Source organism: Malus sylvestris, chromosome 7 (assembly GCF_916048215.2).
Source record: "Malus sylvestris chromosome 7, drMalSylv7.2, whole genome shotgun sequence".
Lineage (NCBI taxonomy): Eukaryota > Viridiplantae > Streptophyta > Magnoliopsida > Rosales > Rosaceae > Malus > Malus sylvestris.
Window position 1 is genome coordinate 5,758,515 of NC_062266.1, and position 130,500 is coordinate 5,889,014.

General features: G+C 38.4%; 13 protein-coding genes, 1 long non-coding RNA gene and 1 pseudogene across 20 annotated transcripts; 8 read left to right on the forward strand and 7 right to left on the reverse strand.

Annotated features, from left to right (window-relative positions):
* The first annotated feature begins 1,384 nt into the window (after positions 1–1,384).
* Positions 1,385–10,072, forward strand: LOC126629763 (pentatricopeptide repeat-containing protein At5g04810, chloroplastic). Its single transcript, XM_050299880.1, has 10 exons — positions 1,385–2,458; positions 2,750–2,877; positions 4,264–4,404; positions 4,849–4,935; positions 5,252–5,405; positions 6,295–6,354; positions 7,625–8,053; positions 8,266–8,561; positions 8,754–8,883; positions 9,248–10,072. Exons 1-10 carry the CDS (start codon positions 1,517–1,519, stop codon positions 9,755–9,757), a joined length of 2,877 nt encoding a protein of 958 aa, XP_050155837.1. The 5' UTR covers positions 1,385–1,516; the 3' UTR covers positions 9,758–10,072.
* A 2,441-nt stretch (positions 10,073–12,513) lies between these two features.
* Positions 12,514–13,887, forward strand: LOC126628027 (transcription repressor OFP13-like). The gene has a single exon (XM_050297602.1). It carries the CDS (start codon positions 12,680–12,682, stop codon positions 13,562–13,564), a length of 885 nt encoding a protein of 294 aa, XP_050153559.1. The 5' UTR covers positions 12,514–12,679; the 3' UTR covers positions 13,565–13,887.
* Positions 13,888–17,326: 3,439 nt separating this feature from the next.
* On the forward strand, positions 17,327–18,545 carry LOC126628028 (transcription repressor OFP13-like). The gene has a single exon (XM_050297603.1). The coding sequence runs from the start codon at positions 17,468–17,470 to the stop codon at positions 18,221–18,223; it is 756 nt and encodes a 251-aa protein (XP_050153560.1). The 5' UTR covers positions 17,327–17,467; the 3' UTR covers positions 18,224–18,545.
* A 1,260-nt stretch (positions 18,546–19,805) lies between these two features.
* On the forward strand, positions 19,806–23,967 carry LOC126629918 (uncharacterized). 2 transcript variants are annotated; one of them, XM_050300072.1, is made up of 3 exons: positions 19,806–20,880; positions 21,012–21,911; positions 22,348–23,967. In XM_050300072.1, the coding sequence occupies exon 3, from the start codon at positions 23,095–23,097 to the stop codon at positions 23,767–23,769; it is 675 nt and encodes a 224-aa protein (XP_050156029.1). In that variant the 5' UTR covers positions 19,806–20,880; positions 21,012–21,911; positions 22,348–23,094; the 3' UTR covers positions 23,770–23,967. The 2 variants fall into 2 exon arrangements, with proteins under 2 accessions (XP_050156029.1, XP_050156030.1); XM_050300073.1 differs by lacking the exon at positions 19,806–20,880 and having other exon boundaries at positions 20,928–21,075; positions 21,172–21,911.
* A 4,994-nt stretch (positions 23,968–28,961) lies between these two features.
* On the reverse strand, positions 28,962–32,826 carry LOC126629919 (uncharacterized). The gene is made up of 7 exons (XM_050300074.1): positions 32,666–32,826; positions 32,378–32,513; positions 31,233–31,316; positions 30,807–30,846; positions 30,216–30,284; positions 29,984–30,093; positions 28,962–29,289 (listed from the first exon to the last, which is right to left on the reverse strand). Exons 1-7 carry the CDS (start codon positions 32,682–32,684, stop codon positions 29,139–29,141), a joined length of 609 nt encoding a protein of 202 aa, XP_050156031.1. The 5' UTR covers positions 32,685–32,826; the 3' UTR covers positions 28,962–29,138.
* Positions 32,827–34,495: 1,669 nt separating this feature from the next.
* On the reverse strand, positions 34,496–43,892 carry LOC126629910 (exocyst complex component EXO70A1-like). Of its 2 annotated transcripts, XM_050300063.1 has the most exons (12): positions 43,509–43,891; positions 43,115–43,210; positions 42,234–42,439; positions 40,292–40,552; positions 39,314–39,452; positions 39,025–39,237; positions 38,071–38,276; positions 37,595–37,795; positions 37,408–37,507; positions 36,607–36,716; positions 36,344–36,490; positions 34,496–35,068 (listed from the first exon to the last, which is right to left on the reverse strand). In XM_050300063.1, the coding sequence occupies exons 1-12, from the start codon at positions 43,674–43,676 to the stop codon at positions 34,951–34,953; spliced, it is 1,965 nt and encodes a 654-aa protein (XP_050156020.1). In that variant the 5' UTR covers positions 43,677–43,891; the 3' UTR covers positions 34,496–34,950. The 2 variants fall into 2 exon arrangements, with proteins under 2 accessions (XP_050156020.1, XP_050156021.1); XM_050300064.1 differs by lacking the exon at positions 39,025–39,237 and having other exon boundaries at positions 43,509–43,892.
* Positions 43,893–53,644: 9,752 nt separating this feature from the next.
* LOC126629915 ((+)-neomenthol dehydrogenase-like) lies at positions 53,645–57,302 on the reverse strand. 2 transcript variants are annotated; one of them, XM_050300067.1, is made up of 4 exons: positions 57,105–57,302; positions 56,276–56,540; positions 54,282–54,467; positions 53,645–54,173 (listed from the first exon to the last, which is right to left on the reverse strand). In XM_050300067.1, the coding sequence occupies exons 1-4, from the start codon at positions 57,173–57,175 to the stop codon at positions 53,769–53,771; spliced, it is 927 nt and encodes a 308-aa protein (XP_050156024.1). In that variant the 5' UTR covers positions 57,176–57,302; the 3' UTR covers positions 53,645–53,768. The 2 variants fall into 2 exon arrangements, with proteins under 2 accessions (XP_050156024.1, XP_050156025.1); XM_050300068.1 differs by having other exon boundaries at positions 56,276–56,537; positions 57,105–57,301.
* Positions 57,303–58,567: 1,265 nt separating this feature from the next.
* LOC126629921 (uncharacterized) lies at positions 58,568–67,776 on the forward strand. Its single transcript, XR_007625890.1, has 2 exons — positions 58,568–58,652; positions 67,708–67,776. It is a non-coding gene; the product is annotated as an uncharacterized LOC126629921 (long non-coding RNA).
* On the reverse strand, positions 67,509–73,670 carry LOC126629916 (uricase-2-like). Its single transcript, XM_050300069.1, has 8 exons — positions 73,353–73,670; positions 72,405–72,497; positions 71,463–71,538; positions 70,416–70,525; positions 69,259–69,350; positions 68,905–69,078; positions 68,737–68,827; positions 67,509–67,869 (listed from the first exon to the last, which is right to left on the reverse strand). The coding sequence occupies exons 1-8, from the start codon at positions 73,554–73,556 to the stop codon at positions 67,786–67,788; spliced, it is 924 nt and encodes a 307-aa protein (XP_050156026.1). The 5' UTR covers positions 73,557–73,670; the 3' UTR covers positions 67,509–67,785.
* A 743-nt stretch (positions 73,671–74,413) lies between these two features.
* LOC126629911 (dnaJ protein homolog) lies at positions 74,414–77,952 on the forward strand. The gene is made up of 7 exons (XM_050300065.1): positions 74,414–74,573; positions 74,697–74,866; positions 75,315–75,480; positions 75,577–75,718; positions 75,810–76,086; positions 76,207–76,405; positions 77,384–77,952. The coding sequence occupies exons 2-7, from the start codon at positions 74,717–74,719 to the stop codon at positions 77,701–77,703; spliced, it is 1,254 nt and encodes a 417-aa protein (XP_050156022.1). The 5' UTR covers positions 74,414–74,573; positions 74,697–74,716; the 3' UTR covers positions 77,704–77,952.
* Positions 77,953–79,025: 1,073 nt separating this feature from the next.
* On the reverse strand, positions 79,026–80,595 carry LOC126629917 (cucumber peeling cupredoxin-like). The gene is made up of 2 exons (XM_050300071.1): positions 80,356–80,595; positions 79,026–79,787 (listed from the first exon to the last, which is right to left on the reverse strand). The coding sequence occupies exons 1-2, from the start codon at positions 80,567–80,569 to the stop codon at positions 79,315–79,317; spliced, it is 687 nt and encodes a 228-aa protein (XP_050156028.1). The 5' UTR covers positions 80,570–80,595; the 3' UTR covers positions 79,026–79,314.
* Positions 80,596–84,197: 3,602 nt separating this feature from the next.
* On the forward strand, positions 84,198–85,713 carry LOC126629912 (uncharacterized protein At3g28850-like; annotated as a pseudogene).
* Positions 85,714–90,371: 4,658 nt separating this feature from the next.
* Positions 90,372–93,961, forward strand: LOC126629913 (uncharacterized). Of its 2 annotated transcripts, XR_007625889.1 has the most exons (11): positions 90,372–90,524; positions 90,649–90,793; positions 90,952–91,012; positions 91,094–91,226; positions 91,463–91,586; positions 91,825–91,881; positions 91,987–92,083; positions 92,315–92,522; positions 93,025–93,085; positions 93,474–93,614; positions 93,736–93,961. XR_007625889.1 is itself a non-coding variant. In XM_050300066.1 (10 exons), the coding sequence occupies exons 1-10, from the start codon at positions 90,436–90,438 to the stop codon at positions 93,537–93,539; spliced, it is 1,041 nt and encodes a 346-aa protein (XP_050156023.1). In that variant the 5' UTR covers positions 90,372–90,435; the 3' UTR covers positions 93,540–93,961. The 2 variants fall into 2 exon arrangements, 1 of the variants encoding a protein (XP_050156023.1); XM_050300066.1 differs by having other exon boundaries at positions 93,474–93,961.
* Positions 93,962–112,194: 18,233 nt separating this feature from the next.
* Positions 112,195–116,544, reverse strand: LOC126629080 (uncharacterized). Its single transcript, XM_050298968.1, has 2 exons — positions 116,119–116,544; positions 112,195–112,475 (listed from the first exon to the last, which is right to left on the reverse strand). The coding sequence occupies exons 1-2, from the start codon at positions 116,412–116,414 to the stop codon at positions 112,295–112,297; spliced, it is 477 nt and encodes a 158-aa protein (XP_050154925.1). The 5' UTR covers positions 116,415–116,544; the 3' UTR covers positions 112,195–112,294.
* Positions 116,545–119,701: 3,157 nt separating this feature from the next.
* Positions 119,702–128,258, reverse strand: LOC126628855 (nuclear pore complex protein NUP1-like). Of its 3 annotated transcripts, none has more exons than XM_050298724.1 (10): positions 127,885–128,258; positions 126,812–126,858; positions 126,004–126,128; positions 125,402–125,603; positions 124,936–125,238; positions 124,161–124,250; positions 123,542–124,068; positions 123,274–123,475; positions 122,750–123,168; positions 119,702–121,919 (listed from the first exon to the last, which is right to left on the reverse strand). In XM_050298724.1, the coding sequence occupies exons 1-10, from the start codon at positions 128,153–128,155 to the stop codon at positions 120,200–120,202; spliced, it is 3,906 nt and encodes a 1,301-aa protein (XP_050154681.1). In that variant the 5' UTR covers positions 128,156–128,258; the 3' UTR covers positions 119,702–120,199. The 3 variants fall into 3 exon arrangements, with proteins under 3 accessions (XP_050154681.1, XP_050154680.1, XP_050154679.1); XM_050298723.1 differs by having other exon boundaries at positions 119,702–120,789; positions 120,841–121,919; positions 123,274–124,068; XM_050298722.1 differs by having other exon boundaries at positions 123,274–124,068.
* Between the last annotated feature and the right edge of the window lie 2,242 nt (positions 128,259–130,500).

Genomic DNA, 130,500 nt, shown 5'->3' on the forward strand with positions numbered 1-130,500 from the left:
CATACCCGGATTCCTACGTGCGAGCAGCAGGCAATCATTACTTAACCAAGTCAAAAGTGCCCAAAATAGGTAACGATTCAAAACTTATTTCATACATTCTCATCCAATCTTCTCCACAAGGTAAACTCCTAAATCTTTTTTTTATTATATTGATTAGTTAATCAATTAGGTAATTATTTTATTAATTAGCTAATTGATTAGGTAATTATTCCATAACTCTCAATTTAACACAAATCAAGAACCTAGCCCACAAACGAAACTAGATGATCGATCCTCTCTCATCCAAGGAGGCTGGCCACTCTCCTATTTAAACCTCATCATTCTCCTCAAAGTTCAATCCCAATTCTCTTCTGGCCACTCTCCTATTTAAACCTCATCATTCTCCTCAAAGTTCAATCCCAATTCTCTTGCTAAACTCTCTAAATTCTCCAAACATTTTTCCCTTAAAATTCTAACTTTGGCATCAAAGGTTCTTCAGCCAAAGCCCCACATTCATCATGAGTGCGTGAGGCTCTTGGCCTTGACCTAAGGTGTTATTTGTTTTGTAGGTGCAATTTTGTCCAATGGCAAGGAGGAAGAAATTTGCATCCACACAAGTTAATTTTTCTAGATTGTAAGGATTCTAAAAATATAGGATACCTGACTGAAACCTTACTGGATCAGGTTTACGTGTCTTTCAGAAAAAGTACGATCAATCTCAATAAGGTCGTCGGACTTCATCCATTACTATGGAATAGGATGATGGTGGCATCGCAAATCCGTTTGTATAGCTCTGTTGCAAAAGTTATAGAATTTCCTTCTTCAGTTCTTCATTTTTAATAACATAGTCAGAATAATATTTAAAAGCAACATATATGCTGTTTTTTAAAGCTGTTGTTTAGAGGCCATTACTTTTAAAATTAGTATAATATTTTAATTTTACCAAACACTTATTTACCGCTTAACTTTAAAGTAAAGTGGTTTTTGGTGAAAAAAGCTAATATCAAACTAGACCTTAATGAATAAAGTTGAGGTTCGACTGTAAAATCAATTCGCAATACGATAATAGCCCAACCTCTATATAAACCCATGCAAGGTCTTTCCTCCCATCAATGTAGGACTCATTCTTAACACACCCCTCACGTGTGGCGAATTTTCAAGCCTAACACGTGGACAATGTGGAGCGCATGTGGCCATTTAGCTTCACAGGCTCGACAACCTGCTCTGATACCATAAAAAATTTTAAGTTCTATCATAAAACCAATAGGCAATTTAAAAAGTAATATCTTATAAACCTATGCAAAGTCATTCTTTCTATCAATATATAATTCTTTCTCAATACTAAATGCATTCAACTTTTCATCCGAAGTTTCGTATTTGAATCTATTTTTCAGAGTTTGGAAGTTTAATGTGGATTATCTACAGTCTGTAAAATGAAAATGAGCGCTACAGTTACCCTCTCGAAAGAAACATATTGCCTCTAGGAAGTAGAAACATCTACTCCCAGCTCACAAAGTCCTTACTCCCTGGCCGGATAATGGAATTCTCACTCAGCACCCCACACTATCCCAACACCACCTCTCCCTTCTCCGCCGTCGGCGTCGTCCTCAACCTGAACCAAAAACACCACTCCACCACCACAACTTGTCTCTCTTTCTCTCTCAAACCAACACCTCCGCCGCCGCCAAATTCTGACAGCCCCATCAGCTCCTCCCCTCCATCTAACCAACTTCGCCGGCCCAAAACCCTCAAAACCGCTTCTCCACCCACCAAACCCACCTCCAAATTCCGCTCTAACCCCTTCAAGAACCTCATTAATCCCGCCCAAGTCCCTACCCCACCAATTAACACCACCACCAACGCCAATTCACACCCGCTCACTGACAAGCTTTGGCTCACTAGCAAGCTCTCTCCCCCACCTCCACCTCCACCTCCATCTCCTTCTCCACCTCCGCCGCCTGAAACAGATACTTCTGAAGAAACCCAAAAACCCATCAAGGACAATGAGCCCGGAAAGAATTCGGAGCTACCCAAAGTTGAGTTGCGGCAGGAGGGTAAAATCTTTGTGGGAAATTTGCCCAACTGGGTCAAGAAAAATGAGGTTTCCGACCTTTTCCGGCAATTTGGGCCCATAAAGAGTGTGATTCTGATTAAGGGTCATTCAAGCACTGAGAGAAATGCAGGTTTCGGGTTTGTTATTTATGGTGGTAAGACTGCAGCTAAGTCGGCCACAAAGGCTGTGGAGTTCGATGGCATGGAGTTCCATGGGAGGGTTCTGACCGTCAAATTGGATGATGGGAGCAGATTGAAGGACAAAACTGAGGAGAGGACACGGTGGCTTGAAGGGCACGACAGTGTTGAGTATCAGTCTCAGTGGCATAAAGAGCGGGAGAACTCGCGTAAGGCATTGCGCAAGGTTATGGATACTGAACCTGAGAATTGGCAAGCAGTTGTTCGGTTTTTTGAGAGAATTAAGAAGGTAAACGCTCGTAGTTTATATGCATTTCACATTCACTATATGTCAACATCTTCAGGCATATTTTGTTTCGATGTGTATAGCTGTTTGAATTTATGCTGTATGCTATTGCTAATAATGAAAATCACCTTCAAATTCACTTGGTGAAACATTAATTCGAATACTCATCACACAACACGTTATTTACATTCATATATCCGTGCATTATGTGGTACTTAGTCAATGAATGGTTGCTTAGGTAATATGTGCATGACACAGGTGTTTATCCTATGTCTTTTTTCTTCTTGACACCAGCCTTCCAGAGGAGAATATGGCCTGATGGTGAAGTATTATGCAAGGCGAGGGGACATGCATCGTGCTCGTGAAACTTTTGAGAGCATGCGAGCAAGAGGAATAGAACCAACATCACATGTGTACACAAGGTAATACTTCGCGTAAATCATTCATAACTTAAGCTCTCTGTAATAGTTTTTGGGCCAACTTTTATTTTGGGTAAGTTAATGATCCTGTAATTTGTGGGAAGTATTAGCAAGTCTTCTTTTATAATTTCAGAAATCAAGCACCTGCTTCTACTTCTCTTTCTTTTTTCTTTTGTTTCTTACAAATGTTATGAGGAAGTTTAACGAAAAACTTTAATGGATTATGTATTGAATTCGAAAATATGAAACTAAAGTTTCAAAAATGGTTTTGGTGATGTTTGATATTCTTGAGTAGACTTCGGGTAATTTTATTAAGGATTCACGTGATTGACATCCCACTTTTATTAGAGGCTTTGAGTTAAGTTTGTAATGAGAATGCGAGATCACCGTTAATTTGTTAAATTTTCATGCTATTTCTCATGCAAATTTTTAATAAAGCCCATTCAATATTTATGAGGATTCATATAGTTCAGACTCTCCTTTATGAATAAAGGCTTTGTTGACTGTTGAGTTGTACAACTTGTACTGAATTTTATTCTGACTTGTTGGATGATTAATGAGACTTCATTTGTTAAATTAGAAGTTTAGGGATGTTTTGAATCTTCTACAAATTTACAATAGAGTAAGATTGATAAAACTCATGGCCTTGTAATCGAAAGAAAAAAAAAAAACTTATGGCCTTTATTTCAGCGTATCTGTTGGTGATATTTTTGAGCTTATGCCCTTAATTTAAGTTGCAGTGCACATTTATTTTTGGTTTAATGTGTTAAAGAAATTACTCTCAAATCACACTACCGCTGGCCCTTGTAGTCATAGTAGTTCCTCTCAATGTTTACAAGAGGGATGCCCATAGGGGTTTGTTGAGAGAGTGTATCCCACACCGGGAACGTAAAGCCTTGCCTTACACTAGATACCAATTGGTTTAGGGCTGGGTGATCTAATTCTATCATGGCATCAAAAAAGGTAACCCACATGTTACACCCACCCGGCCACACATGCTCTCATGTCACTTGAATATGAGTTGTCCACGTGTTTGACTTTAGTAACACAGCATGTGAAGGAACTTGGTCAGAGTATATGACACATCAAGAATGTAAAGCCTCACGTTGCAATATATAATGTCATGAGTCTCTGCTCCTAATACCAATTGGTTTTGGATTTGGTTGCTCTATTTAATCAAAGCTTTAAGTTCAACCCACAACAAGAGGGTGAGAATTGGGAAGACTAAGTTCTCCCAAATGATCAAAGAATCACATTATGAAATTTGTTCTAGTTTGCATTACAACTATAGGGTCCAATCATATCAAAAAGTGTAAATCTCTCTAGGAGTATGTACTTTAGAGTTTTCGGTTTCCTCTTCCTGACGTTAGAAGTTTATACTATGTGCAGCCTTATTCACGCTTATGCAGTTGGCAGAGACATGGATGAAGCATTATCATGTGTTAGAAAAATGAAGGAAGAGGGCATTGAAATGAGTTTGGTGACTTACAGTATCATTGTCGGGGGATTCGCAAAAGTTGGCAATGCTGAGTAAGCAAGCAATATACATATGTAGTTTAGCGCATTTTCCTAGTAATTATAGTGGTTTTATAAGGTGCTAATTAAAGTTGTTTCACTGATACCTTTGGTACATTCACAATTTTTGCGTTTGAGAATTTGGGCAAATTTCATTAATGTGCACTGTAGTTTGGACCATCTGTTTAGTCATTGGTATGGTTTGATTATTAGTAATCTAGGTGTAAAACTGTCTACAAAAAATAAAAACGGGTGGTATTTGTGCACCCCCTCAGAACCTAGGCGGTATATGTGCAAGTTTCCCTAGTAGAAATTTGCCACCTTCATTTTAAATTTCAAGTCATGACACACAATCTAGGTGATCGATTGATTGTTTTATTAATGCTAACTTCTCATCTATACTGAAACAGAGCTACTTTTGTCTGTCCTTAATTTAATTCTATTTGATCTGTTTGGAAGAGCTGCAGATTTCTGGTTTAAGGAGGCCAAAGAGAGACATACAACTTTGAATGCAATCATTTATGGGAATATTATATATGCTTATTGGTGAGTGTTGCAAATTCTGTCTTATGTCCCATTCATTTTGGTATCAGTATATATGTATCGGTCATTATGCATACACAAATTATGAGTACTACGCCCATTTTCTAAAATCTGAAAGACAAGAGAGTTAATATAACTCTTGATTTAACTTCTCTTGCATTAATGATTTTTCTCTTAGCTTATCATGTGTTATGTATCATTGTTGCCCCAAATTCTGTTTGGGGTCATCTTAATATGATGTAACTATGCAAGTAAGATGCATTTTCAATGCATTCTTGTTTTTAAACTTTATGTTATTTCTGCCTTGCTTGAATTACAGTCAAACATGCAATATGGATCGCGCCGAGGCATTAGTGAGGGACATGGAAGAAGCAGGCATAGATGCTCCTATTGACATTTATCATACCATGATGGATGGCTACACAATTATGGGGAATGAAGATAAATGTTTGATTGTGTTTGAACGACTCAAGGTACAAGCTTCAATAAAAGTGTTTTTCTTGCCGAAGTTGTGCATGTATACATTCATCTATGCTGGTGTTCCTTTATGAACAGTTCAATTTAAGAAGTCTCATTACTCTTTTTAATCAAATGATACTGGTAAGTTTTAACAAGATTTCTTTTCTATGTCGTAGAATTTAAAAAATATCTTATGGTTAAACAGAGGAATGAACTGTAATTCTGACTAAACAAGTTCTTTTTGATTGAAAACATAGAAGACTTCTTTATAAACAAAGACTAATGATTAGTTAATCGGGTATGAAAGATGTCTATGCACGTTAAACTTTTGATAAAAGAACAAGTATGAAATCAAGATATAGTTGCCAGCTAAGTATTGAATCAGTGATTTAATAAAGGGAGCTTTATGGGGAATGTTAGAACAAATGTTTTTTTTTTGTTTAAGTATATGAAATAGTTTGTTCCAAGTATATGAATACACAAGTGATAGAGAATTTAAATATAGGAGTTTGTTAAACGAGCTTTTTATGGAAACTTAAACAGAAAACTTTGTTGCAAGTATATGTAATATAGGATTAATATATACTAGTAGAGAAATGAAAATTTAAGAATTGTTTGCTTATGATGCATGGAAATTTAAAACAGAAAACTTGAAGAATTGTTTGCTTATGATGCAGCCTATTCTTCTTTTTTGCCTGTAAGGGTTCTTAGATTGTCTGTCAAGCTTTTAACTCTTGCCTATAACTTAAAGACGTGGTTTTCCAAGGCCCTAAATACCCTAACTTTTTACTATTTCTTATAGGGGATGTATAATGTCTTCATCCAATAACGTGACTGTTCATTGTCCATAAAGATTTGCCATATTTCTTCTCCGTATACTAATACTTGCTGATTGGCATATAGGAATGTGGCTTTACACCTTCAGTTATCAGTTATGGATGTCTGATCAATCTTTACATTAAGGTATGGCTTTTTTTTTTCCTGTCCTTTTTTCCCTTTTCACATAAAAGTAACAACCAATTGTTTCAAAGTTTATCCTTTGTGCTATCATTAAGGGCTCACAATTTAGTTAATACACACATTGTCGATTATGAGCAATTATATTTTTGGAACCTTAGGAATGCTTCCTCATAAGGCCAACTTGGAGTTTTAAAACTTAAATATCATTATGAGAATAAGCTTACTTGATAACTCAGTTCCTAGGCCAACCTAAGAAATAAAGAGTAGGCCTTCCAGATTCCGTTTATAAACCCAAGATGGTGTTATTCTTCCAGTCTTCTTTGTTTCATTCTGTCATGTTAGATTTTCAATCTTATACATAAAAGTATATATCCACTGAGTGGTTAGAATGTTCTTTAGTACTCTTCCTTTCTGCTGAGGACCACCAATCAAAATGAATGAATAATGTAGTTCTTGCTTCACGATAACCTGACGATCCCAATGAAGAAGTTGGGGTTTCACCATGAAACCAATTGGTAATATGGGGAGTAGCCCAATAACTCATAAGCACATGCGAGGTCCCTTCTTTCCCTGATGTGGGATTCATACTCTTAACACGCCCCTTGACGTGTGGCGAATTTTCAAGCCTAACACGTGGACAACACAAATCGGGTAACATGGGGCATGTGTGGCTGTTGGGCTTCACACATAGGTCAGCCTGCACTGATACTATAAGGGAAGTTGGGGTTCCATCATATGGACAACACAAATCAGGTAACGTGTGGCTGTTGGGCTTCACACATAGGTCAGCCTGCTGTGATACTATATAAAGGAAGTTGGGTTTCATCATAAAATCAATTGGTAATATGGGGAGTAGCCCATTTACTTATAAGCACATGCAAGGTCCCAATTTGGGATTCATACCCAAAACACCTAATATAAGTTTAAGAGGGTGGTAACATTGATTCCCTGAAGAAAAGCTAAGGAACAAAATTCATAATGATTGAACTGGGCCAAATTTTTATGTCTTCAAGTTTCTTTGCTACATATTACTTGCTGGTGAGAGTCTGAGTTGAGAAGAGTAACCTGTCTGGTGCAATGCTGCTTGACTACTGCTGTCCTCGTCATTTTCTTGCTGGGTCCATTGCTTTAGTGGTTGTACATTTGTTCCTTCTTTGAATTCCTTGAGTTCTGATTTACAATTATTTTTGGGGGTGCAAGTCTATAAGTTTGTACTTGTTATCATTTTGTATATAAGTTACAACTAATTTGAAGATTGGTATCGGAATTTCAGATTGGAAAAGTTTCTAAAGCCCTGGAAGTTAGCAAAGTGATGGAATCAGCTGGCATTAAGCATAACATGAAGACCTACTCCATGTTAATCAATGGATTTTTGAAGTTAAAAGATTGGACTAATGCATTTTCAGTTGTAGAAGATTTGGTAAAGGATGGGTTGAAGCCGGACGTAGTCCTTTACAATAACATTATAACAGCTTTCTGTGGAATGGGAAACATGGACCGTGCCATTCGCACCATTAAAGAAATGCAGCGGGAGAGACATAGACCTACATCACGGACGTTTATGCCAATAATACATGGTTTTGCAAGGTCTGGAGAAATGAGAAGAGCCCTCGAGATTTTCGATATGATGAGGATGAGTGGGTGCATTCCCACTGTGCATACATTTAATGCTCTGGTTCTTGGTCTTGTGGAGAAGCGGCAGGTAAATATCCTTGAGATGCAATACATATATTATATACATATACAATCATATATTATATATAATACACACATACATACTTACACACACACACACATATATCAAATTTCTGTACTCGGGGACTTTCAAATTTTAACGATAAAAGATTATGCATTATTTGATTTCCCGTCCACTGCAATTATGATTCAAATTTGAAATGAAAGCAAGTGTTGCAGATGCAGAAGGCTGTTGAAATATTGGATGAGATGACACTAGCAGGCATAAATCCAGACGAGCACACATACACAACTATCATGCATGGTTATGCAGCTTTAGGTGATACTGGCAAAGCCTTTGAGTATTTTACCAAACTGAGGAGTGAGGGCCTGGAGATTGATGTGTTCACATATGAGGCTTTGCTGAAGGCATGTTGCAAGGCAGGCAGAATGCAAAGTGCACTAGCGGTCACCAAAGAAATGAGTGCTAAACGCATTCCAAGGAACACCTTTGTTTACAACATATTAATTGATGGGTATGGTTTGTTAAATTTTTTAATGTGCACTGATATACTTCACACTAGTACTTTCATCGGTCTTTATTCTACTGCCTTTTTCTTTGTTTTGTAGGATGTTTTATGTCAAGTTACTGGAATCTACTTTTTCAATATAATCTTCTCTTTAATTGATTATTTTCTCTGCCTCTGAACCTGCCTTCTTTTATGCAGATGGGCTCGAAGAGGTGATGTTTGGGAGGCTGCTGACTTGATGCAGCAAATGAAAAAGGAAGCGGTTCGACCTGATATTCACACCTACACATCTTTCATAAATGCTTGTTGCAAGGCTGGAGATATGCAGGTATTTTACAATTTTCTCAGGTCATTGGAGATAATTTTATTTCAAGAAGTATAACTTATATGACCATTCTTTCATCACCATTTTGAGCTTCTACAAATAAAATGTCTATTTCATATATTTCATATTTGTCGCACTTTTATTTAAGTACTATATTCTACAGATGGATTTCGTGACTTGTTATGCATTAGAAAGCAATGGAAAATGATGTTTTTCATAACTGCAAAAATTTGTCATCTTTCTGATTTCAGTTGGCCATAACCCTGGCCTTATAATACAAGAATTAGAAAACTAAACTAACCTCGTTTTCATTTTAAAGTTATCAATTTGGTTCAGCAGTTCATTTTATTTACATTCTGTCTTTCAGAGAGCTGAAAAAATAATTAAAGAAATGGAAGCGTTTGGAGTGAAGCCAAATGTGAAAACCTACACTACGTTGATAAAGGGTTGGGCGCGTGCTTCTCTCCCAGAGAAGGCCTTGAGATGCTTCAAAGAGATGAAGTCAGCTGGGTTGAAGCCGGACAGAGCTGTATACCATTGCTTGATGACATCTCTGCTGTCAAGGGCTACTGTTGCTGAAGTTTACATCTACTCGGGTCTTCTGTCCATTTGTAAAGAGATGATTGAATCTGGGTTGACTGTTGATATGGGAACTGCAGTTCACTGGTCGAGGTGCTTACGCAAGATTGAAACAACAGGTGGGGAGCTTACAGAAGCCCTGCAGAATACCTTCCCACCTGATTGGAGCTCATTTCATACCTTAGATGGAAGTTCAGATGTGGACAGTGATGAAGAAATAGATGTTATCAGTGACGATGATGATACGGAGTTTGCTAGTAGAATAAACGGTGATGAATTTATGGAGAGGATGGTCTAAACGACAGAACCCGTTTCTAAATCATGTTACTAACAAAGGATATAGCACGCTACTGCACATCCAGACGTTATGCACGCTGGTCCGGACTCTATAGCTTCATTTAAAGCAGTGAGGTTGAAGAAATTTTAGATTGCTGGAATGGTTTTAGCAGGATGAGAACCAGTGCCATTATTGATATCATGATTCTTTGTTAGCGTAAATGTTCTTTTGTACAGAACTTATTTTTTATTTGAATTTTTCAAGTTTTTGAACAGAAATGGCAATTAGGTTTTGTTTGGGTTTTTCCAAGTGACACAATTCGTTGTTTTTCTTAAATGTTATGTGTCCAACTCCAAGCCCTCAAATGAATTTTAAATAGTAAGGTGGCACGTCGAGAAGAAAAAGTCAAGCAGGAGGAAATCCAAGCATGTGTGCCAAATCGTATTCTTCCGGAGCTAATTTTTCGAACTCTTTTTATCTCACACTTCTCTTTATTTTTAGTCGTTGGATTGAATAACTCAAATAAAAATAATGGACAAATTAAGCATGAGTATGTATCATTAAAATTAGCCTTAGTAGCTACGCCTCCTGAAATTCGATTTTAATCTCACTTTGTTCCCTGTAACTCAAAAGTTACCACTTTACTTTCTGAAACTCAAAGTTTACTTCACTTTGCCTCCTGAAACTCAGTTTTGATCCCATTTTGCTCTTGAAAGTTGAAAGTCATCTTTATAAATTCAAATTTGCTCCACATTGACTTAGATTTCTTATGTGAGTATAATTTGAGTGAGCCATGCTAATCAATTTTTTTCATCTCTTTAATTTCTTTTAAATTTAATATTCTCTAATATTTTAATATTAACTCATAATGGAGATTTATAATCAAATTTATTGCACATATGGCATAGTCTTATGAGTGTTGAGTCCTACATATATTTTATGAGGCCACCTATAAGTTTTAGAGAGAAGAGATAGCTTACAAGTCAAAGTAGAAAAAATTTTAAGTTTCAGGAAATAAAATAATAACTTATAAGTTATAAAAAGCAAAATAAAATCAAAATAGAGTTTCGGAGGATGTAGCTAAAAATAAGCCTTAAAATTATAAGACACATCACTAATATGGTTGAGTTATGTAATTTTAATTCCTTGAAGATATGCATGAATCTAAATTCTCATGTTCTACTCAATCCAAATAAAAGATGCGATTGTCCGAATATGGATCGCAATGTCTTCCGAATGATGGACTTTTTTTATTGTTTTGAAGGGAAAATAGTTGTACATGAACAGTGAACTATTTGTTTCCTACCCACCTTAATCATCTTAAAATGCACATGCTTCGTTGACCTCCTGCGATTGACCACTTCATTAACCAAATTTAATTCGGGAAGCAAACATGCCATTGGACAACATTAAAATTGTGTAGGTCAAAATTTAGAGAGACAAAGAATGAGGTGCGGCAAGAGAGAGAGAGAGAAACGAATTAGCGATATATTAAGTAGTATTTTATCCAAATCAATACAAAGAGTTATATTTCTACGCACGAAATGTAATGAGTTGAAGAGGAAGACCCTAACTATTAGGAACGTCCACCACTTACAAGATGATAGTGTGCTTAAATTTGAGCATCGCTCGAACCAAGTCACCACAAGAAATTTTATGTCTTTTTACGACTGAAAGTGATACAGAACTGAAGCTCGGTGAGTAATCTTCACAGCGGCTAGAGTTTCTTTTTTTCATGTCTAGTGTTTTGCAACGCGTACAAATTCATTTGCCTAGTGGGATTTCTTTGTTTGAAGAAGTTATATGTTCGGAATCTCATTTTCGGCGTCAGTGAAAATAATTAATAAATAGGATAATGGGGGAAAAAAGGAAAAGACAAGATAAAAGTTTCACAAAATGAGTAGTCTATTTAGGAGGTTGTAATCTCTATCTCCTCATAAAGACGTTGGGCAAGGAGAATTGTATATGATGGGTTCAGCCGTTCCCTCTTAAATAGGTCGTATGAATTTTGCTTGGTTATGTTTGATTTCTTCTTTTACACGTCAGTTTTGTAATCATAATCATAACCAAAAGAGTTTATGAAGTTGATTATGATTGTGGCCTCCGAAAAAGAAGAAGAGCTCTTTTTATTTGACAGTTAGATCGTAATCATAATCAATTTCAATATGATCAAATAAAAGAGTTTAGGGGAAGAAAGAAGCAGAATTATTGGACGACTGGTGTGGAAAAAAAACTGGGGGAGGTGGGAAGCAGAATTGAAAGGGGAAATCCTGTACACCACAATCATAATTTAATTTACCAACTTTTTAATAATTATTGGTTTATTAAAAAGTTTTTAATTGATGGTACGGTAAGAATAGCATTATTAAAGTTGGAAATATCAAATCAAATTCTCCGACTTTTTAACCATTAGGTCTTTGATCAAAAACAGAAAAATCAAGATTTAACGGTTAAAAATCCTAGAGTATTCACCATAGAATATTTGTTACGATGTGATTGTCACACACTGTTTTTAGCTTCTCGCACCCCCTTTTATTTATAGTCATCGGATTGAATAAATCAAACAAAATCAATGATCATGATTAAATAGGAGTGTGTAGAAGGCTAAAAATGGTGTTTAAAAAATCAATTCTTTTGTTGAGCTGTTTTGATGTAAAGATTTTTCAGTATGCTGGAAACACGCATCGGTACTATTTATCTTATAACACTTAATATAGCGAACCGCGTTCTAGCCCTACTGAAAATTTTATGTTTTGATGGGGGGAGGCATTCAACACCATTCAATTTTGTACAAACGAGGAATTGAATACACACATGAAAAGGCCCTACCACCACCACCACCGTCAGCAAAACCCCATTTTCTCTCCATCTTCCATTTACTCTCCTTTTTAAAAATATCACTCATCTCCTCTTATCGTAAGTTGTAACTGGCCAGCTCTATATATGATCTATCACAATATTATTAATGCCATCACAAACTTCACAACAAACATCCTAGATTCCCGATCGAAACCAACCAACTTTGTAAGCTCTCCAACCGACGTCTTGGATTGGATCCTTCCAATGAAGTTGCCTCGTCTCTTCAAAAAGAAGGAAACAACAACGTTAGCAGCCACATCGGCAGTGCCATGGCAGTACTGGCCCTCTTGCAACCACCCCAAGACGCTTTCCTTCCGAGCCGGAAGTGGCAGTGACAACATGTTCAAGACTGTCAACTCCGTCTTCTTCGATCCAATTACGGAAGGAGGAGCTGATCAGTCTTGGTTCATAAACTCATCCTCCTCCTCAGATAATCAGTCAACAACCGAGTGTGATCATGAGGACGGAGAGGAGTCCTTGGATACGGTGGTGGTTCGAGGGGCAAGATCCGAGAGGCTGTTTTTCAAGCCGGAAGACACGAGCTCTATGGTACAAAAGGCGAAGGGCGCCGGCGGAGGAGAGATGATGAATCCGTTGTTGAAGGAAAAGTACGTGGTGGTGTTAGCCAGCATGGAATCGGAGGATCCGTTGAAAGATTTTAGGAGGTCAATGGAGGAGATGGTGGAATGTCATGGGCTTAGTAAAGATTGGGAGGGTTTGGAGGAACTGTTGGGATGGTATTTGAAGGTCAACCAGAAGAACAATCATGGCTTTATAGTGGCAGCATTTGTGGATCTCCTTCTTGCTCTTTCTGCTGCTGCAGCTGCTCCTTCTCATCATAATTATTATTATTCCACTTCTTTTTCTTCTGCCATTTCTTCTTTTTCTAGATCTTCTCCACTGTCATCTTCTTTTCAAGGTCAGGAGGAGGATGACATTGCAGAACAAGTAGAGATCACAATGTCTTAGCTATATTTATAATCCCCGTCACGTCATGTGAGGTCAAAATGTGTCAAAAGATAGGTGTCCCACGATCCTAATCCTCTATATCATTTAATCCAACATTCGTATAGTTTTAGATTGGGCTAAGAGAGAGTCCATCCGTTTTAGGAGGGCAAGAGCAAGGCATGGGAGTAAGGGCAGTGAATTTGCTTTTACTATTCATTCTGAACAGTAATTGTCTTTGTATAAGTCCACTCTTTTGTGAAGGGCAATGACACTATTCACAAATATATTTTGTATGCTTTATAAGTTTGTTCTATGAAAATAAAATGATTTTCTAATTTCAATAATTTATTTTACAAACAAGACAAAAGCATAGCATTACAACCCGCCAAAGATGTTAAAATAATATTATTCTCATTAACTTGGACTTTGGAGTATGCTTCACAACGTATGGCAATAGTTTTGTATTTCAAAGTATGCTTCACAACGTTTCGACCTTCTTGCTTTATGAATGATCTTTTGTTGTTATCAAAGATTGAACCACATTTATGCTTGTAGTTGTTGAAAAAAGAATTGTGAAATAAAATAATAAATTACATAATACATCTAAAATTTTTTAATAATAAAATGTTATTACCCCGTTTGATAGATTATTGCCACTTCGATAGATTGCTTCCGATCCTATGAGGGCCTACATAATAGAAATTGCTCGATCTGAGATGTGCCCTTAATTTGCTTGACAAATTGTGCATGAATCTTCGTCCATATTTGTTACACCATCATCTAATTTTCATGATGGGGTCATGAGTAACACGCACTCAACACTTAAGCAAAGCAACGTCTTCCTTGATCAACTAATTAATTGACCTCTTACTCTTTTTTTTTTGGTAACAAAAGGAATTGGGAAGTAGAAAACAAATATAGGAGATTGTAGTAGAAAAAAAATTGAGTTATGCTGTGGGAAATGAAGAAGATTGTTAGGTATTTATGGAAAAAAAAATTTGGGTATTTTTAGTTTTTTTTTTTTTTTTTGTATTTTTTACCATTAAATTTATCTTGGTTGATTTTTAAACCGTTGGATGCCCCAGATTGCGCCACATGGTAGATGCAGATTCTTTTGCAAATTTTTTTTACCTTTGAAAATCTAACGGTCTAAATCAAGGGTCCATTGGAATTCAGCGGCTGAAGCGCACGGATACAAGAGTCATTTGGCTCTGTGGCTTGCAAGTGGGGGGCCCTTCGTCTGCTGTTGACATCGTTGATGACGTTGGCCATTGCCTATGAGCTCAAGTCCAGGCGAGAATTGGCAAGGCAGTCTAACAGGCTTCTGCCATTCCTCCAATTGCCTCATCTTTAGAGCACTTCCAGTGTAGAAAGGTCCCCCAAGGCAATTGACAATTGAATCCCCTCCACTAAATATTAATTGCCTTTAATGAACAATAATTGTCTTTTGCATCTTCATCCCTAAACTGAATAGTCATAACAATATGCAATTAAATATTAGTATTTTTTTATTTTCTAAAATAATAAAAAATAATTTTATTTGTAATTTCTAATAGGATTTTTAACTGGTCTCGTTACGCCATATGTCATTATCCGAAAGTACAATTTTTGGTTATAGATTTCGATAAGATTTTTATCCAATTCCGTCGCACCATGTTTGTTACCTTTTAGAATTGTTGATGATAGATTTTTGATAAGATTTTTAACCAATCACGTTGTACCACATGTCACAATCTATTTAGAATCTTTGAGGATAAATTTCGATAAGATATTTATAGAAAAATCAAATCAAATTTTAAAAAAAAATTAAATTTTTTTTTGGATTTTTTATTAACTTAATTAATTTCTATCGTTGGATTAAAGAAAATTTGAAATTTAACCCTTATGATTGTGCCATGTGGCATAATGGTAACATATCAATTTTTTTTCTTTTTTTTTTAAAATTTTTTAAAGTCGAAAAACGTGGACCGTTGATTTGGAATCGAACGGCTGAGATTGTGCCATGTCATCTAGCCGTTGAGGGAGGTTTGAATTTTTTTTTAATGTTGGAAATCCAACGGTCTAAAAAAAATAGCCGTTGAAATCCAACGGCCTTAAGGGTGCCACATGGCACCCAGTAACGATAACATATTAGAATTCAAATCGCGGGCCCCACTGCATGAAATCTTGTCGGTGATGCGCCCTACGCATGCGTGTTATACACGCGCCTGACGCAAATTTTTTTTATAGCATGGCTGACGTTAGCCTTACATCACATAGCCCTCAGGCACTCGGGCCTTGGACTGCCGCCTACCCTTTCCCACGGGCTCCCCCTTAGCCCAATTGCCCGAATGGGCTGGAGTATGAAAGGGAGATGATTGGGTTGCAAATGGGGATAGTCCATGGGGCTCAACCCAATGGTGGAAGTGCTCTTAGTGGATGGCAAGCGGGCCCTTTCCGGGCCAAGGGCAATTTAACCCAGTTGCCTTTGTTAATAGGGCTACATGTGGACTTGCTCTAATAATCAACACTAACAATACTACCAAGTCCCATTTATTATTTGAGCATTAAATTCTACAAAAATCACCAAATTCAAAATCATTTAACTGTTGGATTAACTAGAAGTTGTTATAGTGTTTCTTTGAAAAACAGTATTCGTCTATTTTCTTCCCTATAATTGAATATCTTAATAGTTTTAGGTTTATCAATATTTTTGCAAAATAATTTATGAATGATGTACTAAATTATAGACTGTTTGGATTGTTGAAAAAAAGTTATAGAATGAGCATCACAAGGTGTCCCTTAACAAAATTATTTGAAGTATCCCTCAACGGAATCATGTAGCAACTTTGGCGTATATGTGGAATCCTTGATGCCGTAGAAGGTACGTACGTCCGTACGTACGCAGTTGTCCCTCTTAAATAGGTCATATGAATTTTGCTCGGTTATGTTTGATTTCTTCTTTTACACGTCAGTTTTGTAATAGCCTCCGAAAAAGAAGAAGAGCTTTTTTTTATTTTTTATTTTTTTCTAAAGAAATAGAAATATTAGACAACTGACCGTATGATCATAATCAGTTTCAATACAATCAAATAAAAGGGTTTATGGGAAGAAAGAAGCATAATTATTGGACGACTGGCGTGGAAAAAAAAAAACTGGGGAAAGTGAGAACTAGAATTGAAAGGGGAAATCCTTGTACACCACAATCATCTTTTAATTTACCAACTTTTTCATAATTATTAGTTTATTAAAAAGTTTTTAATTGATGGTACGGTAAGTATAGTATTAGTAAAGTTGGAAATATCAATTCAAATCCTCTTACTTTTTAACCATTAGATCTTTGGTTAAAAATAGAAAAATCAAGATCTAACGGATAAAAATCCTCCATAGAATATTTATTAGGAAGTGACTTTCACACATTGTTTTTAGCTTCTCACACTCCTTTTTATTTATAGTTATCGGATTGAATAAATCAAATAAAAACGAAGACCAGAATTAAATAAGAGCTTGTAGAAGGTTAAAAATGGTGTGTAAAAAATCACTTCTTTTGTTGAGTTGTTTTGATGTAAAGATTTTTCAGTATGCCGAAAATACGACTTGATAACTATTTATATTATAACACTTGATATATTGAAACGTGTTCCCGCCACACTAAAAAATTTATGATTTTGATGGGGAAGGCATTCAACACCATTCAATATCGTACTAACGAGGAATTGAATACACACATGAAAAGGCCCTACCACCACCACCACCATCGTCAGCAAAACCCCATATATTACTCGTCTCCCTCTTATCGTAAGTTGTAACTGGCCACCTCTATATATTATCTATCACATTATTATTAATGCCATCACAAACTTCACAACAAACATCCCAGATTCCCGATCGAAACCAACCAACTTTGTAAGCTCTCCGACGGACGTCTTGGATTGGATCCTTCCCATGAAGTTGCCTCGTCTCTTCAAAAAGAAGGAAACAACATCGGCAGTGCCATGGCAGTACTGGCCCTCTTGCAACCACCCCAAGACGCTTTCCTTCCGAGCCGGCAGTGGGAGTGGCAGTGACAACATGTTCAAGACTGACAACTCCGTCTTGTTCGATCCAGTTACGGAAGGAGGAGCTGATCAGTCTTGGTTCATAAACTCCTCCTCCTCCTCAGATAATCAGTCAACAACCGAGTGTGATCATGAGGACGGAGAGGAGTCCTTGGATACGGTGGTTGTCCGAGGGGCAAGATCCGAAAGGCTGTTTTTCAAGGCGGAAGACACGAGCTCCATGGTACAAAAGGCGAAAGGCGCCGGCGGAGGAGAGATGATGAATCCGTTGTTGAAGGAAAAGTACGTGGTGGTGTTAGCCAGCATGGAATCGGAGGATCCGTTGAAAGATTTTAGGAGGTCAATGGAGGAGATGGTGGAATGTCATGGGCTTAGTAAAGATTGGGAGGGTTTGGAGGAGTTGTTGGGATGGTATTTGAAGGTCAACCAGAAGAGCAACCATGGCTTTATAGTGGCAGCATTTGTGGATCTCCTTCTTGCTCTTTCTGCTGCTGCAGCTGCTCCTTCTCATCCTAATGATTATTATTCCACCTCTTTTTCTTCTGCCATTTCTTCTTTTTCTAGATCTTCTCCACTGTCATCTTCTTTTCAAGGTCAGGAGGAGGATGACATTGCAGAACAAGTAGAGATCACAATGTCTTAGCTATATTAATAATCCCCGTCATGTCATGTGAGGTCAAAATGTCTGAAAAGATTGGTGTCCCACGATCCTAATCATCTATATCATTTAATCCAACATTCGTATAGTTTTAGATTGGGCTAAGAGCGAGTCCATCCATTTTAGGAGGGCAAGAGCAAGGCAAGGGGTAAGGGCAATGAATTTGCTCTTACTATTCACTCTTAACAATAATTGTCTTTGTGCAAGTCCACTCTTTTGTGAAGGGCAATGATACTATTCACATATATATTTTTTATGCTTTATAAGTTTGTTCTATGAAAATAAAACGATTTCCTAATTTCAGTAATTTATTTCAAATACAAGACAAAAGCATAGCATTACAACCCACCAAAGAAGTTAAAATAATATTATTCTTAGTAGCTTGGACTTTGGAGTATGCTTCACAACGTATGGCAACAATTTTGTATTTCAGAGTATGCTTCACAACGTTTCGACCTTCTTGCTTTATGAATGATCTTTTTGTTGTTATCAAGATTGAACCACATTTATGCTTGTAGTTGTTGAAAAAAGAATTGTGAAACAAAATAATAAATTACATAATACATTTGAATTTTTTTAATAATAAAATGTTATTACCCCGTTTGAAAGATTATTGCCACTTCGATAAATTGCTTCCGATCTTATGAGGGCCTACATAATAGAAATTGCTCGATCCGAGATGTGCCCTTAATTTGCTTGACAAATTGTGCATGAATTTCGTCCATATTTGTTGCACCATCATCTCATTTTCATGGATCATGAGTAACACGCACTCAACACTTAAGCGAAGCAACGTCTTCCTTGATCAACTAATTGCCCTCTTACTCTTTTTTTTTTTGGGTAACAAAAGGAATTGGGAAGTAGAAAACAAATATAGGAGTTGTAGTAAAAAAAATATATTGAGTTATGCTGTGGGAAATGAAGAAGATTGTTGGGTAATTATATATAGAATTTTTTTATTGGGTTTTTTTTTTTGTATTTTTTACCATTAAATTTATCCTGGTTGATTTTTAAACCGTTGGATGCCTCAGATTGCGCCACATGGTAGCAGCAAATTCTTTTGCAAAATTTGTTTACCTTTGAAAATCCAACGGTCTAAATCAAGGGGCCATTGGAATTCAGCGGTTAAAGAGCACAAATAAAAGAGTTGTTTGGCTCTGTGGCTTGCAAGTTGGGGGCCCTTCGTTTGTTGCTGACATCGTTGATGACATTGGCCATTGCCCATGAGCTCAAGTCCAAGATAAATTTTTAGTTGTGATGAGAACACAAATGGTACACTATGTGTTTTTATACAAGTACAACAACAACAACAAAGCCTTTTCCCACTAAGTGGGGTCGGCTATATGAATCCTAGAACGCCATTGCGCTCGGTTTTGTGTCATGTCCTCCGTTAGATCCAAGTACTCAAGTCTTTTCTTAGGGTCTCTTCCAAAGTTTTCCTAGGTCTTCCTCTACCCCTTCGACCCTGAACCTCTGTCCCGTAGTCACATTTTCGAACCGGGGCGTCAGTAGGCCTTCTTTACACATGTCCAAACCACCGTAACCGATTTTCTCTCATCTTTCCTTCAATTTTGGCTACTCCTACTTTGCCTCGGATATCCTCATTCCCAATCTTATCCTTTCTCGTGTGCCCATACATCCCACGAAGCATCCTCATCTCCGCTACACCCATTTTGTGTACGTGTTGATGCTTCACCGCCCAACATTCTGTGCCATACAACATCGCTGGCCTTATTGCCGTCCTATAAAATTTTCCCTTGAGCTTCAGTGGCCTACAACGGTCATACAACACGCCGGATGCACTCTTACACTTCATCCATCCAGCTTGTATTCTATGGTTGAGATCTCCATCTAATTCTCCGTTCTCTTGCAAGATAGATCTTAGGTAGCGAAAACGGTCACTTTTTGTGATCTTCGCTAGATTGCTCCGATCATTAGTGTGGATAAGTATATAAATGGATAGAGATAGGAAAGCAAACACAAGATGTACGTGGTTCACCCAGATTGGCTACGTCCACGGAATAGAGGAGTTCTCATTAGTTGTGAAGGGTTTACACAAGTACATAGGTTCAAGCTCTCCTTTAGTGAGTACAAGTGAATGATTTAGTACAAATGACATTAGGAAATATTGTGGGAGAATGATCTCGTAACCACGAAACTTCTAAGTACCGGAATGTGGTATCGTCTTGACTTGCCTTATCTGTCTTATAGGTAGATGTGACATCTTCTCTAGAAGTACTCTTCCTCCATCCAGGGGTGGTATCTGTAACTGGTGGAGATGCACAAGGTAATGTATCAATTTCACTTGAAGCTTACTTGTAGTTTCAGGCTTGGTCAAGCGCGATACAAACCATGTAGTAGGAGTCCCCCAAGTCGCCGGGCTAGGGGATCTGCTGAAAGAGGTGACAGACAAGGTAAGCAATCAGAGCTCCGGCTGATTGTTCACATTCTCCCTATCTTGCAGGCAGCATGAAGGATAAAGAGAAGAAAATGAGAAGAGATGATATGGGATACTTTTGCTTTTGAAGAAGTAACTTTCCACAGGCTTATTCTTGAACAGGGCTGGAGGGTTTTCTGGTTTCCTCCAGAGTATAAGGCCGACTGAAGAATTTGAGGGTCAAAACAAGTCCATCAAATCTAGAGTACGTTCGACCCTGCTGATATGGGATACTTTTGCTTTTGACAGAGTAGTGGATGTATCGGCACGTGTGCTGTTACGCTTGTCTCCACATGCTTCCTTGTATCCTTCTCACTTGCCCTATCTGTTCCTCAGGCATATGCGGTATCTTCCCTGGAAGCATAAGATGTTGAAGATGAGTACTCGAGAGCAATGCCAGGTAAGTAATCAGGTAAGGGGTTCCAGGCAGTCAGTTCCTGGCTGGAAGCTTGATTCCAAGTGCTGACTGATTGCTCTCTTTCTCCTTGTCTTGCAGGTAAGAACAAGGCCAAAGGAAAAGACAGGGAAAAAGCATGATATGGGATACTCTTGCTTTTAACCCTGATGATATGAGATATTCTTGCTCTAGTATAGCTTGTTTACAGAGGTATTATCCGGGGGAAAGAAAGCTGAATATTTCGAAAGGCTTCGTTGGGAGTGCCCTCTCAGATAAGAGAAAGGGTTGAGCATTTTTGCAGGTATGCCTGTCCGTTAGGGATGGAGGTCGACATATATAGGAGTCTCCCTAACATCAAGTAATAATGCTATTCCTTTACCCTTCTTGGTCATAGCACGGTAGTGGGAGCTGTCAGCTTCACATGTTTTAACTCTGTCAGAGCACTTTGAAAAAGTGGTCTGTGGTATCTGGAAAGCTGATGTTGCGTGTGAAGATTTCAGACAAGCTTTATCCAAGGAGATCCAGCTCTTGAAGTTGGGAAAGTGGTGCCTCTTCGGTTTTCGAACAAGCAATCCTGTCGGGGGTCTGACTCTCGAGATTCGGAGAACGATGCCTCTTCGATTTTTGAGAAAGTAATCCTGCTGGGGGTCTGGCTCTCGAGATTCGGAGAGCGGTCTCTTCGATTTTTGAAAAAGTAATCATGTTGGAAGTCTGGCTCTCGAGATTCGAAGGGTGGTGCCTCTTCGATTTTGGAGCAAGCAATCTTGTTGGGAGTGTTTTCTCGAATGTGAGTAAAGGTTGGGCATGTTTGCTAGTCTACCTTGCCACGAAGCACAGAGGTTGACACACAGGGACTTTCCAATTATCCAGCAGTGGTACTGTTCCTTTACCCTCTCTTCGATTTTTGAGAAAGTAATCATGTTGGGAGTATGGCTCTCGAGATTCGGAGGGCGGTGCCTCTTCGATTTTGGAGCAAGCAATCTTGTTGGGAGTGTTTTCTCGAATGTGAGTAAAGGTTGGGCATGTTTGCTAGTCTACCTTGCCACGGAGCACAAAGGTTGACACACAGGGACTTTCCAATTATCCAGCAGTGGTACTGTTCCTTTACCCTCTCTTCGATTTTTGAGAAAGTAATCATGTTGGGAGTCTGGCTCTCGAGATTCGGAGGGCGGTGCCTCTTCCATTTTGGAGCAAGCAATCCTGTTGGGAGTGTTTTCTCGAATGTGAGTAAAGGTTGGGCATGTTTGCTAGTCTACCTTGCCAAGAAGCACAGAGGTTGACACATCGGGACTTTCCAATTATCCAGCAGTGGTACTGTTCCTTTACCCTTGTGGGTAATAATATGGTAGCTAGACCTTCAAAATTTATGTGTCTAAACTTTGTTAGTGTTGTTTCTTTGCAATTCTTTTACTCTTCTTGGTCAGAGCGATGTAGCGGGAGCTGCAAGCTTCACGTGTCTCAACTTTGTCAGAGAACTTTGGCAAAGTTATCTGTGGTACCCATGAGTTACTGTTGCGTATGGGAAGTGGGTGATTGAACAGTACGATTCATGTGCTTTCTACTTCGCCAGAAATCTTCGACAGAATGCCCATAATTTCCGCAAAGCTGAGTGTGCGTGTGACAGGTGCTGACAAGGCTGGAAAAGTAGGTGCCTCTTCGATTTCTGAGATCGGCCCTCGTGGTCTCTGAGCAGCCCAACTTTTGAGAAAGCAAGCCTCTTCGATTTCTGAGATCGGCCTTCGTGGTCTTTGAGTAGCCCAGCTTTTGAGAAAGCAAACGCCTCTTCGATTTCTGAGATAGACCCTCGTGGTCTCTGAGCAGCCCAGCTTTTGAGAAAGCAAACGCCTCTTCGATTTCTGAGCAGGCGCCTCTTCGATTTCTGAAGCTTCGTCGAGTGCAGATTTTTATAGGGGCTGACATTAAGTTCCAAAGCACACTTGAGTATCCACCAGTAGAAGCTCCATTCTTGCACTTCTAAGATCTTGATTTGTCCGACCTCTTCTCTCTTCAACACCTTTGAAAATGTCTGGCCCCTCCGACCGTCGTTTTGACTTGAACCTTGTTGAAGAGGCAGCCCCGCCTTCTCCAGACAACATATGGCGCCCATCCTTCGTCTCCCCTACTGGTCCTCTTACCGTTGGGGATTCCGTGATGAAGAATGATATGACCGCTGCGGTAGTGGCCAGGAACCTTCTCACTCCCAAAGATAACAGGCTACTTTCCAAACGGTCTGATGAGTTGGCTGTTAAGGATTCTCTGGCTCTCAGTGTTCAGTGTGCAGGTTCTGTGTCTAATATGGCCCAACGCCTATTTGCTCGAACCCGCCAAGTTGAATCATTGGCGGCTGAAGTGATGAGTCTCAAACAGGAGATTAGAGGGCTCAAGCATGAGAATAAACAGTTGCACCGGCTCGCACATGACTATGCTACAAACATGAAGAGGAAGCTTGACCAGATGAAGGAATCTGATGGTCAGGTTTTACTTGATCATCAGAGATTTGTGGGTTTGTTCCAAAGGCATTTATTGCCTTCGTCTTCTGGGGCTGTACCGCTTAATGAAGCTCCAAATGATCAACCTCTGATGCCTCCTCCTTCGAGGGTTTTGTCTAGTACTGCGGCTCCGAATGATCCCCTTCCGGTGTCTTCTCTTTCTGGGGCTCTACCGACTGCTGAGACTTCTCCTAAGCAACCTTTGTGAAGGCTCCCTCTTGTTTGTTTATTTTGACTCAAGTATATGTACATATTTGTAACTTGTCGGGGATATCAATAAATAAGTTTTCCTTCATTTCAACGTATTGTGTTAAATACACCAAAGCCTTCTTCGCTAAGTTCTTTGAATTTTCTTTTGTTGAAGCTTGTATGTTGAAGCTTTGTGAGTGGAGCATGTAGGTTGAGGTAGTGTTCCCTTAATTTCTCGAGTGAGGAAAACTTCTTGGTTGGAGACTTGGAAAATTGGAGTCACTGAGTGGGATCGGCTATATGAATCTTAGAACGCCATTGTGTTCTGTCCTGTGTCATATCCGCCGTTAGATCCAAGTACTCTAAGTCTTTTCTTAGGGTCTCTTCCAAAGTTTTCCTAGGTCTTCCTCTACCCCTTCGGCCCTGAACCTCTGTCCCATAGTCGCATCTTCTAATCGGAGCGTCAGTAGGCCTTCTTTGCACATGTCCAAACCACCGTAACCGATTTTCTCTCATCTTTCCTTCAATTTCGGCTACTCCTACTTTACCCCGGATATCCTCATTCCTAATCTTATCCTTTCTCGTGTGCCCACACATCCAACGAAGCATCCTCATCTCCGCTACACCCATTTTGTGTACGTGTTGATGCTTCACCGCCCAACATTCTGTGCCATACAACATCGCCGGCCTTATTGCCGTCCTATAAAATTTTCCCTTGAGCTTCAGTGGCATACGGCGGTCACACAACACGCCGGATGCACTCTTCCACTTCATCCATCCAGCTTGTATTCTATGGTTGAGATCTCCATCTAATTCTCCGTTCTTTTGCAAGATAGATCCTAGGTAACGAAAACGGTCGCTCTTTGGTATTTCTTGGTCTCCGATCCTCACCCCTAACTCGTTTTGGCCTCCATTTGCACTGAACTTGCACTCCATATATTCTGTCTTTGATCGGCTTAGGCGAAGACCTTTAGATTCCAACACTTCTCTCCAAAGGTTAAGCTTTGCATTTACCCCTTCCTGAGTTTCATCTATCAACACTATATCGTCTGCGAAAAGCATACACCAAGGAATATCATCTTGAATATGTCCTGTTAACTCATCCATTACCAACGCAAAAAGGTAAGGACTTAAGGATGAGCCTTGATGTAATCCTACAGTTATGGGAAAGCTTTCGGTTTGTCCTTCATGAGTTCTTACGGCAGTCTTTGCTCCTTCATACATATCCTGTATAGCTTGGATATATGCTACTCGTACTCCTTTCTTCTCTAAAATCCTCCAAAGAATGTCTCTTGGGACCCTATCATACGCTTTTTCCAAATCTATAAAGATCATGTGTAAATCCTTTTTCCCATCTCTATATCTTTCCATCAATCTTCGTAAGAGATAGATTGCCTCCATGGTTGAGCGCCCTGGCATGAACCCGAATTGGTTGTCCGAAACCCGTGTCTCTTGCCTCAATCTATGCTCAATGACTCTCTCCCAGAGCTTCATTGTATGACTCATTAGCTTAATACCCCTATAGTTCATGCAATTTTGTACATCGCCCTTATTCTTGTAGATAGGCACCAAAGTGCTCATTCGCCACTCATTTGGCATCTTCTTCGTTTTCAAAATCCTATTGAAAAGGTCAGTGAGCCATGTTATACCTGTCTCTCCCAAAACTTTCCACACTTCAATTGGTATATCGTCTGGGCCTACTGATTTTCTATGCTTCATCTTCTTCAAAGCTACAACCACTTCTTCCTTCCGGATTCTACGATAAAAAGAGTAGTTTCTACACTCTTCTGAGTTACTCAACTCCCCTAAAGAAGCACTCCTTTCATGTCCTTCATTGAAAAGATTATGAAAATAACCTTTCCATCTGTCTTTAACCGCGTTCTCTGTAGCAAGAACCTTTCCATCCTCATCCTTGATGCACCTCACTTGGTTTAGGTCCCTTGTCTTCTTTTCCCTTGCTCTAGCTAGTTTATAGATATCCAACTCTCCTTCTTTGGTATCTAGTCGCTTATACATATCGTCATAAGCCACTAACTTAGCTTCTCTCACAGCTTTCTTCGCCTCTTGCTTCGCTTTTCTATACCTTTCACCATTTTCATCGGTCCTATCCTTGTATAAGGCTTTACAACATTCCTTCTTAGCCTTCACCTTTGTTTGTACCTCCTCATTCCACCACCAAGATTCCTTTTGGTGTGGGGCAAAGCCCTTGGACTCTCTTAATACCTCTTTTGCTACTTTTCAGATACAACTAGCCATGGAATCCCACATTTGGTTAGCTTCCCCCTCTCTATCCCACACACACTGGGTGATTACTTTCTCTTTGAAAATGGCTTGTTTTTCTTCTTTTAGATTCCACCATCTAGTCCTTGGGCACTTCCAAGTCTTGTTCTTTTTTCTCACTCTTTTGATATGTACATCCATCACCAACAAGCGATGTTGATTAGCCACGCTCTCTCCTGGTATAACTTTGCAATCCTTACAAGTTATACGATCCCCTTTCCTCATTAGAAGAAAATCTATTTGTGTTTTTTACGACCCACTCTTGTAGGTGATCACATGTTCTTCTCTCTTCTTAAAGAAGGTGTTGGCTAAGAAGAGATCATATGCCATTGCAAAATCCAAGATAGCTTCCCCATCCTCATTTCTCTCCCCAAAACCATGGCCACCATGAAAACCTCCATAGTTGCCTGTCTCCCTGCCCACGTGTCCATTTAAATCTCCTCCTATAAATAACTTCTCCGTCTGAGCAATTCCTTGCACCAAGTCTCCAAGGTCTTCCCAAAATTTCTCCTTCGAACTCGTATCCAACCCTACTTGAGGTGCGTACGCACTAATCACATTTATAAGTTCTTGTCCTATTACAATCTTGATTGCCATGATTCTATCTCCTACCATCTTGACATCTACAACATCTTGTGTCAAGGTCTTGTCCACGATGATGCCAACACCGTTTCTCGTTCTATTTGTGCCCGAATACCATAGTTTAAACCCTGAGTTTTCTAGATCCTTTGCCTTACGACCAACCCACTTAGTTTCTTGTAGGCACATAATATTTATCCTTCTCCTCACCATAACTTCTACTACTTCCATAGATTTTCCCGTCAAGGTTCCTATATTCCACGTTCCTAAACGCATTTTGCTCTCTTGAACTCTACCCTTCTGTCCTAGCTTCTTCACCCTTCCCCGTCTAATAGGATCAAAGTACTTCTTTTGTGTGTCCCGTGTAAAGTTGATAGGAGTATATGCTGCCAAACAACTTTGAGTGGAGTCGTTCGAAAAGAAGTTTCTATAGCCCCCTTGCTCATTTAACACTGCATCCGGGTGCCGATGGAGATGCAGCGACCCTTGCTCACTTATCACTGTGCTCGGGCCACACAGCGCGCCACTTACGGGTGACGCCCTAGCTTTAGCACAATCGTTCTGGATTCATTTTCATAAGGATTCGACGTGATCATGGAGTGCCGGCTGTCGACTACCTGACGCCCTCCCCCTCCTCCTTTATCCGGGCTTGGGACCGGTAATGTAAGATAAACTTACACGGCGGAGTTACACTACGTGTTTTTATACAAGTGGTGGAAAATTTTAATTTTTAAGTTATTAACCTTTTAACACACATAACCCATCATTTATATAATGACACGTGGTGTACCACCTTGTGTGACGGTTACACTGAAAAATCTCTCCAAGTCTAGGTGAGAATTGGCACGACAACCCAACATGCACCTGCCATTCCTCCAATTGCCTCCTCTTTAGAGCACTTCCATTGTGGAAAGGTCCCCTAGGGAAATTGGCAATTGAATCCCCTCCAACTAAATAGTAACTGCCTTTAATGAACAGTAATTGTCTTTTACATCTTCACCTCTAAACTGAATAGTCATGACAATAGACAATTAAATATTAGTATTTTTATTTTATAAAATAATTAAAAATAATTTTATTTGTAATTTTGGATAGGATTTTTAACCGGTCTAGTTATGCCACGTGTCATTATTTGAAAGTACAATTTTTTGGTGATAAATTTCGATAAGATTTTTATCCAATTCCGTCTCACCACGTGTCGTTATAGATTTCCAATAAGATTTTTAACCAATCACGTCGTGCCACATGTCACAATCTATTTAAATTTTTTGAGGATAGATTTTGATAAGATATTTATAGAAAAATAAAATCAATTTAAAAAAAATTGAATTTTTTAATTAATTTTTAACATTTTTTATTAACTTAATTAATTTATGCCGTTGGATTAAAGAAAATTTAAAATCTAACCCTCCAAATTGGGTCATGTGGCATAACAATAACATATCATTTTTTTTTTAATTTTTAAAGTCGGAAAACGTGGACAGTTGATCTGGAATCGAACGGCTGAGATCGTGCCAAGTCATCTAGCCGTTGAGGGAGGTTTGAAATTTTTTTTGAACGTTGGAAATCCAACGGTCTAGAAAAAATAGCCGTTAAAATCCAATGGCCTTGAGGGTGCCCCTTGTGGCACCCAGTAACGATAACATATCAGAATTCAAACCGCGGGCCCCACCGCCTAAAATCTTGTTGGTGACGCACCCCTACGTATGAGTGTTTTACACGCGCCTAACGCAAATGTTTTTCAGAGCGTGGTTGACGTTAGCCTTGCATCACATAACCCTCAGGCACTCGAGACTTGGACTGCAGCCTGCCCTTTCCCACTGGCCCCCCTTAGACCAATTGTCCGAATGGCCCGAAGTAAGAAAGGGAGACGATTGGGTTGCAAATGGGGATAGTCCACCGAGCTCAATCCAATAGTGGAAGTGCTCTTAGTGGACGGCGGGGGGGCCCTTTCCGGGCCAAGGGCAATTTAACCCAATTGCCTTGTTAATTGGGCTATAGGTGGACTTACTCTAATAATCAACACTAACAATACTTCCAAGTCCCGTTTATTATTTGAGCATTATATTCTACTAAAATCACCAAATTCAAAATCATTTGACTGTTGGATTAACTAGAAGTTGTTATAATGTTTCTTTGAAAAACCGTATTCATCTATTTTCTTATTTACAATTGAATGTCTTAATAATTTTGGATTTATTAATATTTTTGCAAAATAATTTATGAATGATGTACTAAATTATAAACGGTTTAGATTGTTGAAAAAAAGTTATAGAATGAGCATTACTAAGTGTCCCTTAACAAAATTATTGGAAGTATCCCTCAACGGAATCATGTAGCAACTTTGGCGTATACGTGGAATCCTTGATGCCGTAGAATATATTTACAAAAGCATGCAATGGTGCTGGTTTTGAGCTCTAACGTTTCTGTTGACATGCCTTCTTAACAGGAGATAAATTGCGGACACGCATTCACAAACCCAAAGGAAACAATATTATACAAACATGAGTCTTAATTTGATATGCGAAGTCATTTTGTAGGCGTGGAATTGGGTGGATCCTTCCCAAACCCCATCATAACATGAGTTGCCAGCATTGAGCCCCTACGAGCCATTTCCAAAATCCGGCCAAGCAGCGGTACCTTCACCGTTTCTCTGTTTGAAAGAGGCTTCTTGTCCCACCTACACATATTTCACGTACAATTTCAAACATCATCCGAAAATCTCTGTAAATAGCATTGCAGATTTAAGAATGAATTCTTGGGGCACGTTTCCAATATCCTAGTGGATAGGGTGTTGGGTTTCCATCCACGCGTTCCGGTTCGAAACTCCCCTCCACTAAATTATTGCAATAGTTTTGAACCCTTCCCTCCACTCACACTGAACTAGAGATCTGTGATCTACATAGATCCTTAGACAGACTATGTGACTGTAAAACCCCATGCTTCGATGAATACTCACCACTCTTAAGGAATAGACTGAGCAGCTCGGTAAAAAATTCTAGGACCTCTGTTCTAAAAGTAAATCCTTATGAACAACTTTCTACCTATATTCCATTGATGAAAGTTTGGTTTACATTGATACAGCATCTGCATGTTACTCATACAACTTACCACGCGGTCAGGTTTTTCTGTGCATTCAAGCTCTTAGCAAGTGTGGTATGCGCAGCCACAGAGAGAGGGAAGGGAGGGGGGGGGGAGGGATCGATCATAAAACAAAATCACATATACAACATATTACACCGTATTTAAATGCATCTTACTCGATATCTATGATGCATTTTGCACATAACATCAGAGAATCAGAAGAAAGCATAACCAAAATATACCAAAAAATAAATGTAAGACTGGAGTATATTAGAGCTTGCAGAGCATACCAATCTTCATGGCGAACGACTTTTCCTTCCAAAACAGACAATTTGATGAGGGATATCATATCTATGTCTTTCCCCATGAACTTGTAGTGTTGCTTGTTATCAACCCATATCTGGACTCAATTGACAGGAACTTTTAATTAGGTCTTGTCACAACACAGTGACCCAACAAAAGCATATGGTAAAAGATCAAACAGAAAGAAAATGGATGAGAGTTGCAAAAGTAATTCCGGACCTCGTGATTTCCAGGTGAAACTATATTTTCTTTGACGCTGTATTCCACAATTCTTGATTCACTAAAGACCTGAAATATAGGAAGGCAAATCATAGCTGTTAAAATGTGGAACAATACGTTCAACAGCAGTGATCACAAATTTACAGCAAGAAGAAAGACAGCAACGCCGTCATATTAACCGCTACACCAGAACGCTCAAACCAGTCATTCATGGAGAAAATACTATCTTAGCTTAAGCCAAATTATTCTTTGGCTTTCAAACCAAATCACTTTTCATTTCAAGCTAACCTACACTTTTATATATAAACGAACAATTCGGGTTTTCAGTGAGGCAATCTCTAATATAAATCCTGAAATTTAGTCCAAGCTAATTTTCAATGTCAATCTCTTTTTACAGTTGGCGATACACTACAAACCATTTGAACCAGAACAGGAAAAAAAAAAACAAAAGAAACGATTCCAACGAGCCTTCGCATGCTCAAAGGCTCTAGCAATATCATGACATCAACTGTCACTGAATTTAAAAGATACCCAAAAGAATTTCACACGAGAAAAAAAAAATGAACATTGTATTCCGCATGGAAACAGGACCTTGGGAAGTGAATAAAATGCCGATTTGATCTGTTTCAACCTGCCAAAAGAAATATAGAGATAACGTAATGCACAGATTGTAAATTATAAATTCAGTCTGACAGTTAATGAAGCAACAAGATCTAGCAATGAACCAGCTTATTGAAAAGGTGATGCATTACATCCCATATACTGAGCTTCGGTCGAGTACGACAAAAACAAGCTCATATTTTGGTGGAAGATTGGTCTACCAACAAGGAATATACCCTCTACCTCTTCAAATTGGATGTAATGTTTCAAAAGGCGAAGGCAAAGCCAAGGCGTTTCATGGATAGCCCCATAGGCAAATGCTTGATTTCGTCACGAGTATACTAAGTAATGAAATTCTAGCATAGTTAATGTAAAAATTCCATATAAATTGCCTGATGCCAAATTGCTAATACATACCCACGAGCGCACATCAGTGGGTCCTCAAAGGAAGCATTTGGAGAGTAGATTTCAAAGTCGGAAGGCGTTGCACAGGACCCGTATCTGAAATGATTCAAAACAAACTTGTCATCCAATTTGCCGGGAAAAAAGGAAAAAAGAAATATAAAACCATCAATTGAATTCAATTTGATATGGAGGTTGTACAGGGAAATGATCACCTTGTAACTTTTACACTTCAAATTAATCATGTTTTTCCCATTTAATTGATCATGCATGAAGTAAGCCACTTGTAGGATTGACAATGCAATACCTTCTACTGTGTAAGGCTATATACAAGCATCAGCATGAAAACCTGCTTTGTCTCAACATGCTAACAATAAAAGGGCGACCAAGGTCAACAAGGCTCCCTGCTTTGGGAGAGTCCGTGGAACCTCTACACAGCCTTACCCTTGCTTTGCAAGTTTGCAAAGAGGTTGTTTTCACAACCAAGGTTCTAAAAGACGCTAGGCACTAGTCGAGCGGCGGGCTGAGACCTAGTCGGGCGGAGGGCTGGGGTCTAGGTGGGCGCCTAGGCGGACTAGGAGGATTTAAGTAGATCCATATTTCGTGTAAATAAGTGTCTGTTTATACTTAAAATATATATAATTTCATCATAAACTACAAAATAGAATGACATGTATTATGAAGTATTGGATTATAACATGAGGAATAAGCATATAATGTTCATTTAAATATTCAATAAGTCTCTTCCAATTTATCGAAAAAAATAATATACAAAATAAAAGGTACCTATATTCTGCTTAAGTGAGTCGCAACCTAGGCGGGTCTAGACGGAGTAGACGGGTGCCTAGGATGTCTAGGAGAGCGCCTCAACAGGTCTAAGAGGGTGCCTCAACAGGTCTAGGAGGGCGCCTCAGCAGGTCTAGGTGGCCTTTCTTAATTATTAAACGCCTAGGCATTAATCGGTCGGTGGCCAACTGCCTAGCGCCTACGCGGTGCTAGCGGAAATTTTTAGAACAGTATTCACAACTCAAAGAACCGTGACCTTTCAGTCAAAACAGAGCAACCTTTCTGTTGCTAACAACCGAAATGCTTAAATTCTCTGTTTAGTGTAAGATGGTAGAGAGAGAGAGAGAGAGAGAGAGAGAGAGAGAGATACTCACAGTTTAAGAATGTGAAGAATGATATCATCATGAACAGAAGCTGAAACGCCGTCCTGCTTTCTTGAAATAAATTCACACTTGCCTTCCTTCTTCGTCTGACTCTGACTCCCTTCCTTTTCCTTTTCCTTTTCCTTTCCTTCATATATGAAAATTTGAGACAAATTAAGAAATATGGAACTTCAAAAATAAAAAAACCAGCAACGGAAGGAAAATTTTAGAAAAACCCAATTCAGTGAGAGTCAGACAAATTAAGAAATAAATAAATAATAATAAAAGGAGAAATGAAACCTTGTGGATGCTTCTCCATGGCGACCGATGAGAAGGCGAAACAGGTGAGGTGATAGTTTCAGAAGAACACAAGACTGAGAACTGAGAAGAAGAGACAGCAGCGACTTTAGCCAACCCAACAAACAACAATTCGTGGCTTCATGGCGCGCAACGTGGCCATTCCTTGTCCATTTCTCTTCTTTTTATTACAACTATATATATATATATATATATATATATATATATATATATATATATATATAGGACTCCAAAATTATTAGCCAACCCGTCGCTATTACCACCAACCAAATGATGAAATGTACAACCAGTACTCTAATATCATTTGGCAACTAGCTATTCATGCAACCAACCAGGTGATGAAAGGTACAACCCGTACTCTCCTTCATGCCACCTACCAAGATATATATATATATATATATATATATATATATTTGTATTATATATATCGGTGATACGTCATATAATTCTTTATATTTTGTTTTAAAGGACTCGCCTACTTGTCAATAAATCCAAAAAAATGTAATTTCACAAATGAAAGTTTAAGATAAAGTAAAATATTTTTATGAAGTTGTATGGGATGATTTATTCATTAGGATTAGTGTCATATATTTGAGATTGCAGACACATAATGACTTGTCAACAAGTTCATCTTCTTGTTTTTTAACCCAAACGATATTTAAAGCTAAAGCAATTCAAACATCTGAAGCATGTTTAATACGCTTTATCAACTTCTGGTGTTAAAGAAGCATTGCATCCATCATTTTTCATCAGTAATTTTAGAAATGGACGGTGAATATTGATTCTAAGAAATGAAAGGGTGAATACTATTTATAAAGTCAACTATTTGGTAGGCTGAATTATCAAGACAAACTCATACATACATTCACATTTAAGTAATAACCACTATGTAGTCATGCAATTGAATTATTTTTTATTTTTATTGGGAACCTCGACGGTACGAGAGAATTTTATTGATATAAAAAAAGCTACGCCTGGTCAGGAGAACATAAACTTTACCCCTCATAAAACAATAAAACCAAATACAAGAAAAAGAGGGGGACATAAACTCTACCCTTCTTGAAAAAGAAAACACAGGAAAAGAGGAGGATATAAATCTTACCCTCGTACAATTGATAATCCCAACACTATGACCATATATATATATATATAGACAAACATACCATATGGAGGTTTTACTATATGTATACCAAAGATTGAAAAATTTTAAGCCACACAATAAGCGTGCCATAATAATTTGATTTGAACTAGTCATTTATGAAATTCAACCCTAAATCCTATTACTTAAAAGTAGATAACAATCATCTTGAGTCTCCAAGGAAGAGAGCAACGTCCAGAAATAATGTCGATGACAAGTTTTGAATCGGCTTCAACAAGGATGTCTTTGTACTTCCCGTGGGGAACAAAGTTCAAAGAATCACGCATGCAACGCTGCAGCCTCAGCAGTCGGGACAATGGTGTAACCTAAGTTTTGTCTCCAATTGAGGATTTCCGACCTTTTTTTTTAATTTAATAAACGATATTATCCACACTAAACTAGTGAGAAAATTGGTTAAACCTCACAATGAGCTAACAGTAATATAATTTAAATTCGTCTTTGACGACAATTGAGCCTAAAACCTCTCACTTAACATTAAAATGAATTTCCGATTCAACCATCTAAATTATTTAAGGTGATTGACGTGGTAATACTACACTACCAATGATACAGAATTCGATGTCAATTTTTTCACGTAAAATCATTATGAGAATTAAATTTATGACATGGTAGATTTGGAATCCATTAAGCAGTACAGAAACATGCAAGCGTACTGGGTTTTACAAAATCATTGGTATTCCTCAAAGAACATTAAAATCTGCTCAAAAAATAACATTTGCCGACGGTGGTGGGTTTTGAAAATATTCAAAAAATGACCCTAATTTGGTCTGAAATACGACAGCCCATTTATGTAAAATTACAAATATGCACTTGGAATGCCGCCGGGCCATGGGGACTATACAAGCATATGTAGAACAGTAGAAAGACTCCTCTTATTCAGTGTGCTATAAAGCACCAAACCAACATCTACAGATCTATATTTTTCGTTTTCCAGATGGATGCCGAGCTCATTACCCGCCTAAACAGAAATCCTTTGAAACCATGGAGGGATTTAGATGCTAACTTTCACCGGGAAGGGCAACAAGCGTTCCACAGGGTACCAAAGCCGATAGTACACATCATTGGCAAAACCATCACAGAGCCAGAAAGAGCAAGAGACAAGTCAAATCTACCGCCTGGGTTCATTCACGTTCTTCCCCTCGAAGAATTCACCCAGCATATGTTCGAGATCCTCCGCTGTGTATCTGACGTACTTTTGGGGGGTCTTCCCACCCTCAACAAGAGGCCTGTGAGACAAAACAGAATATAAAGATTTTGGAACCCATAGATTCAACTCACACTTGGACATATTTTGAGAAGGTGAAAATAAAAACATGACACCTTTGAGATGATTTCCAGGCCAATTAAAAAACAATAGTTACATATCATTCGGCCAGAATGACCGAAATGAATTATTGTCCGATTAAGTTCCATAGATAAATAAATGAATAAACGATGAGAGTATCTACAACATGGTGAGATAAGAGATGTCCTGCTTTGAAGCTCAAGACTAAGTCCGTGTCCAAATCTAAAAATAAAGTCTTTTGGGTCTAGCGAGAAGTGTCTATGGTAGTTGTGGCCTCGTTTGGTCTCTAGTACTGCATTGGAATGACTGACCTCACTATATTTAACATAATAGGTAAAGGTGAATGATTTTTCATTCCACGGAATTACATAGATTACTCAAGAAGGAAACTTCTTCCTTCCAGTCCCCCAAAAATGGTAGGATTGGAAGGGTTAAGTTTCATTCATGTCTAATCTCCTTCTAATTCCCTTCAAATGAAAAATCATTCAACTTTACCTTCAACATCCCTTGAATATAGTGGGTTATTTTATTTCCAATCCAATCCTCGAGACCCAACGAGGACTTAATGTCCAGACTCCAGAGCCAGAGTATCAAGTTTGGTCTAATAAATTACAAGGCTTAAATGTCAAAATGGTCAATGTGATTTACCCATTTAGCCAAAGTAGTAGGAGTTTTCAATTTAGCTAATTTGGTCTATGTATTTACCTTTGTTAGGCAATCTAGTTTCTTTTCCGTTTCAGAATTTTTATTTTTCCTCCTAAAATTACTCTTTATAACACTAATTACTGAGATTTTGGCCCGTTTGACAATCATTTCATTTTTCAGTCTTAGTTTCCACTTAATGCTAGGAATAGAGGAGAAATATAAGAGAGAAATGAGGGATGACCAAAGGCGGAGGATGGGTGGTGGGAAGTAAGTGGAAGAAATGAAAAATAAACACTACAAACTAAAACCAAATTTTAGTAGGTTTTCATTTCTGGATTTTGTTTCCTACATTTTCCTTCACTTCTCCCTCCACCCTCCCTCCACCATTCATCCACCCTTCATCCCTCATTCCTACATATACATTCCCTATTATCTCTATGCAGAAAAAAAAAATGAAAACTAAAATGAAATGGTTATCAAACGGGCCTTAATGTTTATGATTCTTAAAGGGATATATACAGGACATATGCTGAAAGCGCATGAAAAACAATAGAAGATGATGAAAACGCACCCATAACGTTTTAAGAATGATCTGTAGGCAGGCAATAAGACTTCAGCAACAGCAAGTCTTAGTGACTCTCGCAACTCAGTATCAGGAACTGTCCACTGCGATTGTTTTTGATGAAGTTCCTCAAATTGGATATTAAACGTCTTGAACCTGAAATGGAATACATTTCAGCTAGGTCAAAATGTTGATGACAAAGTAAATCCATGAATCGATAGATAATAAAATTTTAATTTTAAGTGTATGATAGGATAGAAGTTGAGATCAACCTATCTTTAACAATTGCTCTTGAAGCTCCACTGCTACTTCCTCCATCACCAGCTACTGAACTACCACCTCCAGATGATGTCAAGCCTTGGATGGTGAGGCACTGCAGAATCTGCACGGAGGATAACACCAACATTTCAGAAGGTAGTGAAAAACTGTTTAAGAGAAAAATACTTTATTTTTTGGTAAACTAAGAGAAAAATACTTCCAAGTAAAATGAACATGCTGACAGTATTAATATATGTATAGCAGCTTCTGCATCACTGCATTATGGAAAAGAGAATCCATATTTTCCAAGAAAGGCCATAATTGTGCAAATGTAATGAAAAAACACCTTGGTCATGGATTTGAAAAAGGGAGTTATTTCTTATAATAGGAATCAACATGCCAAACTAATGGTTGATCATACCAGACCACACACGACAGAATCAAAACACAACACTACGAAAGCACGTGTCTACCAGTTTATACAATACTTACATTCCTAACTCCTCAATGGGGTACTAATACGTCTAATATCACAATGACAATATAATATCTCAAAACCCGATCATACTGGTCATCAATTTTTTCTTATTTGTGGATTTCGAAGGTCTGTAAACCAATTTTATCTCCATTATTAACATTTTTAAAAGATAAAAGAAATGCTAAAAGATTAACATCAATCATAATACAAATAGTGACAGCCCAAAAAGCAAGAACTAAGTTCCTAACTTCCTATAATGAAAAAAACTAAGGTAAATTACGGAAAGATCACACAGGATTCAATTGGGCAACAAATCAATTATGTTAACAAACAGCACCTTTCCCCAAGCATTTCTTTTGTATTGATTTGCATGCTGCTGCACAATTCTCCGGTGTCTCTGCACCCAATCATCCCCTAACAAATCCTTGGCTTCAGATCTGAACACAATTTGAAACAGGAGTGCCACATAAAATAGGCTTGCAACATTAAAACCAAAAGTCAAATAAAACATATCTGAGACAAACCTCCGCACAGATCTGACCATATAGTGAATATTATTCATGAGAAATAGGTGAGTTAAAGCTGGATCTCTGTACTGCTTAGATTTCCCATCCAAATTGGTTTGAAGAGCTTGCATTATTTGCATCGTGACAGCGGCTAATTGTGAACCATCTTCATCCCCATTTTCAAATTCTTTAAAAAGTTGCTTCAATGTCGATTGGTAACTGCAAAATATAGTTTTGGTCAACTTAAAAAGCTGTTTAATGAAAAATTAAGAAATAGGCATAAAAAACCTATCTAACAGTTAAAACCTCAAATCTAAGTGAGAAACATATGGTGGTCGATTGGCCAAAAAAGTATGTATCCTATGCATTAATGTATACGAGAGCTAAGCAGCGTAAAGAAAAATTTCAACAGAAACTATGAGGCATGTTAGAGGAATGATCATCCAACCACAGAGCATCACTGTCAGACCACAGGACTAGGAAAAGTAACTTACTCAAAAAGAAACTTCACATAGTTGATCACATAGCTTGTCAAAGGATGGACAGTGCCATCAGTTACAGCAGTTTTCGTTGCATCCCTTTCAACGGCTTCTTCAAAATCCCCAAAGGTCTTTTTTGCGGTCTGGGCAAGCCTTTTAGTCAAGCTTGAAGCTGATTCTCTAATTTCAGCACAAGCTTTACCTATGAAGATTGTTTCAATCTGCAGATGAATTCAGGGATCAACTCAAAGCATGAATCTGGCACCCGCCATCAAGCTACCTACTTTCTCAACAACAGGCAAGTTTGAAGTGATCTAGAAACCACGTTGATGCAAAATAGAAAGTATTATATTAAATTTGATTTTCTACATAAATTGCATTTTAAGCAGCCACCGAGTGTACAGAGTGAAATAAGTGATAACACTAATTCTTCCAATTATGAAAATAAAAATAAAGCATCATGGACATCCTAAAGTATTGAAGCCCTAACTGTATAGTAATATCCTGAGACAAAATCAAACAAAAGATTATAACCCATTTCTAAAAGAAAGATTACCAAACAAATATCAGGTCAAAATACAATGAAACCAAGTATTTTGATATAGATGAAACGGAAACAAAAAAAAAATATCTAATTTGATATGGATGTGATTGACAATTTGAACAAAAGCCATCTGTATCTTAAGCAGACACATCTGGGAAAGAAACAAGAGAATATAAATCTTAAAATAAAATCCCCTAATTCTCGATCTCAAAGTTGTCTAATATACTTAATGATCCTATGTTACCAGATGTGATGAATTCCTAACGTCCAAAGTGCTCTAGACAAATCAATATCCTTACAAAATTCAGGTTATCAAGAGATGAAACTGCACCTAAGGGGCACCCCTAATTGTGTTGTCTCCTTAGCTCCAATTTCTCATATTGTATACCCAGTGCATCTTTATAAATTTGTTAAATTATTCAAACCTCTGTGTGAAGCTCCCGCATTATCTCGTACATGTCTAAAAGTACAAATAACTTTTCCGGAGATCTTTTGCTGTTAGCAATTGCCTCCCCAAAACTAAGTAGAACTGAAACACTACTTCTGGTAACTTCAGCAAAACAATGGTCACTGAGAGAATCAAAGCTTTCAAAAATTTGATCGCAAACTTTCCGTTCTCCAGCAAAGAGTAATTTGACCTGTTCAAGGACAGTTAGATGTTGAAGAAAAACACAGATAATCTATGAAACTGAGCAGATTCCATAAAGTTCTTACAGCTATACGCATGTAATGAATCCAGTTCCCAATCTTGGCCTCCAAAATCTCCCATTGCATTTTCTGAACATCATCCTTGCTAAGTTTTTCGACCCCCAATTTATGAAGGCTTTCTTCCAAAACTGAAGAACGGGCATCCCTGAAAAACATAAACAAGATAAAGATTGATAGAATATATTCCAAATTTAAACCGAAAAAGATATGATTCAAAGAAGCGCATATAAGTAAAGCACTATTGGAAAATAATAGTCCATACAAATTCCGCTACTATATGCATGGAAAAGTAGACTTTAAGTAACCAATAAAAATTCAAATACAAGATCTGAAGCTAGCTTCAATATTAATGGTGTGGTTAGGCACCTAGGGAGGACAGCAGAAATTACAAATGAGATTGAAGCATAATAGCATACAGACACCTCTACAATCACAATAACCCTTCTTTAGGATTTGAAAACTTTAACTCCTATGTTTTTGGTGTGTTGACATGGGCATAGTGTTCCCTATGCGTTTTCTGAAAGTCCAGATGCAAAGATTATGATACAGTTGTGAAAATTCACATATTTGGAGAACTATCAGTGCTTTAGAAAACAATTGCTTGTAAAAGAACCATTTACCAAACTATTTAAGACAACAATAACTAAGTGCAGTTTTCTTGGCAAAAGTGATCAATGCCTTCTTAAGTTTTCTAGCATATGAAGCTGCATTATTTCCAAGAATACAAAGAAGGCTTCGACACATGGACACAACACAAGTGTCATGTCCTTGGGTGCCCAACATGGAAAATGTTCTATGGAAGCGTCCACACACATAGGTCAGTTCTCTTCTGGTCATTAAAAAAATAAAAATTGAGATTCACCAACATTAAATAACTTTATACCCAACATATGAAAACGTGAAATAACCTGTTGTCATGAGTAGGAAGTGAAAAACCAACATACCACATTGATAAATGAAGAGCAGAGAATGACCTTTTATTACCTGTAAATTATTAGCAACTGCTGTTGGTGACCAGCTTGAAACATCTGCTGGGCTAAATCATGTAACAATGGAAGAACCCGTGGTGGTATCAGAGCAGGAGGTGTGTAGACAGCATTTTCTAAGTTACTGTTGTGGTGTTCAGGATGGTGATTGGATGAAGGATTCTTGCCACTATAATCACCCTGATTCCCAGGAGATCCTGAGGATGGCCGCAGCGAGTTTGGGAGGCAATCAAAAAGGCGCTCAGGCTCCACAGGTTTGCTGAAATAAAAAAACAAATATATGGTGTAAATGAAGCACAATTCAATTCTAAAAAAAAAAAAAGCGCAGTTACAGTTCAATAGAAGACCTAATAACCTATCTGAAGGTCATTAACAAAATTAACATGCCTCATAAAAGCAAAGGCACAAAACATTAAATTTCCCAAAGAAAAGTCACCTTTTATCACAAAGTGGAGCAATAAAAACTAAAATACACAATGATGTTAATGGAAATGACCATTTTGGTTCCATAATTTGACATTGGATTCAATTGGGTCTCAGTCTATGTAACATGGATACTGCAAAGTTTTTAGGGTGAGTATCCCATATGGATACGGCCCCGATATAAATTTCGTATACAGAAATTGAAGTATCTGTTGACATTCGGGTACAGTATGGATAGGTAGAGATACGTTCCAGATATGGTAAGGTTACGGCACTAACAGGGATTATAATTTTAGGAACTTTGAGGTCAATTTATAATTTTAAAAGAAAATTTAGTCTGCCAATTGAGTCTTTCTTCTCCTTCCTGGTTCGACAAAACAGAAAAGGGGGCTACAGATTTCATTTTCCTTAGTCTTATTTATAACAAGAAGTGGAAAAGAAAAGGGACGGATCCCTCGAAAGGGAAGGGTCTCTTCGAGACTGGACTGGAACCAGTCTCAATACTGTCAAGTTGTGCCTACCATGTGTGGTCAACCCAAGAAAAAATAAAAAATAGAAGTGTGACATTACATGTGGTGACTAAACCAACAGAAATTAAGAAAATTCTTGACATGATGCAAAATATTACAGAATATCTACTAAGTGCTGGACTGAACAGCTACATAAAGGGAACCATGAGAGGTATTACGGAGGTGGAGTGGCCCATCATTCTCTCCTCTCACATTGTTTCTAGAAAGCCTGTTCGAACATTGAAATAAAATTACTAATGGTATCTATATAAAAATGATGGGTAGAAATTTGCTAATTAAAATCATTTTTAAAGTATGCATAGTATTCTATTTGACGTATTCGTATCCTAGTTTTTAGAGTTTTCATATCACCCTACCACAGCATCGCGTCTCTGTGTCACAGACTCACAATCCCTGTAATTCAAATAGTTTCAAACAAGCACCTGTGTTAACTAGTGGTTACAATAAAGAAACGGGTTTGGGATTGCGTTGATTAGATTTGGGATTCCAGTGGTTGGATGGGATTCGATTGTACAATAGTTGGAGAAGATGTAATTCTTCAATGCTAGATTTTAATTCACGAATTCAATGTTAGATTTTCCTTTAATAGTTTAACATTTTTTTTCTTGGACATTATTACCCCAGCACTAATGACTCTACCATCAAAAAGATTGAAAAAAATATAATTTAGGACTCGACCGTAACCAGTAAGTAGTTAACTGTGGATACTTGACTGAAACAACTGAAACAACTGAAACTACAATGACACATTTGAGGGAATAGGTCAAACTATAGAAACAAAATGATTGTTTCCCCATAAAATAAATTCAATTGTTCGAAGGTTGTACAATTAGACAAAAGAAAAACAAAATAACGGACACCACCCTCCAATGCCAACACAAAACACAGACAAACAGGACATGAAGCAAAGTTGAGCATAAACTGAAATGGAGGCAAAGGTAGTAATATGCACCGGAAGAACAGCATCGTTGGCATTCAAATACAAACCTGTAAGACACTAACAGCTGCTTGAACTCTGCTTCCAACTTTGAAATAGCTTTAGCAAGCAAACCATTTGCATGACTGAGAACTCCATCACTACTCTTAAAGCCTTTGGCGCTACTAAAGAACCGTATATTTCTTCTTAGCAGATCAATTGCTTCTAGATAACTTTCCAAGTCCTCATGTGGCCCTCTAAGTATCTTTGACTCGGCCTGTAAATTGAAATCAAAATGAAATCAACAACCATAAATGGGAAAACATTATTCATCAGACATAAGGGGTACAGAATACATGTGTGAAATGGTACAAACATAGGCAAGATAAGGTTAAAACAACACTGTCATACGGTAATATCCCAGCTATTAAAACTCTAATAAGCATTTTTACTGCTGGAAATAGTAAAGAATTATTAAATGATAGGTAGATTATTAAAAATCCAACAACTACTAAAGAATCAAATGTAAGGTAAGATCCTCTCTTGCAAGCTATAAAGCGTGGATAACTCTAATCAAATGTAAGGTAGATTATTGTAAATTCAACAAACTATGTGGAACTAGTAATTTCAAATCCCACTTAAAATACATTGTAGCCAGCAGCCAGGGTTTTATAGTTTTTCTGCCGAATCTAGTCACGTTCTCAAAAATCAAATTCGTTTCTTACAATGGAACCAAAAAGTGAACAATGCTCGTCGTATGTAAGCACCAAAATCCTGGATGAACAAACTGGCGCAATTCATTGTAAACGGCGAAATTGCAAACAATCAAAGGCCAACAGATCAATTCCACGAAACACGAAGGAAGCTAAGCGACATGCTTCTCTAGATATGCTAACTAACAATTACTGTGTGTAAGTTGTTACAAGTTAAAGCTTAGAAATGATAAATGTACCTGACGAGAAAGATCGAATTGCGCCAATATAACCTCGGCGGCCTTCAAGGTCTTATCAATGTTCTCATGGGCTTTCCGAATAGAATGCGTTCTAATCTGCACAATCCAAAATTCAGACAAGCCAACCCGAATAAGAAAACACAAAACTAAGATCAAGCTTATGAAACCAAGTCAAAATCCGAGAGATCCGCCGTTTGGTCACTAAGAAATAGAAGAAGAAAAATACATACATATATATACACACACACACATATTACATTTGCTACTCTTCTGTAGAAAAAGTAAAAGGCCAAGTCAATCTCAAAAGCAACGATCCGAACTTGCTTCTGTTTAGATGTTCTAGGAACAGAAAACGAAAGGTAGAAGAAGAAGATGATGAGAGGGTGGGACCGACCTGGGTAGGACGCATGGCGGTTTCGAGGGCGGAGAGGCGGTGGTCAAAGGAGCCAAGAATTGAGACGACGCTGTCAGTGATGGTCTGGCTCTTTTGCAGTGACTCTCTCATCGTGGCTGCTCTGGCGCTCAGTGAATCGCCGCCTCCTGCGGCGGCCACAACACCCATCCTTGTCCTTGTTGTTTGAATCTGCTTCGCCCTTGTCCTCCTCCGTTGTTGCAAAGTTTCCGAACGAAAGAGGAAAGCAAAGAAAGAACGAGCATTGAATTTTAATTTGATTTTTAATAGTTAAAAGGTTGGCGAGATGGTAATGGTGGACCCCACTGACAGTTAGACATTTTCTTTCCGGCAGTCTGACGCTGCGTTTTCCGGACACGGTGTTTTCTCGAGTCTCCTCTCATTCTCTTTCCCTCTCAACAAGAATTTTTATTTGGAAAAATTATATTTCAACCCACACCCAACTGAAAAAAATTATTTCTTTAAATTCCAACTTCGCAATTATGTTAAGAGTGTTGATACATTCACTCAACTGTCTTATTTTCTTGCTCACTTTTTAATAAAAAATTTATTACCAATTTTACTCTCTTGTAAAATGATATCTAAGGTAAAAGAAAAGAAAAACTTCTACTCTCTAGGTTGATAGGTTCGTCATTCCTCATCTTCTAAAACAACCCACCTCTTTAAATCTTCAAAAAATCAAGTCCCCATTACCCTTGGCCTTTTTAATTTGATTTGTTTGTTTTTGTTGTCAGTACTAGCAAACAGCCTTGAAAACTAAGATAAAGGCTTGTCTGTCCAATCCACATAACGATTGCGGTGGGAGGTGCAGATGAAGTGGAACACGGTGTTCTTGGGGCGGGTGGCGTGCTGAAGGATGGAGAAGACGCTGAGAATTGTGTAAAATGTAAGTAAAATTGTATAGCTGTGATTCTTGTTGTGCATCTTGATCAATTGAATCGTTTCTTTGTAGATTTCGCTTTACTCAATAAAAAAAAAGAAGCAATTTCAATATAAAGGCTATTTTAGGAATTATAGTTGGTGGGAAAATAACATTTCAATTTTTTAATTTTTTGTAGTGGGTGAGATTATAACATGGGTGGAGAAATAAGACACTAGGGTGAGTCTAGTAGCATTCTTATGTTAATAAAAAAAATTTGTGCTATCCACAGACAATTTTTTATCTCTCACACACCTTTATTAATTTTCAACTAGCAGATCGATTGAATTGTTTAAGCTGTCGAATTGAATGGATCGAGGAAGATCAATGGACAAAAAATTGGGAGGTAAAACCAGAAAAAATAATTCATTCATACTCCATCAACCACAACCTGAAAAAAAAGGGTATGTTCCGGCGAATACAACGACCACTTTGATGGTCTCTTTTTATCTTTCTCCTTTCTCTCCAACTTGTTTCTCTATGCAAAGTTGGATCCATTAATAATCTCGAAAGAGGCCACATGTTGTAGAGTGGAGCCACGTTCAACGCCGACACTGGCAAAGCATGGTGGTTCCCATTCTTAAGGGTATCCACAAGAGGGAGAGGAGAAAAACAAGGAAAATTCCACTAGCACTTGGGATGGATTCTGAAAATGGGAACCACAGTTTTATTACTGCTTGAGTACCTCATTTGATAAATATGATTTTTGAGATATTAATTGCTTAGAACTACTGGATAGTTGTTGTGCTTATTTATAATCACGAGTTATAGTTGAATTCAAATTCATAAGTTGCATATGTTCGTTAGAATTTTAGGTAACAGTCACAATGTTTCAAAAAATTAAGAGAAGAGTTTTCTCCTATGTCTTTTATTCTTTGTTAGTCAAACTCTGAGTCGTGTCTTGAAAGTACGGCAAATTGAAGTGCCTTGACTTTGGATTATAGATTGTTGAATCCTGGGATGTGTTGACAGTAGTAACAGCTGGCAATGCCACATCAGCTTAGCTAATAGACTATTGGTGGTTATGTTGGTTAGAGGTGTTATAACTAACTGATATAGTTACTGATATAAATCGTGCAAACTATATAAGATGATATGGAATTACTGTAATCTTCAATTCAGATCAATACAAAAGTTTCTTTCTCTAAACATTCATTCTCTCTCTAGAACTCTTCTTTCTTCTCATTTTCTTGTTTGAGTATTCACTGCAGATCAGGATTTCAGTATACATTAACATGGTATCAGAGCCGTGTACGTTCCTTCGTGGCTATCGTCTTCCGTTCATGGTGGTTGTTGCCGGAGATCCTTCTTGGTGATTTCGTGTAGTTTAATCAGTGTTGTGCGTTCAGTCGGAGGCTTGGTATTTCTTGCAAGTACAGTATGTTTTCTGCACTCTATCTGTTTGTGAAAATGTCTCAAGGTTTTTTCTTCTGGGTTTGTTGAGTTTTTTTTGTGCGAAAGTAAAAAAAGGCCGATGCCATCTTTCTGCAATCTTGATTTGAGATATAAGGCCGAAGCCATTATCTCGGTGTAAACTCCATAAGGCCGATTGCCTGAGTGTAGTTCTTGTGCAATTCTGTTCTCTTTCTTCATTAAAGGCCGATTGCCGAAGAGAGGTGTATTTCTTGATATATGTGGTTCTATATCTTGGTGTTTGAAATCTTGGGTTGTATTTTTGATAATCTTTAATGTGTGAAGATGGCTGAATCTAATGTTAGAATTGAGAATCTATTAGGGATGTTGACAGTAAAGTTGCAAGATGATAATTTTGTGAAATGGAGTTATCAATTTTCATCTGTGTTGAGGGGGTATGATTTGTTTGACTTCTTTACTGGAGAAGCACCATGTCCACCTAAGTATGTGATTGCTACAGAATCTGGGGTCACAAATGAAATTAATGCTGCTTACAAAGATTGGGTGAAAAAGGATCTAGCTTTGTTAAGTTTGCTAATTGCAACTCTTTCGGATGATGCTATGGAACATGTGATTGGGTGTAAAACATCTTATGAAGCTTGGAAATGTTTGCAAGAAAGATTTGCCTATGTCTCAATGGTTCTTGTGAATCAACTTAAAACTGAATTGCATACTGCTCAGAAAGGTGGTGATTCGGTTGATAAATTCTTAATGAGACTAAAGGGGATAAGGGATCAATTAGTATCTGCAGGAGAAAAGGTTACTGATAATGATTTCATCATTGCTGTTCTTTCTGGTTTGCCTGCTGACTTTGAGATGATTAAGACAGTCATATTGGCAAGAGATTCTCTTATGTCTATCAAAGATTTTCGAGCACAATTGCTTATAGCCGAAGGCAGTATTGAATCTAGAATGCATTCTTTATCTAGTTCTATGTCTGCTATGGTTGTTCAAGGTGAAGGATTACAAGGCTTTCAAGGGTATGAACATGGTGAGAGTTCCAATTCTCAGAGGTCTCAGGGTAGTCTCAGCAATGCTACATTCAGTAACAACTTTCAGAGAGGAAATGGTTTTAATGATCAGTTTGGTAGTAATTTTCAGGGAGGAAATGGTTTTTCAGGAATTGGAAATGGTAATGGTAGTAGAGGTTTTCAGTCTTCACAGAGAGGAAATTTTAATAATAGAAAGTTTGGAGGTGGGAATCACAATTCCAGGTTTGCATCAGGGTTTCATAACAGAAATGGGAATAATGGTTACTCTGGGAATAATGGTTACTCTGGAAGTGGTAAGAGTGTTGCAGGATATGAATCTGCAAATAATGGTTTCACCTCAACTAATTCATCTGCTGGCCATGGCAATTCTAAGTCCAATTGGAATGGGAATACCAACTCTAAGTACTCGGTATCACCTGAATGTCAGATATGTTCGAGAAGGGGACACACTGCACCAAACTGCTACTATAGAGCTGAGAGTGGAGGTTCACAGTCTTCTGGTTCTGTAATCTGTCAGATATGTGGAAAGAGGGGGCACATAGCTCTTGAATGCTTTCACAGGAACAACTTTGCATATCAGGGAAATCCTCCACCACCACTATCAATTGCAGCCATGACAGCTCAAGCCAATGTCACTCAAACTGAAGGATCTGGTGTTGGTTTTACTGCTGAAGAAAACTGGATATTGGATTCAGGTGCAACTCATCACATGACTGCAAATTTACATCATCTTAATCATGTTATTCCTTATACTGGTGATGGAACTATTACAATTGGGAATGGTACAGGATTGAAAGTAACACATATTGGTTCCACAAGCATTCCTCTTTCTAAACAATCTTTGATGTTAAGAAATGTGCTCTGTGTACCTAAAATCACTGTGAATTTACTTTCTGTTAAGAAGTTATGCAGAGATAATGGATGTTGGTTTATATGTGATGATGTTGTCTTCTTCGTACGGGACAAGGCAACAAGGAAGATACTGTACACAGGGACAAGTGATGATGGGGAGCTGTTTTCAATTCCAGTCAATGTCTTTGCACAGTCTTTTGCTGCAAAGTTGGAGCACTGTGCTGGCTTTATTGGAAAGAAGATTCAAGTGTCGAGGTGGCATAAGCGGTTAGGACATCCGTCAGAGGAGGTGCTTGTTGTAATGCTGAAGAAGTTTAATAATAGTGTCAAAGTAGATAGTTGTGAGTCCATATGTTCTTCTTGTATGAGTGGTAAAATGAGAAGACAGTCGTTTCCAGTAAGACAAAATACTGCTACATGTTTGTTTGAGAAAGTTCACACTGATGTATGGGGGCCATCTCCAAAGGTGTCTGTACAGGGTTATAGATACTATGTGAGCTTTGTAGATGAATATTCACGATTTTTGTGGATTTTTCCAATGAATAACAAGTCTAAAGTGTTTTCCATATTTGTTAAGTTCTGTGCTTTTATACAAACTGAATTCAGTGCTTCACTTAAGTGTTTACAATCTGATGGAGGGGGAGAGTATACAAGTAGAATGTTTGTTGATTTTTTGGATACAAAGGGTATAAAACATATGATTTCATGTCCTTATACCCCTCAGCAAAATGGACTTGCTGAGAGGAAACACAGACATGTGGTTGAGACTGCAGTAACACTCATGACAGAAGCAAAGTTACCAGCTCAATTTTGGTTTCATGCCTGTTCACATTCTGCATTTCTAATAAACAGAATGCCATGTAGAATATTGCATATGAAATCACCATATCAGGTGTTAATTGGACAAGAACCTGATGTTCAAACTCTGAAGATTTTTGGGTCTGCAGTGTATCCATTCATGAGGCCTTATAATGCAAATAAACTTGAACCAAGAACAACTCAATGTGTATTTCTGGGATATATGATGGGATATAAGGGAGTAGTATGTTATAACATTGGTTCAGGGAAATTAATTCTTTCTAGACATGTTGTACATGATGAAGAGATATTTCCTTATCGGAATATACAAGTGTCAAAGATACCACAGTCTAGTTCTTCATCTTTCCAGAATTCAAGGCCTATTGCGATTCAATTACCAAGGGATACGATTACTCCATCTCCAGTGCATCAAGATAGAGGATCTGCACAAGCTATAGAAGTCATTTCACATTTTCAAGGCTCAGATCCAGTAGCTTCAGGAAATTCTGATATGGTAGTGCCTCAATCTTCAGAGTCTGCAGTCAGTCAGCATTCTGATAATCCGGTTTCATCTTCTCACCATCATTTCTCAAGTCCACCAGATTCAAGGTTACCAATTTCTCAAGCAATTGTATCACATGATATTCAAGCACAGAATGGTAATGAACATTCAATGGTGACAAGGTTGAAGTCTGGTGCCATCCTAAAGAAAAATTATGCAGCCTTAACTGCAACGTTTCCAGAGTTAAACACTTTGCAGATAACAAATGATGATCCTTTTGTGGGAGGTTTCTCATTTATTTTAGAGATTGCAGATTCATTAGAACCTACATGCTTTAGACAAGCAGCATCTATTTCACATTGGCAACATGCAATGCAAGAGGAGTATGATTCACTTCGAATTCAAGGTACTTGGAATTTAGTACCTGCACCAGATCACAGATCAATAATAGGAAGCAAATGGATGTATAATGTGAAAAGAAATCCTGATGGTACTGTATCAAGGTATAAAGCAAGACTAGTTGCTCAAGAATTTTCTCAAGAGCATGGTGTAGATTATTCAGATACTTTTAGTCCAGTTGTGAGACATACAACTGTAAGACTCATTCTTGCTTTGGCTGCAATGAATAAATGGGAATTGAAACAACTTGATGTCAAGAATGCATTTCTGCATGGTGAGCTACAAGAAGAAGTTTATATGAAACAACCACAAGGGTTTGTTGATTCAAGTCATCCCGATTATGTATGCAAACTCCTCAAGTCACTATATGGACTCAAACAAGCCCCAAGGGCTTGGAATTCAAAATTTACAAGCTACTTGGTGACAATGGGGTTTACTGCATCAGTATCTGATACCAGTTTGTTCATCAAAACTGATAACAATGATATCATCATACTATTGCTCTATGTTGATGATATAATATTGACTGGATCATGTGTGACTAAAGTACAACTCGTAGTTCAAGAACTCTCCTCTGTGTTTGACTTGAAGGATTTGGGGAAGCTGACATATTTCCTTAGTTTACAGATTCAATATAAACCAAATGGAGATATTTTTGTAAATCAGTCGAAATACATAAAGGATTTACTTCATAAGACAGGTATGGATTCTTGCAAGCCTGCCAATACACCATGTAAACCACATAATCAAATGATGGTGACAGAAGGAGAGTTACTTTCAGATCCTAGTTCATACAGAAGCATTGTTGGTTCCTTGCAGTATCTTACGTTTACTAGACCGGATATTGCGTTTGCTGTGAATACAGTTTGTCAACACATGCATTCACCAACTGAAGTTCATTTTGGTGCTGTAAAACGGATTCTTCGATACCTTCATGGTACGATGCAACATGGCATAATCTATTCTTCACAATCACAGATGCATCTCACGGCTTTCTCTGATTCTGATTGGGCTGCGGATCTTAATACCAGAAGATCAGTAACTGGATATATTGTTTTTCTTGGAGACAATCCTATTTCGTGGCAATCAAAGAAACAAACTTCAGTATCCATAAGTTCTACAGAAGCTGAATACAAAGCCCTTGCTCATACCGCTGCTGATCTAGCTTGGGTTAGACACATTTTGAGGGATATGAAGTGTGTTTTACTTCAACCACCTGTTATTAATTGTGATAACATGTCAGATATTGCATTAAGTTCGAATCCAGTGTTTCACTCCAGAATCAAACACTTGGATACCGATTATCATTTTGTAAGGGAGAAGGTACAAAAAGGCGATCTTGCCGTGGCCTATGTTCCTACTGATGAGCAAACTGCCGATGTTCTAACAAAGGGTCTTCACAGTCCTGCATTTATCAGACATTGCTACAATCTGAAGCTTGGCACCCCAAGCTTAGATTGAGGGGGGATGTTGACAGTAGTAACAGCTGGCAATGCCACATCAGCTTAGCTAATAGACTATTGGTGGTTATGTTGGTTAGAGGTGTTATAACTAACTGATATAGTTACTGATGTAAATCGTGCAAACTATATAAGATGATATGGAATTACTGTAATCTTCAATTCAGATCAATACAAAAGTTTCTTTCTCTAAACATTCATTCTCTCTCTAGAACTCTTCTTTCTTCTCCTTTTCTTGTTTGAGTATTCACTGCAGATCAGGATTTCAGTATACATTAACAGGATGGACGCCTACCGAACTACAAGCACAAGAGTATGGGCGAAATTTTATCTTTAGGACATTGCATTTTTGCAAACCTCAATCTACAAATTTTTTTTTTTTTTTAACTTTCTCTCTAGTTGTTTATATTAATCTTGTATACTACTGATGTTATGATTTTCCTTATGATTACTATCATTGGATTTCTTGTGTTATTATCATATTTTCTAAAATTTTTCCGATAGAAAATACATAAGTTAGGTGTAGAGATAATTTAATTGGGTCCATATAAATTTTTCTTTTATATTTCCACCTACCAATTTGCTGATTCCTTCCACCCTATACAACAATATGTTTCCTCCAAACATTTCCCCTTTTTTTATACAACAAACAATAATTTGATATTTCATTAGTCGATCAAAACAAATACAAAGGCTTCAACTGGGTATAATGTTTCGGTGATCAAGAAAATGATCTAGAGTTAATTTGCTCAAACAGAGACAATAGTAAACCCTAAACGGTTACCACATATACAAAAATTACAAACACTAACCATATTCAGCTGTTACAAAACTAAAGACGTAATAGCAAGTCATCGCGTAAAAGTAAGACCACGTAAAGTCATCGTTGATAGACAAGACAACATAACTCTTCACTCAAGGCAAAAACCACATATAACCGTTGTTGTAGCACGACCACAAGACAACAAAATTGCCCAACGCCGATCAAGAAGGGACTCACTAGTCAGCTCAACAAGCCATGACCACTAACAACCTCAATGCTCAACCAAATTTGAAGCGGCGGAGCCACCATATCTGACACGCTTAAGGCGATCGAACCAACAGAGCAATTCGGTCACCAAGGCGATCAACCAACATATCAGTCCATACAAGGCGTCAGGGCCACCAAGTCAAAATGCTTAAGATTGCGGAGAAGAAAAATATGGTCAGCCAAGGCGGCGCAAACGCTAGATTTTGTTGCCTAGGGTGGCGCAACCTTCAAATCCGGTCATCCAAATGTGGGCACCCATCAGATCTAAAGGCATAAGGTGGTGCAACCACAAAACATGTCAGTGAGGTTGTTGCCACTGTGGTTTCAAGCGAACAAAGGTGGATCTCACCCACCAACAACCAAGAACCACCCCAAAATCCTAAATCTGGCTCCAAATCAAAGGACAAAAATCTAGCTCCAAATCAAAGGACAAGGCCTTGGGAGGAGAAAGATCCCGACTTTGGGGCGGAGGCTCCAATTAAGCCATTGAAAAATGGTTGCTTACAAAACAGTGGAGGAAGAAAAGGTGTGATGGGTGGCACCTTAGAGCAATTCCACCCCTGTGGACTTTGCGCCAGCACCCAGCGCATTTATCCACTCAAATGAACAGTAATAGACTGGAGTGAACAGTAATAGGCCAAGGCATCTCCACCCCTAAAAAAATGCGCTGGCACCCAGCGCATTTATTTGGTGTGTTTTTTTTTTAAGTTTATTTCGGATAAGATTTTTAACCCATTTAAAATAAAGAATAAAAAAATAAAATAGTTTTAATCTCGTCACGCCACGTGTCATTATCTGAACGTACTATTTTGTGAATAGATTTCCGATATTATTTTCAACCAATCCCGACACGCCACGTGTCACTTCCGTGGTACAATAATTTAGCCAAGATTTCGATAAGATTTCGATAATTGAAATGTGGTGTAAAGGTGAAAGATGAGGGTTAGGTATTTATAGGAAAAAAAATAACATTTTTCAATTATTTCTGTAATTTTTTTAAAATTTTCTGTATTTTTTAATAATTTTTCTGTATTTTTTAATATTTTTTAATGAATTTTAATATAGTTAATTAATCTGGACCGTTGGATTTGAAAAATATTCAAATCCAAGAGCCAGGGACTTGCCACGTGGCCAACGGTCATATTTCTGACCGTTGGGGCCTTTTTTTTTTTTTTTTTTTTTTTTTACTTTTTTGTAAAAAGAATGTGGACCGTTGATTTTTGATCTGACGGTCCATGTTAAAAGTAAAATTTAAATTTTTTTTACCGTTGGAAATCCAACGGTCTAGAAAACTAGCCGTTGGAAATCCAACGGCACTGAGGAAGGCCACGTAGCCCTATTCCGGGTTCTCCACAAGTGGGCTGACAAGCGGGCCCCCCCCGCCTGCAACCCGGTTCCCTACTCGCGCTTCTGCGCGCTTGTACTGCACGCGCCTTCTAAACAGGCCGGTCTCTGGGTCTGTCCGAAATAAGCTGGCCCGTTGCCCAGCTTGGGCTGTGTCCCAGGCTCTTTCGCGGGCTGGAGCAACTTGACAAGGGGCTGGGCTGTTTTTTGGACTTGGTGCTGGGCAATTTCCACTTGGGTGGAATTGCTCTTAGAAGGGAGAGGAAGTGAGTATTGCGAAAAAAAAAAGACGACACGGTCTTTCACTTTCTAGCTTTTGTAGTTAACATGACTAACGTTATTGTTGATGAAAAGTCTAAAAGCTAAACATGTTTAATCTACTAAAATTGATATGGCATCTAAATCCAAATGCCTCAATAAATAATGTCACACATAATATATAATTCTAACACAAATTTAAGCATGGAGCCTCACACATAACGGATTAATACAGTTGACTCAAAATTAATGTAATAATCACTCGACTCGAGCAGCTATAATTTAGAAAGTATGACATTACTACTACTAGTACTAACCCACCAAAAAAATTTCCCCGTTGGAATCTCCTTAGGAGGAAGCAGTGCCAGCCTTGCCCCAACACTAGCGGCATCATCGGCTGTGTGGTCGCCCTTACAGCGAGTCATAGATGTCTGCGTGAAGCCGGGACAGAAGCTATTCACGCTCAAACCCCTCCCCTCATATCGCTTGGCCAAAACTCTTGTGTATGCATTGAGTGCAAGCTTTGATACAGAATAGTCAGTCCATACTTCAGGCCACCCTTGGCTCTTCCATCTCCCGCTCTTGACATCTTCAAGAAACAAACTAACCACCCCCTCGATATCCCTTTCCGATAGGCCTTCACTTTCTAGAAGTTGTTTTGTGCTAGGGTTTCTCAGTTTCTGCAGAAAAAAAATATTGATAGCTTGATGATCGAGGTTTAATGCATGCATTTGTTGTTTCGTGAGCTTAATATATTAATTAGCAAGTTTAATTTTTTGATCGCTTACATTTAGTGAGCCGAGTCTGGAGCTAACGTTAAGTATCCGACCGACAGAGGAGGTGCTACGACAGAACATGGGCAAGAGGGCCTCCGTCAGTAACTTAGGTCCATAGAAGTTGGTTTTCATCACTGCCTCAGCATGTTCCACAGAATTTTCATTGATATCGTTAAACGACACAGCTGCATTGTTCACCTTCATATCCAAATTTATAATCAATATAAAGAATCAGTAGCGGCTTTGGAGGAGCGAAATATTCGATTGCACAGGCCCCAAGTTTGAAGCACACCAAATTTTTTTTTTTTGCACTCTCTAATATTGTAAATAATAATGCTGTACATGAAAAAAAAAATCTTTTGATAATTAACCTATACATAAAAACTGTCCCACTTTTATGATTTCTCTAAAAAATTATTAATAATTTAGTGGTCACATGTTACAATAGTATAATGATATTATTTTTCTCTTGTAATCGAAAAATCTTACATCTCGTGATGTGAGTTTAATATTAAATATTATGAGAGACTCATGTGTGGCTTAGCACATCTCCATTTATTAGGATAAATAATATCATTAATATTTAATAGGAAACTGCATTCTAAAAATCTCATTCTACACTTCTCACAAGCGTATTTTTTTTTCTTCTAATTATAGAAAATTTAGAATGTCAAATGAGATTTTTAGAATACTAATAACAATTCCCTATTTAATAATAGTAACAATAATATAGTGATGAGGCCTACAAATGTAATCACAAATCAAACTTATATATCAATAGAAATTTTAATAAATTGTCTATGCAACCTCTCGTTTTATCTCCCGCACTATTCCTTTTTTTCAGACTCACCACTTAACCCTAATTTATGATTTCGTGCCAATTAAGAGAAGTTCTCAAATCACTAAACAGGGAAGGGGATCCTCTCCGGATCCCTTCCACCAAATCCACCAAGTTTAGGGATCTGAACCCTTGAAATTTGATCGAATGGCTAAAGTTATTATAACTTTTAAAGTAAGCCCATATTTGTAGCCGTTGGATCAAATTTCAATGGTCTGAATTCTCGGACTTGGTGGATTTGGTGAAAAGGGATCCACAGTTCACCATTTAAGTTGAAATTTGTAAATTTAGGTATTTCTTGATCTCACTGTAAACTTATAATTAGTGACACTATTAATGATTTGATCCACTTGACCATGTTTGTTCTCTAGAAACGTGAATATCTATCTCCACCGACCTTTTATTTGTCCCTCATTAAATACACTTAACAGATTACATATATATACTTCACAGGTACATATTTAAGATATTCGATTTTATAGAACGGATCACACTGTGACACACACACACATATATATATATATATATATAATGAGGATATTCACACACACAAACACACACACACACACACACACACATATATATATATATTGAAGATATTCACACACACACACACACATATATATATATATATATTGAAGATATTCACACACACACACACACACACATATATATATATATATATTGAAGATATTCACACACACACACACATATATATATATTGAAGATATTCGATTGTTTAGAATGGACAGATTGTATAGAACAGATTACACTGTCACACAGATATATATTGAAGAATCCAATATTCGATTATATAGAACGGATCACATTGTCAAATATGCAATGTAATTAGGTTACACACTTAACATACTATGGGGGCAATGTAATATGACGTCTACAATGTAAGAAATAATAACAATGTCATTATGTGTTATTATATATCATAATATTACCATAACGATATAATTTTGAGCTGTAAATTAAACTTTTGACGATTATAGTATAACTTTACCATGAATTTTAACAATTTAGACGTTATTAATTTCATGTTGTAAGACCACTTAACGTGAAGGTAAGGAGCCCAAGTAAATAAAATAAATTGGTATATAAGTCCACTGTAATGTAAAAAAAAAAAAAAGTAATTAAAATGGAAATAGAGAAAGCTTACAAGAATATCCAATACTGCATAGGTTTTTTGGAACCATAAGGTGAAAGATTTGATAGAAGCAGGATCGGAGACATCAAGGCAAGAGAAGACTACACTGTGAAGACCTTGAGCTCTGAGTGCCTCAACAGCCTTGCCACCCCTTTCCTTGTCTCTGGCCGTTAATATCACTCTCACTCCCAACTCCGCCATCCTCTTCGCAACTGCAAACCCTATTCCCTTGTTTGCTCCTGTCACTATCGCAACCGTGTCCTCCGACCACCATCTTCTTCGATGTCGATCCACCGCCATCAAAATTATACAACAAATCGTACTTCCACATTATTATTATTATTATTGTTCTTTTCTTTTTCTCAATTATAGTCAAGGCATGAAAGTTAATTAAACAACAGTAGTAATATTGAATGACCCCATGCATGCATCTACTAAAATTAAAAGCTCAAATAATATATAGTGATGGCAAAGTACATAAAAGCAACGGTTAAGGACCAAACCTAAACGCATAAAGGAAGAGAAGAAAAGAAAGGAGAACTAATAAGACCTAACCTAAATGGTTAGAGACCAAACTAAAGTAATGGGTTGAAACCAACATATAGATTTTTTTTTACAATTAATACTATGAATTCATCTAAACTACGGGGAAGGGGATTCGAATTTTAGTGCAGAAAGAAAAGCACTACTCTAATCAACTTGACTAAACCTAAGTATTCGTGGAGTGATAATTAAAAAAAAAAAAAAGGAATCAAATACTGTTTTATCATGCATCATGCAAGAGAGAGAGAGAGAGAGAGAGAGAGAGAGAGAGAGAGAGAGAAGGTATATTATCTTTTACCTGCTGGTTGGGTCTGGGGAGAGGGAACGAGAAGGAGAAGGAGAAGAGATGGTAGCTTCTTTGGACTCCATAAATTAAGTTGGGGTGAGAGAGAGGGAGGTATATTAATTGGAAGGGGGTGGAGAGGATGAATGGTAGCAATGTGAATTTATAGACCAAAGGAGATTAAGAAATTGCAAGTGTATGAATTGGACATTAATAAATTGATGGCACGATCATATGATATGCACATGAATAAATTAAAAAGACCAAACCCACCCACGTTCCTAACTTAAGCTAGCTCCTACTTTGTTTCTTTCCTTTATAATTTAGTATATGTTCTATCGGTTGCCTTTGCCTTATATATATTTCTAATTCCCGCATTTTTCAAGAATCCAAACCGTCTATATTCATTTAGTATACTTAATTTAAAACCATTAAAACATTTATTTATAGTGAGGAAAAATAGACTAATGCCATTATCAGTCTTGCTCTCCTAAGGCTCTTATTTTAAGGACTTGTGAGGACTAAATGCATAATAGCCATAAGACTATATTAGTTGTATTAGTTTAGATCCAAATAGTTAATATATTCAACTTAATAAAGTAAAACCAACTTAAGATCCATGAACCATTAGAAAACTCATATTCGTTTCGGTTTATTAAGTTGTCAAATATTTTAAGCCTTTGAATCTAAATTAATATAATCTTGTGGCTAATATACATTTGATCCTCACTAGTCCTCAAATGAGGGCCCTAGGAGAGCAGGACTCATACGGTTATAGAAAGAAATATTAAAATGACTATCCCAAGTATTGTGAAGCTAAACCCACCCCCTTCTCCCTTAATGTAGATAATATCGTTTGTTAACAATAATGACCATTATTTAATCCAACGGTTATATAGTTTTAAATTATCGTATTTTATTGACGATTAGTTAGTTGAAATACATTATAGAGTAGGCCCCAACAATGATATATAAATATGAAGCGGCTGCATGCGGATGCGGCTATTCTTTTATCAATTACAAAGAACAATTGTCCTCCCTCCCTGGTGGTGTTGTGGTCCTCCAGTCCAGTGCCTGCCGTGCGCCCCCTATACTGGTAGCTGTTGACTTTCCAGTCATTACTCGTCTGTTTTTGGTAGAAAATATATATCAAGGTTAGTGTGTTATTTAAAATAGTCAAGGATCTCTGTCTCACATGACTCTTTTATTAATCTGCATCAATGTCTTTGTTACAAATGTGTACTTACACACGGAAGGAGGCTGGAGGCCAAGTGTGAATTGAAATCTAACAACATTCTTAAACGTGGATTAAGTTTAGAGCTCCGTTCCCATAAACTAGAGCAGTTTTAATTTTTTGGAATATCGCTTGTATAAAAAGAATATTGGTTTGTCAAAACAACATATTGACCCATGCATAGAATAAACTCTAGTTTTTAAGTTGTTTGACTTTCGAACATTATTCATCGTATCCCCACTCATGCATCATTTCTAGAACTCTAGACATTCTTGAGGCCGGACTTAGTCTTCTTCAGAAACATTTTGTACTTTACAGTTAACGAAAGAGTTAAGCTTATAGCTTCAAACTTCGAACAAACTGGTTCTGTATCTTAGAAAGCTTACAAATACAGAAATGGCGAGAACTACGTCTTTGACCAGAAACGGATTTGATTTCACACTTATCTCATTAAACTTTAATCCCTTATTTTAAAAATGTGTCATTTTCACGACCTCTAAAACACGTGTATATTGAATACAATAACTGGCTGGGTTTTATCAATTTGCAATTTCTATGCCTAACAGAATCTTTGCAATTCCACATTCCAACATTGTCATAAGAATATTATTCATGAATCTTGATCACGAAGAAGCTATTGCCTACGTGATCACAACGTGAATTGAACCTGTAAAAGAAACAGCAGTTTCCAAACAAGTGTCACAGAACTACTGGACAAAGCAGATACCATCAGCATACTATAATTTAAACAAGCTATGAAGGGTGAGGGCTGATGAAGACACCAGGAAGGAAAAATGCGCGCTGCAGTGGACAACTGCTTTGCGGGGAAACATGGCATGTGAGCTAAAAAGCAACATGGCCCTAAGCAGAATATCAGGAAAAGATAGGTTTAGGAAAGCTGCTGAGTAATACGCCTGACTGGTCAGAAATCAATTTACTCTTTTCAAACAGTAGGTATATACGGATGAGAGCCACTGACAGAAGTTCAATCTGTTAGTTATTAAGCATATAGATTTTATATGCAAAAACTAACAAAAGAGTCTTACCTTCACATTAGTACTATCCTAGTTAGATAGATTAACAGGTAAGAAATGGATATTCGGCATTTTCAGTTGTTAACCTGCCTCCTTACATCTGGATTGGAATGCACTCATATATGTGGTTCTCTAGTAAAACAACACTCTTTCTAGACTTGAGTGGTTTTTTAGGGAGGAGAAAGTCGAACAAAAGTAAAGGTTCTAAACTATTTTGAGCAACAAGTCACTCGGAAGTCGGGATAGACTCAAACTTTGTCCTTTTTTGTTGGTCCTCAGTGTTTATGCTGCTTTTGTGGCAAGGAACAGTTGATGACAGTATTAAATTAAAAATCAGATTTATCTATTTGTTTCTAAAGGCAGTTTATATTAGAGTTTGTGTTTTATGTGTTTTTCACCAATGGAGATTTCTGTGTTGGAGGTTGAAAAACAAAACAGAGAAATGAGAGAGAAGAAGCTTGAAATGTGTCTCTTCGATTTCACTCCATATTTCCAAATACATTTGTAACTGTTATGTATGAAAAAGGAAGGGAGATCCTTCACTCACCAAAACACAACACAATCTCAACCATACATTGCTACCATCCTATGAGATGATGCCACTTGGCTTGTTCTATCACTTAGATCCTATGCTAGAGAGGAGACCACTTGGACTATGATCCAATGGCTCAGATTACATCAGAAAATAAGGCACATAAAAGAGAAATCAAAATTTGTAACTTTAGCTCCAAGATATTAGCTCAAGGGTTACATATCAACACTCCCTTCTAACCCTTTAGCTGATTTCACACCAAGTAGATCTCTTAGGTAAACAAATCGATCCTTTGACAGTGCCTTGGTTAGTATATCTGCAATCTGGTCTTCTGTTTTGCAGTAGACTAGTTCAATCTCCTTTGCTTGGATAGCTTCCCTGATAAAATGAAATTTCCGACTGATGTGCCTAGTTCTCTGGTGTAGAACTGGATTCTTTGCCATTGCTATGGCTGAAGTGTTGTCACACAGAATTGGTGTGCCTTCCACTTGCTCTTCACCAAAATCTTCAAGCACAAACCTTAGCCATTTAGCATGTGATGTTGCTTCTGCAGCACTGACATATTCTGCTTCTGCAGTGGATAGTGCCACTGTGTTTTGTTTGATTGATGCCCATGAAAACATACCGGATCCAAGTGTAAATGCATATCCTGAGGTGCTTCTCATGTCATCCTCACTTCCTGCCCAGTCACTATCACAGTACCCTATCAGAGTAGTTGTCTTCCCTTTTACAAATTCAATTCCAAAATCAAGAGTGCCTTGAATATATCTCAACACCCTTTTGGCTGTTCCCATGTGTTTCTTTGTGGGATTATGCATAAATCTAGCAAGTAAACTAGAAGCAAACATTATATCCGGCCTTGTAGCAGTCAAGTATAACAAGCTACCTACAACTTGTCTATATTCACTTTCATTTGCTGCTTCACTACCATCTGTCTTGCATAACTTTTCATTCACAGCCAGTGGAGTTGCCACTGATTTGCAGTCTTTCATCCCAAATTTCTCAATTAGCTTCATTGCATATTTTCTCTGGTGGATAAAAATGTTTTTATCTGTTTGTACTACTCCCATGCCAAGAAAATGATGAAGTAACCCCAGATCAGTCATCTCATAATGCTGCATCATGTCATTTTTGAACTCTTCAAGCAGTTTTGGACAACTTCCAGTATATACAATATCGTCCACATAAAGTGAAACAATAATGATACCTGTAGCTTCACTAGTTTTGACATAAAGTGTTGCTTCACTAGAACTCTTCTTGAAACTTGCCTTGCCGAAATAGGAATCTATCTCATCATACCAAGCTCTCGAAGCTTGCTTCAACCCATACAGAGCCTTGTTCAACTTATACACCTTGGTTTCTTCACTCTCCTTCACAAAACCTTGTGGCTGCTCAACATAAACCTCCTCCTTCAAGGTTCCATTCAGAAAAGCAGATTTTACATCCAACTGATATAGATTCCATTCCTTCTGTGCAGCAAGTGCTATCAAGGTCCTAATAGTGTCTAATCTTGCAACCGGGGCGAATGTTTCATTGTAGTCTATCCCAGGCTTTTGGGAATAACCTTTTGCCACCAGTCTGGCCTTGTTTTTCTGCACAGATCCATCAAGGTTCAACTTGGTTTTATAGACCCACTTAACACCAATGATTGGCTTGTCAAATGGTCTATCAACTAGCTCCCATGTGTTGTTCTTTTCAATCATTTCAAGCTCAAATTTCATAGCATTTTCCCATGACTCATCTAGAATAGCATCTTCATAGTTTTCAGGTTCTACAATGCACATGTTACACTGAGCCATGATCTCATTTACACTTCTCCATTTCTGTGGTGTGTGATCAATTGTTTGAGAACTTTCGAAAACATTCTCACTTAATGATGCAACAACATCCTCCACTTGAGTTGATGTATCCAATAACTGACTTGGTTCACATACTTCCACTTGATTCTGCCCTTCACTACAATCTGCCATTTGATTCTCAATAATCATGGGAACTTGTATTTCACTCTTATCAGTGTTCTCCCATTCCCATGAAGCATTCTCATCAAAGTGTACATCTCTGGACAGGATGATCTTATTAGAACTTGGATCAAATACTCTGTACCCTTTTTCACAGATTCCATAGCCTACAAAAATACACTTGCGACTATTTTCTTCAAGCTTATGTCTTAGTGTTGAGGGAATGTGCACATAGCATAGTGACCCAAAGATCTTCAAGTGTGCAATACCTGGTTTTCTACCAGTGTATGCTTCAAATGGAGTTATCTTCTTGAGGGACTTTGAGGGACATCTATTAAGTATGTAGACTGCAGTGTTCACAGCCTCTGCCCAAAATGCATAAGAAAGACCCTTTTCATGCATCATAGACTTTGCCATTTCCACCACAGTCCTATTCTTCCTCTCAGCTACTCCATTCTGTTGAGGAGAATATGCCATGGTTAATTGCCTTTGAATTCCAAGCTCATTGCAGTAACTGTCAAATTCAGTTGATAAGAACTCTCCACCCCGATCACTCCTTAGACATTTCACCTTATATCCACACTGCAACTCTGTCATTGCTTTAAACTTCTTGAAACAATCAAATGCACTTGACTTGTTTCTGAGAAAATATACCCAAGACATCCTAGTACAATCATCAGTGAACAGCAGAAAGTACTTATTTCCAGAGATAGATTCAGTTTGCATTGGTCCACAAATATCCAAAGGAAATTTTGCTCTCCAAGCTGATTTTGATGGGAAAGACTCTCTGTGTTGCTTTCCTAGCATGCAGCCTTCACACACAACAGAGGTTTTCTCCAAATGAGGCAATCCATGAACCATTTCTTGATCTTCAAGCATTTTGATACTTCTGTTATTTAGATGCCCCAAACGCTTATGCCATATCTGCATACAGTGTGTCACACTTGCTTTCAAAGCTATCTGATTTGCGGGCATCATTGTAAGAGGAAAACACCTGTTGTTTGTCATCTGCACTCTAACAACAAGATTATCCAGTGACCAACCATCGAAGATACTCACAATATTTCCTCCAAACAATAGATAGTACCCGTGCTCCATCATCTGTCCAACACTTAGCAGATTCTCTTCAAGTCCAGGAACAAGCATCACTTCTTGAATGTGCTTTCTTCCCAATTTGGTCTCTATAACAAGAGTCCCCTTTCCTGCAACCTGAACAATCTCTCCAGTTCCCATCTTCACCCTGGAAGTCAGATTCCTTTGGATGTTGATTAGTAACCCTTCATCACCTGTCATGTGGTTACTACAACCACTATCAATGTACCATGAATGATTCACCTTCACATTTGTCATAGCATTGCATGCATAGAACAGGGTACCAGTTTCTTCAACATGGTTTACATAGTTCACCTTCTGTATACTTTTGTTTCCATGGCAGTCTCTGATCACATGCCCAAGTTTCCCACAACCTGTGCATTTTGGCTTCCCTTCAAACCAACATTTGCCATAATGCAATTTATCACAGTGTCTACAAGCTGTCTTGTTTCCATCATTAGAGACATTTGGTATTTGAACAAAATTTGGCTTATTATCCCACTTCTTTCCTTTGGATTTCCAGTTTTTCTGAAACTTTTGATTTCCAGAATAACCTATTCCCTTAGAGTTTTTACCTCCAACATTTAGACTAGCAAAGGCTCGTTCAGTAGAATTTTCAGCATGTCTATCCAATCTGAGTTCAAAACTTTTCAGAGAAGCAACTACCTCTTGAATCTCAAGAGTTTCAAGATCCTTAGAATGTTCAATTACGGAACAAATAGGATCATATGATCTAGGCAAGCTAATCAACAATTTTTGCACAACTCTCTATCTAGACAGATCCTCACCATAACTCTTCATTTGATTCATTATATCAAACAATCTAGTAAGATATACAGATAAGGATTCACTATCTTTCATGCGAGTATATTCGAATTCTCGACGCAAACCTTGCAATTTTACGCTCCTTACTTGCTTATCTCCTCTGAACTCTTGCTTCATAATGTCCCAAGCACCCTTCGAAGTCTCTTCGTTCACAATTCTGGGGAAAATTTGGTCTGAGACAGCACCTTGGATCAACCCAAGTGCACGAGCATCTTTCATCAGGATTTCAGCTAACGTCGGCTTCTCCACCTCAGTGACCTCGATCTCTTCTATCTTATTCTTCTCCTTCTTTGGATCTGAAGCATCGAACCCATTTTCAACGAGATCCCATAACCCATGAGATTTCAGAATGGTTTTCATTCGAATGCTCCAGAACTCATAATTTTCTCCATTGAAAACTGGCGTGCGAAGCTCAGCAGTGCCTGATCCTGCCATGTTAGACATCGGATTCAAGAAATCACACCACCTCGATCGTCGTATGAGCTAGATTGCAGCTCGAATCAATTCCAGTTTTCGTTTCACAGATTTACGCCCAGTTTAGATAACCGAACCTGGCTCTGAGGCCATATTAGAGTTTGTGTTTTATGTGTTTTTCACCAATGGAGATTTCTGTGTTGGAGGTTGAAAAACAAAACAGAGAAATGAGAGAGAAGAAGCTTGAAATGTGTCTCTTCGATTTCACTCCATATTTCCAAATACATTTGTAACTGTTATGTATGAAAAAGGAAGGGAGATCCTTCACTCACCAAAACACAACACAATCTCAACCATACATTGCTACCATCCTATGAGATGATGCCACTTGGCTTGTTCTATCACTTAGATCCTATGCTAGAGAGGAGACCACTTGGACTATGATCCAATGGCTCAGATTACATCAGAAAATAAGGCACATAAAAGAGAAATCAAAATTTGTAACTTTAGCTCCAAGATATTAGCTCAAGGGTTACATATCAACAGTTTAAGAGTTAACATAACTTATTTGTTATTTTGTAGTCCGGAGGAATTTCTGATAGTCTTAAAGGCAGTGATATAGATCCAGGTGCATTATTCCATCATGGAATACCATCAGGCTGTAACTTGATGGCTTATGTCTCCATCCAAAACTACTTGCAATTTCGACCAAGTAAGTCCATTTCTTCTACCAAAGTTAGCCTAATTATTGCCTTTCAGAAATTGTCTGTGCAGGACGTTCGTTCTTTTGCCTTCATTTTCGTCCACTTGAGTATATGTGATGATTTCTTGACATTTACAGGGATGGCAGAATCAAATTATTTGGCAAAGATAACACTGAAGCTCTACTTGAGTATGTCAATGCAGTTCCAAGCAAGTTTTTACAGGGAACAAGTATTACGTGTTACTTCCTTCGATTTCCAACTGTTTCATTTCGGTTTTCTTGTTAATGTAGTGAAATTTAGAGACCCTTTTGTTCTTCTCTTGAAAAGTATAGCAGTCGGTTCTTCCGTACGATGATTTGATAGTCTGATATAAATGGTGATGTTTGTGTTCAGCTTATGGAGAACCAAGGTCCAAGGCATACTTCTAAAACTAAAAGTAAATACCAAGAACCACACTGAGGCAAGTTTCTGCACTATGCTCTCCTCTGTATATTTTCCGTTGTTCGATGAATGAATGATCGAAACTTAGCTTCTGGCTTTGTTTATCTACTGCCTTTAATAATTATTTTGCAATGTTGTGCTTAGGTTTGGGACATAAGAAAGAACCTGGTGGCTGATGTTCATCCTTTTCAACAAGATATTACCTCGCTCAGGGTTATGCAGCATAGTCCCTACATGTAAGTGTGTGTCATCTTCCAATTGGGATCGATCAAGTAGATAGGCGGGTTTATTTGTTTCGAGTAAATTTATGTATTGGACATTCGGGTAGTAATGTTACAGTTTTGAAGCTTGAGCAAGAACATATTGTACGTAAATGAAATACACTTTACCGTATTCAGTTTGTCATACGGTTAGATGCATTCCTCTCCTATTCCATTTTTTATGCTCAGTACGTAGTCACATACATAATTTCATTGTCTTTGTTTCGTTCTAAAATTTGGGTATGCAAGCATCTCTTAAGTCTTTATCTTCACCCTTGAAGAAGCATGCAATGTCTAAGAAAAGTTGTCGCACGACATCATCCCAGGCATCATAACTTTTCCAAAGTATTCTTTGAATACCTCTATAAAGTTCTCCACTGTAAAAATCATAACTATCCAGTATAGCTTGCCAACAACTATACTTTTATTACACAGATGAGGACCTATAAGATTAAGAGCTAACGGAATGCCACGAGCATAGGCTATTGCATGCCGGGCGAGTCTCAAATAATCATCTGCAGGTTCTTTTATTTCGAAAGCCTATTCAAACTTAAAAGCTCAAGAGCCTTGTCGTCTTCTAACTTTTGTGCCATGAAGTAAATGGCCTAAGATCTCCTCAACAATGTTGCTGAGAAATGTAGCTTCATAGCAGTTAAAAACAAATCACACATGTAATCAACGAACATTTTACTATGTTTGTATCCAAAAGAAAAAGGGTTTATTTTCAATATGCACTAGTTGATTACTAAAGTTAATCATTTTCTATGTTTGTATCCTACCTACTACCTTTCATCGTGAATGTGGTTAAGTTAAAGGAGATGAATTTTCGTGGCAACTTCATTTCAAAAGTGATTTCTACCAAGCATTTTCGTACCTACTAAATTTAAATGCAGAGAGGAATTGTCGTGGCAACTTGATTTCATCAACAGTAATTTATCTTTCTTTACTGACATGCTCTTTTTTTTTTCATCTCATGGCACCGATATGATGCAATGCAACGTAATGCTACTATGTTGGTAAGTCAAACAAATCTTGCACATAGAAAAGTTAAAATGCACGAAATATGCATTTGACTTGAAATTTTGCAACAAAAGCACTTTAGTTTGTTGAGTGATTTTCTTCACACCCTTTTTTTTTTCTTTTGCACTCTTCTCATCTTTACTTAGAGGTTGTCTCCAATGAAGTCCAAACTTTTTTCTTTTGATTTGAAGATTTATTTGGTGTTTAGACCTTTCTCACACCACATGGGAGGAGGCTTGTGTTCTTCCTCTCTTAAATGGGTGCTACATGGTTCTACACACATTTGTCACACCACATGACTTGTTTCTGTTGGCTTACGGCATCCGATGGATAAGCATGGTGTGGTTCCACCAACTTAAATTGTTCTTTTAATCAGATGACAACACATCGTTGCTTCTGTATATATTATAATATTACATGGTAAGTAAAAATAATAATAAACCATTGACCCAAAAAAAACACCTCCCGCGTGCATGTCTCTAAAGTAATAAAAATGAAGTTTCTCAAAAACTGATGTATGAGATACACCGGTGTTTAAACGGTTTTTAGACTAACATTGTCAAGATCCACCCAAACAAATCCAATAATTCAATGTTCCATGACATCTCATACAAAGGTGTATGTGTAAAAATTTCGCTAAATTACATCAATGAAACTATTCTCCCCGCCTAGCAGTTTTTTTGTACTCTTCTTTTTTTTTTCTTTTTCCTTTGGGATTAAGCTAACAGAAAGCCTGAACTTTGGATGTGTATACACGCAAACATAACGAGTTAGAAACTTTTAATCGAAATTAAAACATTAGAGGGACACTAAACCGACAATAGTTGCATATAAACCTTGGGTTCTATTTTAAACTGGGGCAGTTTTAATTTCCTAGAATATCGCTCGTATAAAAAGAATATTGGTTTGTCAAAACAACATATCGACCATGTATATATAGAATTAAACTCTAGTTTTTCAGTTGTTTCAGACTTCCAAACATTATTCATCATATCCACACTCTTATTTCGATTTTACAGTTGCATAAGTTCTAAACCTCCAGACATTCTTGAGGCCGGACTTAGCCTTCTTCAGAAACATTTTGTACTTTACAGTTTAAGGAAGAGTTAAGCTTATAACTTCAAACGTCGAACAAACTGGTTCTGTATCTTTAAAAGCTTACAAGTACAGAAATGGCGAGAACTACATCTTTGACCAGAAACGGCTTAGAGTAGCTTCTATTGATCCGTGTGGTTCATCTGTTGGAAGATAAACATCGTCCTCAAACTGCAAACAACGGAAAAGGAGAAACAAATTTTCATGAGTCAATGAAGGATAACGCATCATTAGCTAATAATACCCCGAGAAAAGAACGATTGGAATAACAGATTAACGTCACCATAAAAATCCACATACATACAAGTACAATGCATCGGAAAGTCTTGTCTATTAGAGTATGTTTTCGTTGTACCAAGGATTTGGTTTCACACTAATCTCATTAAACTTAATCCCTTATTTTAAAGATGTGTCATTGTCACGACCTCTAAAACACGTGTATATTGTATACAATAACTGGCTGGGTTTTATCAACTTGCAAATTATTCAAATGACGCAGCCCAGACATTTAGTTTCCGACAACAGATTATTTGCGATTCTACATTACAATAACATAAGAATATTAGTCATGAATCTTGATCATGAAGAACCTATTTCCTACGTGATCTCAACGTGAATTGAACCTGTAAAGCCCAGGGAATACCAATTCCAGTATGGAAAAAGAAAAAGCAATTTCCAAACAACAGTCACAGAACTACTGGACAAAGAAGAGACCACCGGGATAGTAGACTTTAAACAAGCTATGAAGGGTGAGGGCTGAAGGCACCAGGAAGGCAAAATATACTGCACGCCACAGTGGACAACTACTTTGCAGGGAAACAAGGGATGTGAGATAAAAAGCAACATGGCGCTAAGCAGAATAAAAGGAAAAGATAGTTTTAGGAAAGCTTGCTGAGTAATATGCCAGACTGGGAAGAAATCAATTGACTCTTTTCAAACACCATATTTCTACAGATGAGAGCCACTGAACAGAAGTTCAATATGTTAACGAGTATATAGATTTTGTATGCAAAAACTTACATAACAAAAGAGTCTTACCTTCACAATGGTATTATCCTTGTTAGATAGATTAACAGGTAAGAAATGGATATTTGGCATTTTCAGTTGTACTGCTTCTATGTCGGGAAACCTGTAACCATGAACATGAATAAGCATTTTATTCGGCAAGCACATGCAATATGAATGTGTGTGCTGACAGAGAAATACCCATTGAGAACAGTCTTTGCCATGTGATAAAGAGTGCTTTGGACAGACGGGCTGTATACTCCTTCCTTTGGAGGACCATAGAAAGTGTCAGCCAGAGCCTTTTTCACACTCAGGTATCTTTCAGTGAAGTACAGCGGCTTTTGAGGGATGCTAAAAATAGATTCATATTGGTACCTGCATGCAATTTATTTCAGTAACGTAGATTTGTAGTCTCCAAACACTTGTGGAAATTAACTCTAGACTCAAAGTAACCACTGAAGACTATAATACAGAAGAAACCACGAGGGAAAGCCAAAGTATTAGAAATCCACTTAACAAGCATTATATCAAGTCACCAAATGAAAACATGCATACTTCCATGATGCAGTGATCGCTGTAGCCAGAATCCTCTCTCGTGTGTCAGGAAGAGCTGTGTATTTGTCCCTAATAAACCCCTCAAAACCTGACTGTTCAGGTAGAATCCAAACAAAAAATCATCAGTATCAATCAATCAACAAACTCAACAAGGGAAAAAGAACACACATGCACGCTAATATGCAAATAGCAGTTAAAAGTCTTCCCAAATTATATCAACTTGCAATGTTTGCAATGCATACTTTTTCTGTCTCCTTTCTTTGTTCAGTAAATTGATAATGGATTAGCATGATAACACAACCACGTGCAGATGATATCATGTTAGTCAGAAACCACGAAACGGTAAATTTTGATAACTCATAAGGAGCTGGAGGTTAATGCATTGGAAGTTCTGTTTCCACATCTTATCACTCTCCACACTCCAGCAAGAGCATCGAGAAGCTTCAAGATTTTTAAGATGCATCTGTGTTTCCTTCCAGTTAAGACTTAAGTTAGGAATCTGAATGACTTAACAGTCGGAAGAGTTTGCCCTGATGTCAGGGGCTGGAGTATATATTCAAGGGACAGTTACGATCAAAGGGGGATAACATAGGGGAGAGTTCGCATACATTTTCTTTTGATCCAATTTGGAAGGCAAAGATTCCTCTTAAGATTCAAGTGCTTGCATTCCTGATGGCTAAAGGGAAAATTAATAATTGTAATCAGATTCAAAGAAGGCTCCATAAATTTCTTTGAAGGGCTGGGGAAGGAACTGTCAATCATCTTTTCTTAATTGTCCATTTACGATACAGATCTGGTAGAAATTGTTTAAGGAAGCTCATTCAAGTTAAGCGGTCCAAAACAGATGTTACGAGGGTCTTATGCAGCTTAAAATCTTGAGAAAGACAATGTTGTAAAAACTGTTACGTGTAGAAGGGCATGACAGTTTTTTAGATCATATGGATGGAGTTAAACAGAATGAGTTTTTAGATTATTCAGGGTAGATGAAGTTTTGGATCGATTTAGCTTTTGGTCTCCTAGCCCCCCCCCCACCCCACCCCCCACCCCCCACGGATTCCTTTCTTGGCTATGCATAGAGTAATTGATTATGATATCCATTGTCACATTACACGTTCAACTTTTAAAACCTTGATATAAATTTGATTGGATAAGATTACCTTTGTTGTCTTTAGCAGCGATAGTCCTTCAATCCCAGAAGTCACCCTCAGTGCACCAGATTTCTTTAAAATTACTTCTGTTGTATGCTTCTCGGATCCTAATTTGAAACCTTTAACAAATATGGCAATGAAAAAAAAATTAAAAATTAAAAAAATGAACAGAATGGATGTCTCCGGATTGCAAATCAATATGCTTGGAAATACTTTCAGAATATATGTGAAATACAAGGACTTCTACTCAACATTTGGATGCGAAAAACAGTGACCTAACAAGATTAAGCTTTAGGCAACAAGAATGGACATACCATCCACGATGTCATCTCTTGACCCTATCTCTACAAGCAACTAGATAACAAATTAATCCCGAAACTTATCACTGTTTAAGTTCCAAGTTAAGGTAATTCTCAGCTAAATAAACAATCTTAGTATACAGTAAAAACGACAAGGAACAACATGGAACAAATAGGTAAAAATCGCTAAATGAAATTATAATTCATATGTGAAATATGGTTAATTAATTTCCAAGTGTTCTGCTTATAAAGTGATGGGGGAGCATCTAGAAAGATCTTCAAGATTGCTTGTGTCCACTGGGGAATTAGGCTAAGGTTTTAGTTAATCTGGGAAATTTAGTTCTATAATATTTTCTATGCTTCCCTATGTGTTTAATGTATTCTAAATAGGAATGTGATTAATTAGGTAAGTCCTAGTTGGATGAGATTTCTTAGCAAACAAGATTAGGGTTTCTGGGCAGCTGTACTCTAGCATAAATAGGCTATGAAGAGAACCATGTATCCAGTGTTTTTTATCGAATGTATTCCAGTTTCAGATTTAAGAATTTCGCTTGGGATTCTCCCTAGAACTCAATTATTGTCCTTTCTACCTCGATTCTATTGCTTTTATCTCTCTATTTCCTTGCTATTTTACCCGCTCGACAGCAGCTTATTGTGATTGCCCTGCATCATAAAGTCTTCACTAGATAGTCGATATCATATACAGTAGCTCTATAGCTTCGCCCGCACTTGTATGCAGGACAGAAGATAGACTAACCATGTTCATGTGGTTGACCGTCTACATGTACACGCTCCCATGGCTTCTCCACAATCCTTACTATGGCAGTAGTGACCTACAAAAATAAGAACAACCAGATTTTTCCACCAACTATGATATTACCAACAACAAATATTACCAGAAAAAAAAAATGAGATGCCAACTTGAATGTAATCTTTAAATGAAAAGGAAGATAAAATTGTGAATATTGTCTAAACAGTAGGCAGAGGCAGTTTGTGCCAAAATATTCCTTATCATTACCAATCTTCATCTATCTCTATCGAAGTCTCTCTCAGGGAGACTACTATAACTAGCACTAAATGTTGCAGGGAGGAAAGCTTTCTCCTTTTCGTAATTTGTTTTTATATTTAAAAAACGACAGCTTTCTTTCTAGATTATGCAAATACTAAACGCATTAGACAAGGCCTGAAGGAGGTGCTGCAGTTGCAACCAGGCAGTATTCAAAGTGTGAAATTCTGTGTGTATGGAGAGAGGGCGGTTGTTTGTGTTCACTTGAGAGCATATCTAGCTCGAATTTTTTTTTTTTTGGATCTTCTTACAATAGCACACAGTCCGGACACAATTTGTTTCATCAAAGCTGATTGACACCAAGTTTCACACGAACCACGAGAGAGAGAGAGAGAGCACAGAAAAAGTTCAAACTTAAGACAACCGATCAAATAGAAACTTAAAAAGATACCCAACTTGTACAAATGAAATTAATATCCTTGACTCAGGTCTTCAGGGATAGGGAAAAAAACATTACGCTGTCCAGATGAAAGCTTGATTAGTTAACCAGGAAGCCAACCAAGAATAACAACAAACAGCCATCATTTCAGCAGTAACAGTGGTAAAGATATCGACCATTTTTTATTTTCATCTACAACATGGGATTAACTGATGAAATTCAAAAGCGAACACTTGGAAGTACATAGTATTTACCTGCTGGTAAAGAGATGTGAAGTGCTTAGCAAGTCGAACTGCAAATTCCTCCACTGAAAGTTCTTCTTTACATTCCTTTGCCTTTACATACACCTGCGTTGCAACTACGTTAAATCCCAAAGCGAATAGCAACCTAAATGATGGAAATATAGCAGATTTCCAGCACTGGGGAAGCTAACAAACACGGATATGTACATATTATTTTTCTTTTGTGTCAGTATGACATTGCATTAAGTATCATCCTGTTAATTGGAACTTGAGTCCATAAGCAGCCATGTTAACTGAGGAACCTTAATTTCCTTGCTTGCAGTTGCAACCGATATTTTTGCCATTTGGTGCTGAGAATCATGATCAGCTGCTATATAAGCCTTACAAGTTATCGCTTAGCAATAGTTCATTAGAGTTGATATGTTGCACAGCAGTGTCATCCATAGACAAGCATAGATAACTAGGTATCATTTTACTAATCATAATCTATAAAATACCGGCTTTTTAGCCAAAATGGTCCCTGAAATTGGCATAACTCCACACTTTGTCCCTAAACTGTAAAATTAATAGAAGTAGTCACATAGATTATCCACTGTCAATCATGTTGGTTCTTCCATGAAAAACCTCCGTTAATTTGAGGATATTTTTATCAAATCAACGCCTCCACTTGACCTGGTGATTCTTCAATTTAATGGAGATTTTATTACAAAAAGAGCAAAATAAGTGCCGTGGACAATCTGTAGAATCAGTTCTATCAATTTTAAATTATAGGAACCAAAGCGAAGAGACATGCCAATATCCTACAATATATCTTTGAAAAAGTAACAAAAGATCTATCAATCTAGATAACAAGATATCATTTCACTGATCATAATCTATTAATTAAGAGTAGATGGAAATCATAATCATGCGGATTGTTGATTTGATTCGATGAGAGAGAGAGAGAGGCTTATTACTTACAGTGTTCTTCATGGTATCGGTAGCAACGATATCAGAGTTGTCGTCGCGGGTATAGGCAGAGACGCAATCGGAGAGGAGGCTGATGCCGACGTTCCACTCGACGATGGTATGGCGGCCGTCGTTGTTCCGCCAGACCCTCGCCACCCTGACCCTTTGCTTCCCATGCCTCTGCTCAAAGTTGAACCCCTCTATCCTGTTCGCCATCGTCTCTCTCTGCGATTCAGCGACTGACGCCAAACACAACCAGGCAGACTGACAGCCTTCCTTTTAAACTGCCCTCAGCCAACGTCGAAAGTTGTCAAACTAATAAAACCATGTACAGTTCAAAACCATGACAATCATTTCTATGGGCATTTCACCCAATCCGATTGGATTTTCACAATTTTTTATAACATTTAACTTTCAATATTTCTGACTGGACGTTGTATGATGAACGAACTTGATTGATTAATCATTGGATCTTCATAAAAAGAATCCGGCAATGATCATTTTCCTAAGAAGTGTACTATAACATATCAAGAGTATACTGATAACATGTTATAAGTAAAAAATTTAAAGAGTTCGGATCCTTTTGGTGAGGATCCTGAGAATCTGTGAATCATGTCCGTTCATCATATATTGTGCGGTCAAAAATCATTTTAAATATTTTTATTTAAAAATAAACATAAACAGTATTTGACAAAAACTGATCGCACAAAGTACGATGAACGGACACGATTCACCGATTTTCAGGAACTTCACCAAAAGGATCCTGAGAGGATCCTGTTGGAAATTTAAAAAGGTGGAAGGAGATGGATGAAAATGAGAGGGGATCGAACTTAAAATCTCTTATTTACGTAAGAATAATACAATTAAATATAAAATATTCTTCCAAATCTACATAATCTCTCCTAATTTACATAATCACACAATCAAATATGCTAAGACAATTCTTTTTAATAAAAACAATATTCCGGCCAAAAAAAAAATATGGTAGACCAAGAGAGGAAAAAAAACAAATTCTAGATCCTTCCTTGCTCGCATATCCACACATGTATTTGCATGTAAATGTCAATACTAACCCTTACCTACCACCCTGTTGGCAATCAATCGCAGCCGTCCATTCCCACGCTTTAATATACCGATCCGGCAAAACCCACACTCCTCTTTCTCCCTCGCCGTCTCTCGTTCTTCTCTGCTCCCTCTGACGACATATCTCCAATTAATCGAATCTCAAAATCGGTATGCTCTCTGTATTTCTCTGCATCAATTTCAGAATCGAGTTCTGGGATTTGGGTTTTTTCTTATTAATTTTTTGAAATTTTAATGGTGTTTTTTTATAATTAATTCTTAATTATTTAACAGATTAAGGGGAATAAGTGAGAATGTTTGGGAGAGCTCCAAAGAAAAGCGATAACAGCAAGTACTATGAGATCCTTGGAGTTTCAAAGACCGCTTCGCAGGACGATCTGAAGAAGGCTTACAGAAAAGCCGCCATCAAGAACCACCCTGATAAGGGCGGCGATCCCGAAAAGGTTTTACTTTCTTTTTCTCTGATAATATTTTCTTGTTTTATTTTTTTATTAATCAGCTTCTTGATTGTTCAAATCTATGATTCCCTTGATAAACATCTGGCATATATTTTTCTTAATTTTTTTTAATTATTTTTATGCTTTGGAATGTTGGGGATTTCTGGGTTTTATAGGAATTGTTGTTTGCTGCAGTTGGAATTGTTAAATTATTGAAATTTATAATTCATCTGAATCGTTCCTTATGACTAAGAGGTGTCACATAAAGCTGTTTACTTGTGAACATTGGTTTCTTCAATCCAATTATATGTTTGTCTTCTGACACTTGGGCACCAAGTTTAACCTCGAGCCAAGGATTGCTTGTGCTAGAATTTCATTGTCAATAAGCAAAGTTTAATGGTAGTTTCTTATTATGTTGATTTTCTAACCGTTTCCATTCCGGTTTGTAATTTAGTTTAAGGAGTTGGCTCAAGCATACGAGGTTCTAAGTGATCCGGAGAAACGTGAGATCTATGACCAATATGGCGAGGATGCCCTCAAGGAAGGAATGGGTGGCGGAGGTGGCGGCCATGACCCATTTGATATTTTCCAATCCTTCTTTGGTGGAAACCCATTCGGTGGTAAGGCATTTTCCCTGTTTGGATCTGAGCTCCTTGTGTTTGTACCTTTGTACTTTGTGTAATTTGGAATTGAGTGTTTTGATGCTATGTTCTCAGGTGGTGGAAGCAGCAGAGGCCGAAGGCAGAGAAGGGGAGAGGATGTAATCCATCCCCTTAAGGTTTCTTTGGAAGATCTCTACAATGGGACATCCAAAAAGCTTTCTCTCTCTCGCAACAAAATCTGCTCCAAGTGCAAGGGGTTAGTGTTTAATATATAAGTTGAATGTTATCCGAAATTTACTTTTGTGCTCTATGGTTCTGATATGGGGTTGGTATTTGACATGATTCAGTAAAGGGTCGAAGTCAGGTGCTTCAATGACATGTCCTGGCTGCCAAGGTTCTGGAATGAAAGTGTCTATTAGACATCTTGGCCCCTCGATGATCCAGCAAATGCAACATCCTTGCAATGAGTGCAAGGGTACTGGCGAGAGCATTAATGACAAGGATCGCTGCACACAATGTAAGGGTGAGAAGGTTGTTCAGGAAAAGAAAGTCTTGGAAGTAATTGTAGAGAAGGGCATGCAAAATGGGCAGAGGATAACATTCCCTGGTGAAGCTGATGAAGCGGTAGGTGTACTTTCATTTTGAACTTTGGAGGTTCGGTTGTTCAGTACGTCTGTATGTCAGTTATCTTTGGTATATCTATTGATCCATGCTATTTTCTCTTTGTTTTATTTCATTCTACAGCCGGACACCGTTACAGGTGATATTGTTTTTGTCCTACAACAAAAAGAGCACCCTAAGTTTAAGAGAAAGGGTGATGACCTTTTCTTTGAACATACATTGTCACTTATGGAATCACTCTGTGGCTTTCAATTCATATTAACGCATTTGGATGGAAGACAACTCCTCATTAAATCTCATCCTGGAGAAGTTGTAAAGCCTGGTAAGTTTCTTCATTACTGTATTCATTCTGAATAGTTGCCCTGTACTTGTGATTTGGTTAATTCTTGATGTTATGAGTCACTGTCTTATTGGCTCTTGGTTTTTTTTCCTATACTACCTTTATTAGGGTTGGTCAAATAAATGTGTAGTCGGTATTCACTTGTACCTGTGATGATTATTTTGATTGGTGTTTTATACATGTATCAGCGTAAGTGTTTGGGTATGTCACAAAGAGAGAACAAACAACCAAAAATACATGAACAGAAAACAAACATCACAACTGATGAATATGTGATGACAATATGTGCACAGCCATTCAAAGATGACCAATTTTTCTGGAAAAGAGAAAAATAACAAGGATTAAGGTTATTATAGGAATAATGGGAGTGAGAAGGTAATATGTTTTAAATCTAATCGAGAATAAGAAAACGGAGTGGGTGGGAATAACATATTTGCCTTTCAAATTTAAATCATATTACCCGATCTCCCTTTATTCCTATAATAGCACCTCTCTCTCTCTCTCTCTCTCTCTCTCTCTCTCTCTCTCTCTCTCTAGCTAGTGACTCATGTGTTCTACTTACTGCTGTGCAATTATTGTGGACCAAATGATATTTGCAACTTGTCCCCAAAGTCGTAATTTAACTCCTTCATACTCGTGGACAAGATTGGACATTAGAACAACAAACATGCTTGTGTAGTCAAGTTCTCATTCTCCATTTTGAGTTGGAAATTTTTCTTTTAGTTCTCACTTGTTTACTTAATAATTTGATAAGGTGTTGGTAATTTGACAAGGTGGTGTTAATTTCTATAAGGTTATTCAGTACACAATTACGAAATGTATCAGGAGTGAAAACTAGACTATTAGTTTTTTTTTTAGCTTGTAGTGTGAAATTTTTTGTTCATGGTAATAGTTGGATGTTGCATCAGATTTTTTTGTAGTTCCCCTGATTTTGTTTCTATCTTCACCGGTGTCTCTCAGATCAATTCAAGGCTATAAACGATGAGGGCATGCCAATGTACCAGAGGCCATTCATGAAGGGTAAGTTATATATTCATTTCACAGTGGAGTTCCCCGACTCACTGAACCCAGAACAGTGCAAGGCCCTGGAGGCTGTCCTTCCCCCCAGGACTTCGGCACAACTTACTGACATGGAGTTGGATGAATGTGAGGAGACCACGCTGCATGATGTAAACATAGAGGAGGAAATGCGTCGAAAGCAAGCACATGCGCAAGAGGCATATGACGAGGATGAGGACATGCATGGTGGTGCCCAAAGGGTCCAATGTGCTCAGCAATGATTAGATTAAGCAAGCTTTATGAAGTTATTTGAGAAAAATAAAAGTTATCGGCACCGTGGTCTGTTGGTCTAGCTTCCCAGTGTTTATTTCTGGTTTGGTGTGTGAATCCGAAACTTCTTCGGAACAATAGCTGTTAAGGAGATGCTTATTCTACTTAAACGTGGTTTGGTCTGTTGGTCTGTTGTTGAATGCTAAGAATTTGTTCTGCTGCTTTTGGATGCTGGTAAGAGTACAACTGCTACCTTAAAATGGCGAATTTGCACACCGTAACATAGCATCAATTTGAAAGAGGTTATGTGTAGCAAGGTCCCTCAGCTGACTGGTATATCTTTGGTCCGTGCGGCGTGAGCTTATAACCTATAACCTTAAATAACCGATTACGTAATGCTCTGTTTAGTTACAAGCTCATGTCACTAGGATCGACAATATCAAAGTATGAAGTTAAAATCCTTTTATTTACGAACCCCATATGCATCTAGTGCTGGTAGGATGGTTCAATACAATTTTGGAACTATAGACACGATTTTTATTGGTGCATATCTTTTTGTCCATATACCTCGATAAAGTTCTTGTTCCACTATAAAACAAATTACTAATACGAGGAATAACTCAACTTTTAATAAACACCTATTGAGATTTTTGATTATCCGATATGAAATTCGTACTTTTAATAGTTTGGTCCTTTGCTTATTTTAGGTTTCTACAGTTTGACTCCACTTTAATTTTTGTTGAGTGGTTGTGCTTGTTATTTTTGTGTTGTACTAATAAAATAGAGTAAATTGTAGTAATGGTCCTTTAACTTTAATCAAATTGGTGCAATGGTCTCTCAACTAAAAATTTATTATCATTGATCCCTCAACTCATCAGAACGTGTAGCTATGGTCATTTTCATCAACTTCGTTATAATTTTGTCAAAATGAGTTATGTTGGAATGACTATTGCTACAATTTACTCAATAAAATAAATTGTAGCTCTAATTAATTTTTCTTGTAAAGTATTGAGGTCGAAGTGTTTTTTTTTTTTTTTAGTTAAAGACATTTTTGTCTTTAAAGTGAATGTTATCAAGAGTTTATGGTACATGAGAGAGGTCCATTTTTTATGTTAAAAAAAAAGGACTATAACAAAGAAAGTTAGAACTTTCAAAAGTTGATGACCTCAACTAGGATTGTAGTCAAAATCAAGAAACGTTTTAGTATACACCGAGGTATTTTATACTTTGTAGATTTAAACTTTAAACCGATATATCTTTGGACAAAGGTACAATGATCAAGATTTAACGATTAAAATTCTCAAAGTGTAGATACTTCAAAACATCATAGATCTTTCGTAGAATCGATTGGATCTCCCAAATAGTACAAACAGTTCCACCAATAAAAACCAATGCTATATGTTATTGAAAGGATTGAGTGACTAAAAGACCCATGTATGTCATAACCAAATTCTTGTCTGCCCATGTTTGGATCCAAGTACTCCAAACAGGATCTTCAATCCTCTAATCTAATATCAATAAAGCAGTCAAATTATTCTGGTTAAGGTTTAGCAAGAAATTAAATACATAAACTCTGCTATCCTAAGAAAACAACTTAAATCTAGTTAAATTATTTTCCTAGATCACCCAAAAACGAGGAGTAGCACCCCAAAACCAACACCAAACAACCCTTTATGCATCAATGCAGCAGAGTTTGAAGGACCCTCAGGAGAACCATTATCAACTGGCGACGGAGCTGGACTTGTAACCTGCACATAAGGAGGCTGGGACCCGTTAGGGCTGCTTGGAGATGGCGGAGGAGTTGATATGAGTGGTGGTGAAGACGGAGGAACAGGAGTTGGAGAAGCAGGAGGCGGGGAAGACGGAGGTGGACTTGGTAGTGGGCAAGGGCATTCGTTAACTTTAATAGAAATCTTCTGGCCAAGACTACAGTACGTAGAGATGTTGCAGATGTAGTAAAACACACCCTTTTCTTCCAATGGAATAGTCACTGGACCAGTGTTGAACACTTTCAGTGGCTTGTAACCTGTGCACTTCTCATACTCTTGCTTTGTTACTTGCAGGACGTTGTAACGCCCCGTTTCGAATGCAAAAACTTCAAGGAAATACAAAAATAAAGCAATATAATTTAGTCAATCTGATATAGGACATGTAAATTCTTTATATCTCATGTTATGTATATAGTCAAACTGTGAATTAGATTTATTTGGAGTTGATGATGATAAGTTTTTGTGGGCCAATTTACCACAATATAACGGCGCAGCGGATGAAGAACTTGGTATTTTAGAGTAAGGAATTGTGATTAAAACTCCAAAAAAGTCAACATGCACTCGTGCCTTAACAACTATACCAGAAAATTACTGTCACATTTGGAAAAAGAAATTTAGCAGTGTGTATGTGCACAGATATATATATATATATATAGTAATGCATATGAGGAGGGCAAGTCTTGACACAACTGAAAGGTTGCTCATTTGTGACCAAAAGGTTAAGGGTTTGAGTTGTAGAAATAGCCTCTTTGCAAAATAAGGGTAAAGTTGTGTACGATAAACTTTTCTTTGATCCTCACAAAGAGAGGAGCATCGTTGGCTTGTGTTCGCCCCTTTTTTAGTAATGCATATGAGGCAGAGTATTATATATGTATACACGGGGAATAGGATTACCGAGGGAGTCACCGATCTTGAAGAAATGGTTAGAGGACCAGTTTGTGTAGTAATCAGGGTTTGGATGAATGGCCCAAAAGTCGTCTCCGACTGGGTATTTCACACCACCACTCGGAGTCGGTATGCAACCAAGTGACTCAGGAACAACCAAACCCACCGCAGCCGCCGCCATCATCACAACTAATGCCATGGAAAGCTCACTCTTCACAGCCATTGAAGAAAACAGAGAGAGAGAGAGAGAGAGAGATTTCTGCGGTTATAACTTATAGCTAGGTAGAGGGGTAGCAAGCAATTAGCAAGGGCAATGGAGAGACTGGAATATTAACATATATAACGGTTTTATACATAAAGATGGTAAAGTCGTCGGTATTTATAACTCGCAGACGACCAGTCAAGGCCTGATTAGGTTTTCCGTTCATATTTCCATTTCAGTAGTAAATAATTTTTGGAAATTTAACAGTTTCATTGCATTCATTCATCACATAGATATACAAGGTTTAATTTCCTGCTAGTGTCATTCAGAAATAAAGTATTTGCTATAAATTAAAATGAATTAATGTTAATTTATGGAGTCATAGGAAATCCATAAATGTACGTTCATGGAAAAGCAACGGTAATAGTTACAGATGCATGTCCATGATCTTGTTATGTTCATGGAAACGATAAGGATGACTCTAGACTTATCCCAACCTGGAAATATAACTCAAATTTTAAGTTCTAAACTTATTCACTCCAAGGAACAAATATAAGCTTTAATCCTAAACTCATTTATGGGGCAAATTTAGCCAGGATTCCTCCTGGGTTAGTGGGGCTGATTCAGCATATATGTCTATTTTTTTTTTTCGTTTTATATTTATAAATTCATTAAATTCAACAGCTAAGATATAATATGATCAAATCTAACAGTAAAAAAAATAAAAATATATAACGGTCCAAATTTAAATCTAATGGCTAAAGTAATAAAAAAAAATTATTTTATGTGTTTCAATTTTTTTGTATAGTTCATATTTTTTTTGTAGTGTTCCACGAGTTTCGTAATGTTGGTTTAGTGGTTTTTCAATATTTATATCGAATTCTAAATATTTTTAGTTTAAAATGGAGTTAATTACCTTAATAGCCCCTGAGGTTTATCGAGTTTTCACAAAATTTCATTACATTTGAGACATTACACTAACACCCCTCAAGTTCTAATTCACTTTCATATAACCCCTTCAGTCAAAATTCTGCTAATAAATCGATAACTATACCCTTATAACTAATTGATTAAATAATATTAAAAAAAAATATTGGAAGATGGAAATATTAAAAATAAACAAATTAAACATTTAAAAAGTAAATTGAAAACTTCTCCCTCTCTTTCTTTCTATGACTAATTTGGACCACCATCATTCCCATGCCTGCTCGCTGCTCAGATCCTTGAACTCCTCCATCAAGCATAAGCCATATATTTATCAAGAAAGAAATAGCCTTTCATTGATCATTCCACTACTATAATTAAGAAGAATTATTATCAGTCACTACGGAAAACTCTGCACTGCTGTGGCATCCGTGAGAGATAGGGTTCAGATGATAAAATTCACAAATTATATTTTATCCAACATTCTGGATTTTGGATTCTTCTCTGTTTCTGACAATTTGCATATAATCTCATATGGGTTTTGTTCAAATTGATAAAAAAAAACCCAGCTTCGGTGAAAATTTTGGTGTTTGAATTTCAAGGTTTCTCTCAAAAAAGGTGATGGTGAATCTGGTAATGCTCCATTATGTTCTGGACCTTGTGTACGGTGCATTCATACACAAAACAAAGGTTAGCTCTCAATTTTTTCCGAGAGGGTGGGGCAGAGAGGAAAGGGATGAAGGTGGCAATGGTGGGTCGTTGAATTGTGTAGGGTTTAGGTTTCCTCTTTTTCCTTTTCGATATTTTAAGTTATATATTTATTTTTTAATGTTTAATTTATTTATTTTTAATATTTTATTTTTTAAATATATTTCTTTATTATTTAATTAATTAGTTATAAATGTAAAGTTGTCAATTTATTAGCAAAATTTCGACTGAAGGGGTTTCGTGAAGGAGAATTAAAACTTGGAGAGGTGTTAGTGTAATGATTCAAACGTGAGGGTGCTTTGTGAAAACTCGATAAACCTCATGGAGTGTTAGTGTAATTAATTAAAATGTTCATTAAAATTAAATTAGTATAGCCCACATAATTTTTTTTTTTAAATTTACTTTAACGAAAAAATTATCCTAAATTTATTTTTTAGTAATCTCGGGCTAAAAATTTAACTCAAATGGATTAGAGGAGAAAAATTGTTTATGGGTTAAAACTTAAATATTTTGGATGAAAAACTTTAGGTTTTGACACACGGGTTAAATATGGTCTAACAGAGAAGGAGGATGTGGTATTTTATTTTATTTTTTGGAATAAAAAAAAAACTGGGAGATTTGGCATATTAATAAGTAATGACCATAATTATTAATAGAAACATGTACATGCATGTGTGAGAAGTTAAGCTATTTTATAAAAAAAGTCTTGTTAATTGATTTACCCATTAAAATTATCATTTAGTCTTACTTTACCTCTTAACATTAGTTTTGTCTCACCTTCCTCCATTAAACTACCATTTTTGTCTCAGTTATTCTCAATTCACCTCATTTTTGTCTATTCCACCAAATAAACGTTAAATTAAAGGTAGCATAACATTTTATTTTTGACACAACTCTAGTTCAAATCCCCAACTGCACATGCAATCCTACCAAATAATCTATAATTACAATCAGTGTCTTATTGGCCCCGATCAAAGATCATCAAGATAGATTCAATTAAACTGGTGATTCAGAATTATTAATACAATGATATACTTATGTTTTTTTTTTTTTTTTTTGGTTTGGGGTGGGGGTGAGTCACTCATAATCATTTGGTATCAAATTTAAAATCTTTAACTTACCTAAAGAATATAGTATTTAACTGCAATTTTGGGTTAGAAAATTATATAAGAAAAAAGTTTCAACTTATGCTAGAAACTAACACACAGAGCATGAAGGATTTCATTCATAACGAACCAAAGAAACTAACACACACAGCATGGAAAAGAACATGACCCTGAGAAAACCTCGTCCCGGGTAAACAACATGACAAAAATCCCATGGGAGCCACTTATGCTAGAAACAAAACAGATTACGTTCTAGTATAATCATTAGATAAACAACTTATTAATTATGAATGACCGACATTGTCCCAAAAAGATACACCTTGATGATTAATACGATAGCGACACCTTGATGATTAATACTATAGGTAGCTTCTCAATCAACCATCCATCAATGTCCTTTAGAGCAACTCCACCCATGTGGGTTGCTCGGGGGACAGTGGAGAAGAAGGGGCCGGAGGCTCGGTGGAGAGAGGTCCAGCCGTGTGGAGGCCGAGCGACAGTGGGAGCCGGAGCGAAGGGGGGGTGGGGAGTCGACGGGCCTGTGGCCCGAGGGCTTTGCAATTTTTTATTTTTTTTGTGTCAGAGAGAGAGAGAGAGAGGGGGGGGACCGGAGCTTTTGCAATTTTTTATTATTTAAACAAACAAAAAAAATTATTATTTTAATTGCTTATTGCCAGGGGGAAGGGTTCCAAGGGTGGAGATGTAAATGACAATTACTGTTCATTAATAGTAGTTACTATTCATTTAAGGCAGTTACTGTTCAATATGGTGGATTGAATAGTGAATTGCCAGGAGGGAGGGCTCCATGGGTGGAGTTGCTCTTAGAGAAAAAGGAAAGACAAAAAAAAAAGTGAAAAAGCTAAAGAGATGTAGAAAGAAGCCACTAGCCAATTATGACCGTTAGCCACACACTTATCTTGTTCCGCATCTCCCAGCATTCCCCACATTTTTGAATTTTAAATTTCCAAAAACAACTTTGTAGCCGTTGAAGGTGGAAAGCTTTGGCCGCAGCAGCACCACCAAGGTCAAGGGGGAGAAAGAAGCAGCAGCAGCAGCAGCAGCTTTGTTTACTATTAGCTCTCCCCCTTTCTATCTAATCTCTACGATACCCCCTTTTTTTTATTTCCGTGTTCAAATTCTGTTGCCCGGTTCAGATTTTCGGAGCTCAATTTTGGAATCAATGAAAGGGGTGAAAGGGAAGTTGATGAAGAAGTTGAAGTCAATCGGACCGATTGGAATTGGGTACCTGAAACCGCAAGATCGAGTTCTTCAGGTAAATGCATCGGATGGATATGCGGATTCAAATCTCAACATTCAGACCCATAATTTCATTTCAAAAGAAACGGAGCAGCATGAGAAGATCAAACATTTAGAGAAGAATGTGACGGAGCTAGAGCCTGACATTATCGATGTCACCGAGCTTATGAGAGACCTGGATGATGAAGAAGAGTCGGAGCCCGATGGCGATTATATCGACATCAACGACAAGGAAAACGTTAGGCCTAAAACGAAGAAGAAACACCGAGTAGAGGGCAACAACAATTGGGTTAAAACAGAGTCAAATTTGGAGGAAAACAGAGCTTCTAAAGCTTCAGAAAATCGAAGAGAGACCCCGCAGATTGACATCTCGTCTTTTCGGAGACCGGACTTAAACTCCGGTAGCCTCTTCGACCCGAACCTACTGTTAGCCTTTCAGCAAGCGGTGATGGAATATATGAGGTTTACTTCAAATGAAAACATAGAATCCAATTTTGTAGAAGCGCCAGATCCCGAGCCAGAGCAAGAGCCGCCTTCAAATAAAGACCCTCTATTAGGCTTCGAAGAAAAGTGTCCGCCTGGTAGTTTGGAATCATCGGTAGTTCTCTACACTACAACCCTTCGGGGGATTTGAAAGACTTTTGACGATTGCAACAGCGTTCGATTTCTTTTGGAGAGTTTTTGGGTTGTGTTCTACGAGCGAGATGTGTCAATGCACATGGAATTCCGACAAGAGCTTTGGAAGATTTTGGATTGCAAAGCAGTGCCTCCAAATATTTTCATAAAGGGGAGATATATCGGGGGAGCAGAAGAGGTCTTGACACTTCACGAGCAAGGAAAGCTCAAGCCGCTCTTTGAAGGAGTGCCGATGGATCGGTCCATTGGCCCTTGTGAAGCTTGTGATAGAGTTCGGTTTGTGATTTGCTTCTGATGCAGTGGGAGCTGCAAGCTCGTTGCCGATGAGGGGCAGCCGGATAAGTGCCCTGAGTGTAACGAAAATGGGTTGATTATTTGCCCTTTGTGTTGCTGAACAAACTTGAAATCTTGATTCTTGTTGTAATGTATGTAACTTGAAATTTTTTATTCTTTGTATTCATCATATGTTTTCATATTTGTTTTGGCAAAAATTCATGGGTAATAAATTGAGAGCATATGTGATTTGGAGAGGGAGTTTTCTGACTGTTTAACAAATTCATTTAGTGATGAAACACAACAACAACAAAGCCTTATCTCACTAAGTGGAATTGGCTATTTGAATTCTAGAACGTCACTGCGCTCGGGTTAAGGATTAGAAATTAGAAAGTACCAAAGAGTGAATGCTTTCATTATCTTGGATCTATCTTGCAAAATAACAGAGAATTGGATGGAGACATCAACTATACAATACAAGCTGGTGAAGTGGAAGAATACATTAGATGTGTTAAGTGACCATTGTATGCCATTAAACCTGAAAGGAAAATTTTATAGGACGACAATAAGGCCAACAATGCTTTATGACACAGAATGTTGAGCGGTCAAGCATCAACACATATACAAAATTAGCGTAGCGGAGATAAAAATGTTTTGTTGGATGTAAGGGCACATGAGAAAGGATAGGATTAGGAACGAGGATATTTGAGGTAAAGTAGGAGTAGCTGCAATTGAAGATAAGATGAGAGAAAATCGGTTAAGGTTGTTTAGACATGTGAAATGAAAACCTAAAAATGCTCAGGTTAGAAGATGCGATTACGAGACAGAGGCTCAAGGCAAAGAGGTAGAGGAAGACCTAGGAAGACTTGGAAAGAGACTCTAACAAAAGACTTAGAGTACTTGGATCTAACGGAAGACTTGGCACAAAACCGAGCGTAATGACGTTCTATGATTTATATAGTCGACCCACTTAGTGGGATAAGGCTTTGTGTCCTAGGAGTCATACACTCAGCCTCTTAGTGGGATAAGGCTTTGTGTTCTAGGATTCATACAGTCGAATTTACTTAGTGGGATAAGGCTTTGTTGTTGTAGTGGTGCAGGTGATGTTCATCTACCACAATCTGGATACGAGAGCTGAATGAGCCAGTCAAGCACATCATCAAATGCATGAAGGATATTATCAAATTCGATCTTTAGTAATAAGAATTTTCAACTTTTTGGTAGCATACATGATCATATGGCACTATATTCGGAAAGAATAGGGCAACTGAGAGCCTTGATCGATGCTAAGGTCATCTCCAACTGACTCTACTAAAGGGTTGTAGGCCAAAATATAGCCTTATGACACGAAAATCGTCTTCAACTGATGATCAGCCAAAAGGCTTGTGGGCCCCCTACCAGGCCATAAACCAGCCACAAGGTCAACGGACTGGCCTAAGGAAGCCAGCCAGCCAACCCGATTTGGGTAGCCCAGTTCACTTGGGGTGCGTTTAGTACGCAGACGAGACGGAACGGGACGGGACGGGACGGGACGGAACGAAGGTGTAATTTTTGAAAAAGACATGGGGTATATTTGTCTTAAAATGGTAAAACATTGTGTTCCACATACGTGGAACAAACCCGTTCCAAGGAGGGAGGCGGGACGCAAAAACACCCAAAATCTGTCCCGTGGAACAGCCCGTTCCACCCATTTTTGACGCACCAAACGGGGGACGGAACGCCTCGTCCCGTTCCGTCCCGTCCCGTCCCACGTACCAAACGCACCCTTGGGCTGCATTTAGTACCTGGGACGGGACGAGACAGAAATTGGGTGTTTTTGCGTCCCGCCTCCCCCCCTCCGAGAACAGGTTGTTCCACGTATGTGGAACACAAAAATTCCACTGTCTACCCTCCCTATCTCTCCCGCAGCCTCCCTCTCTCGTAGCTTCGTTACCCTCCCTCTCTCCTGTAGCCTCCTCCTCCACCACAAACCTAGTAACCCAAATGCTTCGTTACCCAAACGTAGCTTCATTACCTAGCAACCTAGATGAATTCGAGCTCGATTTCAGGCTTTTCGGGCTGAGTCGGAGACGAATCCGCCGAAATACCGGCGAAACAGACCGAAACACACTTCCTTCTAGGAAAAAACTCGGCGTTTGCGCTGGCCGAAGACTTGCGCTGGCCGGAACGACGCGACTTTTGCGAAGTACAGGGAAATCATAGTTTGATGTAACTCGGTCCACACTCACCTCCCTTAGCCTTTTCATATCGTTGGTTTTAAATTGGGGAAAAATAATTTGATTTATTGGAATTGAAGAGAAAGATAATGAAATGAAGAGAAAGTATGGGTTTGATTTACTGGGTTTGATTTTTACTGGGAGATCTGAGCATGCGTGAGAGAGAGAGAGTCAAATGGAAGAAGAGAAAGCAGAGACACGGGAGAGAGAGAGTCAAATAAAAAGGGTAAGTTAGTCATTTAATCCAGTTTCGTTCTGTTCCATCTTGTCAGTACCAAACATGACATGAATCTTTGTTCTGTTCCGTCCTGTCCCGTCCCGTCTCGTCCCATACCGTTTCGTTCCGTCTGCGTACCAAACACTACCTTGGCGTTGTTGGTACTGTGGGTCCCGCTCTGGTTTAGGTTGCGTCAGCATGCTGAAATTGCAGTACGCTGACTTGCTTACCTCCAAGAAATCTAGTACAACTTTTATGAGGCACTATTATTTTATTTGTTTTTAATTCTAGGAAATTTTATTTGTAATCCGCATTTGGAGGAGGTCCATCCTTCTCTTTTCTTTCAATATTTTTTTTCGATTTAATTTATTTAATTTCTTCTTATTTCTATTAATTAATGAAATCTTCTTTGTTAATAAAAAAAGAGTGAAAAGACAACTTAATCTTTTATCACACAAAAAAATGATAGGCAATAATATTATTTCATAGATCCAAATTTTACTTTTTTTTATTGAAACTTCCCCTACAGGTGATGTTAAATATCTCTAATATTTAAAATTTAACGAAAAACAAAAAAAAAACCTCACTTCCTCCACGTTTTCTTTCTCTCTCTCTCTCTCTTATTGTCATTTCCTAAAAAAATATGTTCACACACAAACTGTATAGGCAAATGTTAATCTTTTAATATAAAACGTATTTACCCATTCTACCACGATGATTTATTTTATTCATTCTTATCTTTTAGTATAATATATATTTTTGATTTAATATGGTAGATTAATTCAATTAAAATAATAAATTATTTAGGGGCTAAAAAATAGCCCATTTCGGTTGGAGATGAGTTTTTTGTCAAACTGATTATGTTTTTGCCTATGACCATTTGACTCTCTCGGTTGGAGATGATATATAATTATGGTTTGACACTGTTCATTAAAAAATAATTTCTTACAGGGTTATAATCTAGACGGAAGCTAAACATGGCTCTTTTCGGTTGGAGATGGCCTAATAAACATAACAAGTGAATGCAGTTGGGGAGTTTATGATTCAGAAGCAAAATCTTGTACATATGTGCGTACTAAGTACTAGTGCATACAGTACACTACAATATAGTATAATATAGTATAGTATAGCATAGTGTTGTATGGTACAATATATTACGGTACAATATATTACGGTATAGTAGAGTATAGTATGGTACAATATAAGGTTTGTTTGAAAGTGCTTTTAAAATAACTGAAAATATTTTTAAAGAAGGGAAATGTTATTAACACTCTAAAAATCTCATTCTACACTCCTCGTAAGTGTATTTTTCTTTCTAATTATAGAAAGTTTGGAGTGCACAATAAATTTTTTGAAGTGCTAATTAGTGATGTTGACAACATATAACTATCTCCTAGAGTAGAGATTTGATTATTTATTTCATTCACAAGTGTAATCATCTTTTGTTCGAAGCTCAAGCGCAATCCTCTAATGGAATCATATCCGTACTAAACGTAAATCTTCTCTTGTAGGCGATTTTTTTCTTAGTGGGAAACCCACTTATACTTGTCCAGTAGTAAATGTGATATTTCTGTTTACTTGTAGATGAAAAGTTTTAAGTTTAATTTTCATAATGATGAGTTTGTGTTTTTATATTTTTTATACCAAATTATTATAAATGACCTATCATGTGACTTAGCTCAAGTAATCAATATTATGTCAATACATGGCCTAGGCAGTAAACCGTACATACATCTGTGTTTTGGTTTTTGGGTAAAAAAATTCCAGCCCTAAAAAGGATATGACTAGAATTTCACTCATGTTTGTCAAGGGTGGGCATTGGGTGGGTTGGTCAGGCTGTAAATCACCCTTAGCCAACCCAATAAGGTCAAGTTGACCCTATTTTCACCCAAGAAAATTGGCAAACCAACCCACCCAAACTATTCTTAGGCAAGTTAGGGTGGGATTAATTACTTTCTTATTATTAATGTGAGTATAATTAACATAATCCAAAATGAATGTCATATTAGGCTTAAATCATATAAATTTGGTGTTGTAAAATCACCGCTGTTACTTAATATTTAAAGCGTGTTTAAAAATTATTATATTTTCTTTATGTATAATCTATTATAAAGTATATTTTAGGATTTTTCATGTTTTAGTCCATTTCAATTAGGTTCACAAAAAAATGTTATTCTCACTACATTTGTACTATATCTCTAATATAGACGACATCCACATTTGCCTACTTTTATTAGAAAAATTGTACACATGTAATATGAAAAAGATTCGATAAATATAACATTACTCTTAGGTTAATAATCCTTCAACCCAATCCGATTCAACCCTTGAAACGAGTGGTATGATTTTTAACCAGAAGTAAATTTTTAAAGTTTGCAACTCAACTAATTTCGGTTAGGTTGGTCGGTAAATCCGCTAAAATATCTGCCCCCAAATTGTTTGTTACGGTTCACTTAAACCGAGTATGGTGATGGAATATGTGATTGGTAGTGGTTACCAGATAAATAAGAATCTGGGAGACATAATAATTACACTCAACTTTCAACTCAAATGAGCATTAATCGTCTCCATAGCATCCTCCTTCTCGGCACCACCACCCCCCACCGCCGCTTGCTTCCACCCCACTCGTTTATTTCCAGGTTCCTCCTCCAACTCCAATCTTATCACATTCTCTCTCTCTCTCTCTCTCTCTCTCTCTCTCTCTCTCTATATATATATATGTGCGTTTTATATCGAATTTAAGCTTTGCAATTGCAATTGCAGGGCTTGGTTTTGTAGCGGCAGAAGCTTCAGAAATCCGATCCACATGGAAACCGATGCTTCTTGTGACGCGGCGGTTGTGGGTGACTCCGACCTCCTGCTCAAGAAAATTGATGCTATTCGCGATGCCGGTCCCGCCAAACTTCAGGTTTGCCTCCTTCATCCCCTTCTTTCGCCTTTATTTTGTGTCCTAAACTGCAAAGAAGTAAGATAGTTTGGAGTAAAACTTTCTTCCATTGAAGGAAATTTAATGTGCACATAGAACTTCAGAGTTTTATTTATTTATTTATTTAATTTTTATGTCAGGTAATAGCAGATTTTGATGCCACCTTAACCAGGTACCGGGTCAATGGTTGCCGGGGACAAAGTAAGTTCCTTTTGTGTTCTTTGGACTCGATTCTGTTTGCAAGGTTTTCGTGTTTTCGATTTTCGTTGATAACAAGAGTAGGTAGTCATGGCCTTTTGCAGCAGGAGAATCCGGAATATGATAGGAAAAGACAGGAATTGTATGAACATTATCATCCGTTAGAGTTCTCCCCGACAATTCCACTTGAAGAGAAAACTAAGCTTATGGAAGAATGGTAATTTCCCTTGTTATTTTTATCTGAAGGAGGGTATGCGGTGTCTAATGAATCTATATCGATACCTGCATTAGACGATTCTAGGTAGCCTCTTTTTGTCTGTTTTTCGCTTATGATCACCGAATTATCATGGATTGGTTCACCTGAAAGTTCATGTTCATAGGAAGCTACTGCATGTTACCTCGGTTCCGATTATTGGATTTCAGATCACAGAAATACTGATTGCATGGATACAGGTGGGGGAGAACTCATGGTCTCTTAGTTGAGGGTGGCGTTACATATGATGGAATAAAGCAATCTGTTGCTGACTCCACGATTGCTTTTAGGGAGGGTGTTGTAGAACTATTTGAGTTTTTGGAGGTAAATTTTATTTTACTCCGACGACTATGTTAGTAATTCTTATTAGTGGACTACATAAAATTTGGCACCGGAAGGAAATAATCAATTGAAGATTTTGATATTCTTAGTGTTTGAGTTTATTCAGTGATGAACTAGTTCATGTTGGCAATTGTCATCTGAGTTGTTCTTTTAATTAGGAAACAGAAAAACTTATTTTTATTAAGCTCTGCTCATAATTTCCTACTATCCGCTTTTGCAGGAAAGAGACATCCCTGTTCTTATATTTTCTGCGGGACTTGCTGATATCATAGAGGAGGTTAGTTAAGTTTTGTGGCCATATTTCTTGTGTGTTAATTTCCAAGTTCCAGGTCTATTTCACAACTTTCTTGTGCATTAATGTTTGCTCTTCTCATTGTTCCAGGTCATGCGGCAGAAGGTTCACAGACTTTTCAAAAATGTGAAGATTGTCTCCAATCGGATGGAATTTGATGATAACGGTCGCCTCCTATCTTTCAGAGGTATCCACTTATGATAAATTCTTCTCACACTAGAAAGACAAATCATTAAGATAATGTCTTAGTAAGTTAGAATGAATTATGGGAGCATATGTTCTTGGTGTACACTAAACATTCATATCCTTTATCCTTCATCCTTCATCCTTCATCCTTCATATGTTGATGCAAATTCTATTCATCATGATGAGGTAGTGAATTTGCATACTCTGAGTTTCAATTGACTCAATTTTACAGGGAAGACGATTCATAGTTTGAATAAAAATGAGCATGCTCTTGATATGGCCGGTCCCCTTCATGATCGATTAGGTGATGTAGACGGGCCACCTTATGAGAATGCCTCAGTCAAGACCAGGTTAAATGTCCTGCTTCTGGGTGATCACATTGGTGACCTTGGAATGTCTGACGGTTTGAACTATGAGAATAGAATATCCGTGGGATTTCTGTAAGTCAATATTTTATATTATTCCATACCCAAAACATGTATAAAAAAAAATTAGGAGTTGTGAATCGAAGACTAACTTCTTTCATATTTCAGTGCTCATGTTAATATATCTTTGAAGCAACTTCTTCGATAGTTTATGTAGAATGTGAAATGGATATATGTTGAGGAATATGCATTTTTCAGTTGTCTAGGAAAGTAAAGATGCTGTTATTGTTTGGCCAAAATGAGTGGGCACCTACATATTACTGATTACTGTTACGTTCCATTGCTACCAACAATTAGAGGAAAGTTAAACTGAAAAATATTTGTTCGTTTATTAAGTTCCAATGAAGTTAAAACTTAATTATATTGCTGGAAAAAGAATAAATTAAGAAGTTACATTGCACATCCGCTTAGTTTCTTTCATTTTTTTTCTTAATAAATCTGATAATTTTGTCAAAGAAAATTTAATGGTGAGCCTTAAATCAGTTTAATTGTTGAACCATGTTAACTGCTGTTTCAGGAATGACAATGTGGAGAACTCTCTGGATGGCTATCGAAAAGCCTTTGATATGGTTTACCTGGTGAGCTGAATGCCTTGCAAAGTTTCTAGTTGCTTTCACTATTTTGGTTGACCATTTCTAGTTGTCAAAGGAACAGGAATGCTATTTCGCTTTCACTTGGCATTTTAAGATTATCTTGTCCCTGGATAGTGTACCCTTTCAGCATCAACGATTCATAATGTTTGGTCGAAGCTGAGAGGGTTCCTTACTTGAAAAAAAATTGAGGTAGTAAATTTCTAAGAGTGTTTCAGCAAAGTTGTTAGATGTGGGAGATTCTTGTGAGTGTCAACCGGGATAGATAAGCTATGTCCTTGATTAGTATACCTTAGAAATTCTTGTGAGGGTTACTAGGATAAAAGTACGAACATAGCAAGTACACGTTTTCATCTTATTCCGTGGTTTCCTGCAGAATGATGCACCCATGTGGGGAGTCGTAAAGCTTGTTTCGCAACTTTGTCCAGTTGGAGGTGATTGAGTGGCATGCTCTTATATTTCACTGCTTCGAAGCGCCTTTCCTGCTTTGGTCGATTCATACCGATAGAAAGTTTTGGTAAAGTTTTCCTTCAATCTGCAAAAGCTTTTGCAGGATGCGGCTTTTCATCTTTTCCCATCAATAGAATAAATATTGTCAATTGATGTTGCCCTTTTTTTCCTCGAACAATCTCTTGAAGCTCTGCGTTGGGAGCTGATAAACATCTGTGAATTTGCGCCGAAATAAGGAATCGGCGTTGATCCTTCATTCCGTTTGCTGAAATCAATTTGCAATGTTTACAAGCGTATAGGAATTGGAATTATTTTTATCGTAAACTTTCCTACGATTTGAACCATTTAGACTCCGAACTTCTTCTATGTTTGCCAACACATGAAATTGAAAAAAGTATGCGTTTCGCCCGGAAATTCATAATCAAATGCCTGAAAGGTCTGGAAGGTGGACTAATCAACCTCATTCTCATTCATCTTCTCTTTCCTGGTTTATGGCGTTATGACTTTTGTCGGTCCAAGTAAGTAAACATGTCGTTAATTGAGTATAATCAATCTCATTCTCATTCATGTTTCTTTTTCTATCGCAATGCACACAAACATGATTAGATTCTGAACAAGGGAAATTGAATATGATATGGTTTAACTTATAAAACATATATATATATATATATATATATATATATATATATATATATATATATATATCCTAGTTATGAACCTCATTTGGTATTAGAGCCAAGTGAGTGGTAATTGAGTTATCATCTTTATAGTCCAATCATCTTGTTCATCTTTTGACTTTTTCAGTTACGGTTTACCTTATCTGTTAAGCTTTCTAAGTATGATTGTTTACTCTCAAACCAAACTGTAAGGTGTGTTCCAAACAATAAATCCATAGGATTGGCATGAGCGGATCGCATGAGCGAAGAGAGAGTTTAGCAAATACTCGAAGAAGGTAAAAACCAGTAAGATTTCTGTAATTAGAAAATTTGCATTTTGAACAATGAGTAGATTATTTAGATCTAATTCAACTGCCAACATTAGCTCTAGGTCCACTTTGAGTAGGATTCCAGACATAGTAAATGAGGAATAAAAATTAGAATTTCAAACAGATGAAACCGTCGATTTTGGAGATTGGAACATCCCCAAAATATCCAGTAAAAACATTTACAAAAAGAAATGGTCAGTAGCTTCTTTTAGAAGTGCATCATGTTAAAACAGTTGAAAAGGCTTATGCTCTAAGTAAAAAACATGAGACTTGTCAATTGTTCACACCAGAACAAATCAAGGCCTATAGAAAAGACGGTTACAATTACATTCACATAGGTTTAGTTTAGATCCTAGTCAAACATTTAACAAGAAGAAGCCTTAATACCTCTATTTTGTTATGCCTTTGAGATGCAAGATTCACTGACTTTAGTGATAGCATTCTTGGAATGATCGAGTCAAACCTTTATAACGGACCAATTCATTTTGATTGCTTCCTAGATCTCACAATAAGCCTTTCAGATCCTCACATGCTGAAAACACTCACATTAAACATAAAAACTTCAGAGTCCTTGAAGGAGTCCAACCATTAGCCTTAATTTTTAGAGTTTATTACAAAGTTACAGGAACAAACATGAATTTCCAAGCCTTAGTCAAAAGCCCTAAAGACCATACACTTTTAATACAAACCAATCAAGAAAATGCCAATATCAAAATACCCAGAACTATCAAATGGTCAGACATCAGTCTACCTTCAGATTGGTGTTAACACACCCCAATCCCGATGTCCGGGGGACATCAGGATGGTCACGTGTTGGTTGACACCCGAGGGTGACGCAAGCCATTTAATGAATACATATGCTGAAAACATGTAAATCATGCATATAAATTTCGTTCGAACTACATAAAATAATATACTAATATTCAACTGCAAACAATGATAAAGGTAGTGATAATGCATGACATGTTTAGAGCATAAATCTAATTCAAAATACAACAGAAGGTGCTATTACAATGATGTCAAAGCAGAGATGAAGGCACGATATCACTGGTAGGGGAATGCCTCGTAGCTCGGATTGTAAGCCTCGTTCCTATGTCTTGAGGGGGTGCAAAAACAAACATGAGTGGACCAAGTTGATATATATGTAATAGGGAAATAGTTATCAACATACTAACCCCCAAAGTTTTATGAAAACTCAATAGCATAATATGTAATAGGTTTTTTGAAGACCCTAGTGTGTCGTAAAGCCTTTCATGAAACATATATCGTATAGTGTGCTAACTAGTGGTATCATAAATAAGTATCTTCCGGCCTTAACTATCTGCCAACGCCCGGCAGAAGCCAATATAAGTATATTCCGGCCGAAGCCATCTACCAATGCCCAGTCGAAACCAATTGAAGTATCTCCCGGCCAAAGCTAACGCCTGGCCGAATTCAATTTAAGTATCTTCTGGCCGAAGCCATCTACCAACGCTCGACCGAAGCCAATATAAGTATCATCATCTGTAGGCAGAACAATAACCACTAGATACGCACAAAACATTGAATATACTTTTTCCAAACATAAGTACATATATCTCAAAATCATCTTCATAGCATATAGTCATCCATCATATATACTATAATGAAGTGTAAAGAAAACATGTTCATAAATAGTATATAGTCATCCATCATATATACTACAAAGAACATAATTTCGATAAAGTATGGTATTTCAAAATATTCTCATTAAGCATGATAATCATATAATGTAAATCCAATTTACTTATAAAATGTTTCATAAAACGTAACCATTAAATCATGCTTTTCATGCATGCATTTCTACTATTAAAACATGCATTTTAGAAGGGGTCCACTCACAGATACTCCGTCGTCGAAAAGCCGTACGAAATAGGAATGACGGAATCACCGCTAATAAATGCACTTAAGCACATAAATGATTTAATTAATAAAACTATACTCAAACGATTGAATTTCGGAAAACGAACATCATAAACAAATTCAGGACGTCGAAAAACACACAGGGGGACCTCGGCTACCACCACGCGCCCTCACGCTCCACCGTGGGTCGTCGAAAAATTCACCCGCGCCGCCGTGGACAGTGGCACGTGTACTTCATGCACCGGCACCAGCAAACACCCACGCGTAGGCTCACGAGCGGCTGGGCTGCTTTGGGCCTGGGTTCTTGGGCTTGGGTCTAATAGGTTTGGGCTTGGGTTAGGTGGCTTAGGCTAAGCCACTGTGTCACATCCCGATTTGGGCTTGGGTTCTTGGGCTTGGGTCCAATAGGTTTGGGCTTGGGTTCGATGGCCTAGGTAAAGCCACTGTGTAACATCCCAGCTCGCGCCCCTACTACATCCTGGGCTCTACTCCACCGTAGCTCGATATTGTCCGCTTTGGGCCCCGACCAAACCCTCACGGTTTTGTTTCTGAGAACTCACACGAGAACTCCCAGTGGGTCACCTATCCTGAGATTGCTCTCGCGCGAACTCGCTTAACTTCAGAGTTTCGATGGAACCCGAAGCCAGTGAGCTCCCAAAAGGCCTCGTGCTAGGTAGAGATGAAAATATACATATAAGGCTTACAGGATCCACTCTCCTGGGTGATGTGGAATGTTACAATCCACCCCCTTTAGGGGCCCGACGTCCTCGTCGGCACACATTCGGTCAGGGATTGGCTCTGATACCAAATTGTCATATCTTGGCCAGAGCCCCCACCATATCCCGGGCTCGACTCCACCGTAGCACGATATTGTCCGCTTTGGACCTCGACCACGCCCTCATGATTTTGTTTCTGGGAACTCACACGAGAACTTCCTAGTGGGTCACCTATCCTGATATTGCTCTCGCGCGAACTCGCTTAACTGTCAGTGAGCTCCCAAAATGCCTCGTGCTAGGTAGAGATGAGAATATACATATAAGGCTTACAGGATCCACTCTCCTGGATGATATGGGATGTTACACATTGGGTTGGGTTCTAAGGCCCAAAGGCTTGGGTCTAATAGGTTTTGGGTCAAATGGCTTGGGCTTGAAAGGCCGGCTCAAGAGTTATAGGGTTTAAAGTTCAACGGGCCGAAGCCTTTATGTTTTTGGGCCAAGGGTTTAGTGGGCCAATAGCCCGAGTTGGCACGGCCCCAAGGGCATGTCTCTTTGGGCTTGGGCTTGAAGGTTCTTTCCTCGCCGGGGGAAGAAGGCTGGAGCCTTCCGAGCTCCGGTCGCCGTCAACACTCACCCCTAGGCTATAAACTAGGTACCAAAATGAAGCTGGAGATGAGATGGAGTGATTATGTACCTTTGATTCGTCGTGGGGTGGTCGAAGGTGGCCGAAATCTGGGCTTGAATACCACAGGTTCTTGGGTGTCCTCTGTGTGCCCCAGAGCTTCATAGCGACGAAGAGAGAGAGAGGGAGAAGATTCTCGCAAGGGTGATGATGGTGGTGGTGAAGTCGTTGGGGGTGGTGGTGCCTCAGTGTGCGTGTGTGGGTAGATCGGGAAGGGAGAGTGCGAGAGAGAGATCTGTGAGAGAGAGAAGAGTGTGTGAGCTGAGAAAGGGAAAGGGTTGACTCGGGGGAATGAGAGAGAGATAAGGGATGGGTTAGAGGGCTGCCACGTGGCAACTAAAGAAAGGGAGAGAATTTAGAAAGGGGATCCAGATTGGGTTGGAAGTGAAGGGCAATTTCGTAATTTCATAAATTGTTAAACAAAAATAAAATTACAAATTATTTGGGGGTGGGGTTTCACAGGTGCCTAATCAATGAAAGCAAACTAGTAAGCATACAAAATAGCTTAGTCAACCTAGACAATATAGAACAATATTTTGATGGAACAGTTAAAATCAAATTCAACCCTCCAACCAAAAAATCTAATGTTCACCTTCAAGAGTTAGCCCAGTCACATAGATTTACAGAACCAGTTAGGAATTCTTTTTCTGGATCCACATCAACTGATATGTTAGGTCGAGATCAAGATCTCATGAATTCCCTGGTCAATAAGAAATTAAAACCAGTAGAAACTAGCTCTGTAGTCACCCATCAAGAATTGATTAATGATTTGATCAACATGAAGTTAAAATCAATGAAAACAACCTCTCATGTTACTCATCCAAGATATCAACCTAACACAGCAAATCATCAAGTCAACCACCAACTGCTAGTCCTAAAAAAACCATTCAGAATTCGATGGAAGAAACTCAATTCTGACATCGAAGCAATAGAAAACATTCCTAGGAGAAACATCTTTAGGGAAAAAATATACAAAAGTACAAAAATTGGACATTTACAATAAATGGACCAATTTTATGAAAAAACACAGATTTGAAGTATTTTTCTTCGATTTCGTTAAAAAATATTACGAATTTGAAAAGAAGTTAGAAGTCATCACCAAAAATAATTAGGTCAAAGAAGACAAAACCATAGTCTCCTCTAGTCACCCTCCACAAGAAACAATTTCAAACTTCCCAAAGAAGATGCAGGAGTTAAGCCAGTCATTGAACAAAACAATTTCACAAACCAAAGTCTACACATCATAGGAAAACAACTAGATAAAATAGAAACCAAAATAGATAGGCTTTCACACCCTAAAGCCACAATTAAGGAAAAACCTTTAGTCAACTTCCCAGAAGCCTTGTCTAGCACAACAGCCTTGAAAACAATCTCTACAAGTCAGAAAATAGATCAAATGTTACAAGAATTAAAACAAGAAAAAAAAAGTTAATGTCCTACAACACCCAGATGAATCTCAACCAGAAACAACTTCTGCAATATGGGATTCAGAAGGAGAAAGTGAAACAAGTTCGATCAGAAAAGTAGAAAAAGCTTTTCAGAACCTTGAACTAAAACGAATCACAAACAAAAGAGTCAATCCAACTACTCTTACCAAAAATTGGTATCATATGCCAACACCTCCGAATATTCAATTTGAGGATAGAAACATCCAAAACCAATTCTCAGTCTCAGCTGATACACTCTATGAATAGAACGTAGATGGATTATTAGACCAGGAACTTCTGAACAAATTACAACATATCTCCATGGTTGCTAATAGTTATATTACCAATCATAACCTTAGTCAAGCTCAAGTTGTTGACCTTTTGGTCATTGGGTTTACAGAAATGCTTCATTCTTGGTGGGAAAAGCATCTCACTGAACAATCCAAAAACGAAATTAAAAATGCAGTCAAAAGAATGAAGAAGGAACACCTATTTTCGATGAACGAAGAGGAGTCCCAGATGTAGTCAATACGTTACTTTTCACAATCATAGAACATTTCATAGGAACACCTAGTAATGTCACCTTAAGAGTTCATGACCAACTTAGTAACTTAAGATGTCCAACCCTAAGTGATTTTAAATGGTACAAAGATGTTTTGATGCTTAGAGAATATAGTAATCAACCATTTTGGAAGGAAAAATTCATTAATGGATTACCAAACTTGTTTGCTCATAAAATCCAAGGTTCTAAAAAACGATAGGCGCTAGTCGGACGGCAGGCTGGGGCTTAGTGCCTAGGTGGCTAGGCAGGTGCCTAGGCGGACGAGACTGTCAAGGATGCTTGCGTGCACCAATATCATTCTCATCAATCAATTTCTTATTTGCTAACTCAATCGTCAGTAAATTAATTGTAAGTCCCAGTGTAAGTTTTGCAATAGAACTTGTTTTCAAATTATATCTACATCATTATTTTGAATTCATTATTTTCATTATGAATATTTTCATAACAACTGATTTCAATTGGTATAGAATTCTCACTCACAGTCAATTCATTGAATATCTCAAGTTTAAGGTAGACTGTGAGTGAGAATTTTGTGCCAATTGAAATCAGCTATTATAAAAATATTCATAATGAAAATAATGAATTCAAAATAATGATGCAGATATAATTTGAAAATAAGTTTTATTGCAAAACTTACACTGTGACTTACAATTAATTTCCTGACGATTGTGTTAGCAAATAAGAAATTAACTGATGACCTTGACAATTAAGAACTTAAATTGTTTACAATTTTGATTTTCTTTGAATGCAGTGTGAACTCAAAGAAAATTTTCTGAAAAACTGAAAACTAAAAAACTTGCCTTTCCTTCCTCGGAGTCCTCCTTTTAAAGGCTTTTTAAAAGAAGCTTGGATGATTGCTGGATTTCCCTGTTGAAGCACGAGATGAATGATGACTTGCTTTTACTGTTGATGAATAGTGATATGTCTGGAATATTGTTACTTTTACTGTTGAACCACGGGATGAATGATGACTTGCTTTTACTATTGATAAATAGTGATATGTCTGGAATGATTGTTGCTTTTACTGTTGAAGCACGAGATGAATGATTTCTTACTTTGTCAGCATTAATGATGGGAATTTTGACTAAGCTCTGCTCATGATAACTTGGAATGATGACTGAAATTTCACATGGCTTTATGCAAATGGGTCTTGAGAATCCTGGTAGTTGGTCTATTTAGTTATTTGGCTTTTTGGATTGGTTGGTTGTTGTGAAGATGCATCTGAAGATTCTGATTCTGAAACTTCTTCTTCTTCAGTGTGAAGCATTGCTGCTTCTACAAGTAATTGTTGCGCTAAATCTTGGAGCTGGGCAACTTTGTCCTTACTCTTTGTGCTTGTTGACTTGGGTGACTTGATTGTTCCTTTGAGGGATGAAGATGGACTAATGTCTGATAATGATTGTGCTGGAACGACTGGCATTAATGAATGTGTTGGAATGACTGGAGGTGGAGTAATGGGAAATTTAGAAAGGACCTGACTAATGATCTTCTGATGATTGAATTTATCCCACCACTTGACTGACCTTACTCTGTTGACTTCGTCGGTAATAACTTCATAATTCCACTTCAAAATCCATGAGACTTTGTACTTGGCCATGAATATTGGTAGAAGTGTAATCTTGTAGTTGAATTTGCTTTTGTCAAATTTTGGCTGAAAATTTGTGGAGAGTTTCTGCATAAGTTCTTCTGGTAGAAGACTATCTGTTGGGCCATGGATTGACAACCATATTGTGAACATGCAGCAAAATTTAACTTAAAACACTTGTCAAAGTTAATGAACCATGAATGACTGAAATCTTATGTCTAGTGAAGAAAGCATCAATATAATCAAAATAATTATAGTAAATATTGGGTATGAAGCGGTTTGCTTTTGTAAAAGGGGATTCCCCAATCTAATTCAATCAGAAACCGACCAATGTAATGAGAATGGTAGAGGATTTTGTTTTCATGAGTTTTATTATAAAGTGGTTTAATGGAAATGGATTCGGTTTCACTAAGAATGGCTTGATAGAATTTCTGTGTTTTATATGACTTTGTAGGGTGATAATGGAAGTTGGGTGGAAATATAGTTTTGACTATTTCTTCTGGTGCTTGTTCATGGTTGAGATTAAAAGGAATACTGAAAAGATATTCGCTAGGATTTTTCTTGACATATGGTGATGTTTTGGTATAACTGACTAGTTGGGATGAAAACGATGAGTGATATGTTGGGATTGAATATGAATCTTATTGACTAACTAGGACGTTTGATAATTGTGAGTGCGAATTCTATGCCAATTGAAATAAGTTGTTATGAAAATATTCATAATGAAAATAATGATGCAGATATAATTTGAAAATAAGTTTTATTACAAAACTTACACTGGAACTTACAATTAATTTACTGACGATGAACCAGCAAATAAGAAATTGACTGATGAGAAGGATATTGGTGCACGCAAGCATCCTTGATAGTTAGGAACTTAAATTGTGTACAATTTTGATTTTCTTTGAGTGCAGTGTGTGTGAACACGGAAAATTCTTGAAACGAAAGAGACAAGAACAACGTGCACAAAATAATATTTTGGTGTTAATGGATTTGTTGGGTTACGATCTCTTTTAACTTGATCCTCTGATTCGATCTCCGTAAGATATGTATTTGTAGATGTGCGATTGATCCAAAGGGCCGTTGAGCTTGATCTAAGGATGAACGTTCTTCAAGGGCCGTGGGCTTGATCTTGAAGGTGGATTTGAGCGGATCTTCAAGGAGCCGTTGGGGCTTGATCTTGAGGATGAGCGTTTCTTCAAGAGATGTTGAGGCTTGATCTTGAATAACGGTGATGAACGGATTTTCAAGGGCTTTTGGGCTTGATCTTGAAGATGGATGATTGTTGATCCAAGGGCCGTCGGGGCTTGATCTTGGGATGAACAATTGTGTGGATTTATTGATGTTGTTGATCCAAAGGGTCGTTGGGGCTTGATCTTAGGATGAACAGTTGTGTGGATTTGTTGATGTTGTTGATCTAAAGGGCCGTTGGGGCTTGATCTTAGGATGAACAGTTATGTGGATTTGTTGATGTTGTTGATCCAAAGAGCCGTTGGGGCTTGATCTTAGGATGAACAGTTATGTGGATTTGGTGATGTTGTTGATCCAAAAGGGCCGTCGGGGCTTGATCTTAGGATGAACAGTTGTGTGGATATGTTGATGTTGTTGATCCAAATGGCCGTTGGGGCTTGATCTTAGGATGAACAGTTATGTGGATTTGGTGATGTTGTTGATCCAAAAAGGCCTTTGGGGCTTAATCTTAGGATGAACAGTTGTATGGATTTGTTGAACACTTTCTTCAAGGGCCGTCGAGGCTTGATCTTAGGATGAACAGTTATGTGGATTTGGTGATGTTGTTGATCCAAAAGGGCCGTCGAGGCTTGATCTAAGGATGAACGTTCTTCAAGGGCCGTGGGCTTGATCTTGAAGGTGGATTTGAGCGGATCTTCAAGGAGCCGTTGGGGCTTGATCTTGAGGATGAGCGTTTCTTCAAGAGATGTTGAGGCTTGATCTTGAATAACGGTGATGAACGGATCTTCAAGGGCTTTTGGGCTTGATCTTGAAGAATAGTAATGAACGAATATTCAAGGGCTTTTGGGCTTGATCTTGAAGATGGATGATTGTTGATCCAAGGGCCGTCGGGGCTTGATCTTGGGATGAACAATTGTGTGGATTTATTGATGTTGTTGATCCAAATGGTCGTTGGGGCTTGATCTTAGGATGAACAGTTGTGTGGATTTGTTGATGTTGTTGATCCAAAGGGCCGTTGGGGCTTGATCTTAGGATGAACAGTTATGTGGATTTGTTGATGTTGTTGATCCAAAGAGCCGTTGGGGCTTGATCTTAGGATGAACAGTTATGTGGATTTGGTGATGTTGTTGATCCAAAAGGGCCGTCGGGGCTTGATCTTAGGATGAACAGCTGTGTGGATTTGTTGATGTTGTTGATCCAAAGGGCCATTGGGGCTTGATCTTAGGATGAACAGTTATGTGGATTTGGTGATGTTGTTGATCCAAAAAGGCCGTCGGGGCTTGATCTTAGGATGAACAGTTGTGTGGATTTGTTGAACACTTTGTTCAAGGGTCGTCGATGCTTGATCTTAGGATGAACAGTTATGTGGATTTGGTGATGTTGTTGATCCAAAAGGGTCGTCGGGGCTTGATCTTAGGATGAACAGTTGTGTGGATTTGTTGAACACTTTCTTCAAGGGCCGTCGAGGCTTGATCTTGAATTGGTGGAAGTTCTTCAAGGGCCGTTGGGTCTTGATCTTGAAGGAGAAATTTCTTCAAGGGCCGTTAGGGCTTGATCTTGAAGGAGGATTTGACAAAGAACGAAGAAGGCTTTCTTGATCCTTCGGGATTTGCTTGAATTTGGGAGATTGGATGCTTGAAAGCTTTAGAGTTTCAAAGCTTCAAGGATTTTGGATGTGTGGGGAGTATTCTCTTCCATTTTGGGAGTAGAGAAATGTATTTGTGAATTGGTTGATGATACCTTGATGTAGAAGCCTATTTATAGGCTTTGAGAATGAATCACCACCACAAAATATTTTTTTCTTTTCCAAGCACCATTGCCTAATTTCCCACTTAATACAATTTTAAACTTGAAGTGGTAATTTTATGGCCTAATTTTCCACTTAATATCATTTTAAACTTGATATGTGCATGCTTTGTCATTGCCCAAAATGAGAAGAAAACCTTGTTTTGATCTTCAATGGATTGAAATGTGCTTGCCTTGTCATTGCCCAAAATGAGAAGAAAAACTTGTGTAATCCTCCAAGGGTATTTCTTTTTATTTTGTTGAGTCACACACCATGTGTACAATTTGTATGACACGTGGCATATGCCATGTATGCCTTGACACGTCAAAATTTTAATGCGTTGGTGAACATTTATTTCACCGCAATTTCGATGTCTACAAATGCTCCCACTTCAAGGCGCGTCATATACATGTGCTTGTCACGTGTAGGAGATGCGTTTTGAAGTCCCTTACTGTAGATGTCAATCCAAGGGCCATCGAGGCTTGATCTTGAATTGGGCTGGAGATTTCTTCAAGGGCCGTTGAGGCTTGTTCTTGGACTTTGTTTGAAATTTCTTCAAGGGCCGTCGAGGCTTGATCTTGAAGGTTGAAATTGGACCATAAGGAGCTTCATGTGGCAGATGATCTTTGGCTTTGGTAGTGGATGAATCGACACGTATTTGTTTTTGCGCTTTGTTGACTTTCCACAGCTTTGATCTTGAACTAGGTTGGAGGATTTTCTGGATTCCTCCAATTGTTGATTTTCCACAGCTTATTCTTGAACTAGGTTTTGATTCAAGAGTGGTAGACAATTGATCTTGAATCGGACTTGTGATTTCTTCAAGGGCCGTCGAGGCTTGATCTTGAATTTGGCCGGAAACTTCTTCAAGGGCCGTTGAAGCTTGATTCTTGAAGGTTGACTCGAACACATGGCAAGCAGACACGAGGTGAAGGTGACGACTTGTTGCTTTGTTCAATCTTTCTAATTCACACCTGAGCAGTTTGGTCAACGGTATGATCTTCAAGATTGATGGGCTCTTCTTCCAGTTGGTGACTTGATCTTTAAGGATTTGATTCAAGGGTGGTGAAACGGCACATGCAGCCCACAACGCCTAGCAAGTCGACCCAAGAATTTGAGGGTCAAAACGAGTCCTCCACCCAGAGTGATTGCAAACCTGATGATATGAGATACTTTTGATTTTGAAGAAGTAGCGGATGAATCGACACGTGCTTTGTTGTGCTTGTCTCCACATGCTTCAATGTATCATTTTCCCTTGTCTTATCTATTCTTCTGGCAGAATGTAGCATCTTCTCGAGTTCTTCAGCTCAGACTCCTTCTGTTGAGCTGACTGTGCAGGCTGCATTCTTCTCTGCTTGTTTCTTCAGGCAGATGTGGCAGCTTCTTGAGTTTCTCAGCTCGGACTCCTTCTGCTGAGCTGACTGTGAAGACTGCATTCTTCTCTGATTGTTTCTTCTGCACGTTGTCTCCACATGCTGCAATGTATCATTTTCACTTGCCTTATCTGTTCTCCAGGCAAATATGGCATCCGAGTTTGAGTGGAGGTTCCGGCATATTGTTTTCTTTATCCTTGTCTTTGTAGGTAAGAACAAGGACAAAGGAAAGGACAGGGAGAACGCATGATATGAGATACTCTTGCTTTCTACCATGGTGATATGAGATACTTTTGCTTTGGTGTCATTTGTTTGCAGAGGTACCCCAAGGAATAAGAAACACTGAGTGACTCGAGAGGCTTCGTTGGGAAGGCATTCTCGGAGATGAAGAAAGGTTCTCGGAGATGAAGAAAGGTTATGTATGTCTGCCTTGCTATGGAGGGTGAAGGTGGACAGTTATAGGAAATTCTTTAGTACCTGTAGAGGTACTATTCTTTTACTCGTGTCAGCAACCAATGCGTGATTGATCAGTATGGCTTTACGTGCTTTCTTCTTTATCAGAAATCTTCGACAAATTGTCCGTAATTTTCGTCAAGCTGAGTGTGCATGTGACAGGTGTTGACGAGGCTGAAAAAGACTGGCGCCTCTTCGATATCTGGGATCGGCTCTTCGACAAATTGGCCGTGATTTCCGCAAAGCTGAGTTTGCGTGTGACAGGTGCTGACGCGTCTGGAAAAGCAAGATGCCTCTCTGATTTCTGAGCTTGCCTCTTCGATTTTTGAATTGGCCTCTTTGAATTCTGAGCTCGCCTCTTCGATCTCTGAAATCCCGTCGAATGCTGATTTTTATAGAGGCACGCAGTTCGTTTCAAAGCACACTTGAATTTTCGCTTGTAGAAACTCCCTTCTTGCACTTCTAAGATCTTGATTTGTCCGACCTCTTCTTTCTTCAACACCTTTGAAAATGTCTGGACCCTCCGACCGTCGTTTTGACTTGAACCTTGGTGAAGAGGCAGTCCCGCCTTCTCCAGACAACATATGGCGCCCATCCTTCATATCCCCTACTGGTCCTCTTACCGTTGGGGATTCGATGATGAAGAGTGATATGACCGCTGCGGTGGTGGCCCGGAACCTTGTCACTCCCAAAGATAACAGACTACTTTCTAAACGGTATGATGAGTTGGCTGTTAAGGATTATCTGGCTCTCAGTGTTCAGTGTGCAGGTTCTGTGTCTAATATGGCCCAACGCCTATTTGCTCGAACCCGTCAAGTTGAATCATTGGCGGCTGAAGTGATGAGTCTCAAACAGGAGATTAGAGGGCTCAAGCATGAGAATAAACAGTTGCACAGGCTCGCACATAACTATGCCACAAACATGAAGAGGAAGATTGACCAGATGCAAGAATCTGATGGTCAGATTTTACTTGATCATCAGAGGTTCGTGGGTTTGTTTCAACAGCATTTGCCTTCTTCTTTTGGGGCTATATCGCGTAATGAAACTCCAAATGATCAACCTTCGGTGCCTCCTCATCCTGGGGTTTCGCCGAGTGATGAGGTGTTAAACAGTCAACCTCCGGCGCCTCTTCTTCCTGGAGCTTCACCGAATGGTGAGGCTTCACACGAGCAACCTTCGTGAAGGCTCCCTCCTTTTTTTTTTTTTTTTTATTGATTGATGTAAAATGTACATTTCTGTAAATTTTCAAAGAAATCAATAAATGAGCCTTATTTCATTCTTTGTGTGTGTGTGTGTGTGTGTTTATTTTGTGCCAAAAGCATAAAGAATTTTTTATTTTTTATTTTTTTTATTTTTTATTTTTTGCAAATGGTGCCTGATGTAGTTTCAGCTCATGCAGGCAATGAGCTTTGGTGTCGCCTTTTATGCTCGTGCAAACCAGGAGCGTTAGTATCGCCTTTTATGCTCATGCGGATCAGGAGCGTTGATGTCGCCTTTTATGCTCATGCGGACCAGGAGCGTTGTGCCATGCAGTTTAGGCTCGTGTAGACGAGGAGCCTCGTGTCCTACAGTTTAGGCTCGTGCGGACAATGAGCTTTGGTTCGTGCAGTTTAGGCTCGTGCGAACAAGGAGTATTGGTTCGTGCAGTTTAGGCTCGTGCGAACAAGGAGCATTGGTGTTGCCTTTTATGCTCGTGCAGACCAGGAGCTTTGTGCCATGCAGTTTAGACTCGTGCGGGCAAGGAGAATTTGTGAATTTTGTCAAGCAATTTTGGAGAGGCGTTCATCACAATCTTCATAGTAAGGAGCCTTGACCGAGTGATTGAAGAAGTCTTTGGGAAAGAAATCGCGCATCGTGATGGGGATGGACGATCTATGTGTCGAAATTTCATCATCTTCAACACGTTCACGTTTCTTTGAAGGTTGACAAGAGCTGCTTTGCCCCCTTTCCGATTGGCGGACTTGTGGAGGAAACGTATGCTTCTTGTGCAATTTCTTAGGAGTGACTTGAGTCCATCCTTCAACTTTGCTTGTCTTGGAGGATGCCCCCTGAGGTTGAGGTAAAAATTTTGAGTCGGAAGAGCCAGAAGTGATGGTGGTATAGTTTGACTTCACCACATCGTCAAGATCTAGCTCGATGATTCCTTTCTGAGCCAGCTTTATGATGAGATATTTCAGCACGAAGCACTTTTTTGTCGGATGACTGATGAAGCGGTGGAATTTACAGTACCTTGGACTGTCGGTGCGATTCATCTCTTCTGGCCGTCTGCACTCAGGCAAACCGATCACCTTCTTTTCCAGCAAGTCTTCTAACATGGCAACCACATCAGAGTCGGGGAATGGATAAGTTTTCTCCTCAAGCTCCTTCAAAGTGCGTCTACGCATCTCTTAATCACGAAAAGCTTCAGCTTGAATCGCCTTGCCTCGTGTAGGGATTTTGACGGGAGATGTGTTGACTGTCATTGCTTCCTTGGTGGATTTCCACGTAGCCTTCTCCACCTTTGTCTCAAGAATTTTGTCCTTCTTATAGTCGGCGATCGGTTCCTTCTTCCCATGATGGGCGATGCTCAACTCCATGTCATGGGCGCGGGTGGCCAATTCCTCGAAGGTCCGTGGTTTAATACCTTGAAGGATGTATTGCAAACCCCATTGCATGCCTTGGATGCACATCTCGATTGAAGAGGTTTCCGATAGCCTGTCTTTACAGTCGAGGCTTAGAGTGCGCCATCTATTGATGTAGTCAATGACTGGCTCGTCCTTCCACTGCTTTGTGCTCGTTAGCTCTAGCATGCTCACAGTGCGGCGGGTGCTGTAGAAGCAGTTGAGGAATTCCCTTTCCAACTGTTCCCAGCTGTTGATGGACTCAGGCTCTAGGTCCGTGTACCACTCAAAGCGTTTCCTTTCAGTGAGCGCACAAACTGCTTGGCGAGGTAGTCTCCCTCCGTCCCCGCATTGTTGCAAGTTTCGATGAAATGTGCAACATGCTGCTTTGGGTTTCCTTTTCCATCAAACTGCATGAACTTTGGTGGTTGATATCCCCTCGGCATCTTTAGGGCATCAATCTTCTTTCAATAAGGCTTTGAGTACAACCCGGAGGTATTTTAGCTCCCTTCGTACTGTGCCTTGACGGTGCTGGCAATCATCTCTTGCAACTGCTGGATAGAAAGAGATCCCATGAGTGCCGCTTCTTGGTCTGGCTCCGGCTTCACATCGATTCTCTCCACCGTAGGCTCATCTTCTGGGTTAGGGTTCTCGCCGTCCTGTGGCTCCAGTCGACTGACGAGTGCAGCAATTTGCAAGTCTTTTTCTTCCACAGTTCGGGTTAGCCTTGCGATTGCTTCATTCATTTGAGCCAGTTGTTCTTCGATGGAGGTAACGCCGATGGTCATGACTTGTGCAACTAATAGACGTGACTTTCCTTTAGACATCCAAGATGCTGACGAAGAACGTCGTTGGTTGTTTTGGGATGTCATCTTGTGTGCCTCAGCATCATGTTTTGGTGCCCCCAGCGAGGTCAGGTTGATGACAGACTCACACCTTTGATGCTCCCTTTGCTCTTTTAGCGGCACCAACTTTGAAGTGGCATGTTGAGGAGCGGTTGTGGCGCCAATGGATTGTCCATTTGCGGCAGAAGTTCTTAGGATCCTTCCCTCAGTGATTGCGAGAACAGTTTGTCCCTTGCTTGATGCCATTGACTTTGAGGTGTGTTTGGATTCCTTGAACGGAGAAAGAGATGAGAGGTAGAGATTGTCCCACTGGGCGTGCCAAATTTGTGAACACGAAAATTTCCTGAAACGAAAGAGACAAGAACAACGTGCACAAACAAATATTTGTGTTTTTGATTTTTGGGTTACAATCTCTCTCAATTTAGATCCTCTGATTCGATCTCCGTAAGGTGTGTATTTGTGAATGTGCGATTGATCCAAGGGCTGTCGAGGCTTGATCTTGGATGAACGATGAACGAAGAACGAAGAACACTTTCTTCGAGGGCCGTCGGGGCTTGATCTTGAATTGGTGGAAGTTCTTCAAGGGCCGTTAGGTCTTGATCTTGAAGGAGAAATTTCTTCAAGGGCCGTTAGGGCTTGATCTTGAAGGAGGATTTGACGAAGAACGAAGAAGGCTTTCTTGATCCTTCGGGATTTGCTTGAATTTGGGAGGTTAGATGCTTGAAAGCTTTAGAGTTTCAAAGCTGCAAGGATTTTGGATGTGTGGGGAGTATTCTCTTCCATTTTGGGAGTAGAGAAATGTATTTGTGAATTGGTTGATGATACCTTGATGTAGAAGCCTATTTATAGGCTTTGAGAATGAATCACCACCACAAAATATTTTTTTCTTTTCCAAGCACCATTGCCTAATTTCCCACTTAATACAATTTTAAACTTGAAGTGGTAATTTTATGGCCTAATTTTCCACTTAATATCATTTTAAACTTGATATGTGCATGCTTTGTCATTGCCCAAAATGAGAAGAAAACCTTGTTTTGATCTTCAATGGATTGAAATGTGCTTGCCTTGTCATTGCCCAAAATGAGAAGAAAAACTTGTGTAATCCTCCAAGGGTATTTCTTTTTATTTTGTTGAGTCACACACCATGTGTACAATTTGTATGACACGTGGCATATGCCATGTATGCCTTGACACGTCAAAATTTTAATGCGTTGGTGAACATTTATTTCACCGCAATTTCGATGTCTACAGTGTGAACTCAGAGAAAATTTTCTGAAAAATTGAAAACTAAAAAACTTGCCTTTCCTTCCTCGGAGTCCTCCTTTTAAAGGCTTTTGAAAAGAGCTTGGATGATTGCTGGATTTCCCTGTTGAGGCACGAGATGAACGATTACTTTCTTTTACTGTTGATGAATAGTGATTTGTCTGGAATAATTGTTGCTTTTACTGTTGAAGCACGGGACGAATGATGACTTGTTTTTATTGTTGATGAATAGTGATATGTCTGGAATGATTGTTGCTTTTACTATTGAAGCACGAGATGAATAATTTCTTACTTTGTCAGCATTAATGATGGGAATTTTGACTAGGCTCCATTCATGATGACTGAAATTTCACATGGCTTTATGCAAATGGGTCTTGGTAGTTGATCCATTTAGTTATTTGGCTTTTTAGATCGGCTGGTTACTGTGAAGATGCATCTGAAGATTCTGAATCTAAAACTTCTCCTTCTTCAGCGTGGAGCATCACTGCTTCTGCAAGTAATTGTTGAGCTAAATCTTGGAGCATGGCAACTTTGTTCTTACTCTTTGTGCTTGTTTACTTGGGTGACTTGACTATTCCTTTGAGGGATAAGGGTGGACTAATGTCCGATAATGATTGTGCTGGAATGACTGGCATTAATGGCTTTGTTGGAATGACTGGAGGTGGAATAATGGAAAATTCACAAAGGACTTGACTGATAACCCTTTGGTGATTGAATTTACCCCACCACTTAACTGATCTTACTCTGTTGACTTCGCTAGAGGGTCATTAGTCAGGTCCTCTCTAAATTTCCCATTACTCCATCTCCAGTCATTCCAACACTATCATTATCAGACATTAGTCCATCCTCATCCCTTCAAGGAACAGTCAAGTCACCTAAGTCAACAAGCACAAAGAGTAAGGACAAAGCTGCCCAACTCTAAGATTCAGTGTAACAATTACTTGCAGAATCAGCAATGCTCCACATTGAAGAAGAAGAAGAAAAAGAAGCTTCAAACTTAGAATCTTCAAATGCATCTTCACAACAACCAGCGAATCAAAAAATAGTTTAGGGACCTAATTTTCCAGGACTGGTTTCTTTGAAAAAATAGTTTAGGGACCTAATTTTCACTCACGTAATAATTGAGGGACTAAATTGGCAGTTCACCCTATCTACATTAAAGGGGTGAATGAGTGGGCTAAGCCTCTCAACGAGTTACCAATAATGTGATTCAAATTCGTCCTTGGCAACAATATAACCTAAAACCTCTCACTTAAGTGGAGGAATACCACTAGTCTATAGTACTAAGCGACCTTTCGCCAAAGAACTCAAGTATATTAATTAAACCATAAATGGACACTTATTGTTGAGATCAAACCAGCATTGAAACTGCTAAACATTTTTCTGGGTCTCTAAATGAACCTAGGAATCCTTAGCCTTCTTGTTTTCAGAAATGAATATTCCCACTGATTTGAACCATCGCATAAGATTACGATGATCTTTGACATAAAGCCACGCTCGAAGAAACGGAAACAGACTTTCACTCACACCCCGCTCTTCTACGTAATTATGGAACGCGTCCCTCGTCGTTTCATCAAGATCTCTGTCAGTTGAACAATTCAACCCAAATACACATTAGTTTTTCATGCATAAATCAGAGCACATGACAGGTTTAATTTCTAAAGAGCAATACCAAATTATAAAAGAAGAAAGAAATTCAATAACTCAAACTAAGAGCAGCACTGAGGGATACAATAATCTACAGTGCAAGAGTTAGGATCATTAGATACAATAATCTCAGTGAAAGAGTTCAACATATATGCTTAGGAAATGATTTCCACACACCTTTTGTTTGGGTTAAAACTGGAACTTTGGGCTCAAAATGAAGTTAGCCCAGAAGAAGGTATAGAAGGAAGGAAGCCCAAGGCTCAGCTGAAGCCCAGAAGGCGGAAGAAGCCATTTTCCCGACTAAGTGTAGATCACTTGAGCCATTTGCTCACCTACCTAGAAGTCAAGTGGTGTAGACTAGCCAGCTAATCAGCCCAAAAGTACTTTACAATGACAGTACAAGTAAAAAGCTGATGAGTCATTACCCTTCAGCTGCATTCGGGCAAGATCAATGCTTCAGGCAGCCAAGCCAAATCATCTATAAAAGAGGAAAGAGAAATCAGAGATAAGGGCACTCAATCAAACAAACAAATACACAAACTCTGCTCAAGCCAAATTTGCATACGAAGCTGTAGTCAGCACCAAGCCTTCATCCTTTTTAAGATCAACCTTCACCGAAAAGCTTTTGTAAAAGCTCTGCTACCTTGTCTGAATTTTGCTGTAATATTGATTCCCCCTGTAAACTCATCCCCCAATCTCCCTTTCTAGCACTCAAACCCTTTGTGAATCACAAAGAGAGGAAGTTGCAAGACGATCAGCCTTGCCCGACAAGGTGAAACCTTGCTCGACCCTCTTTGTTCTGTCTTTTCATTCATAAATCTAGTAATATGATGTATACTTCCATCTATATCCAAGTTATTTCTAGCCAGTTTATGATTAAAAGACTTCTTGGTTCTCGGATCTGGTTGGTTTAATGGTGCCCAACCATGCAAAAGATAAAGTTGGAATTCGTACTCATAGCTTGACCAGATCTAAGTTCTAACCTTTCGGGCATAAGATTGATCAATCAAAAGTCCTTGGTCTCAAGGCATAAAAAAGAACTTTATGTGGACTTAACCCATCCACGACCCGAAGTATTTTTCAGCGGTTGGGAGGGGATTTCCAACCTAGAGCTTTATCAGAAGTGTTTCGAAATCATGAAGCTTCTGAGGAGGCGGAAGACAAGGAGGCCAAAGGTCCAACAGAGAGGGAGATAGGGCATCCTTAATATGGCCATACAGGAAAAGAAGTCAAAATGAATGATAGGATAACTAATCCTGTCAAAAAGGATAATCCTGCCCGTCTCGGGCAAAAATGGTACGTGGTCGGAAAAAATGGGCAACCCGCCAAACAAATGGGTGCCTCCATGATTAGAAGGGTCCAGAGGCAGCACAAAGCCTACATGAACTCTTTAAAGACTCCCGCAACGTCTGAAAATGAGACTCCCACAAATGGGAGCCTCCATGATTAGAAGGGTCCAGAGGCAGCATAAAGCCTACATGAACTCTTTAAAAACTCCCGCAACGTCCGTAAAAGGTTGAAAAAACATCATCTGGGGGAAGTAGTTAGTTTCACTGGAGGAGTAAAAAAAAGATGGAGAGGGCTAATAGCAAAACAAAAGGCGAAGGAAACCATGTACCACAGAGCTTACACCCTGGGAAGTACAGGATCTTGAAGAGAGCTCAAGAAGATATGATAATGATGTCAACTCCCGGATAGAGGACATAACCTATTTGTTTTGGAACTGTTTCGCCCGAAATGAGACTCCATTCTATATCACTGGTGGATCCTTTCGGCGAAGTTCCAAAGCAAATACCAGATTCGGGCATAAATCGACAAGAGGGGGCACCAGAACCACTACTTCCAGAAGATGCGATGGTCTGGTTAGATGAGTTTATGGGCCAAATCGGGAGCAAGAAAGAAGACTTTCCAGAGCCTAGCAATTTTCATGTCAAAATGACGTATGTGTTATCCGCCATGTTTGGTGCCGACCCTGATCAGCCCGCCATTATGGAAGGTGACTATTTGACAGCGGAGCCAATGATGGCCCATGTTAGTGTTGAAGTAGTTAGAGAATGAGAGTTGGGAAAAGCTAAATCATCCGAGACATCCAATGATGGTCAATTAAGGATCTATACAGATAAAATGGTGTTCAGCCGCCCAAACATGTTGCTAGCCAACCATCTTAAGCCAATATATGTTGCAGCTCATTTGGAGGGGGTGCCCTTCAAAAGGGTTTTGATTGATGGTGGAGCGGCTGTTAATATATTGTCAGCCGAGCAAATGAAGAAGATAGGGAGATGTGTAGAAGATCTCATTCCTACGGACCTCACAGTTTCGAGCTTCTCGGGCGCTATCACCAAAACTCATGGGATATTGCCCTTAGAAATGGACTTGGGGTCCAAACAAATCATGCTGGCATTCTTTGTGGTGGATTGCACTTCCACCTATGGAGCACTACTCGGAAGGGATTGGATCCACCAAAGTCTCGCCATACCCTCCACTTTACATTAGCAAGTTGCTGTTTACCATGAGGCAGATACGGAAGGACCAGGCTTTTGGGAGATAGTGGAGGCCGAATCACGGCCATTTTTCCCTACAGCCAATGTTGCGGAGGCAAGTTTCTACAATCCCAATGTAGGAATTCTGCAATGTTCAGGAGCAGATGAGAACGGCCGCATTACCAAGGTGACGACCCAAAAGCTTTTAGAACAAGGAATGCTCCTCACTAGAGAAGAATGGGATAGACCCTGCATCGTCCCAACACCTCAACACCATCAATGACAGAACAAAAGAGAAAGGATCAGGTAATGGTAGTCAGGTCCCTGATCAAAAGACTGTTGGTGTATGGGAGAGGAAGAAAGCAAGAAATGAAGCTCTTAGAAAAAGAAAAGCAGGAATGGCAGCTAGGAACTCTGACCAGCCAGGATAAAAGCAGAGAAGAGCTTTGCGGAGAAGAATTGGATGTGGCCATACGAATGGCCGAGTGCATATATGACTTGGATGGGTCAAAAGACTTGCCCGAAAGCCCGAAGTTAGTTGAATTTTTGTGCGCAGAGCCTGACAAACCACCACCAAAAGTTCACGATCATTTGGAAGTCATTGATTTGGGGACAGAAGGAGATCCAAGACCTATACAAATCAGTGGCTTGTTAAAGACTAATGATCGGGCAAAGATTGTCTGTCTTCTGCAAGAATTTGAAGATTGTTTTGCTTGGCATTATACTGAGATGCCAAGTTTATATTCAACCTTGGTGGAACACAAAATGCCCATCAATGAGGGATAGAAACCTGTTAAACAAGCGCCACGAAGGATGTCAAAAGAAATAGAAGAAAAGGTCAAAGAAGAAATTGAAAGACTAGTAAAAGCTGGATTTATTAGACCTACCAAATATGTGGAGTGGCTGGCCAACATTGTACCCGTTTTAAAAGCCATAACAAAAGCAGTACGATGTTGTGTTAATTACAAAAATATTAATGGCGCTACACCAAAAGATGAATATCTCATGTCATGGCTGATCTATCCATAGATGCAGTGGCAAAACACAAAGTCTTATCTTTTATGGATGGAAATGTCAGGTATAATCAGATAAAGATGCAGTGGCATTACCGATATGGTGATCTCTTCACGGCCGTAAGTCCACTTGAGAGCCGGGCCGTTGCCGTCGAGCGAGCCCTGGACGACTGTGAAGGGCGATGGAGGGTTGATTTTTGGGGGAGGGTTCATTTTCTGGACATCGATATAGTGTTCCTTGAGGGACCGCAGGATAACGGTGTCGACAACAGTGGAAGGGGATGCGGTGGTTGAGTGGGGGCGTGCTATCGTGCGCCACGGGTGGTGAAGTGCGGCGCCGAAGCCTCTTGCCGCTGCTGTTGCTATGGCTTTCCTCCACATTTTTGTCTGTGATTTCGACAGTGGCTCTACGTCCCACTGCGGCGGTGCCGGCTTCTGCTTCTACCACCTAAGCGGCTTTTCTCCAAAGTTCGAAAACCGTCGCCCCTTCTTTGTAATAGAATTACATGAATACCCTTTTATTAAAACATGCGAGAGGGATGGTCGAAGCGGTGATGGTGAGCAACTGAGCATCTTCAATACTTGTGCTAAATTTTAACAATTAAATTATATAATAAATATTTTTTATTATATTTTTTTGTTAAAGTGGAGAGGGTTGTCAGACATGGTAAGTTAAAATGTGTACTATCCACACACCTTTTATTAATTTATGTCTTTTGATATTTTTTAATTTATCAGATCCAACAATAAAAAAAGTGATGAGGGAACCTCAACACCGTTCGATTTCATTATATTCCATTCATATCTCAATTTCATTCATTTAATAACCCTTTGGGGTCATTGAGATAAGAAAAATCGTTACTAGTCTATCTCATTCCATTCATTTAATATCCCTTTGGGATCATTGAGATAAGAAACGTCGTTTCTAGTCTATCTCTTTCTATTTCCATATATAAACGACATGATATTCTTAACTTTGATGTAGGTTACAAAAAGTGAATGTGTATTTAGCTGCCACACCAGGTAGCACGCCGAGGGCAAGCATATCTTGGTTTGTGGGGCTTGGGTTAGAACCCATAACCCCAATCTGAACAACAATTTTTTATTAGCTACCCAACCATGGTGGATGGGGGACCCTACTAACCCGAGAGCTTAAGGGTGCACATTGTGTGATTTCACCCAAGGGTGAGCAGACCAAAACCACCGTAATCTCACCTGGTTAAGCTTCATCCAAACAAGCAATCATTTTAATGCTTTGCTTAGTTACAAGTTCACGCTACTAGGCTCAGCAATATCATGGCATTGTGTAAATTTGTTTAAACTTATTTAATATCTGATCTCTGTCCAGCAATTATCTAATAACTAGCTTCCCACTTACCATATAGTGAAATTCAAAATTCAATACAGAGTGCCAAGTGAGGCATAGGAGCCTTAGAGATTTAAGTGTAGTTTGGTTTTACCCTATTCGACAAAAGAAAAGAAGCTTATAACGCACTCCCACCACAAACCCAGCAAACAATTACATCAAAATCTCATCCCTCACCTCAGGTGCCTTGTACTGTCACCCGTCTTGTATCTTTCAATGTTTTTGTTTAATCTGCGTCTGATTCGTGCAATTTATTTACTTAATGGTATTGCTTGCTCTGTGAGCTTACGTGCAAGTAATAAATCATTAATTGTGTCTAGTCTTTATAAATGAAAAAAACTTAAAATCTCATAGCTTTCTGAAACCAAAAGTTCTGACTTGGGACCGTTACTGTGATTGCTATTTGTTTAACTGAAATTTCTTCCATGCCTCAACACTACTAAAAAAAGGTATGGTGAAAGATGAATCGATATTCGATACACTGCTGCTTTCAGAATTTGTCCATGGATGATTTGTTAAACATCGTTAAAGAGATGAATATGCACTGGTTTGCCATAAAAATTGTCAAATTGGATATCGTTTACTTTGTTATTTAAACCATTAGCTTCCTGATATCACTGTGAAGTCTGTGATGTCTACGACTAATATTTTTGGTAATTGTTAAAGGACTCGGGCAGAAAGAAAGTCCGACGAAAGTAATGGCTGCCAAAATATGCATAGCCATTATTGTTTCGTCGTCCATTAACAGAAAACGTTGGGGGCTTCCGCCTTATACGTGGAAGATTGTATTGCCTGAATCACGAGTCTTATATAATGTTTTACGAACACCTCATGTTGATAAAAAGTCCAGACAACAGTTTGAAATGAGTATCAAGAAACAGTTTCTCGTCATAAAAACAAAAACGCATGAATTGCAAGAAGTAGTTTTGGTTAAAACGACGGCGCGTAGTTGGAGCCCAATATGAACCCCAACTTTCTTGCAGAACACGGTTGGATAAAGCAAAACTCCAGTGGTTGCTCTGAAGTAAGATCCTTGCATTGACCCTTTGCATTGATCCAGAGGTTGCTGGATGGTTCTGATCTTGATTCGATGGAAATGGGAGATGAAAAGAACATAAGCACTTCAAATGATGGCCTAGGGTATAAGCATTGAGGTTATCTCTAATAAGTTTTGTAAGTTTATAATCTGTTTTTAGCAGATAAGATGATTCAGAAAAACTTTGGGTTACACTAGGATTTGTTTACTTATTATGGTCGGAGGTCGATGCGATGATTCACCTGGTAAGGCTTCGTGTAGGTAAACAATCACTTTAATGCCCTACTTAGTTACAAGCCTACGCTACTAGCTTGGCAATATCATAGCATTGTGAAAATCTTTTTAAACATAATTAATATCTGATTTCTGTCTGATGTGGGACTTTAGCAATTATCTAATAACTATCTTCCCACTTAGATTTTTGAGCTTGGGTTTGGATGTATCACAGACCATTTGCAGTCAACAAATAATCGCATTACCTCTAACTAGGCTATCCACACACGTCCGTTAATTCGGGTGGATGTTGTGTGACTGAAGTTTTTAATCAAACTGCTAAGGCCGTAGAAAAATTGCATAATATTGATCACTTTGATGTAGTATACAAAAAGTGAGTGTGTACTATACCACACCAGGCAGCACGCCGAGGATAAGCATATCTTGGTCTACGGAGCTTGGGTAGGACCCAAGTAACCCCAATCAAACAGCAATTTTATATTAGCTACCCAACCGTGGTGGATGGGGGACCCTACTAACCTAAGGGCTTAAGGGCGCACTTTGTGTGATTTCACCCAAGGGTGAACAGACCAAGACCACCATAACCTCACCTGGTTAGGAGGCAACCAATCACTTTAATACCCTGCTTAGTTACAAACCCACGTTACTAGGCTCGGCAATATCATAACATTTTGTAAATCCTTAAAAACATATTTAATATATAATCTCTGTCCGATGTGAAACGAGTTTTTTAAAACACTGGTGAAAAGTAATAAACCTTTCTCACCGGACTAAGTTACGCCACTACAGACTAAGTTTCATCTCGAAGCCTGTGGTCACGTCATGACGGATCTTAGTCCGAGGGGTTGGCTAATTCATCTGTCACCATTTGCTTCACATTAGATATAAGTCAACCGTGTTATCTAAGGGTCAGGGTCGGAAGATGCATTTTTTTCTATCGCGCGATTCTAACACAGACTGACGTTACGTTAGCTTGTCTTACGCAAACCTTTCCAAACTTACGGCATTGTGCAGGAAATAATAAAACATTCATTAGGAAAGAAGCTAATCCGTTTTTGTTTAAATACCAAAAACAATGTGCTCACTGCTCCGTCCTGTATCCTGCTAAGGCAACTCGAAAAATTCAGGATGCCGGCAGAGAAGCTTCGACACATTCACAGCTGTTTTCTTTCATGTTACAAATAGCAGAGTACACACAACAGTAGATAACGCAATTGCCCAGCCAGAAAGCCTATCCCCTACACTTACTAATGCATAATCGTTCCGACTACAAACTGGTATAAAATTGTGAAAACTTACGCTCTCATTGCAACCGCGAAAATTTGGCTCGGTAGTACAAAGAAAAAGGGAAACAATATCTGTAAAGCAAACAGAATCATCCAATCCTCGGAACCTGAGAAGGCCGATTTATACCTTCATCAATATCGAACCATTCTGGGTGACAACAGCCACCTCTTGCCTCTAGTATTGCGTTCAAGTTATTCACCCTCGGACAAACAGAGAACTCATAACAACCACACCACTGAGTTTTTACTTCTTCCGCCTGGTGTGTTTAACTTTAACTATTCTTCGTTGAGACTTGTCACCATCACCGCCACTGGAGCCAACTGAGAAGCTGCCCCCTCCTAAACCCTGATTCGCACCCAAACTACCAGAGGCCTGAAATGGGTTAGGGTTCTGTGGGTTGGTTAGGTTCTGTTGGCCTCCAAATTGGAAGGGACTCGCCCCTGGGGCTGTGGGTGTATATCCAAATACAGAAGCAGGTTGTGAGTTTGAAACAGGCTGTTGCCCAAACTGGAACTGTTGACCAAAACCTGGGACTGTAGGCATAGACGCCTGATTAGTGTCTTCGGCCATACTGTCTTCCATACTCATTTGATCATTATTACCTGGGGAACCAAATGGAAATACAGGATTGGAGTTGCCAAATGGAGGCTGTGACGGGGCACTAGTAGGTGCAGCTGAAGTGAATGAGAACATGGAAGTTGAGGATGCACCATTGGATGATTGAAACATTAATCCACTGTTGTTATTTGTAGAAGAAACTGTGGATGCTGCAAAAGTAATAGGCGCACTGATAGTAGTAGCAGTGGCAGACGAGGATCCTCCAAATACAAAAGGTGCACTGTTAGTAGTAGCAGTGGCAGACGAGGATCCTCCAAATACAAAAGGTGCACTGTTAGTAGTAGCAGTAGCAGTCGAGGATCCTCCAAATACAAAAGGCACACTGTTAGTGCTAGTAGTAGCAGCAGTGGAGGATCCTCCGGATACAATAGGTGCACTGTTAGTAGCAGGAGCAGCGGAGGATGATACATAAGAAAACCCAGTTGACGAAGATGTAGAGTTGAAAGCGGTAGCAAATACAGAAGATTTAGCAGGTTGCCAACTGGAAGCAAATACATTAGGGGCAGTGCCAGAGCTAATGGAGTTGGCCTCCAATGAGGAAGTAGAAGAACCAAGAGCAGTATCAGTTCCTGAACTAGGGAGTTTGGCAGTAGAGGTTGGGCCAAAAATAGAACCTCCAAAAGAGAAAGCTGTATTTCCAGCAAACCCATGTGATAGTGGGGATGTTGATGAACCAGGTTCAGTGGATGAACTTTGTGCAACAGATGCAATTCCAGTCGCAGCAGATGAGGCCTGGGCAATAGGAGCAGATCCACTGCCAGCACCAAAAAGAGAACCCTGGAACTGGTTAGCAGCACTTGAAATGGCAGCAGATGTGCCAGCAAACAAAGTGCTGCTAATGTTACCAAAGCCTTTGTCTTCTGTGTTCTTGCCTCCAAATGATTCCTTGTTCTTGCCTTCAAAAGATTCCATGGGAGATTTTACTGGAACTGGTGTGACTACAGTTGAAGCAGTAGACGATTCAAATTTGACTGTAGGCGTGGTTGAAAATGAAGGTGCTTGAGCCAAGCTAGAACCATTGCTACTGTTCGTGGTGAATGCAGTTGTAGAGATGTCAACAGTGTCTCTGTTGGCAGTGAGACTAATGCTACCCGATGAATTTGGACTTGTCACATTACTGAAGACTGAAGGAGTGGAGGAAGTAAATAGAGGGCTTGACCCATTATTTATATTTGAATTAGGGGTGCCAAAGGAGAATATGCCTGTGGTTGATGGTGCAGTTGATACAGTAGTTTTAGGTATCACAAAAGAGTCTCCAGCATTTGAATTACTCTTATTAACTGCTTCACCTGATCTGTGTGGTTGGACTACAGAAGTTGTTGCACCCGATACAACCGCATGTACACTGCAGATGAAAACAAAGATAAATTAAATAACAAACTTTTGGGGAACACGTTAAAAAATCATAAAGTCACCCACTTACATAATGAATGGGATTTCCACATGATACCACTGATTAAATATTTTTGTTATTAGACACATACTATTTTATTGCAAAAGACAATAGAACAAGGGAAAAACGAGTGGTCAAGAAGACCATTGAAAAGAAAAACAAGGAACGGAGAAAACAGTTGCATTTTGAAACAATAGAAAACAAGCTATTTTTTTGTTGTTCATTCAATAGTTGTATCAATTACAAGTTACAACCCATCACAGGAGCAACCCCTCAAACCCATTTCCAAACCTATCCACCCGCCCATCACTAATGAACAATCTGGTTGGGGACAAAAGAACCACCACCATTAAAGCTAACTGCCTTCACCAATAGCAAAGAAGGTTATAGTTCCGAAAATCCAGTGAATTACTATTGACAATAGATTAATTCCTCATTGCCACCCTTCAGCGAGCACTTTTAACCAACATTTACAGGATTGCCACCCTTCAGTGAGCACTTTTAACCGACATTTACAGGCAGTGTGCCTTCGCGGTATTAGGTTATCTACCCTCAAGGTCTTTGGACACACATATACTCTGATAAAATGAAAGACAATGAGTAGTTTCATTCCATTTGTCCCTTCGGAAGCCTAGTTTTCTATACACTTGAATCTCCACCTATCTTTTCATATGAAAGAAAATAATAAGAAATATAATTAAATGCAACACTCAAGAGCCCTCAACTATGTTTTTCATCAAAACGTAAAGATTGAAAAGAAACAAGCGATTTAACACACTGACCTGCTTGAGCTTTCAGCATTGGAGTGTGAAAAGGTTGCGTTCACGGATTCACCAACTGCAGGTGACGAAGTAAAAGTAGACTGTGGCAGTGCAACTTTATCAACACTCTTAGAGCCAAACTTAAACAGAGGTGTAGCTGCATCTGAAACCTTAACTGAAGTAACATTACCCCCATAGTTAAAAGTGGGAAGACCAGGATGCGAATCTTTCGGTAGATCAACTTTGTCATATGTAAAGGATGGCTGAGTAGCTACTACACTGGGCAAGACTGTCAAGCTGGATGAAGCTAAACTACGAGCAGCTGAAGTCCTTACTTCAGAGTAAACTGGAGTATTCTTGGTCGAAGATGCCTCAACCTTCCCTCTTGAATCAGATGCAACCCCATTTGAATCGTCATCATCATCCAGATCCAGAAAATCCTGCAGACAATACCCAAAATGTTCAAATTCCATGGAAGTAGAAAGAATAAACAAGATAATCAAGAACTTACTAGAAACAATCAAGAGAATAGAGCACAACTATACCTCATGTGCACTCATCTTGAATGCCCGTTTCTTTTGTGGATGATGAACAGAGTTTGATGCCGCAGAAACTGTAGTTTTAACATTTAGCAAAATATCCTTCTTTTCTGTTGTAGAATCTGCTCCATTTATTAACATTGAACTGTCAGAAGGAGCATCGATCCTAAGTGGGCCGTTTCCTCTAACCTTATCCTGCTTTTGAGAGGTGAAGTCTTGAGGAGCACCAATCCTAAGTGGGCCATTTTCTCTAACCTTATCCAGCTTTTGAGAGGTGAATTCTCGAGCATCTGGTATCACATGATCAGCGGAAACATCAAACTTATTATTGAAATTTTTATTATTATTATGTTCGTTGTCCAAAAATTTTGGTGAATCCACATCCTCCAGGCTTTTCCGAGCCTGACCATATAGCATTGATGGGGAAAGCTTAGTTGGCGATTTGTCTTTCACAGTATGTAGATTGGGCTCAGATGATTTCTCTTTTGGAGAGACCAATTTATCAAGCTGCTCAAGTATTTTGGACGCCATTTCACTGGACTTTGAGGGAACGGTAGAGAAACTTGTACTAGGACCTGAATTGTCTCTAGTTTCTGGTAATGCTTTGTTCTTAGGTTCACCCAATGATAGTGGCTTCCACAAGTTTTGAGCAGCCTCAGAACTTATTCTTGCCCCATGAATGGAAGTAGTAGGTGAGCTCAAGCCTCTTGAAGAAAGAAGATTAGGTTTTTGACGAATTCTCCGAATAGGACCAACAGATCCTATGTCATTGTCTAAGACTGAGAATCTGCGCTTCGAGGTCTACAAATAAAAACAAACAATTCAAATGACATAAATCTGGAGGTGATTAGTGCAAATAAAGAGTAGCATTAGATAATCATCAGATATCATACCCCTTGTTTAGATCCAGAAGGTTGGCTTTGCTCCCATACAGACTGAGATGATGAAGCACCACCATAAGCATCAACTTTAGACCCAGCACCCTGAAATACAAGCAAATACAAAGTAAGAGCCCAAACTCCCAGTAAACATATGTATTTTTTTTAAAGAAACGGTTGTATTAAGATCAAGAAACCAACAAAGAGATCGGTCGAGAAGACCAACCCAGAACACAGCAAACAAACAAAACTTGGAAAGTGAACATAGAAAAGACCCAGCACAATCAGCTGAGAAAACACCTAGAAGACTCTGATCTAGCCTAAGCAAAAAGAGAGAGATTCCCTGAACTCTGAGGAAAAGGAAGCCGGGAACGAGATCCTTCTAATTTTTTATTTTAGTTAACAGATATCCTTCTATTTCTCTCCATCCAAACGACCAAAATTACCGCATGGAACATACAATCCACATGACCTTGGCTTTCTTGCCCTTCCAAAGCAAAAAATGGCATTCATTAAAAGAGAGAACTTTTGGGATTGCCCAAGTGAATCCCAGTAAACAATCAAAACCTGAAAGGGATCTGTACTGTCTTTTTCTTATAACCAGAAATCCTCAAACATGCTTTGGGAAAACGGATGTCAAATTGGAGAACACCACTCAACCCTGCAGTCTTTGGAAGGCAGGAAACTCTAGCAAATGGCTACATAGATACCTTGAACAAATGTACCACAGGCCTAATCACTCAACTAAACCAACATTAATTGAAAAGAACTATTCTCATAGCAAACAAACCTTCAAACTACTTGTTGTGCAGACTCGAGAGTATGGTGTTCGAGCCATGCTGTATATAGCAGACCTGCCTCGAGATCTAGGGGTCACAAAACCATTTAATGGAGCCATCCCACTGCCAGAATTCCTTGGCACAAGTGACATCGTTGGCGATTTTGAAGGAAATGGCAGACTGCTCAAAATAGGGGAATCTTCATGGTGTGTTTGACCTCGCAAATTTAACAATGATAGAGATACTTTTGAAGGCCTACTGCCCATGTAAGCTTTTGCGAGTTCTGCAGGTGAAGCAACTTCTTCATCAAGGACCTGAAGACATTTTAACCACTAAATGTGAAAAAAGAGCCAAAGTGAATATTTCATAGGAACTATCACTCCACAATTAGTTTAAATTAAAGATAAGCTAGATCAAGAACATGGCTTTCACAAACTAATGAGCCAAAGTATACAAATGGAAAGTAAGTTATCATACACTTGCACTAACAACAGGGTTTGAAGCAAGGCGGCTCTCAATCCCATTTTTGTCTAGCAATGGAGTTTTAGGAAATTCCTCCTTTTTGTCATGAGAAACCACCGACTTTGAAGGTATCACTTCAGACCCTTTCTCTTGATTCTCCATTGGCATATCAACAGTTCTTGAATGCAACAGCTCTGTCAATCGATCAATCTCAGATCTGCAGAGGTGATTAACATTCAACATCAAGATAAGCCCATGTTAGAAGAAAAAAAGTTCCACGATAAACACATGTTCAAAGAAAAAAAAATGTTCTAAGCCCTAGAAGCACCATGGATGAAATCATAAATGCACAAGTGGTACATCAACCCCCATTAATTCCATTAAGAACACACACAAACATACTCTCTCTCAGACGCGCCATGGATGAAATCATAAATGCACAAGTGGTACATCAACCCCCATTAATTCTATTAAGAACACACACAAAAATGCTCTCTCTCTCTCTCTCTCTCTCGCACAAACATCATCCCCATTCATCAATAGTACTTGGAAGTAATACCACGAAGTACATATCAACTTGACCAGACCAAAAAAGAAGTATGTACATAACAACTTACCTGGTAAAGGTTTTCTGCTCTAAAATTTGTTCAAGCTCAGTGAGCTCGCCTCCATCACCAGTAGTACTTGGATGACTTGGACCGGAACATTGACCAATTGTGCCTTTTAGCACTCCAGGAAGATCCTTTACAGTGTACATTTACATACAACATATTGTCAAACATGATATCAAAACCATAAAAAAAATGATAAAGAATCTATGAAATGAATTGAACTGAAAATTGTTCTACTTGAAAATAAATAATAGCATACCATCATAACTCAATCACAATAAAATTTACACATCAGTGGTAAAACAACAAGGAATAGTGGGCAACAAAAAATGTGGATGTAACATGGACTACTCTTATCCCAAAGAGTAAAAATGTGAATAAATAGGATATTGAGGATATCAAGTTTTTTTATGCGCTGTTCCTTAATAATGTCCTCTAACATAACTTTGGTAGTGTAAAGCCAATCAGTGCACTTGCAGGAAACTTGAGATATTCACTTAACCCTAAAATATATTCTAAGACGCGCGCAACATAGAAGAAAATCAGGGAACAAAATATTTCCCGTGAACATAAATTTCGAGTCTAAATAATGGGAGGGAAAAAAATTCACTACGCTTATAATACTCAAACACGGGGCCAAAGAAAGATCCAAGTATCATGATGTACTGCCCAAAAATAGCTCCAGAAAGAAATGATGTAATCTCATCTAAAAACAGGACTTTTAACAAAACAATGAGCATATAGCTTACTCCCAATCACTAAGCGCAAAGTCCGATCAGTGCTAAAATACAAATATCTAACACATTAAACTTACCACAGTAACTTCTTCTTTGCCCTTCATCTTTGCTTCATGGTTTACACCTGATAAAGTAATGGAAGACTAAATTCGTAAGTAGTTGGTAAAGAAACTAATAAAGCAATCAAAGTCTTAAGCTCAGATGAGAAGGCAGAGAAAAAAGTTTTTTTATTTTTCTGAAAAGGGCACAGAAGAAAGTTCACGATGGCTAATCATAATTTTTTTCTTTTTATTAAAATGAAGACATCTTATGATAACAAGTACAAGGCATGCAAGATAACATGGACATACATGCAACAGCTGAGTAAATTAGTTTGAAAATTCCCTTGCATTCAAGAATCAAAGGAAGGAGCCACCGACCAACTAAATTTTAAAGTCACAATGACCACTGAAAAAGGTGCAGCATCCTTTCAAAGAAAGGATACAGATGATTTTTTTAATATTTGAAAAATTAATAAGGATGATATAGTACTCACAAATAAAGTGAAACAGTAATTAAAAGGGGTAATCAGGGGATTTTGGAAAAGATACCAGCATCAGAGACTCTATATCAATCAAGCTCACTCTTACAAGAACTACTTCTTGAACATACCAATACAAGAGAATAAATTAAACCAGCAGTAGAATAAGACGGAGCAAGGATTCTTTGTCTTCCTCCTGCCAAAAATAAAGGATTCCTACGTCTTCCTAATAGCGTAACTCTGCATGTTATGCATAATTTGAAATTCAGAAGACCAACTTGAATTTTGGATTCCGTCGATTGCAATTTCAAACAGTTTTCATTAAACGTTGATGAAGTTCCAGGTTTTTCTTATAGACGCCACAATTATTGTAATGAAAACAATGAATTCTAAGTCTCATATACCTAGCTCCAAATCAATAGGAAAATATCAAAGAAATCAACCTCATTACATTTCACAGCACAAAAAACTCAGCCAGAAGATAATTGTTAAAAACATGCAAGTAAAATTAGCAAAAACAGAACGAAAGGTGTCCCAAACAACGAAATCCCAACTCCACATTAAATGATTAAACTAAGAAACCCATGGAATAGTAAACAAAGAGAGTCACGAATGCAGCAAAAGCCGAACCTGTAGAAGGCGACTGAGGCGGAGGAAGGCGTTTGCGAAAGACAGAGGAGAAGAGGCGGTGGGCGCCAGAGGAAATGAGGCGCTGAGCCGGATCGACGAGCTTCGAGAGCCAGCCATCGTTGGCGGCGCTAGGGTTTCGTAAAATCGTTGGTGGCCGATCGTACGGTGTTGCTTGGGTGGTCCGTCGAAACGGCGTCTTTCGGAACTTGCCACCCGCACCCAATCCTTCGTATGCCTGCTTCTGCTTCTCTTCCCGCGCGGGCGACGCCATAAGAGAGAGGAGAGAGATAGAGAGAGCGCGCTAGGGTTTCAAAATTTTGTGGGGGGTAGAGAGAGAGAGGGATGGCATTGCAAATTAGGGTTTTTAATTGCACCGCCCGAGAGTGGAAATGAAAGGGGCCAATTTGATATTTAGCGAAACATGTCGGGGACAGGGAGAGAGTGACAGAAGTATGGGAATGATATTTTTGTCTCGGAAAAAAACAAGAATATGAAACTAGCCCTAATAAATTCGGTTAAAATGAATATGGTATTTTACCACCGTGACAAAAAATAATAATTTGTATGCACCGTGTTTCGCATTCGATCCTCATCAGTTTTCCTTTATAAATATTTAATAATTTATTTTACTAATGTTATCGTTTAAAAAACAAAGATAAAAATAAAAATAAAAAAAACTAAGACTGGGTTGTTTTTTTTTTTTAACAGTAAGATATTCATTGATAAGTAATAGAACACGCACAATCATTGAGGATATGATACATATAATGGGTCTCGATAAAAACATTGCCGAGGATTTTAACCCGGTCTAACAGTTTAACTAAGACTGGTTTTATATTTTATTCAAAAACGTTGATAATTTTCAAAAATATTTGTAAGAATTCATCTTTTTAACAGTTTTGTTTAATACCAAAAAATTTGTTTGCTATAGAATTTAAAGTTACTTTAGATCTTAAAATTCAAAAGCCAATTAAAAAATAAAAGGTTATATTCAATTGAGATTTGAAATATCTTACAAGATTTCTAAATTCATGAAGTTAAACGGAGTTTCATACACTCCATGTGAATTTTAAGTGAAATTATTAGAAATCTTTGGGGTTGAGACTTGATTTCTTAAAACCTAAAAATCACTATAAAACCTCTCTAAACCCATTAAAATCCATCATCTTTAAAAATACTTTAAACTCCAATCATAATTGAATACATATAAAGTTTTGTAGACTACTTTAAAATCCGAAATGAAAACACTCATATTTCTATATAAATTCTTAAAATCTTGATTCAATACCCATGAACTGTATTTAAAATCTTGATTGATTACATATGAATTTGTAAACTTTTTTAAACTCCTAATTGAATACATCAAACAAAAAAATCGACATTCCGATTTTGGCTTCATCCTACTCTACTAGTAATTCCCTGGCCTACCCCCTCTCCCCGACGTCGAAACCGTCCCCCGTCGGCAACGCCAACCTTTCGTTTTCCCCTAGTTGATCTGATTCTCTTTCCTTACTTTCCGTATTTTTAAATTCTCTGGTATATTTCCTCCTTCCATTGTTGCAAGGTAAACATGGAACCAATGCTCCTACAATAGTTCCAAAAAAGTTTATTAAACAACTTCAATGAGAATCCGAATTCTAATTCTCCTTAATCCAATTTTTTCAGTTTCAATTACAGATTAGCAAAACAAGCTCTATTTTCCTAAAAACCTAAAACGCAAATTTAAAGGTTTAGACAACATTGTTTGCCAAAAGTGTCTTTACATGTTAAACTCACCATTCATGTAAGTAGAACATTAGATCTCCATCTATTAGTGAAAAAGGTTACCAATAAACTGTAGTGACAATGGCATTTTAATTAAACTTTGTAAATGTTTTATCATAGCTTGTTTTTAATCAACACACTTTGGGGTGGTATACAATTGGAATTTTATTTTATAAGTATTTACCAAGGACCAAATTTGAAGACTTAGTAAGTTTAAGGGCTAAAGTGCAGGCAATTCAAAATTTAGATTGACTCTCTCGTTTTGGATGTTGAAAAATATACCCACAAAAATGTGCAACTCCGTTAATCCATAAGCAGTGTTCTATTAATAAATAGAATCAATATATTTGGGGTGTTTATTAATTTATTTAACAAGTCGATAAGGACATTGTGAGAAGGATTTGGATGACATGAGTTCACCGCCCTATGACGTTCTGTAAAGACGTGCTTTCGCATGTAGTAGGTATAGGGGGCACTGCTGGCTTGGTTGTGTGCTATAATATGAAAAATTTTAGATGCAGGTGGCTCTGCCTTACTTTTGCGTTTGTAATATCTACCCAAGGTCCCAAAGTGTTGCCCCCTCTTCCCACGCGAGGGTTAAGCACTGACGAAACCATATGGGTGACGTTTTCAACTAGGTTTGCTTGTGTCACCCAGTACTACAGTCTAATAGTATTTCTCTTTACTTAAAAATGAGAGGTTTTAGGTTCGAATCTCGTGAATGGCGAATTCGATACTAAATTAGGCTACCTATTGTGTGGCTTTATGGGACTTCTCCTCCCCTTAGTGTAAAAATATCGATGTACGAGATCCACTTGTACATGTGACATTCCCTCTCAAGTAGGTGAAATT

Coding starts and splice junctions, on each gene's coding strand:
- LOC126629916 (XM_050300069.1), bottom strand. CDS start 73,556: ATGGCGAACAGGATAGAGGGGTTCAACTTTGAGCAGAGGCATGGGAAG. Junction 71,539..72,404: donor TCACATCTCTTTACCAGCAG/GTAAATACTATG, acceptor TTATTTTTGTAG/GTCACTACTGCCATAGTAAG. Junction 70,526..71,462: donor CGGTCAACCACATGAACATG/GTTAGTCTATCT, acceptor TATTTGTTAAAG/GTTTCAAATTAGGATCCGAG.
- LOC126629911 (XM_050300065.1), top strand. CDS start 74,717: ATGTTTGGGAGAGCTCCAAAGAAAAGCGATAACAGCAAGTACTATGAG. Junction 75,481..75,576: donor TGGTGGAAACCCATTCGGTG/GTAAGGCATTTT, acceptor CTATGTTCTCAG/GTGGTGGAAGCAGCAGAGGC. Junction 76,406..77,383: donor TGGAGAAGTTGTAAAGCCTG/GTAAGTTTCTTC, acceptor GGTGTCTCTCAG/ATCAATTCAAGGCTATAAAC.
- LOC126629918 (XM_050300072.1), top strand. CDS start 23,095: ATGTCTGGCCCCTCCGACCGTCGTTTTGACTTGAACCTTGTTGAAGAG.
- LOC126629763 (XM_050299880.1), top strand. CDS start 1,517: ATGGAATTCTCACTCAGCACCCCACACTATCCCAACACCACCTCTCCC. Junction 2,878..4,263: donor ACATCACATGTGTACACAAG/GTAATACTTCGC, acceptor TACTATGTGCAG/CCTTATTCACGCTTATGCAG. Junction 5,406..6,294: donor TTGTGTTTGAACGACTCAAG/GTACAAGCTTCA, acceptor ATTGGCATATAG/GAATGTGGCTTTACACCTTC.
- LOC126628855 (XM_050298722.1), bottom strand. CDS start 128,155: ATGGCGTCGCCCGCGCGGGAAGAGAAGCAGAAGCAGGCATACGAAGGA. Junction 126,859..127,884: donor GCCTCAGTCGCCTTCTACAG/GTTCGGCTTTTG, acceptor TTACTTTATCAG/GTGTAAACCATGAAGCAAAG. Junction 126,129..126,811: donor GCAAAGAAGAAGTTACTGTG/GTAAGTTTAATG, acceptor TACACTGTAAAG/GATCTTCCTGGAGTGCTAAA.
- LOC126629919 (XM_050300074.1), bottom strand. Junction 30,285..30,806: donor CATTTTATTCACTTCCCAAG/GTCCTGTTTCCA, acceptor CCTATATTTCAG/GTCTTTAGTGAATCAAGAAT. Junction 30,094..30,215: donor TTTCACCTGGAAATCACGAG/GTCCGGAATTAC, acceptor AATTGAGTCCAG/ATATGGGTTGATAACAAGCA.
- LOC126628028 (XM_050297603.1), top strand. CDS start 17,468: ATGAAGTTGCCTCGTCTCTTCAAAAAGAAGGAAACAACATCGGCAGTG.
- LOC126629910 (XM_050300063.1), bottom strand. CDS start 43,676: ATGGGTGTTGTGGCCGCCGCAGGAGGCGGCGATTCACTGAGCGCCAGA. Junction 38,277..39,024: donor TGCGGGAGCTTCACACAGAG/GTTTGAATAATT, acceptor ATTCATCTGCAG/ATTGAAACAATCTTCATAGG. Junction 36,491..36,606: donor AGAGCAATTGTTAAAGATAG/GTTGATCTCAAC, acceptor ATTCCATTTCAG/GTTCAAGACGTTTAATATCC.
- LOC126629917 (XM_050300071.1), bottom strand. CDS start 80,569: ATGGCTGTGAAGAGTGAGCTTTCCATGGCATTAGTTGTGATGATGGCG. Junction 79,788..80,355: donor CAAGATCGGTGACTCCCTCG/GTAATCCTATTC, acceptor ATTTCCTTGAAG/TTTTTGCATTCGAAACGGGG.
- LOC126629913 (XM_050300066.1), top strand. CDS start 90,436: ATGAGCATTAATCGTCTCCATAGCATCCTCCTTCTCGGCACCACCACC. Junction 91,227..91,462: donor ACTAAGCTTATGGAAGAATG/GTAATTTCCCTT, acceptor GCATGGATACAG/GTGGGGGAGAACTCATGGTC. Junction 91,587..91,824: donor AACTATTTGAGTTTTTGGAG/GTAAATTTTATT, acceptor CCGCTTTTGCAG/GAAAGAGACATCCCTGTTCT.
- LOC126629915 (XM_050300067.1), bottom strand. CDS start 57,175: ATGGAGTCCAAAGAAGCTACCATCTCTTCTCCTTCTCCTTCTCGTTCC. Junction 56,541..57,104: donor TCCCCAGACCCAACCAGCAG/GTAAAAGATAAT, acceptor TCGACATCGAAG/AAGATGGTGGTCGGAGGACA. Junction 54,468..56,275: donor ATGCAGTATTGGATATTCTT/GTAAGCTTTCTC, acceptor TTGGATATGAAG/GTGAACAATGCAGCTGTGTC.
- LOC126628027 (XM_050297602.1), top strand. CDS start 12,680: ATGATCTATCACAATATTATTAATGCCATCACAAACTTCACAACAAAC.
- LOC126629080 (XM_050298968.1), bottom strand. CDS start 116,414: ATGTGGAGGAAAGCCATAGCAACAGCAGCGGCAAGAGGCTTCGGCGCC. Junction 112,476..116,118: donor ACCATATCGGTAATGCCACT/GCATCTTTATCT, acceptor TTCAACTGACAG/AGATCTTGATGAAACGACGA.